The following is a 127360-nucleotide window of genomic DNA, read 5'->3' as shown; positions in this document are numbered from 1 at the left end:
AGTGTTTCCAAACTTTTGACTGGTACTGTATATAAAACCAACTGGGCACAGTAAATGGAGGGAGCTCACATACAGGGACAAGTGGCTACCAATCTGTTTTACTCACAAAGATACGAACTGGGCAGATATAGTTTTACATAGAATCGATGGTCACATTGTGTAATTGTAGTGCCATTTCCTTTATGTTTTTATGAAAGCAGAGCTGGAGAAATGTCAACTCTTATCAACTGAGCCCACAGTGGTTCCTCCTTTAAAAGTTGCATCGTACTGTAGCACACCTTGAGGGCTGCCGCAGAATCCTATGGCATGTTATTTTAATTGTCACCCATTGTTACCATTAACACTAGTTAGTGCTAGTTTGACCCCCAGAGGGTATCTTGGAGAAGCATTTGACTTTTTGTAATATTGGCTGTACTAGATAATGTAAAACCTTTTTTGTAAGAACATAGTATATGGGATTGATTTTAAGAAATGTAGCTTTATTAATTTGATTAATATTAGTGCTTCTATTCCAAGAAAAATTATAGGAAAATATGGCGCTGTACAACGTGACTGTTGTGAGTAGGCTAGAGTACTAAGACCATAACATGTCCACACCCTAATTGTAGTCTAAAGAATACCCAAATGGACATTCAGTGAAAATAAAATCTTGTTGATTTATCAAGACCAGTCCATATGCTTGTCTCAGAACAATGCTGTCTTGAACTCTGAATTCCAATAATTCCATAAAATTCCATACATTTTTAAAGAGCATTTTCCAGTAAGCAACAATGTTTACCTTCATTAGCCTACTTTGTTTCAATATTTTTGTCATTCAGTGATATTTATTCCCATAATCATTTGTTACAGATCCATAACTAAATAAACATCTGCATTTTGAAATAGTATTTTTATCATTGTTATATTAACGAAAGCCTAAAGATGCTGATGAAGAAATACAGTACTGTACAGTATATGCTTTATCTGACATTTTGCGGATGCATGAGATCGCACACAAGCAATTTAAATATTTGGATAATAAAGTATTTAAAACATTTTGAAGATAGAAACCGCCTGCATTTCACCCCGTGCACAAAGCGAGGTCCATACAGAACTGGTTTGTCGAGATCAGTGTGGAAGAACTTGACTGGCCTGCACAGAGCCCTGATCTCAACCCCATCGAATACCTTGGGATGAATTGGAAAGCCGACTGCGAGCCAGGCCTAATCGCCCAACATCCGTGCCCGACCTTACTAATGCTCTTGTGGGTGAATGGAAGTCCCTGCTGCAATGTTCCAACCAGCATCTAGTGCAAAGCCTTCCCAGAAGAGTGGAGGCTGTTATAGCAGCAAAGGGGGGAACGACTCCATATTAATGCCCATGATTTTGGAATGAGATGTTTGACGTACAGCTGTCTGCATACCTCTGGTTATGTAGTGTAGTTAGCTTACATTGACTGGACTAAATTTGTTTTTGTTATCTTTAAATTGTCACTGTATTAGACTAGCGTAGGTGATTTGACTATATGGAAATGTTGAAGTTGAAATGGTGCTGGAACAGTGAACGCAGCTCCTGTTTTCTTTGCGACTTTACACATTAACTTGCTTACCAAGCTGTAGGTCATTAAAAGAATGTGTGGTTGAATTCATACTGCCACTGTTGTCTTCTTTTTGTCTCTGATTTTTATATCACAGTGGCATATGAACGAACAGGTTATAGAGCAAACAATGCAATTGTCACAACACAGGCTGTAATATGTTTTCTTTCCTGGGTTCCCCAGTGATTTTACTCATGCACTACTGCTGGTTATATCTGACAGACAGTGAACATTTCAAGACTTCCAAAATAATCTGACATGCTGAGCTTGAAATAAAACAAATGTGTCTGTGTGTATATGCGTGTCTCAGTGGAGGCTGCTAAGGGGAGAACAGCTCATAATAATGGCCCGAACGGAGCAAATGGAATCGCATCAAACGCCTGGAAACCAGTGTGTTTGATGTATTTGATACCATTCAACTGATTCTGCTCGAGTCATTACCACAAGCCCGTTCTCCCCAATTAAGGTGCCACCAACCTCCTGTGGTGTGTCTGTGTGTTATTGTGAGGAGGTATCTGGAGGTCTCCATGGGTTCAATGGTATGCTGGTGGCTCGGTTGATGGGGGTGTTCAGCTTTGAAGGAGACTGGTACCGGCGGCTTCTACTGCCTGTCTGTCTCATCGGAAGCTACCTGGTGAGAAACACATGCACGTACGCACGCGCAAGCACGCACACACACGCACACACTTATTCTAATTTATAACAGATTTGCCTATATCCTCGGTATGTGTTAATGTTTCTCATCCTACTCCATCCTCTCCAACTTTCCTTCTCCAATCTCTTCTTTCTCTCTCTACCGCATCTGTCTGTTCTATTTTTCCTCCATCCATTAATTTCTCTTTTCCTCTCCGTTATTTAAATATATCGCTTTCTCCATCTCCACCTCTCCTTCTCTCCTTCCTCCACCCCTATCCCCTCGGTGGCTTTCTCAAGTCTCCATCCGCCTCTCTCTTTTTCTCTCTCTCTTTATGGAGGTGACGTGAATCCTATTTATATTTTGTGTCTCCATCTGATTCTGCTGAACGAGTCTGGTGCACTGGGAGCTTGACGTGCTTAATCGTATTATAGGCGCGCACGCACACACAGAGAGAGAGAAAGAGAGAGACACAGCCCTCAGCAGTGGTATCATTAAGAGAAGTTTATGGCAGACACATTTATCACATCGCCACAGAAACAGCTTTTATCTCGCTGTCGGGGTGTGTGTGCCTGCCTATCTGTATGTGTGTGCCTGCTTATCTGTGTGTGTGCGCGTTGCTGGCACTCTATTCCCTATATAGGGTTAGTAGTTCCCCATGTTCCCTGGTCAAAAGTAGAGTACTAAACAGGGGATTAGGGTGCAATTTGGGATGCTGACAGAATATTAATAAGATCGACATCATCATCCTGTCATCGCCTGGAGGAGTGGAGAGAAAATGAGAGGAGGAGGGAAAATAGGAGGAGAGGAGGATAGGAGGAGGGAGAGGCTGATGAGGAAACAAGAGGAGATGAGAGAATAGGGATGATAAGAGAAGAGAGGAGTGGAGCAGAGTTGGAGAAGGAGAGGTTGTGGATCAGATCTGTGTTTAGGAGCGTGTATGTGTGTTTCATTGTAGCACCTTTAGAGGGTGCTGTTGGGTGTGGGTCAGATCTATGACTGTGGGGACCTGGGCCACTTTATGCCCATCCTGGGGGCCACACTTTGCTGGGTTCTGGAGACTCTCACTGGTGAGTTGGCTAGTATGTGTGTGCACGCGTGTGTGTGTGCACGTGTGTGTGTGTGTACCCCCCCGTCCCCGTCCCCCTAATATACAGAGAGAGGAGGGTATGGCAGGGAGGACACTGGTAGAGAGTGATTAAAGGAACAGTTAAAACCAGTTGTCGTGTGGCTGATGGAGTAGAGCAGCTAGCGTGGGCTCTCTCTCTTTTTCAATCTCTGTTTCTCTTTTTATGAGTAACAAGCACCTCAGAGGGAGGGAGAGAGATTTGTCTCCAGCCCTCAGCTTCTCTCTCTCTCTTCCTCCCTCCCTTCCTTCCTCCCTCTGTCCCTCCTCTACCTCCTCTCTCTCCCGCCTCTCTTTTCCACCCATTTGTTTGCCCATCAAATCATACAGACGGATATGGAGACCCCTAATATGTGAAGGCCTTCAGAACAGACGGGCTGGAAGGTGGATGGACAGACAGAGAGTCTATCTCAGCCTTGGTGGATCTGATGAGATTCTAAACATTCAGAGATCTGGTGAAACAAACAAACAACTGTCTAACAACTTTATTGAGAGACTGGTCGCCATCTCTTTATTACAAGGTCATATTCACAGCCTAACTCAGAGAGAGTGAGTGAATCGTACTGGGCGACTTCAACCTCCTGACATATGCATTCGAGAAGCCCTTTCCTGCAGTCATATGACCTAGTGGCCTCATGGGTGGAATCTTATTAATATTTTTCATAATTTAACAATGAACAAAAAATATATTTTCACAGCTGAAAATTCGGTGTTTGTATGTCAAACAGTTTTTTTTATATATTTCAGTCTCTGCATATAAAGTCTAATATTGGGATGCAAACTCCAAATTAAATACATTTCAACTCTTTATCTGACGTGGTACAGGTGTTTCAAAGTGGATTTGTTTAAGACTACCAAGACATACTCTGACTCTTGACTCTCTGACTCCACTGCAGTAAAAGTAAAAATTATTCACACCTCTTTCTTTCCACTTCTTTTCGTGGGGTGCAGGTCGCAGTGGTGGGTGGTATAAGGTGCTTTAGTAACAAAACGGATGGCACTGTGATAAACTGCATCCAGTTTTCTGAGTAGAGTATTGGAAGCTATTTTGTAGATGACATCGCCGAAGTCGAGGATCGGTAGGATAGTCAGTTTTACGAGGGTAAGTTTGGCAGCGTGAGTGAAGGAGGCATTGTTGTGGAATAGAAAGTAGACTCTAGATTTGATTTTAGATCGGAGATGTTTGATATGAGTCTGGAAGGAGAGTTTACAGTCTAACCAGACACCTAGGTACTTATAGATGTCCACATATTCTAGGTCGGAAGCATCCAAGGTGGTGATGCTAGTCGGGCGTGCGGGTGCAGGCAGCGGACGGTTGAAAAGCATGCATTTGGTTTTACTAGCGTTTAAGAGGCCACGGAAGGAGTGTTGTATGGCGTTGAAGCTCGTTTGCAGGTTAGATAGCACAGTGTCCAAGGAAGGGCCGGAAATATACAGAATGGTGTCGTCTGCATAGAGGTGGATCAGGGAATCGCCCGCAGTAAGAGCAACATCATTGATATATACAGAGAAAAGAGTCGGCCCGAGAATTGAACCCTGTGGCACCCCCATACAGACTGCCAGAGGACCGGACAACATGCCCTCCTGACTTGACACACTGAACTCTGTCTGCAAAGTAGTTGGTGAACCAGGCAAGGCAGTCATAAGAAAAACCGAGGCTACTGAGTCTGCCGATAAGAATATGGTGATTGACAGAGTCGAAAGCCTTGGCCAGGTCGATGAAGACGGCTGCACAGTACTGTCTTTTATCGATGGCGGTTATGATATCGTTTAGTACCTTGAGCGTGGCTGAGGTGCACCTGTGACCGGCTCGGAAACCAGATTGCACAGCGGAGAAGGTACGGTGGGATTCGAGATGGTCAGTGACCTGTTTGTTGACTTGGCTTTCGAAGACCTTAGCTAGGCAGGGCAGGATGGATATAGATCTGTAACAGTTTGGGTCCAGGGTGTCTCCCCCTTTGAAGAGGGGGATGACTGTGGAAGATTTCCAAACCTTGGGGATCTCAGACGATATAAAAGAGAGGTTGAACAGGCTGGTAATAGGGGTTGCGACAATGGCGGCGGATAGTTTCAGAAATAGAGGGTCCAGATTGTCAAGCCCAGCTGATTTGTACGGGTCCAGGTTTTGCAGCTCTTTCAGAACATCTGCTATCTGGATTTAGGAAAAGGAGAACCTGGAGAGGCTTGGGCGAGTAGCTGTGGGGGGGGGCGGAGCTGTTGGCCGAGGTTGGAGTAGCCAGGAGGAAGGCATAGCCAGCCATTGAGAAATGCTTGTTGAAGTTTTCGATAATCATGGATTTATCAGTGGTGACCGTGTTACCTAGCCTCAGTGCAGTGGGCAGCTGGGAGGAGGTGCTTTTGTTCTCCATGGACTTTACAGTGTCCCAGAACTTTTTGGAGTTAGAGCTACAGGATGCAAATTTCTTCCTGAAGAAGCTGGCCTTGGCTTTCCTGACTGACTGCGTGTATTGGTTCCTGACTTCCCCGAACAGTTGCATATCGCGTGGACAATTCGATGCTATTGCAGTCCGCTATAGGATGTTTTTGTGCTGGTCGAGGGCAGTCAGGTCTGGAGTGAACCAAGGGCTATATCTGTTCTTAGTTCTGCATTTTTTTAACAGAGCATGCTTATCTAAAATGGTGAGTAAGTTACTTTTAAAGAATGACCAGGCATCCTCAACTGACGGGATGAGGTCAATATCCTTCCAGGATACCTGGGCCAGGTCGATTAGAAAGGCCTGCTCGCAGAAATGTTTTAGGGAGCCTTTGACAGTGATGAGGGGCGGTCGTTTGTCTGCGGATCCGTAGCGGACACAGGCAATGAGGCAGTGATCGCTGAGATCCTGGTTGAAGACAGCGGAGGTGTATTTGGAGGGCCAGTTAGTCAGGATGACGTCTATGAGGGTGCCCTTGTTTACAGATTTAGGTTTGTACCTGGTGGGTTCCTTGATGATTTGTGTGAGATTGAGGGCATCTAGCTTAGATTGTAGGACTGCCGGGGTGTTAACTTCTTGCGTCGAGCAATCCCGTATCCGGGAGCGTAATCATAGCCTCAAGCTCGTTACCATAACGCAACGTTAACTATTCATGAACATCGAAAAATGTAATGAAAGAAATATATTCACTCACAAGCTTAGCCTTTTGTTAACAACACTGTCATCTCAGTTTTACAAAATATGCTTTTCAAACATAGCTATACAAGCATTTGTGTAAGAGTATTGATAGCTAGCATAGCATTAAGCCTAGCATTCAGCAGGCAACATTTTCACAAAAACAAGAAAAGCATTCAAATAAAATAATTTACCTTTGAAGAACTTCGGATGTTTTCAATAAGGAGACTCTCAGTTAGATAGCAAATGTTCAGTTTTTCCAAAAATATTATTTGTGTAGGAGAAATCGTTCCGTTTTGTTCATCACGTTGGGCTAAGAAAAACCCAAAAATTCAGTCATTACAATGGCAAACTTTTTTCCAAATGAACTTCATAATATCGACAGAAACTTGGCAAACGTTGTTTAGAATCAATCCTCAAGGTGTTTTTCACATATCTATTCGATGATAAATCATTCGTGGCAGTTTGGTTTCTCCTCTGAACAAAATGGAAAAATACACGCAGCTGGAGATTACGCAATAATTTAGACGGAGGAGCGAGCACCAAGCGAGCACCTGGTAAATGTAGTCTCTTATGGTCAATCTTCCAATGATGTGCCTACAAATACGTCACAATGCTGCAGACACCTTGGGGAAACAACAGAAAGTGCAGGCTCATTCCTGGCTCATTCACAGCCATATAAGGAGACATTGGAACACAGGGCCTTCAAAATCTGGACCATTTCCTGTTTGAAAGTTCATCTTGTTTTTGCCTGTAGCATTAGTTCTGTGGCACTCACAGATAATATCTTTGCAGTTTTGGAAACGTCAGAGTTTTTCTTTCCAAAGCTGTCAATTCCATGCATAGTCGAGCATCTTTTCGTGACAAAATATCTTGTTTAAAACGGGAACGTTTTTTATCCAAAATTAAAAGAGCGAAGTTAATTGACTGTGCCTTTAAAAAGCTTGTAAAATTCTAGAAAATAATGTCATGGCTTTAGAAGCTTCTGATAGGCTAATTGACATAAATTGAGTCAATTTAAAAGGTGTACCTGTGGATGTATTTTAAGGCCTACCTTCAAATACAGTGCCTCTTTGCTTGACATCATGGGAAAAATCATAAGAAATCAGCCAAGACCTCAGAAAATAAATTGTCGACCTCCAAGTCTGGTTCATCCTTGGGAGCAATTTCCAAACGCCTGAAGGTACCACGTTCATCTGTCCAAACAATAGTACGCAAGTATAAACACCATGGGACCAAGCAGGAATACCGCTCAGGAAGGAGACACGTTCTGTCTCCTAGAGATGACCGTACTTTGGTGCGGAAAGTGCAAATCAATCCCAGAACAGCAGCAAAGGACCTTGTGAAGATGGAGGAAACAGGTACAAAGTATCTATATCCACAGTAAAATGAGTCCTATATCGACATAACCTGAAAGGCCAATCAGCAAGGAAGAATCCACTGCTCCAAAACCACCATAAAAAAAGCCAGACTATGGTTTGCAACTGCACATGGGGACAAAGAAAGTCCTCTGGTCTGATGAAAAAAATATAGAATTTTTTGGCCATAATGACCATCGTTATGTTTGGAGGAAAAAGGGGAAAGCTTGCAAGCCAAAGAACACCATCCCAACCGTGAAGCACTGGGGTGGCAGCATCATGTTGTGGGGGTGCTTTGCTACAGGGGGGGAACAGTCCACTTCACAAAATAGATGGCATCATTATGGAGGAAGATTATGTGAATATATTGAAGCAACATCAAGACATCAGTCAGGAAGTTAAAGCTTGGTCGCAAATGGGTTTTCCAAATGGACAACGACCCCAAGCATACTTCCAAAGTTGTGGCAAAATGGATAAAGGACAACAAAGTCAAGGTATGGTTGGCCATCACAAAGCCCTGACATCAATCCTATAGAACATTTATGGGCAGAACTGAAAAAGCGTGTGGGAGCAAGGAGGCCTACATCCTGACTCAGTTACACCAGCTGTCAGGAGGAATTGGCCAAAATTCACCCAACTTATTGTGGGAAGCTTGTGAAACCCGAAACATTTGACCCATGTTAATCAATTTAAAGGCAATGCTACCAAATACTAATTGAGTGTATGTATACATCCTGAACCACTGGGAATGTGATGAAAGACATAAAAGCTGAAATAAATCACTGTTATTCTGACATTTCACATCCTTCAAATAAAGTGGTGATCCTAACTGACCTAAGACAGGGAATTTTGTACTAGTATTAAGTGTCAGGAATTGTGAAAAACAGTTTAAGTGTATTTGGCTAAGGTGTATGTAAAATTCAACTGTAGCTAACAAATTGTCAGCCAACATCACGTGTAAGGTAACTTATTTGAAAAGTCTACTTTATTACATTTTGTAGTAAGCTACCACGAGGATGCGCTCTATCAACTCTTCGGCTTGAGCATGCTTTTGGTACACTGTCGATAGTGCACTGTACTTGGGGCAAGAAGGTTGAGGGTTTGAAACATGGTTCCTGCTTGTTTCATTTGAAGTGGTGCACAATTATCAGTTTATTATTTGGTTTATATTTCCCATTCATTGTCAGTTGGTCCCAATGCACTACTGTGTGTCTCAAAAGCATAATCAGTGCTCTAAATCCCCCTTGGTCTTTAGGGCAATTCTGGTCTCTGATAGGACAGGGGGTTCACACCTAGCTCGGCTATTGGACTATTCTTTAGTAAAGGTCGAATAGTCTATTGTTCAGCTATTAGCCCCTCTCCCCAACTTGCTACAAATGGGTGTCTATTTGTCAAGAGCAAAACTTTATTTTCAATAAAAAAATAATTGCTCTGAGGCTTCAAAGTAAAACATTTGCAATAAATTATTTTGTAATAGAGCGCAAAACTTAATGCATTTTATTACCCAAAAATGTATATGAAAACAAAACTATTTAATTTTGCCATCAACCACCCTCCATTTTGGACATTTTTTAAGTGCAAATTTGGCCAAATTGGTGAAGGTATACATTTACAAAATACCAAAATGGTATTCTAACACCCCCCCCCCAAAAAAAAAAATGGAGAAAAAAAAACATGAAAAAAAAATATACATTTACAAAATAACACTTTCAATATTTGTAAGACCCTCAGTCCTCTACACAATATTGTGCTTCTGATGCCACGTGCCAAAGCAATCTATTTCTGCTGTAAAGCAGAGCGTCACCAAACATGTGGTGCAGGTGATGGGGGACTTCATTTTGCAAAGAACACAGCTACGCCTCCATGCCGTTCCCTTTTGGCCCTGGGGCACATCCATTCCTGCAGCAATACATCTGGGCAGATGAACACATTTACATTACATTACATTTAAGTCATTTAGCAGACGCTCTTATCCAGAGCGACTTACAAATTGGTGCATTCACCTTATGACATCCAGTGGAACAGCCACTTTACAATAGTGCATCTAAATATTTTAAGGGGGGTGAGAAGGATTACTTTATCCTATCCTAGGTATTCCTTAAAGAGGTGGGGTTTCAGGTGTCTCCGGAAGGTGGTGATTGACTCCGCTGTCCTGGCGTCGTGAGGGAGTTTGTTCCACCATTGGGGAGCCAGAGCAGCGAACAGTTTTGACTGGGCTGAGCGGGAACTGTACTTCCTCAGTGGTAGGGAAGCGAGCAGGCCAGAGGTGGATGAACGCAGTGCCCTTACTTGGGTGTAGGGCCTGATCAGAGCCTGGAGGTACTGAGGTGCCGTTCCCCTCACAGCTCCGTAGGCAAGCACCATGGTCTTGTAGCGGATGCGAGCTTCAACTGGAAGCCAGTGGAGAGAGCGGAGGAGCGGGGTGACGTGAGAGAACTTGGGAAGGTTGAACACTAGACGGGCTGCGGCGTTCTGGATGAGTTGTAGGGGTTTAATGGCACAGGCAGGGAGCCCAGCCAACAGCGAGTTGCAGTAATCCAGACGGGAGATGACAAGTGCCTGGATTAGGACCTGCGCCGCTTCCTGTGTGAGGCAGGGTCGTACTCTGCGGATGTTGTAGAGCATGAACCTACAGGAACGGGCCACCGCCTTGATGTTAGTTGAGAACGACAGGGTGTTGTCCAGGATCACGCCAAGGTTCTTAGCGCTCTGGGAGGAGGACACAATGGAGTTGTCAACCGTGATGGCGAGATCATGGAACGGGCAGTCCTTCCCCGGGAGGAAGAGCAGCTCCGTCTTGCCGAAGTTCAGCTTGAGGTGGTGATCCGTCATCCACACTGATATGTCTGCCAGACATGCAGAGATGCGATTCGCCACCTGGTCATCAGAAGGGGGAAAGGAGAAGATTAATTGTGTGTCGTCTGCATAGCAATGATAGGAGAGACCATGTGAGGTTATGACAGAGCCAAGTGACTTGGTGTATAGCGAGAATAGGAGAGGGCCTAGAACAGAGCCCTGGGGGACACCAGTGGTGAGAGCGCGTGGTGAGGAGACAGATTCTCGCCACGCCACCTGGTAGGAGCGACCTGTCAGGTAGGACGCAATCCAAGCGTGGGCCGCGCCGGAGATGCCCAACTCGGAGAGGGTGGAGAGGAGGATCTGATGGTTCACAGTATCGAAGGCAGCCGATAGGTCTAGAAGGATGAGAGCAGAGGAGAGAGAGTTAGCTTTAGCGGTGCGGAGCGCCTCCGTGATACAGAGAAGAGCAGTCTCAGTTGAATGACTAGTCTTGAAACCTGACTGATTTGGATCAAGAAGGTCATTCTGAGAGAGATAGCGGGAGAGCTGACCAAGGACGGCACGTTCAAGAGTTTTGGAGAGAAAAGAAACAAGGGATACTGGTCTGTAGTTGTTGACATCGGAGGGATCGAGTGTAGGTTTTTTCAGAAGGGGTGCAACTCTCGCTCTCTTGAAGACGGAAGGGACGTAGCCAGCGGTCAGTGATGAGTTGATGAGCGAGGTGAGGTAAGGGAGAAGGTCAGAACACCACTTGCGGCAGGAGCTGGATGAACCAGCTTCAGTGGGGGATGGACATCTTGGCACTGGGGGCTCCCATTCGGAGTCAGTGTCACTTTGAAAGAAAATGTTCAGTTAGAATAGTTTCACATATGAGCCCTGTATCAACAGGTATAATAAACATATATATAGAGTACAGGGAACATCAAATCAAATCAAATCAAATCAAATGTATTTATATAGCCCTTCGTACATCAGCTGATATCTCAAAGTGCTGTACAGAAACCCAGCCTAAAACCCCAAACAGCAAACAATGCAGGTGTAAAAGCACGGTGGCTAGGAAAAACTCCCTAGAAAGGCCAAAACCTAGGAAGAAACCTAGAGAGGAACCGGGCTATGTGGGGTGGCCAGTCCTCTTCTGGCTGTGCCGGGTAGAGATTATAACAGAACATGACCAAGATGTTCAAATGTTCATAAATGACCAGCATGGTCAAATAATAATAAGGCAGAACAGTTGAAACTGGAGCAGCAGCACAGTCAGATGGACTGGGGACAGCAAGGAGCCATCATGTCAGGTAGTCCTGGGGCACGGTCCTAGGGCTCAGGTCCTCCGAGAGAGAGAAAGAAAGAGAGAATTAGAGAGAGCATATGTGGGGTGGCCAGTCCTCTTCTGGCTGTGCCAGGTGGAGATTATAACAGAACGTGGCCAAGATGTTCAAATGTTCATAAATGACCAGCATGGTTGAATAATAGTAAGGCAGAACAGTTGAAACTGGAGCAGGAGCATGGCCAGGTGGACTGGGGACAGCAAGGAGTCCTCATGTCAGGTAGTCCTGGGACATGGTCCTAGGGCCCAGGCCAGTTGAAACTGGAGCAGCAGCATGGCCAGGTGGACTGGGGACAGCAAGGAGTCATCATGTCAGGTCATAACATAAGGTTGAATATATTATTATAGACCTGCTAGATCTACCGTCTCATTTATATTATGACAGAACAGCTAGATCTACTGTCTATTTTATATTATGACATTTCACCTAGGTCTACTGTCTTTATTATATTACAACAGACCAGCTGTATCTACTGTCTCCATTTCACTTTGGCCATTGTTGTGGGCCTGCCCTCCCCTCAACAGCCTCAAATAGGCAATTTCATTTCACAAATAATATTTTATATTATTAATTTCAAACAACGGCATTAGCATGAGAATTTACAAGTCCAAAACGATGTCCTCTCCGTTCAAAAAATATTCCTCCATTTGGGAATCGCTATATGAATCGTCCTCCAACAATCTCTCTCACTTTCCCGTTCAATTTCTTCTAAAATTGCGTGTACATCTGTATATCTACACTTAGATTTAGCTTTCCCTGACTTCGTCCCTATACTGATTGATATACACTGCTCAAAAAAATAAAGGGAACACTAGAATAACACATCCTAGATCTGAATGAATGAAATACTCTTATTTAATAATTTTTTTATTACATCGTTGAATGTGCTGACAACAAAATCACACAAAAATTATCAATGGAAATCAATTTTATCAACCCATGGAGGTCTGGATTTGGAGTCACACTCAAAATGAAAGTGGAAAACCACACCACAGGCGGATCCAACTTTGATGTAATGTCCTTAAAACAAGTCAAAATGAGGCTCAGTAGTGTGTGTGGCCTCCACGTGCCTGTATGACCTCCCTACAATGCCTGGGAATGCTCCTGATGAGGTGGGGGATGGTCTCCCGAGGGTTCTCCTCCCAGACCTGGACTAAAGCATGGAGCGAGACATGATGTCCCAGATGTGCTCAATTGGATTCAGGTCTGGGGAACGGGCGGGCCAGTCCATAGCATAAATGCCTTCCTCTTGCAGGAACTGCTGACACACTCCAGCCACATGAGGTCTAGCATTGTCTTGCATTAGGAGGAACCCAGTACCAAATGCACCAGCATATGGTCTCACAAGGGGTCTGAGGATCTCATCTCGGTACCTAATGGCAGTCAGGCTACCTCTGGCGAGCACTTGGAGGGCTGTGCGGCCCCCCCAAAGAAATGCCACCCCACACCATGACCGACCCACCGCCAAACCGGTCATGCGAGAAGATGTTGCAGGCAGCAGAATGTTCTCCACGGCATCTCGAGACTCTTTCACATCTGTTACATGCTCAGTGAGAACCTGCTTTCATCTGTGAAGAGCAGGGCACCAGAGGCGAATTTTCCAATCTTGGTGTTCTCTGGCAAATGCCAAACGTCCTGCACGGTGTTGGGATGTAAGCACAACCCCCACCTGTGGATGTCGGGCCCTCATTACCACCCTCATGGAGTCGGTTCTGACCGTTTGAGCAGACACATGCACATTTGTGGCCTGCTGGAGGTCATTTTGCAGGGCTCTGGCAGTGCTCCTCCTTGCACAAAGGCGGAGGAGGCGGTCCTGCTGCTGGGTTTTTGCCCTCCTACGGCCTCCTCCACGTCTCCTGGTGTACTGGCCTGGCTCCTGGTAGCGCCTCCATGCTCTGGACACTAGGCTGACAGACACAGCAAACCTTCTTGCCACAGCTCGCATTGATGTGCCATCCTGGATGAGCTGCACTACCTGAGCCACTTGTGTGGGTTGTAGACTCCGTCTCATGCTACCACTAGAGTGAAAGCACCGCCAGCATTCAAAAGTGACCAAAACATCAGCCAGGAAGCATAGGAACTGAGAAGTGGTCTGTGGTCCCCACCTGCAGAACCACTCCTTTATTGGGGGTGTCTTGCTAATTGCCTATAATGTCCACCTGTTGTCTATTCCATTTGCACAACAGCATGTGAAATTTATTGTCAATCAGTGTTGCTTCCTAAGTGGACAGTTTGATTTCACAGAAGTGTGATTGACTTGGAGTTACATTGTGTTGTTTAAGTGTTCCCTTTATTTTTTGAGCAGTGTATAAACAGCTGAAGATGCGCTTTACCAAAACAATGCTGTGCGAAACAATGCGTGGCTCCTTCCGCTATGAATCTTCAATGGTGAATGAACCTCTTTACGCCGGAGTTTACTCATGGGTTGGTCTTCCAACACATAAACATTACATATTGTCGTTTACCTCAGCTCATTGGCTATCTACCCAGCTAGATTTCAAGACGATCAGTGGTCATTGGGTTACAGTCAAAAAAAATTCAGTCAATCAACGAAACAGCGGTTATATCATTGGTGCACAATGATGTCATTACTTGTTGTCTTCAAATCGGTTTCTTTCAGTCAATACATCCCGCGAAATGACCCATCAGGTATGGTTGTGTTACAAACAAACCAATTGATTGCAATGAAACCAAACATGACTGGAAAAGTCACGTTGAGTGTGTGTAATTACATCGAATGTGTCGTCGAAAATGGAATGAGATGGAATTCACAACACAAGCTGTTCACAAAATGTTTTGTGTTAGGCTATAAAAATGTATTTTATCAAACAAAAGACCATTCATTGTGTAACAATGAGCTTTGGGATTGCAAACAGAGGAAGATCGTCAAAGGTAAACAATTGATTTTATTGCAATTTGTCATGTTACGCCTGTTCTGGTTGAAATAGTTTTTATTTATGGAGCTTTGTTCTCAGATAATCGCATCGTATTCTTTCGCAGTAAATACTTTTTAAAAAATCTGACAACGCAGTTGGATTAGCAAGATTCTAGGCTTTCAACCCATATGAGACACTTGTATTTTCATGAATGTTTAATATGACTATTTATGTAGCGATCACCATATGACATCACACTTGCTCAGATCTACATGTTCCCACCATATCCCCCTCCAATGGCTTAGACTTACAGGGGTTAACAAAAAGCTTCCTTTCCAGACCCGTGTGGTCATAGCTCTCCATGCGCAACAAATTCAAGTCTAATGTTTAGGTAAAAAAAATTAACCACCATGCCTGGAGTATCCCGCAGACACGGATACTCTCGGACTATCTCGACACCATTCTAACTGGTAGACTGAGCCGTCTGGATCGCGGTCACCTTTATGTCCCCCCCCTGCAAGCTGGTTTGCCTGCCAGATGTTCAGCTACTTGGTCATCTGGGCTGCCCAATCACATTTGACACTGTTATGTGCACAAAGTATTCAATTAATTATGAATTCCTTTAAACAATCAGTTTTCAAAATACACAGCTCTTTCAACATGTACCTGGCAAGGCAGCTACTACTCATGCTTGGTGTCCACATTCCTATGTATATCCTGAGGACCTTCCCACGTGTATAAAAAAGGTTGCATTTACAGAATACTCACTGCATGTAAGGCTTTTACGTTCTTCATTAACTTCCGACTATAGTTGAGTTGTCCAAAAGCAAGAGAATTTTCTGGTCCATCTCTTCCCTTCTACCCTCTATTTTGCAGCAGAAAAGCTAATCAGTTGCACAAGAGAATGCATTAAACTGAAATGTGTCTTCCACATTTAACCCAACCCATATGAATCAGAGAGGTGCAGGTGGCTGCCTTAAAACAAAATACACATCTTTGAGGTGTGGGAACAGTTGCTGTTGGGGGTTAACGGCCTTTAAGGGCAGAAAGGCAGATTGCTGATTAGAATCCCAGAAGCAGCAAGATGGAACAAACCACAATATCTATATACAAAAGAATGTGGACACTCATTCAAATTAGTGGATTCGGCTATTTCAGCCACAACCGTTGCTAACAGGTGTATGAAATCAAGCACACAGCCATGCAATCTCCAGACAAACACTGGCAGTAGAATGGCCTTCCTGAAGAGGTCAGTGACTTTCAACATGTCACAGTCATAGCATACCACCTTTCCAACAAATTTCTGACCTGCTAGATGTGCCCCGGTCAACTGTAAGTGTTGTTATTGTGAAGTGGAAGCAGGAGCAACAACGGCTCAGCCACACAAGCTCACAGAACTGGAATCCAGAGAGCAGAAGCACAGTGTGTAAAAATGGCCTCTCTTTGGTGGCAGCACTCACTACAAAGTTCCAAACTCAAATCAAATTTATTTGTCACATACACATGGTTAGCAGATGCTAATGCAAGTGTAGCGAAATGCTTGTGCTTCTAGTTCCGACAATGCAGTAATAACCAACGAGTAATCTAACTAACAATTCCAAAACTACTACCTTATACACACAAGTGTAAAGGGATAAAGAATATGTACATAAAGATATATGAATGAGTGATGGTACAGAGCGGTATAGGCAAGATGCAGTAGATGGTATCGAGTACAGTATATACATATGAGATGAATATGTAAACAAAGTGGCATAGTTTAAAGTGGCTAGTGATACATGTATTACATAAAGATGCAGTAGATGATATAGAGTACAGTATATAACGTATACATATGAGATGAATAATGTAGGGTATGTAAACATTATATTAAGTAGCATTGTTTAAAGTGGCTAGTGATATATTTTACATCAATTCCCATCAATTCTCATTATTAAAGTGGCTGGAGTTGAGTCAGTGTGTTGGCAGCAGCCACTCAATGTTAGTGGTGGCTGTTTAACAGTCTGATGGCCTTGAGATAGAAGCTGTTTTTCAGTCTCTCGGTCCCAGCTTTGATGCACCTGTACTGACCTCGCCTTCTGGATGATAGCGGGGTGAACAGGCAGTGGCTCGGGTGGTTGTCCTTGATGATCTTTATGGCCTCCCTGTGACATCGGGTGGTGTAGGTGTCCTGGAGGGCAGATAGTTTTCCCCCGGTGATGCGTTGTGCAGACCTCACTACCCTCTGGAGAGCCTTACGGAGCAGTTTCCGTACCACGTGGTGATACAGCCCGACAGGATGCTCTCGATTGTGCATCTGTAGAAGTTTGTGAGTGCTTTTGGTGACAAGCCAAATTTCTTCAGCCTCCTGAGGTTGAAGAGGCGCTGCTGCGCCTTCTTCACGATGCTGTCTGTGTGGGTGGACCAATTTGTCTGTGATGTGTACGCCGAGGAACTTAAACCTTACTACCCTCTCCACTACTGTCCCATCGATGTGTATAGGGGGGTGTTCCCTCTGCTGTTTCCTGAAGTCCACAATCATCTCCTTCGTTTTGTTGACGTTGAGTGTGAGGTTATTTTCCTGACACCACACTCTGAGGGCCCTCACCTCCTCCCTGTAGGCCATCTCGTCGTTGTTGTTAATCAAGCCAACCACTGTTGTGTCGTCCGCAAACCTGATGATTGAGTTGGACGCAGTCATGGGTGAACAGGGAGTACAGGAAAGGGCTCAGAACGCACCCTTGTGGGGCCCCAGTGTTGAGGATCAGCGGGGTGGAGATGTTACCTACACTCACCACCTGGGGGCGGCCCGTCAGGAAGTCCAGTACCCAGTTCCACAGGGCGGGGTCGAGACCCAAGGTCTCGAGCTTGATGACGAGTTTGGAAGGTACTATGGTGTTAAATGCTGAGCTGTAGTCGATGAACAGCATTCTCACACAGGTATTCCTCTTGTCCAGATGGGTTAGGGCAGTGTGCAGTGTGGTTGAGATTGCATCGTCTGTGGACCTATTTGGGCGGTAAGCAAATTGGAGTGGGTCTAGGGTGTCAGGTAGGTAGGAGGTGGTATGGTCCTTGACTAGTCTCTCAAAGCACTTCATGATGACGGAAGTGAGTGCTACGGGGCGGTAGTCGTTTAGCTCAGTTACCTTAGCTTTCTTGGGAACAGGAACAATGGTGGCCCTCTTGAAGCATGTGGGAACAGCAGACTGGGATAAGGATTGATTGAATATGTCCGTAAACACACCAGCCAGCTGGTCTGTGCATGCTCTGAGGGCGCGGCTGGGGATGCCGTCTGGGCCTGCAGCCTTGCTAGGGTTAACACGTTTAAATGTTACTCACCTCAGCTGCAGTGAAGGAGAGTCCGCATGTTTTGGTTACAGGCCGTGTCCGTGGCACTGTATTGTCCTCAAAGCGGGCAAAAAGGTTATTTAGTCTGCCTGGGAGGAAGACATCCTGGTCCGTGACTGGGCTGGTTTTCTTTTTGTAATCCGTGATTGACTGTAGACCCTGCCACATACCTCTTGTGTCTGAGCCGTTGAATTGCAATTCTACTTTGTCTCTATACTGACGCTTAGCTTGTTTGATTGCCTTGCAGAGGGAATAGCAACACTGTTTGTATTCGGTCATGTTTCTGGTCACCTTGCCCTGATTAACCTGTTAAGTCTACCCCCTACTTTTTCGAACATTCTGTTAAAAATTGTGCAACATTTCAGCTTCCTGCTACTCATGCCAGGAATATAGCATATGCATATGATTAGTATGTGTGGATAGAAAACACTGACGTTTCTACAACTGGTTAAATCACGGCTGTGACTATAACATAACTGTGTTTCATTGGAAAGCGGAAGAAAAACTGATCACTGAAATCTGAAAAATATATCAATGCGCCACTTGCATGTATTGTCTATTGGAAAGCAAATTAGATGGGGCTGAGATTGTGTAGCTCAGTTGGTAGAGCATGGCGCTTGTAAAGGGTTGGGTTCGAGACCACCCATGGAATGTATGCACGCATGACTGTAAGTCGCTTTGGATAAAAGCGTCTGCTAAATGGCATATATATTATTATTATATATATATATATTAGATTGCAAATCCTACAGCTTCCACATGATGTCGCCAGTTTTGTCAATTGCCTGCGCTTTGTTTCTTGGTCAAACGAGTAAGAGAGATCCCATTCCTTCCGGTTTCCGACAGGATGTTTTGGAGTAGAAATTTCTGAACATGATTTCAAGATGTGGAGCTATTGAATACACATCGACCCGTGATCAATTTGATAGATTATTAACGTTTACTAATACCTAAAGTTGGATTACAAAAGTATTTCGAAGTGTTTTGTGAAAGTTTATCGTCAACTTTTTTAATTTAAAAAAATGACGTTGCGTATTAAAACAGTGTTTTTTCCTTGATCACACACTCTTCATAGATCGATATTTAGGGTATATATGTCATGTTTTGTCATTTATTATCTTGTCTTGTCCCTGTGCTTCCCATTCTATTCGTTTCCCTCTGCTGGTCTTATTAGGTTCTTTCCCTCTTTCTATCCCTCTCTCTCCCCCTCCCTCTCTCACTCTCTCGCTCTCTCTTCTCTCTATCGTTCCGTTCCTGCTCCCAGCTGTTCCTATTCCCCTAATCAATCATTTAGTCTTCCCACACCTGTTCCCGATCCTTTCCCCTGATTAGAGTCCCTATTTCTTCCTTTGTGTTCCGTTCCTGTCCTGTCGGTTCCTTGTCTAGAATTCACCGTGCTGTGTTTGTGTATCGCCCTGTCGTGTCGTGTTTTCCTCAGATGCTGCGTGGTGAGCAGGTGTCTGAGTCTGTCTGGTTCAAGTGCCTTCCCGAGGCAACCTGCTGTTCACCTGCTGTTCAAGATCGAGTCTCCAGTTTGTCCTCGTCATTTCGAGTGAAAGTTGTGTTTTTTGTTTGTATTTACTTTACTGGATTAAAGACTCTGTTTTCGCCAAGTCGCTTTTGGGTCCTCTTTCACCTGCATGACAATATATGGACCGATTTAATCGAAAAAAAAGACCCAATAGTGATGTTTATGGGACATCTAGGAGTGCCAACAAAGAAGATCGTCAAAGGGAATGAATGTTTTATATTTTATTTCTGTGTTTTGTGCTAATTATTTTGTTTACGTCCCCTACGGGTATTTCGGGGTGTTGCATGCTATCAGATAATAGCTTCTCATGCTTTCGCCGAAAAGCATTTTAAAAATCTGACTTGTTGGCTGGATTAGCCTTGTTAAAATCCCCAGCTACAATGAATGCAGCCTCAGGATATGTGGTTTCCAGTTTGCCAAGAGTCAAATAAAGTTCGTTCAGAGCCATCGATGTGTCTGCTTGGGGGGGAATATATACGGCTGTGATTATGATCGAGGAAAATTCCCTTGGTAGATAATGCGGTCGACATTTGATTGTGAGGAATTCTAAATCAGGTGAACAGAAGGACTTGAGTTCCTGTATGTTGTTGTGACCACACCAGGTCTCGTTAACCATAAAGCATACGCCCCCGCCCCTCTTCTTACCAGAAAGATATTTGTTTCTGTCGGCACGATGGTGGAGAAACCAGCTGGCTGCACCGACTCCGATAGCGTCTCTCGAGTAAGCCATGTTTCCGTGAAGCAAAGAACGTTACAGTCTCTGATGTCCATCTGGAATGCTACCCTTGCTCGGATTTCATCAACCTTGATGTCAAGAGACTGGACATTGGCGAGAAGTATGCTAGGGAGTGGTGCGCGATGTGCCCTTCTCCGGAGTCTGACCAGAAGACCACTTCGTTTCCCTCTTTTACGAAGTCGTTGTTTTGGGTCGCCGGCTGGGATCGATTCCGTTGTCCTGGGTAAAAGGCAGAACACAGGATCCGCTTCGCGAAAGTCATATTCTTGGTCGTACTAATTGTGAGTTGACGCTGCTCTTATATTCAGTAGTTCTTCTCGACTGTATGTAATGAAACCTAAGATGACCTGGGGTACCAATGTAAGAAATGACACGTAAAAAAAAAACGGTATAGTTTCCTAGGAACGTGAAGCAAGGCGGTCATCTCTGTCGGCGCCGGAAGTTCTGCCTCTGGAACAATGTCAGCACAAGAACTGTTCGTCGGGAGCGTCATGAAATGGGTTTCCAAGGCCGAGCTGCCGCACACAGGCCTATGATCAGCATGCGCAATGCCAACCCTCGGCTGGAGTGGTGTAAAGTTCGCCGCCATTGGACTGGAGCAGTGGAAACGTGATCTCTGGACTGGTGAATCACGCTTCACCATCTGGCAGTACAAGGGACAAATCTGAGTTTGCAGATGCCAGGAGAACGCTACCTGCCCGAATGCATAGTGCCATCTGTATAGTTTGGTGGAGGAGGAATAATGGTCTGGGTCTGTTTTTCATGGCTTGGGCTTGGCACCTTAGTTCCAGTGAAAGGAAGTCTTAACTCTACAGCATAAATTGACCTTCTAGAGGATGTTTTGCTTCCAACTTTGTGGAAAGCCCTTACCTGTTTCAGCATGACAATGTCCCATGCACCGCAAGGTCCATACAGAAATGGTCTCTTCAGAAATAGTTTGTAGAGATCAGTGTGGAAGAACTTGCCTGGCCTGCACAGAGCCCTGACCTCAACCCCATCATACAACTTTGCGATGAATATGAATGCCGACTGCGAGCCAGGCCAAGATAAAAATGAGTACCACCTACTGCTGTTGTGCCCTTGAGCAAGGCCCTTTACCCCTAAATGCCCATGAGCTGCTCCCATCATGTGATATGTGTCAGGTTGGTCACTTTAACATCTGTGAAAATGACCAATAAAGAAAGTATGGTAAAATTAAGGCCAGACTATGGTAGCTGTGCATGTAATGTATCTAGCACCAAAGTGGCTGCATGGATCTAAAAGGCTGTGGGCTCATTAGCTCAACTCTAACGTTAGCGAGCTAACAGAATTAGCATCCATCCTTCGCAACTTCACAAGTCCGACTAAAGCTGCCACTGCCTGCCAGAAACCTTTGAAAACCAGTACAGTAACGCAAGCTAACTCAATCAATCACCATTCAAGCATGAGATAAGCCTGCATAATTGCTTGGTTAAATTAACCCAGATGGAGAATAAATATAAACTAAGGTAACTTAGCTAGCAGGCTAACAAATGAAACCGTGTCAGAGACAGTCCAGAAGAAGTGTCAGACTTAGCTAAGGTAGTTACCGTTATAGATACTGACAGTTAGCTACCTACCTAATTATGATAGGACTATCTACTTAACCTGAATGACCATCACATTCATAATTAGTACTTAACGTTTTCAGTCAGCCAAAACACCCTTAACACGGATCCCAAACCGGCTGTGCGCATGCGCCATTGTGCATATATGCATTTTGTCCCCCCACACCAAATGCGATCATAATATAAAAAAATAATATATGCCATTTAGCAGACGCTTTTATCCAAAGCGACTTACAGTCATGTGTGCATACATTCTACGTATGGGTGGTCCCGGGGATCGAACCCACTACCCTGGCGTTACAAGCGCCATGCTCTACCAACTGAGCTACAGAAGGAGATCATGACATGCAGGTTAAAATATCAAAACAAAATCTGAACCAATAACATTAATTTGGGGACAGGTGGAAAAGCATTAAAACATTAATGGCAATTTAGCTAGCTAGCTTGCACTTGCTTGCTAATTTGTCCTATTTAGCTAGCTTGGTGTTGGTTTGGGTTCCGTGTTAGTCTGTCGAAATAACGTTATCCGTTTTCCACTCGTCAGTCACTGTCGCACTAGAACGTTTGCAAGCATCCTTGTGGACTTCACACTGATGGCGGGATAACTAACTCACTGGCTGGGTCAAATATCCATAACTCAACCTTAATAACCCAGCACCAATAACTCAACCTTGCTGTATTTACAACACACACAACAACAAAAAAACAACCCAACTACTGACCCACTTGACCTGTAACCCAGCAATTGGGTCATCCCAACAACCCAACACTTTTTGTATGTGTAATTTACACCTCGAAGCCATGCACGCAAGAAGCCTTGACCTGTCTGGTGCACACATTTCTCTGTCCTCAGTTTGATTGAAGGACTCAAACTGTATTTTTCCCTTGTAACCAATTGCTTCTAGAAAGAGAAGGAACACATGATCAATATGAGCTATATAGCTAGTTAAAGGGCAAGGAAGATATCTAGCTAATTATTTAAAATAATGAATGTATGAGATCGCAACATTTGAGAATACATGCATTTACTTACCTTATCACTCAAATAGTGTTATGAGTGAGTGTACGAAACATATTTCCAGGGTGTTGATGCATCCTCCCAAAACAGCCTCTTCCAACACCAAAAGTGAAGTTTTGCTTTGATGTCAAATTAACTTATATATTTGCAAGCTAACCAACATACCTTAGTTCTTGTGCTAGCTAACATGCTACTAAAACGTGTATAGGCAAGGCATGAGTTAGCCAGCTACCTATCACATGAATTGTACAAAAATATGCTAGCTAAGCCCCAGCATGTCAATCAGTGGCGCTGACAGATTGAAACTGGTATCAACAAAATGTTTCAAATTTATCAGGAAGTTAGACACACACCAGACAACTGTGATTGATGCAGATCCGACCAAATCAGAACCAATTATTGACGTCTATGTACGGTGCAGATTCGGTTCATGCCAGACTTTGGAAGGTGCTTGTTACGGAGTCTACTTGATAGGTAATCGACTAGCCGGACTGTTCCCCGGGACTCCAGTTGTAGGGATTTGTACAATGCACAAACAAGGCTATTGAACCTGACATTGGTGTCTGTCTTTATTCCTTTATCTAACATATCATACTGAAACATGGTATCAGAAGTGGCTCGGAAAAAACACGTTTGTTATTTTTGTAGCTAAGTACAGTATAGGCGCAGTCACTCACAACACTGATCAACCAGTTGTTAGCTGGCTAGCTAGCATCACTACCTACGTCAATGACTGAAGGCAAAGAAATCTCATATTCCATTGCTATGGCAGCGAACATTCCGCCACCAAATCCCATGGTTCTTACAGGTGACTGGAATACTAATTGGGACAACTTCAGGGATGAATTCTAGGACTATGCGCTGGCGACCGGTCTACATGAGAAACCCAAGGAGGTACAAGCTGCAACTCTGTGGAGTTTAATGGGCAGCGAATGCAGGCATATCTACTGGCACAATCTCACCCTCACAGCACGACAACAGTGTGATGCAAAGGCTATATTGGATGCATTGGAGAATTACTTCAAACCCGCCAGAAACTTAATTTATGAGCGGTTCATTTTCAGAAGCTGCAAACAGGAAGAGGGTGAGTCAGTACACAACTTTGTAACCCGTTTGAGAGAGAAATCCGCCACTTGTGAATACGGGGGATTGAAAGATGAATTGATTCGTGACTAAATAGTGCTGGGAATTGCAAATGAGGATACACGCCGGCATCTACTGAGAGAGAGAGACTTAACATTAGTAACTGCCATCGAAATGTGCCGCACTGCTGAAGTCACTGGCATGAGAATGAGAGCAATGGAAATCAAAACCCCACGCTCCGAAGTTGATACTGTTCACACTGTTGCTAGGCAGACATTCAGACTAAACCAATCGAGGCAGAGCAATTCACCACAAACGGTGAACACAGAGAGCCACGTAGCATGTAAATACTGTGGGAATACACACACACGTGGCAAAGAGCACTGCCCTGCCTACGGAAAACCATGCACGGAAACTAATAATCATTTTGCAAAAGTGTGTCTCAAAAGCAAAAGAAGAGTGAGGGCAAGATTCACTGTGTTGATGATGTCACTCAATGTTCAGAGCTGAACAGTGAAAGTGACATTTACATGCATGAATCCATTGGGGCTGTACACTCAAGAGGGAAGAAATGGTTTGTGACACTACGATTACACAACAAGCAACAACAATGTCAACTGGATTCTGGTACTACATTCAATGTAATGAGCTACAAAGACAAAATCAATCTGGCACCTGACACACATATATTACTAGACTAAAGCTGTACTCGGGAGAGCTAATGAGCTCTATGGGCACCTTTGAGACCGAATGTGTTATTCGGGGCCGCAAACACAAGCTGGAGTATGAGATTGTAAAAACCAGTCAACATCCTCTCCTCTCAGGCTCTACATGCGAACGCCTGGGTCTGATGCAGTTCACTGTACCAAATGACCTGCACATTGTGGATCATGTCCAGCATGGACCCCTGTCCAAAGAACAACTACTCAGCAGATATGACAACATGCCCGTTGAATCTGTGCCTGGGGAGGTTCACTTTGAAGTGGATGAGAGCATCACTCCAGTCCAGTGTGCTCCTCGCAATGTGCCCATTGCAATGAAAGTGGCTGTGAAGGCCCAGCTAGACAAGTATGAGGCCGATGGCCACATGACATCTGTGACTGAACCAACTGACTGGATCAGCAACACGGTCATAGTGAAAAAACCAGAGAAGCTGAGGGTCTGCATCGACCCAAAGCATCTGAACCAAGCACTGAAACGATCCCACTACATCATGCCGACACTAGAGGATGTCCTCTATAAGCTTCACAAGGCCAGGATTTTCACCTTGGTGGATGCCCGAGATGCATTCCTTCAATGCAAGCTGGATGAAGAAAGCAGCCTCATGACTACCTTCTGGACCCCCTGGGGTCGGAAACGCTGGCTCAAGCTCCCGTTTGGTGTCTCGGTGGCGCCTGAGATATACCAACGTAAGCAGCACGAGTTACTTGCTGGGCTCAAGGGCATTGAACCCATCGCCGATGATGTCCTGATCGTAGGCTGTGGTGACACAGATAAAGAAGCAGAACGTGACCACGATGTGAAGCTCCTGGCACTGATGGAGCGCTGCCGATCAGTTAAGCTTTGCCTTGGCCTGAAGAAGCTGCAGTTCAAGGTGAAAGACGTCCACTTCCATGGACACATTCTCTCGGCAAAAGGCCTGAAGCCGGACCCAGACAAGGTCAGAGCGATCCTCGACATGCCAAACCCGTCTGATGCCAAAGGAGTACAGCGTCTCATCGGCTTTGCAAACTATCTTGCAAAGTTCATGCCACACCTATCAGCAGTCTGTGAGCCTCTGCGCCGGTTGCTGGACAAAGACACACCATGGCACTGGCTACCCAAGCACGAGGCCGCAGTGCAGGAGATGAAATTTCTGGCTTCATCCATGCCAGTGTTGCGCTACTACGACGTCATGAAGCCTGTCACAATCCAGATCGACTCCAGCCAAAGGGGACTTGGATGCTGCCTTATGCAGGAAGGCCAGCCCGTTGCGTTTGCCTCGAGAGCGCTCACCCCCACCGAACAAAACTATGCACAAATTGAGAAAGAGTGCCTCAGCATCGTCTTCTCCTGCCAGCCATTCCATCACTACTTATATGGGCAAGACCTGGTCATCGCTGAAACTGACCACAAACCACTCATTGCCATATTCAGTAAACCTCTCCTCAACGTGCCCAAGAGGCTTCAAAGCATGCTCCTGACTCTACAAAACTACAGCCTGAAGGTCATTTACAAGCCAGGACCAGAGATGTACATCAGCGACACACTGAGCAGGGCAACAACACAATGTACAGGCAGAGGCACTGTCTATCAGCGGCAGGCCATCTGTTCGCTACAGCAGGAACAACAAGATGTTCAACAGATCAATCAGGCAGACTACTTAAATGTCACAGATCACCGCCTAGCCCAGATAAGGCAACACACTGACAAGGACGAACACCTACAGTCACTGAAGTCCATGGTTCTCGCAGGTTGGCCATACCTGAAAGAGGAGACACCTTTCACAGTGAGAGAATACTGGACCTTTCGAGATCAGATCAGCGAGCAAAATGGCGTCTTGTTCAGAGGTCAGAAGGTCATTATTCCCAAATCACTACGTCCAGAGGTGCTTACACTCCAGTCACGTTGGAGGTGATGCTTGCTACCGCCAGGCTCGTGAAACATTATACTGGCCAAAAATGCAAGCAGAAATTAAAGACTTTGTCAGCAACTGTACCACATGCAACGAGAACGCTCATGAACAGCAAAAGGAAAACATGATGTCACACGAACTGCCCACAAGGGCCTGGCAAATCGTCAGCATGGACTTATTCAGCCACAGACAAAAGGACTATCTTCTCATCGTTGATCACTACTCTGACTATTGGTAAATTGAACTGCTCCCTGACTTGTCTGCAGAGACAGTCATAAAGCGCTGCAAGACGCAGTTTGCAAGGCAAGGTCAGCCTGACAAGGTAATCACGGATAATGGCCCACAATTCACTGCCCAGTTCAAGCGTTTCGCCTCAGAATGGGAGTTTGACCACGTGACCTCCTCTCCAAGACACCCAAAAGCAAATGGCAAGGCAGAATCAGCTGTCAAGATTGCAAAAACCTGTTGAGCAGGGCCTTGCGCGACAGCAATGACCCATGGAAAGCGATCTTACAGTGGAGGAACACACCCACCGAAAACGTGGACAGCAGCCCAGCACAACGCCTTCTGTCCAGACGTCTGAAGACTACCATCCCCGTAGCTAACAAGCTACTTGAGCCCTGCGTCATGGTTGCCGTCACTGACAAACTGCGTCACAGAAAGCAGCTCGCTAAGTGCTTCTACGACCGGACTGCTCGAGACCTACCAGAGCTGGAGGTGGGTGAAACGATAAGGATGAAACCGCTGCCGGGAGACGACACAGGACTTTGGAGGCTGGGCACATGCCTGCAGAGAGTTGCACCACGTTCTTACCTGGTGGATGTTGGTGGCTCCCTCTATCGTCGCAATCAGGTGGATCTGCACGTAGCAAAGCAGACAAACCAGAACACGCCATACACTCACCTAGATGAGCTGGATCACAGTCCAGGCCTAAGGGTAAGGGGCGCAGAATTGAGACATAGGCCAACTGAAGGTGAGGCTTCGACCCCACCAAGCTCTCCAGCTCGTGCCCCTAATCCTACCCCTGTCAGAGCCAATACTTACTCACGGGTGGATCGGCTGTGCAAGCCACCAGACAGGCTTACTCTGTAAGCAAGGGACTGTTAACTTGCCCTCGGTTAATTAAAAACTATATTTTTTTCTTAAATAATTAAATTAAATTAAAAAAGGAAGATAACTGAAGTAAAAAATAAATTGTAATGCTTTTTCTATTGTTATGACCTGACTGTTAAGAACTTAATGTTATGTCTTTATGTTTGCACTTTCTATTGAAAAGGATGATGTTACGGAGCCTAGTTGATAGGTAATCGACTAGCCGGACTGTTCCATGGGACTCCAGTTGTAGGGATTTGCACAATGCACAAACAAGGCTATTAAACCTGACATTGGTGTCTGTCTTTATTCCTTTATCTAACATATCATACTGAAACAGTGCTCACTGGGAGGCTACTATTGTTTACTGTCATCTAAACACCCACTCCATTAATATCAAAATGTAAATGTATGATATTTCACTGGACTCACCCTAGGTTAGGGTCAATTCAAATTCAATTCAGGAACAAAGAGAAATTGTGATGGAATTGACCCTAACCCGTATCTCTCCCAAATACACTCCCTCAATCCATACCTGTCTCCCTCCTCAGTAGCTAAGTGACGTCCTCTAATTCAGTTGGTAGAGCATGGTGCTTACATTACCAAGATAGTGAGTTTGATTCCCAGGACCACCCATATGTAAAATGTATGCACGTATGACTGAAAGGCACTATGGATAAAAGCATCTGCTAAATGGCATCTATTACTATGTTTTCTTGTCCCCTCCCCTCCATCCCTTTAAGCTGTATTAGGATATTCCTCCCCATGCCTCGTGTCTTCAGGCTGGTTGTTTTGACTCGCTCATTCTCCCTGGCTCTCCTGCTCCTCTACATGTGGGTGATACACAAGTGGTGGAAGGGATGACTTAAATCACATAATATAAAACATTAAGTTATATTTAAATCTACCAGATACAATTATCTACCAGACTAATTCTTCAATTTTTCCCCACACAGCCAACACAGAATTTATATCACTTCGTAGCTTTAGAAGACAGACACAGACCGACTGCATCAATCAGCCAGCCAGCCAGCCAGACAGTTATAGCCACACAGACCGACAGATATAATGTAAATAATAACTTCTTGATCATTTCTTCTACTTCCAGCTCTCTGCTGAGTCCCCACAGCCCCTCTGGGCTACACCAGATGTTCTTCCAGTTCCACCATGTCCACTCCTACCCCCTCCTCAGACAGCCATGCTGATACCTCCACAGAAACCCTCTCCCCTGGACCCAGCCTTGGAGCCAGCCCTAGCTCCTGGCCAAGCGACTGCCCCAGCCCCCCAGGGAGGTTTTCAGTGCCTCACAAAGAAGGGCACAAATTGGTAGATGTTTAACATTTTAAAAAGCAGACGTTGAATATCCCTTTAAGAATAGGGAAGTTATTGGTCTTTGGAAGGTGTGTCAATACACTCAGTCACTACAAAGATACAGGCGTCTTTCTTAACTCAGTTGACAGAGAGGAAAGAAATTACTCAGAGATTTCACAATGAGGTCTATGGTGATTTTAAAACAATTACAGTTTAATGGTTGTGATATGATCAAACTGAGGATGGATCAACAACATTGTAGTTACTACACAATACTAACCTAAATGACAGAGTGAAAAGAAAGCCTGCACTGAATGAAAAATATTCCAAAACATGCATCCTGTTTGCAACAAGTCACTTACGTAATACTGCTAAAAATGTGGCAAAGAAATACACATTTTGTCCTGAATACAAAGCTTTATGTTTGGGGAAAATTCAACACTACACGTCACTGAATACCACTTCATATTTTCAAGCATGGAGGTGGCTGCATCATGTTATGCGTATGCTTGGGAGTCCTTGCCGAAAATGTGCAATAAGGGGTATGAAGAATTTGTGAAGGAACTGTAGATGTGAAAAAATTACAAAAAAATTAATTTCTTAAAGGGATATAACTTCATGACATGATGGAAGACAAAAAGGCACAAGGAGGGAAAAATATTTTAATAGTGTCAACACAAAAAACATTTTTATAAAATGTTACATTTTAAAACATTGGTATTACTGCAGTAATTTGTAAACACAGACTTCTTTCTACATAGTTACATGATAGTTTAACCCTCACACACCCTGAATGAACAGTCAGGTCGGGATACAGTCCGAAACTGCGTTGTAGCACGTTTGACATTTAAAGGTAATTTCTCATTGAACCAACCTCTGCAGCTTTTACCGTGAATGTGATCTCTGGGACCATTGCCTTTAAATGGAATGAACATTGGCTATACACATCTAACAACAGACCTCATTACAAAACAAACATTGTTCACTGAAGCACAGACAAAGGCTCCATCCCAATGGCCCCCTATTCCCTACATAGTACACTACTTTTGACCATAGTGCACTAAATATGGAATAGGGTGTCATTTGGGACAGAGACAGTGATACAAGGACAATTAATAGTAAGCACTGCTGTTCTAGAAAAGTAGTCACACAGATAGGAGACGAATGGTTAGGAAGTGATCGAGAGAAAAAACCTGACATGTTTGTAGTGTTCTCAAGCACTCACCTAGCCAAAGATTTTGATAACTAAATCCCTTCCATCTGTGACCTAACTCTATAAATAGTGTATTATTCTCATTAAATTGAATAAAGGTAAAAGACATAGACCGATGACAGTCTTCTCAACCAAGGCCGGATTCAATCCGAAACTTGTTGCAGCTTTTTCCTCAAGTTAGTAGTACTATAAAAAAAAGTCAAGTAGAACAAAAACACACAAGAAAAGTAATAAAGCTACATATATGGTCAGTTCCAGGGTCCGTGCTAATCCCTTGAATGCAATCTCCGCAAACGTGGGGATATTGCCTTTAAAAGCTGCATTGTCTACAAGCAGGATCGGATTGAATCCCAGCCCAAGTCTCCTCAATAGAAAAGGACATTCTTGGTTTCTAGTGAAGACATGTATGTCTCAGGTATAAAACGTTTAAAGGATGCGTTGTTGTTCTTGTGCTTCTAGAAGATAGAAATAAAAGGACGTGTTGAATGATGCTATATGTCCTACGCTGAGTAGGATTTATCAGTGTGTGTGTTTGTGTCTGTGTGCAATCTGATGCACATATTGGTTTTGTGCCTGGCTTCATCATCCATATAACCCTCAGCCTTGTGTGTGTTCATATCTGTGTTCGCATATGTGTTTGTGTGTGTTTGTGTGAATGTTTGCCCTCTGTCTTTTCATGTGTTTGTGTGTGTAAAGACAGCACTGTGTAATCCATTACCCTGTATCACCTGTGTGTGATTAAGCTTACAGTAGTTATATTGTTAATTTTGTACTCCACAGTGTTTATATGAGTATATGTGTGTTTTTGAGCATGTGCTGTGTGTGTGTGCGTGCATGCATGCAAATGAATGGGTGAGCGCGTGCATGTATGGGTGTGTATTGGGGTGTAACGGTGGCAGTACAGGGACCTCGGGTCGTACTGTGAACTTTAATGAATACATTTATTGAAATGTATATGCTATGCCTACGCTGTGATGTATGCCTCGAGTAATTCTGTACTGGAAAAAAAACATTGCTGGCTATTCCCTTAAAACAACGATAGCCTATGCGCAACGTTGTAATCAAAATTGTGATCTTAATTGGTGTGAGTGTGAATTTTGTGAGGCGCAGCCGGGAACTAGTTCTGTACAATGGCGGGTGGTGAGGTCGACAAATTAATTTGCCAATTCACACTCTGTTATGCTTACCACAGATGAATGGACCTCCAGGTATACAGAGCTACTTAACAGTGACAGCCCATCACATTACCTCGGAGTGGGAGATGGGAAGTACTGTGCTACAGACATGCTCTCTTTATGAGAGTCACACAAGTGAACATCTTTTTCTCTTTGTAAGAAAAACATTATTAGCATAGACCTATACAATGTCTGAGCCATTTTTACATAGATTTCACACGCATATTGCACTTTATTTTAAATGTAGTTTTGATGAGTAATCATGTGTATACCGAACCATGGGTTTGGTAAACCATTACACCTCTTGTGTGTACATTTCTGTGTGTGTGTGAGTGCGTGTGTGTGTTCAGAGCAGCCTGCCCAGTACCACTCCCTCTCTGTGTCGTGCCTCTCCTCTGATGATCTCCAGGAAGCCTAGTTTAGTCAGAAAGTCCAGCCTCATGCGATCTGTAGGCTGCATCACACAGAACACACCATGAGAACCTGTAACACACGCACACACAGAGAGACAGAGTGAATAAGATGATCGTTGATAGAAATATGAGAGACGAGCAGAGAAGAGAAAGTAGAACATGTGTCAAACTCATTCCATGAAGGAAAAAACAAAACAAAAAATCTCAGCCATCCGTGGAATGAGTTTGACACCCCTGAACTAGAACAACCAGAAAGACAAAGGTTACCTCCCAAATGGCACCATATTAAAATGTTCCTGTTTCACACATGTACAAGTGTGTAACCTGTACAAGACTGTGGTGTGAAATGGAAATCTGAAATGGAAATCAGCCATTATTGACGCCGACCCTGGAGGAGCAATTAGGGTTATGTGCCTTGCTCAAGGGCAGATCGATATATTTTTCACCTAGTCGGCTCTGGGATTCAAAGTAGCAATCTTGCGGTTACTCTCCAACGGTCTAACCACTAGGCTACCTGCTGCCCTACACTCTAGGTTTTTTTCGGTTTGTCCCCATAGGGGAACCTTTTTTGGTGCTTTTTGGTACCTTTTGAAGAGTTCTTCCAAGAACCCTCTACCGATTCTACCAGGAACCATTTTATCGTCTTACGTTCCTTCCTAGAACCTTCTATGAAGGGTTCTACATACTACAGTGAATTATAGTATAAATATAGTAGTAAAATAAAACTGTAGTATATACTATAGTAATTAATGTAGTGTTTTTGCAGATTGTAGTATACTGTAGTATGTACTATAGTATTTTTGATTTATTATCTTTGACATAGAAGTGAAGGCTTTCTACTTGAGGAAACCTACTGGAGAAATACTAAAAAAGAGCATATTTCCATAACTTGTAGGTAGGTAGGACTGGGGTCAATGCAGATAGTCCGGGTAGCTATTTGGTTAACTATTTAACTAAATATTTATCAGACGTATGGCTTGGGGGTAGAAGCTGTTGAGGGTCCTGTTGGTTCCTGACTTGGTGCATCGGTAACACTTACCATGCAGTAACAGAGAAAACAGTCTATGACTTGGGTGGCTGCAGTCGGTCAATTTTTAAGCCCTTATATTTTTATTTGTTTAACACTTTTTTGGTTACTATATGATTCCATATGTGTTATTTCATAGTTATATGTCTTCACTAGTATTCTACATTTCTACAATGTAGAAAGTAGTACAAATAAAGAAAAACCCTTGAATGAGTAGGTGTGTCCAAACGTTTGACTGGTACTGTAGGTCAGATTAAAAATCTATTTAATCCATTTGGAATTCAGGTTTTAACAAAATAAAATGTGGAATAAGTTTTTAAAAATTGTTAAAATTTATTTCACCTTTATTGAACCAGGTAGGCTAGTTGAGAACAAGTTCTCATTTGCAACTGCGACCTGGCCAAGATAAAGCGTAGCAATTCGACACATACACATGGAATAACCAAAACATACAGTATAACAAAAGAAAACAAAAAGTCTATATACAGTGAGTGCAAATGAGGTAAGTTAAGGAAAAATATAGGCCAAGTAGTAGTTACAATATAGCAATTAAACACTGGAATGGTAGATTGAGAGAAGATGAATGTGCAGGTAGAGTTACTGGGGTGCAAAGGAGCAAAATAAATAAATACCAGTATGGGGATGAGGTAGGTAGATAGATGGACAGTTTACAGATAGGCTATGTACAGGTGCAGTGATCTGTAAGCTGGTCTGACAGCTGGTGCTTAAAGCTAGTGAGGGAGATATGAGTCTCCAGCTTCAGAGATTTTTGCAATTCGTTCAAATCACGGGCAGCAGAGAACTGGAAGGAAAGACGACCAAATTAGGAATTGGCTTTGGGGGTGGCCAGTGAGATATACCTGCTGGAGCGCGTGCTACGAGTGGGTGCTGCTATGGTGACCAGTGAGCTGAGATAAGGCGGGGCTTTACCTAGCAGAGACTTGTAGATGACCTGTAGCCAGTGGATATGGCGACGAGTATGAAGCGAGGGCCAACCAACGAGAGCGTACAGGTCGCAATGGTGGGTAGTGTATGGGGCTTTGGTGACAAAACGGATGGCACTGTGATAGACTACATCCAGTTTGTTGAGTAGAGTGTTGGAGGCTATTTTATAGATCACATCACCGATGTCGAGGATGGGTAGGATGGTCAGTTTTACGAGGGTATGTTTGGCAGCATGAGTGAAGGATGCTTTGTTGCGATATAGGAAGCCAATTTTAGATTTAATTTTGGATTGAGATGCTTAATGTGAGTCTGGAAGGAGAGTTTACAGTCTAACCAGACACCCAGATATTTGTAGTTGTCCATGTACTCACCTCGCTCATCAACTTATCCCTGACCGCTGGCTACGTCCCTTCCGTCTTCAAGAGAGCGAGAGTTGCACCCCTTCTGAAAAAACCTACACTCGATCCCTCCGATGTTAACAACTTCAGACCAGTATCCCTTCTTTCTTTTCTCTCCAAAACTCTTGAACGTGCCGTCCTTGGTCAGCTCTCCCGCTATCTCTCTCAGAATGACCTTCTTGATCCAAATCAGTCAGGTTTCAAGACTAGTCATTCAACTGAGACTGCTCTTCTCTGTATCACGGAGGCGCTCCGCACCGCTAAAGCTAACTCTCTCTCCTCTGCTCTCATCCTTCTAGACCTATCGGCTGCCTTCGATACTGTGAACCATCAGATCCTCCTCTCCACCCTCTCCGAGTTGGGCATCTCCGGCGCGGCCCATGCTTGGATTGCGTCCTACCTGACAGGTCGCTCCTACCAGGTGGCGTGGCGAGAATCTGTCTCCTCACCACGCGCTCTCACCACTGGTGTCCCCCAGGGCTCTGTTCTAGGCCCTCTCCTATTCTCGCTATACACCAAGTCACTTGGCTCTGTCATAACCTCACATGGTCTCTCCTATCATTGCTATGCAGACGACACACAATTAATCTTCTCCTTTCCCCCTTCTGATGACCAGGTGGCGAATCGCATCTCTGCATGTCTGGCAGACATATCAGTGTGGATGACGGATCACCACCTCAAGCTGAACTTCGGCAAGACGGAGCTGCTCTTCCTCCCGGGGAAGGACTGCCCGTTCCATGATCTCGCCATCACGGTTGACAACTCCATTGTGTCCTCCTCCCAGAGCGCCAAGAACCTTGGCGTGATCCTGGACAACACCCTGTCGTTCTCAACTAACATCAAGGCGGTGGCCCGTTCCTGTAGGTTCATGCTCTACAACATCCGCAGAGTACGACCTTGCCTCACACAGGAAGCGGCGCAGGTCCTAATCCAGGCACTTGTCATCTCCCGTCTGGATTACTGCAACTCGCTGTTGGCTGGGCTCCCTGCCTGTGCCATTAAACCCCTACAACTCATCCAGAACGCCGCAGCCCGTCTAGTGTTCAACCTTCCCAAGTTCTCTCACGTCACCCCGCTCCTCCGCTCTCTCCACTGGCTTCCAGTTGAAGCTCGCATCCGCTACAAGACAATGGTGCTTGCCTACGGAGCTGTGAGGGGAACGGCACCTCAGTACCTCCAGGCTCTGATCAGGCCCTACACCCAAATAAGGGCACTGCGTTCATCCACCTCTGGCCTGCTCGCCTCCCTACCACTGAGAAAGTACAGTTCCCGCTCAGACCAGTCAAAACTGTTCGCTGCTCTGGCTCCCCAATGGTGGAACAAACTCCCTCACGACGCCAGGACAGCGGAGTCTATCACCACCTTCCGGAGACACCTGAAACCCCACCTCTTTAAGGAATACTTAGGATAGGATAAAGTAATCCTTCTCACCCCCCCTCCCCCCGTTAAAATATTTAGATGCACTATTGTAAAGTGGCTGTTCCACTGGATGTCATAAGGTGAATGCACCAATTTGTAAGTCGCTCTGGATAAGGTATATTAATATTAGATAATAGATATTTGGAGGGCGAATTAGTTAGGATGACATCTATGAGGGTGCCCGTGTTTACTGATTTGGGGTTGTACCTGGTAGGTTCATTGATAATTTGTGTGAGATTGAGGGCATCAAGCTTAGTTTGTAGGATGGCCGGGGTGTTAAGCATGCCCCAGTTTAGGTCACCTAGTAGCACGAGCTCAGAAGATAGATGGGGGGCAATCAGTTCACATATGGTATCGAGGGCACAGCTGGGGGCAGAGGGGGGTCTATAGCAAGCGGCAACAGTGAGAGACTTGTTTCTGGAAAGGTTAATTTTTAGAAGTAGAAGCTCAAATTGTTTGGGTACAGACTTAGCCTGCAGGGTTCTGTATTACTATCCATCTTTGCAGTAGATTGCAACACCGCCCTCTTTGGCAGTTCTATCTTGGCGGAAAATGTTTTCAGGGTTTTTGGGGGTTTTCCTAAGCCAGGATTCAGACACGGCTAAGACATATGGGTTGGCAGAGTGTGCTAAACCAATGAGTAAAACAAACTTAGGGAGTAGGCTTCTAATGTTAACATGCATGAAACCAAGGCTTTTACGTTTACAGAAGTCAACAAATGAGAGCACCTGGGAGTGGAGATAGGCACTGCAGGACATGGATTAACCTCCACATCACCAGAGGAACAGAGAAGTAGGATAAGGATACGGCTAAAGACTATACGAACTGGCTGTCTAGCACGTTCAGAACAGAGAGTAAAAGGAGCAGGTTTCTGGGCACAATAGCATAGATTCAAGGCATAGTGTACAGACAAAGGTAAGGTGAGTACATTGGAGGTAAACCTAGGCATTGAATAATGAAGAGAGAGATATAGTCTCTAGAGATGTTTAAACCAGGTGATGTCATCGCATATGTTGGAGGTGGAACAACATTGTTTGTTAAGGCATATTGAGCAGGGCTAGAGGCTCTACAGTGAAATAAGACAGTAATCACTAACCATGACAGTAATGGACAAGGCATATTGATATTAGAGAGAGGCATGCGCAACCAAGTGAACATGTGGATCCAGTGAGTGGTTGGGCTGGCTGGGGTCATGGCGATTCAGACAGTTAGCAGACTAACAAACTAACAGTTAGTAGGCCGGAGCTAAACAAGCTAGCAACTAGTAGACCAGGGCAAGCTAGCAGTTAGCAGGCCGGGTTAGCAAGCAAGCAGTTAGCATGGGCTAGCAGTTAGTAGACCAGGGCAAGATAAGGAGTACGAATACTTTCTGAAGTCACTGTACCTAAAAGTAGGCAGATAGTAAAGTTAAAACACTTGAGAGCTTTCAACAAAAAAAAACAGAAAATAATATTTTAAATGTAAATGAGGATGGTATGGTGTGAATGTGAATATATCAATATATCGCCATAAAAAAGCCATAAAAAAGCCAGACTACGGTTTGAAACTGCACATGGGGACAAAGATTGTACTTTTGGAGAAATGTCCTCTGGTCTGATGAAACAAAGATAGAACTGTTTGGCCATAATTTCCATAATTATGTTTGGAGGAAAAAGGGGGAGGCTTGCAAGCCGAAGAACACCATCCCAACCGTGAAGAACCGGGGGTGTCAGTATCATGTTGTGGGGGTGCTTTGCTGCATGAGGGTGCACTTCACAAAATAGATAGTATCATGAGGGAGGAAAAGTATGTGGATATATTGAAGCAACATCTCAAGACATCAGTCAGGAAGTTAAAGCTTGGTCGCAAATGGGTCTTCCAAATGGACAATGACCACCAAGCACACTTACAAAGTTGTGGAAAAATGGCTTAAGGACAACAAAGTCAAGGTATTGGAGTGGCCATCACAAAGCCCTGACCTCAATCCCATCTAAAATTTGCAGGCAGAACTGAAAAAGCGTGTGCAAGCAAGGAGGCCTACACAAGCTCTGTCAGGAGGAATGGGCCAAAAGTCACCCAACTTATTGTGGGAAGCTTGTGGAAGGCTACCCAAAATGTGTGACCCAAGTTAAACAATTTAAAGGCAATGCTACCAAATACTAATTGAGTATTTGTACATTTCTGACCCACTGGGAATTTGATGAAAGAAATAAAAGCTGAAATAAATAAATCATTCTCTCTACTATTATTCTGACATTTCACATTCTTAAAATAAAGTGGTGATCCTAACTGACCTAAAACAGGGAATATTTACTAGGATTAAATACCAGGAATTGTGAAAAACTGAGTTTAAATGTATTTGGCTAAGGTGTACGTAAACTTCCGACTTCAACTGTATATACTGTATCCTTCACTATACATTATTTACTATTACTTCATCTTAGCCACTCTGTCACTGCTCATCCATATATTTTATACTTATATATTCTTATCCCATTCGTTTACTAAATTGTGTGTATTAGGTTTTGTTGTGTTATTTGTTAGATATTAGGTATTGTTGTGAAATTGTTAGATATTACCTGTTAGATACTGCTGCACTGTCAGATCTAGAAGCATAAGCATTTTCACTACACTCTCAATAACATCTGCTAACCATGTGTATGTGACCAATAACATTTGATTTGATTTGAAAAACATAGATAGCCAGCAGCATTTATTTGTTTTTGAGCATCTGATGATCTAAGATGGTGAGTGATGAACATGAATTTCTCTGGTCCCTACTGTTGCAGTCATGACGCAAGTGGCACTTTGCTGTCAAATATTCCCAAATGTTTCTAGTTTGACCAGCTGTTGTCAGCAACTACTATTTTTTAATTTGGCAGTCATATTGGCAGGTTTGCAACAAACTATTTAGCTAGCTTCTAGCCTAGAGTTTGATATGCAATGCGATCTCCTCATAATGAACAGTGCTGAGTGTCCTGACGAGAAGAAAAACTTTTCTAGCTATGCCAGGCAAAATCTAGCATCATCAGCTCATTGTTACAGATGTATCCAAATGAATGTCAATAGAAAACAGCTTAAACGAACTCAAATGCCGCTACTTCGCTGTAATTCTGGTTGCAGAGGTGACTGTGTTAGCCGTAGCTAGTTGGCTAGCTAGGAAGCAAGGGACAATAACGTTTCCACCAAGCATAGCAACAGAACATATAGAACAAACAACTGGGCTGCGACCATAAATATCAAAATACTGGGTCGCTTCTCTAGCAACCAAAATATGAAGAAGTATGAAGTCTTTTAAAAATGTAAATATAGACACAAAATATTTATTTCTACCCCTAAATGTGTGCTTCAGTATTATTTTCTTTGCCAACTGTGGTATTCGCGGGCCAAGCGCCTCCGTTATGCACATTACCTTGGAAAAATTTACTCCACAAAGGGACTCGGCTCCGACCTTGTGCCGCTACGTCGTCCATTATTTCCAAGGTAATGTACAGAATGTCTGCGTTTTTCCCTTACATAAGTGAATTTGAACTGATGACACCTTCAAATAGGGGGACTAGATACATAAAGTGCTTTCATTTCTAAATAGTAAAACAGATTTGCATGAAAATATCCTAAAAAAAAAGGTGTTAATATGAAACATTTGATCTCAAATCCAAAATGCTGGAGTATAGAGCCAAATTATACGTTTTAGCTTCACTGTCCAAATATATACGCAGGGGAGTCTATAACCAATAAATAATTCAATAAATCATTGTAACTTTTTATACCTGGGCCTAAAACCATTGAGGACAGACAGTTATCCTCAAAAGGCAAAGTCTGCATGTACCACACTCACCCACACACACCCACACAGTGGGCTTTCAGTGCAGTAAATAAAGCTGTCAGCAGGCAGCGGGTTCACACTGACATCCACTTACACACACACACACTCACTCACTCACTCAACCCATCGCCACACACACACCCACACACACACCCACACAGTGGGCTTTCAGTGCAGTAAATAAAGCTGTCAGCAGGCAGCGGGTTCACAATGACATCCACTTACACACACACACCACACTCACTCAACCCATCGCCACACACACACTCTCACCATTGGCTTTAAGGGCAGTGAGGAGTGCGGTTAGCAGGCAGCGGGTCACACTGATGTCCACCAGGTCAGGCAAAGCGTCCAGACGGAGCTGGGAGGGAAAGTGGTAGAGAAGAGAGTCTGGGTATTCCCCTTGGTCCTCCTCCATCTGCTGCAACACCTCCTACAGGACAGGAGGTACAGGATAATACATAAGAAAGAGGGATGGGGATGGGGTGGAGAGCGGGTTGGAGAGAGAGATGGAGAGAGGGAAGGGGAGAGGGATAGAGTGCAGGATTGGGGAGAGAATGAGTGTGTGTGTGTGTTATGTGTGTGTTCTTACCTGCGTGTGTGTGTTTGTTTGTTCTAACCTGTGAGTTGGCATGTCCGGTACGTGGTGGGTATTTATCTCTCATGGCGGGCATCCAGCAAGTCTGGCAGCGCTTGGCAAAGGAACGAACATCTACGACACCCAACACACACCCACACACACCTAGCTCATCCTCCAGCACCATGCTGTACTCAGGACACAAAGCCAGGCAGGGCCCCAGACACCTGCAGGGACACACATGCATATAAATACACAGGCACACAAACTGTTGATAATTTGTCCTCAAGCTTGCACGCTCAGAGACACATACCCTTTTGACACTATTCTGCCGACCTGAACCATGCATAACAAAGCCAGCTCAGTACAGCTTGGCTCGACTCATAGCATAGGAACAGACACACACACACACACACACCTGTCTCCAATGAGGTCAGGATGTGCTGGACTGGAATCAGGGCTCCCCTGGGCTCCCTGTTGAAGCTGGCGCACCATACAATACAGCTCCGCCTAGGGGACAGGAGGTATAATACGAGTGGTGTTTAACCTTTCCCCATCCCTAGCAAACACAGCTGATTTAAACTAATTGCATTCTAAACTGAAGATCATGATTAGTTGATTGTTGGAGTCAGGTGTGTTAGCTGGGGCTGGGGCAAAAGTGTGACACCAATCAGGCCCCTGAGAACTGGAGTTGCAAGTCCCTGGTCTAGGGTATTGGCAGCTCTCGACCATAGAACCGTCATGGGCTTAATATATAACATAATAATATATAACAAAAATAATGTATACACACAGAAAGTCACCATACAATACAGAGTCAGTCAGCTAACAGAACAACGTGTGTGTGTGTGTGTGTGTGTGTGTGTGTGTGTGTGTGTGTGTGTGTGTGTGTGTGTGTGTGTGTGTGTGTGTGTGTGTGTGTGTGTGTGTGTGTGTGTGTGTGTGTGTGTGTGTGTGTGTGAGAAAATGTCCTCTCACCTTGTCCTTGTTGTGGTAGGGTCGTATGTTGTAGAGTCGTGAGGTGGGGAAGAGAGGAGGAGGGTGGCTGAACAGTTCACTGTTACTGCCTATAGGTAGAAGCATCTGTAGGAGCAAGACACAATACATGGAAAATTAATGTATTTTAAATTAATATATTCTCTTATACATGCACTTAATACACACAGACTGGACTTTATGCAAACTGGAAACCACATATCCTGAGGCCAAATTTATTGTAGCTGGGAGTTTTAGAAAGCAAATTTGAGGAAAACTTTACTGAAGTTCTATCAACACATTGACTGTAGTACTCGTGCTGCTAAAACACTCAACCACTGCTACTCCAACTTCCGGGATATCTACAAGGCCCTCCCCCGCCCTCCCTTTGGCAAATCTGATCATGACTCCATTTTGCTCCTCCCTTCCTATAGGCAGAAACTCAAACAGGAAGTACCCGTGTTAAGGACTATTCAACGCTGGTCTGACCAATTGGAATAAGAATGCTGTTCATTGACAATAACAGCATTCAACACCATAGTACCCCCCAAGCTCATCATTAAGCTCAAGGCCCTGGATCTGAACCCCGCCCTGTACAACTAGGTCCTGGACATCCTGACGGGCCACCCCCAGGTGGTGAAGGTAGGAAACAACACCTCCACTGTGCTGATCCTCAAGACTGGGGCCCCACAAGGATGTGTGCTCAGCCCCCTCCTGTACTCCCTGTTCACTCATGACTGCGTGGCCACACACGCCTCCAACTCAATCATCAAGTTTGCAGACGACACAACAGTAATAGTCCTGATTACCAAAAATGACGAGACCTGGGAGTGTGGTGCCAGGAAAATAAACGCTCACCCAACAGCAACAAAACTAAGGAGTGAATCGTGGACTTCAGGAAACAGCAGAGGGAGCACCCCCCATCTACATCAACTGGACCATAGTGTAGAAGGTGGAAAGTTTCAAGTTTCTCAGCGTACACATCACTGACAAACTGAAATGGTCCACCCACACAGACAGTGTGATGAAGAAGGCTGTATCACAACCGACTGTGATTGGGAGTCCCATAGGGCGGCGCACAATTGGCCCAGCGTCGTCCTGGTTTTGCCGGTGTAGGCCTGATTATAAATATGAATTTGTTCTTAACTGATTTGCCTACTTAAATACAGGTTTAAAAAATGAATCAAAATAAAACAGGAATCTGAAGAATTTTGCTTGAAACCTAAAACCCTCAAACTTTTACAGATGCATAATTGAGAGCATCCTGGCAGGCTGTATCACCGCCTGGTACGGCAAAAGCAGCGCACGCAACCGCAGGGCCCGCCAGAGGGTGGTGCGGTCTGCCCAACAGATCACCGGCGGCAAGGTACCTGCCCTCCAGGACACCTACAGCATCCGATGTCACAGGTGGGCCAAAAAGATCATCAAGGACAACAAACACCCGAGCAACTGCCTGTTCAACTTGCTATCATCCAGAAGGCGAGGTCAGTACAGGAGCATCAAAATGGGACCGAGAGACTGAAGAAGAGCTTCTATCTCAAGGCCATCAGGCTGTTAAATAGCCATCACTAGCACATTAGAGGATGCTGTCCTATATACATTGACTTGAAATCACTGGCCACTTTAATAATGTTAACATATTTTGCATCAGTCATCTCATATGTATATACTGTATCTTATTTCACTATATCTTAGTCTATGCCGCTCTGACATTGCTCATCCAAATATTTATATATTCTTAATTCCATTCCTTGTGTGTATTGTTAGATATTACTGCACTGTTGGAGCTAGAAACACAAGCATTTTGCTACACCCACAATAACATCTGCTAAAGACGTTCATGCGACATAAGATTTGTTTGACACACACACACACGGTCCTACCTGCAACTCTCCGGACACTCCCCCTTTGAACACCCAGGGTTCTGACTCCACCCCCAGTAACTCTGCCCCCGTGGTCGTCCCGCACCCTATCATAGATGAGAACCCACCTGTCAATCACACAGCATTTAAGGAAGACCATGCCCAATTCCATAACGACCCAATGAGGGTTCAGGGTTGAAGGATCAGGGGTCAAAGACAGTGGAGGGGTCAGGGGTTGGGGTTGAGGGATCAGGGTTGAGGGGTCAGGAGTCACCTCTACTCACAGTGGAAGCAGTTCCTCCAGGAACCCAACGGAGAGCTGTCACTCAACACACGCCCATCTTGGACAGATAAAGGGAGAGGTGGAGAGAAAAAGAGTATAGTAAAATCTTACAGTGTATGCTTTATCCAAGTTTAAAATGTTTTTCTGTCCTTAGCCCCTCTCTCGCTCTCCTTCTCCCTCCCTCCCCCCTCTACTCACCGAGCCAGCAGATGAAGGCCTTGGCCACCAGTGCAGTGTTTCTGAGGTCCCATACGTAAGGGTAAAGGTCATACAGCACGGCCTTGCTCACTCCACTCACAACACTACTGTGCAGCGCTGCAATCTCCTCACACACACCTAGGAACCCAGCTGCTCGGCCACGCCACTCCTCCGCCTGCAAAACACACACACACAAGCATGAAGGCACACACACACACACACACACACAAGCATGCAGACACACACACACAGGTGCACACACATTACCTCCTCGTACCCTTGCACATCGACTCGGTACTGGTCTACTGTGTATATAGCCATGTTATCGTTACTCATTGTGTATTTATTCCCAGTGTTATTATCCTTCTATTCTTTTCTATTCTTCTCTCTGCATTGTTGGGAACGCCCCATCAGTAAGCACCACTGTTAGTCTACACCTGTTGTTTGCGATGCATGTGAACAATTATTATTATTTTTTTATCCTTTATTTAACTAGGCAAGTCAGTTAAGAAGTTACTTCTTATTTACAACGATGCTGGGCCAATTGTGCGCCGCCCTATGGGACTCCCAATTACAGCCAGTTGTGATACAGCCTGGATTCGAACCAGGGTGTCTGTAGTGACACCTCTAGCACTGAGATGCAGTGCCTTAGACCGCTGTGCCACAAATACAATGTTATTTTTTGACATAGTGTACATACACACACATACAGTTGAGATGCCGTCAGATTCAGTAAATGGGCACACACAAACACACACAGACCTTCTGCGGCGGTCCCTTCTTGTCATTGGCGCTGACCAGGTGGCAGTGTTCTTTGAGCCAGGTGAGGTCCTGTAACAATCTCTGGGCTGATGGGCCGTGCTCATGGGGAAGGTAGTGGAGACCTACCAGCAGACGGATTTGGGACTCGCTTAGAGGAGCCTTCCCAACACAAAGCACCCCCCCTGGACTCCTTGGCTGGCCTGGCCCTTGTTGGAACTGGTTGTTGTGGAGTTTCCTCTCTCTTTCCTCTCCGTCTCCTCCCTCACTCCTTCCTTCTTTCTCCCTCCTTCTCACCCCTTCCTCTCCCTCAGGGCTGGAGGGGGGAGGGCTGTCCCCCTGCGGAGGGTCTCTAGGGGGTTTAGGGCAAACTTCTCTGGTGGTGGGGTGACAGTTTTCACTCTCTAGGGTCCCCGACTTTTGACCCGATGACCTCTGGTCTGCCTGTCTGCTCTGGCGACCTGTGGAGAAGTCACACATATAGAACTAGAATGAGTAGAATTATATAATTTGAATGATTCAAATTATAAAACTAGAATGAGTAGAATTATAGAATTACAAGTATAGAATTTGAATGAGTAGAATTAAAATGAGAATTATAGAATTAGAATGAGTAGATTGGTAGAATTAGAATTGACACCGATCTGAATCCACATCAGGATGAACAGTTGAGATCAAGCCGAGTTGAGATCTTTTGAGTACCACAAAACACACACACACACAACCTGGCTGCAGTGGTTGGCTGAGCTCTTCCATCCAGTTGTGCAGTGCAGTAGACAGTGCCATCTCTGGACAGTACTGGTGCTCCTCATCTACACACACCATATATGTACACACACCATGGTTAGGAACACACAAACCAAGATGAAGAATACACATTCACTCACACACACATCATTGTTAGAAACACATACACTATGGTGAGAAATACACATTCACTCACACACACACAAAAAAAACTAATGGATCACTAGTCACTTTCATAATGCCACTTTAATAAATGTTTACATATCTTGCAATACTCATCTCATATGTATATACTGTATTTTAAACCATCTATTGCATCTTGCCTATGCTGCTCGGTCATTGTGCATCCATATATGATGATACAGACAAATCCTTTACTTAGATTTGTGTGTATTAGGTAGTTGTTGTGGAATTGTTAGATTACTTGTTAGATATTGCTGCACTGTCGGAACTAGACTCACAAGCATTTCGCTACGCTGCTAACGATTTTGATTTGATATGACACACATGGTTTGTCAAAATGTATGTGAAAAGTAGTTCAGTCAGAACTTGAGTAAAATGTATACATTTTTTGCAAAGCAAATATAATGAGCCTGTCAGATCATGTATCACACTAGCCTGACCCCCAACATTCTATCGTAACCCTGGTGATAGCAGTTACCCCTAGGGGTGTGGAGGCACTGAGTGTTCTGATTTTCAGCCCACTCACACGCTCCAGTCCTCTCTATCTCTCTCACTCCTTTCTCACTCACTCCCTCTCACACTCACTCACTCCCTCTCACACTCACTCACTCCCTCTCGCACTCACTCCCTAACACACTCACTCCCTCACTCCCTCCCTCACTCCCTCCCTCCCTCTCACACTCACTCACTCCCTCCATCTCACACTCACTCAATCACTCCCTCCATCTCACACTCACTCACTCACTCACTCACTCACTCACTCACTCACTCACTCACACACCACTTCACACTCCCATTCACACTCACTCCCTCCCACACTCACTCACTCCCTCGCTCTCACACTCACTCACTCCCTCGCTCTCACACTCACTCCCTCCCTCCCTCTCACACTCACTCCCTCCCTCCCTCTCACACTCACTCCCTCCCTCTCACACACACTCACTCCCTCCTCTCACACCCTCTCACACTCACTCCCTCCCTCTCACTCTCCTCTCACTCCCCCTCCCTCTCACACTCACTCCCTCCCTCTCACACTCACTCCTCCCTCTCACACTCCCTCCCTCCCTCTCACACTCACTCCCTCCCTCTCACACTCACTCACTCACTCACTCCCTCCCCCCTCTCTCACACTCACTCACTCCCTCCCTCCCCCTCTCACACTCACTCCCTCCCTCCCTCCCTCTCACACTCACTCACCCTCACTCACTCACTCACCTCACTCACACTCACTCCCTCCCCCCCCTCTCACACTCACTCACTCACTCCCTCCCCCCTCTCACACTCACTCACTCACTCCCTCCCCTCTCACACTCACTCACTCACTCCCTCCCCCTCTCACACTCACTCACTCACTCCCTCCCTCCCCCTCTCACACTCACTCCTCCACTCCCTCCCTCCCCTCACACTCACCACTCACTCACTCACTCCTCCCCCCCCTCTCACACTCCCTCACTCCCTCCCCCCTCTCACACTCACTCACTCACTCCCTCCCCCTCTCACACTCACTCACTCACTCCCTCCCCCTCTCACACTCACTCACTCCCCCTCCCTCCCCCTCACACACACTCACTCACTCCCTCCCTCCCTCCCCCTCTCACACTCCTCACTCCCTCCCTCCCCCACTCACACTCCCTCACTCCCTCCCTCCCTCACACTCACTCCCTCCCTCCCTCCCTCTCACACTCACTCCCCTCCCTCCCTCTCACCCACTCACTCCCTCCCTCCCTCCACTCACTCCCACTCCCTCCCTCCCTCCCTCACACTCCTCCCTCCCTCCCTCACACTCCCTCCCTCCCTCTCACACTCACTCCCTCCCTCTCACACTCACTCCCTCCCTCCCTCTCACACCCACTCCTCCTCCCTCACACTCCCTCCCTCCCTCTCACACTCACTCCCTCCCTCCCCCATCCCTCCCTCTCACACTCACTCACTCACTCTCTCCTCCTCTCACACTCACTCACACCCTCCTCCCTCTCACACTCACTCACACCCTCTCACACTCACTCCCTCCCTCCCTCTCACACTCACTCCTCCCCTCCACTCTCACACTCACTCCCTCCCTCCCTCACACTCACTCCCTCCCTCCTCTCACACTCACTCCCTCCCTCCCTCTCACACTCACTCCTCCCTCCCTCTCACACTCACTCCCTCCCTCCCTCTCACACTCACTCCCTCCCTCCCACACTCACTCACACCCCCCTCTCACACTCACTCCCTCCCTCCCTCACACTCACTCCCTCCCTCCCTCTCACACTCACTCCCTCCCTCACAACCTCACTCCCTCCCTCCCTCTCACACTCACTCCCTCCCTCCCTCACACTCACTCCCTCCCTCCCTCTCACACTCACTCCCTCCCTCCCCCATCCCTCCCTCTCACACTCACTCACTCCCTCCCTCTCACAACTCACTCACTCCCTCCCTCCCACACTCACTCACACCCTCCCTCTCACACTCACTCCACCCTCCCTCACACTCACTCCCCTCCCCCATCCCTCTCACACTCACTCCCTCCCTCTCACACTCACTCCCTCCCTCCCTCTCACACTCACTCCCTCCCTCCCTCTCACACTCACTCCCTCCCTCCCTCTCACACTCACTCCCTCCCTCCCTCTCACACTCACTCCCTCCCTCCCACACTCACTCACACCCTCCCTCTCACACTCACTCCCTCCCTCCCTCTCACACTCACTCCTCCCTCCCTCTCACACTCACTCACTCCCTCACAACCTCACTCCCTCCCTCCCTCTCACACTCACTCCCTCCTCCCTCACACTCACTCACTCCCTCCCTCCCTCTCACACTCACTCCCTCCCTCCCACACTCACTCCCTCCCTCTCACACTCACTCACTCACTCCCCCTCTCACACTCACTCACTCCTCCCTCCCCCTCTCACACTCCCTCCCCCTCTCACACTCCCTCACTCCCTCCCTCTCACACTCCCTCACTCCCTCCCTCCCTCCCTCTCACACTCACTCCCTCCCTCCCTCCCTCTCACACTCCTCCTCCCTCCCCCACTCCCTCCCTCCCTCCCTCCCACTCCCTCCCTCCCTCCCTCCCTCTCACACTCACTCCCTCCCTCCCTCACACTCACTCCCTCCCTCTCCCTCTCACTCACTCACTCACTCCCTCTCACTCACTCCTCCCTCCCCCTCCTTCCCTCTCACACACTCCCTCCCCACTCCTTCCCTCTCACACTCACTCACTCACTCCCTCCCTCCTCTCACTCACTCACTCCCTCCCTTCCACACTCACTCACTCCCTCCCTTCCACACTCACTCACTCCCTCCTCTCACACTCACTCACTCCTCCCTCTCACACTCACTCACTCCCTCCCTCTCACACTCACTCACTCCCTCCCTCTCACACTCACTCACTCCCTCCCTCTCACACTCACTCCCTCCCTCCCTCCCTCACACTCACTCCCTCTCACACTCACTCACTCACTCCCTCCCTCTCACACTCACTCCCTCCCTCTCACACTCACTCCCTCCCTCTCACACTCACTCCCTCCCTCTCACACTCACTCACTCCCTCCCTCTCACACTCACTCACTCACTCACTCCCTCCCTCTCACACTCACTCACTCCCTCCCTCTCACACTCACTCACTCCCTCCCTCTCACACTCACTCACACTCCCTCCATCTCACACTCACTCACTCACTCACTCACTCCCTCTCTCTCACTCCTCCCTCTCACACTCACTCCCTCACACTCACTCCCTCTCACACTCACTCCCTCTCACACTCACTGCCTCCGTCACACTGCCTCCCTCCCTCACTCACTCACTGCCTCCCTCCCTCACTCCCTCCCTCCCCCTCTCACCACTCACTCCCTCCCTCCCTCCCTCCCTCCCTCTCACTCACTCCCTCCCTCCCTCTCACACTCACTCACTCCCTCCCTCCCACACTCACTCACTCCTCCCTCCCTCTCACACTCACTCCTCCCTCCTCTCACAATCACTCACTCCACTCACTCCCTCCCTCTCACACTCACTCACTCCCTCCCCCTCTCACACTCACTCCCTCCCTCCCTCCCTCTCACACTCACTCCCTCCCTCCCTCACACTCACTCACTCCCTCCCTCTCACACTCACTCCCTCCCTCTCACACTCACTCCTCCCTCTCACACTCACTCACTCCCTCCCTCTCACTCACTCCCTCCCTCCCTCCCTCTCACACTCACTCACTCCTCCCTCCCTCCCTCTCACACTCACTCACTCACTCCCTCCCTCCCTCTCACACTCACTCACTCCCTCCCTCCCTCCCTCTCACACTCACTCCTCCCTCCCTCCCTCTCACACTCACTCACTCCTCCCTCTCCTCACTCACTCACTCCCCTCCCTCTCACACTCACTCACTCCCTCCCTCACTCACTCCCTCACTCCCTCCCACACTCACTCCCTCCCTCTCAAACTCACTCCCTCCCTCCCTCCCTCTCACACTCACTCCCTCCCTTTCACACTCACTCACTCCCTCCCTCCCTCTCACACTCCCCTCCCTCCCTCTCACACTCACTCCCTCCCTCTCACACTCACTCCCTCCCTCTCACACTCACTCCCTCCCTCTCACACTCACTCCTCCCTCCCTCTCACACTCACTCCTCCCTCCCTCTCACACTCACTCCCTCCCTCCCTCTCACACTCACTCACTCCCTCCCTCTCACACTCACTCACTCCCTCCCTCTCACACTCACTCACTCACTCCCTCTCACACTCACTCCCTCCCTCTCACACTCACTCACTCCCTCCCCCATCCCTCCCTCTCACACTCATTCACTCCCTCCCTCTCACACTCACTCCCTCCCTCCCTCTCACACTCACTCCCTCCCTCCTCTCACACTCACTCCCTCACTCCCTCACTCCTCCCTCCCTCGCACACCCTCCCTCCCTCCCACTCACACTCCCTCCCTCCCACCACACTCCCTCCCTCCCTCCCTCCACACTCACTCCCTCCCTCCCCCACACTCCTCCCTCCCTCCCTCACACTCACTCCCTCCCTCTCCCTCTCACTCACTCACTCACTCCCTCTCACTCACTCCCTCCCCACTCCTTCCCTCTCACACACTCCTCCCCACTCCTTCCCTCTCACACTCACTCACTCACTCCCTCCCTCCCTCTCACTCACTCACTCCCTCCCTCCCACACTCACTCACTCCCTCCCTTCCACACTCACTCACTCCCTCCCTTCCACACTCACTCACTCCCTCCCTCTCACACTCACTCACTCCCTCCCTCTCACACTCACTGCCTCCCACACTCACTGCCTCCCTCACTCACTCACCACTGCCTCCCACACTCACTCACTCACTGCCTCCCACTCACTCACTCACTGCCTCCCACACTCACTCCTCCTGCCTCCCACACTCACTCACTCACTGCCTACCACACTCACTCACTCCTGCCTCCACACTCACTCACTGCCTCCCACACCACTCACCACTCACACTCACTCACTCCTCCCTCTCACACTCACTCCCTCACTCACACACTCACTCACTCCCTCCCTCTCACACTCACTCCCTCACTCCCTCCCTCTCACACACACTCACTCACTCCCTCTCACACACACTCACTCCCACACTCACTCACTCACTCACTCCCACACTCACTCCTCCCACACTCCCCTCCCTCACTCACTCACTCCTCCCCACACTCACTCCCTCCCTCTCACACTCACTCCCTCCCTCTCACACTCACTCCCTCCCTCTCACACTCACTCCCTCCCTCTCACACTCACTCCCTCCCTCTCACACTCACTCCCTCCCTCTCACACTCCCTCCCTCCCTCTCCACTCCCCCCTCCCTCTCACACTCCCTCCCTCCCTCTCACACTCACTCCCTCCCTCTCACACTCACTCCCTCCCTCTCACACTCACTCCCTCCCTCTCACACTCCCACACTCCCTCCCTCTCACACTCCCACACTCCCTCCCTCACACTCCCTCCCTCTCACACTCCCTCCCTCTCACACTCCCTCCCTCCTCCCTCTCACACTCCCTCCCTCCCTCCCTCTCACACTCCCTCCCTCCCTCCCTCCCACACTCCCTCCCTCCCTCTCACACTCACTCCCTCCCTCTCACTCACTCCCTCCCTCTCACACTCACTCCCTCCCTCTCACACTCACTCCTCCCTCCCTCCCTCTCACACTCCCTCCCTCCCTCTCACACTCACTCCCTCCCTCCCTCCCTCTCACACTCACTCCCTCCCTCCACACTCTCACTCCCTCCCTCTCCCTCCCTCCCTCCCTCTCACTCCCTCACTCCCTCCCTCCCTCTCTCACTCACTCCTCCCTCCCTCCCTCTCACACTCACTCCCTCCCTCCCTCCCTCTCACTCACTCCCTCCCTCTCTCACTCACTCCCTCCCTCCCCCTCTCACACTCCCTCCCTCCCTCCCCTCTCTCACACTCCCTCCCTCTCACACTCCCTCCCTCCCCACTCCCCTCCCTCCCACACTCACTCACTCCTCCCACACTCACTCACTCACTCTCACACTCACTCACTCCCTCACACCCTCCCTCTCACACTCACTCACACCCTCCCTCACACTCACTCCACCCTCCCTCTCACACTCACTCACACCCTCCTCTCACACTCACTCACACCCTCCTCTCACACTCACCACACCTCCTCTCACACTCACTCACACCTCCTCTCACACTCACTCACTCCCTCCCTCTCACACTCACTCACTCCCCTCCCTCTCACACTCACTCACTCCTCCCTCTCACACTCACTCCCTCTCACACTCACCCTCTAACACTCACTCCCTCACACCTCCCTCTCTCACACTCACTCACTCACTCACTCACTGCCTCCCACACTCACTCACTCACTGCCTCCCACACTCACTCACTCCCTCCCTCTCACACTCACTCCCTCCCTCTCACACTCACTCACACCCTCCTCTCACACTCACTCACACCCTCCCTCTCACACTCACTCACTCCCTCCTCCCACACTCACTCACTCCCCCTTCCACACTCACTCACTCCCTCCCTCTCACACTCACTCACTCCCTCCCTCTCACACTCACTCACTCCCTCCCTCTCACACTCACTCACTCCCTCCCTCTCACACTCACTCACTCCCTCCCTCTCACACTCACTCACTCCCTCCCTCTCACACTCACTCACTCCCTCCCTCTCACACTCACTCACTCCCTCCCTCTCACACTCACTCCCTCCCTCCCTCCCTCACACTCACTCCCTCTCACACTCACTCACTCACTCCCTCCCTCTCACACTCACTCACTCCCTCCCTCTCACACTCACTCACTCCCTCCCTCTCACACTCACTCCCTCCCTCTCACACTCACTCCCTCCCTCTCACACTCACTCACTCCTCCCTCTCACACTCACTCACTCCCTCCCTCTCACACTCACTCACTCCCTCCCTCTCACACTCACTCACTCACTCCCTCCCTCTCACACTCACTCACTCCCTCCCTCTCACACTCACTCACTCCCTCCCTCTCACACTCACTCACTCCCTCCATCTCACACTCACTCACACTCACTCCCTCACTCACTCACTCCCTCTCTCTCACACTCACTCCCTCTCACACTCACTCCCTCTCACACTCACTCCCTCTCACACTCACTCCCTCTCACACTCACTCCCTCTCACACTCACTCCCTCTCACACTCACTCCCTCTCACACTCACTGCCTCCGTCACTCACTGCCTCCCTCCCTCACTCACTCACTGCCTCCCTCCCTCACTGCCTCCCTCCCTCACTCACTCACTGCCTCCCTCCCTCACTCACTCACTGCCTCCCACACTCACTCACTCACTGCCTCCCACACTCACTCACTCACTGCCTCCCACACTCACTCACTCACTCCCTCCCTCCCTCTCACACTCACTCACTCCCTCCCTCTCACACTCACTCCCTCCCTCTCACACTCACTCCCTCCCTCTCACACTCACTCCCTCCCTCTCACACTCACTCCCTCCCTCTCACACTCACTCACTCCCCTCTCACACTCACTCACTCCCTCCCTCCCTCCCTCTCACACTCACTCCCTCCCTCCCTCTCACACTCACTCACTCCTCCCTCTCACACTCACTCACTCCCTCCCCCTCTCACACTCACTCCCTCCCTCCCTCCCTCTCACACTCACTCCCTCCCTCCCTCCCTCACACTCACTCACTCCCCTCTCGCACTCACTCCCTCCCTCCCTCTCGCACTCACTCACCCTCCCTCCCTCTCACACTCACTCACTCCCTCCCTCCCTCTCACACTCACTCACCCCTCCCCCTCTCACACTCACTCACTCCCTCCCTCCCTCCCTCTCCCTCACACTCACTCACTCCCTCCCTCTCACACTCACTCACTCCCTCCCCCTCTCACACTCACTCACTCCCTCCCCTCTCACACTCACTCACTCCCTCCCCCTCTCACACTCACTCACTCCTCCCCCTCTCACACTCACTCCCCCCCCCTCCACACTCACTCCCTCCCTCCCTCTCACACTCACTCCCTCCCTCCCTCTCACACTCCCCCTCCCCTCCCTCTCACACTCACTCCTCCCTCCTCTGCCTCTCACACTCACTCACTCCCTCCCTCACACTCACTCCCTCCCTCCCTCCCTCCTCCCTCTCACACTCACTCCTCCCTCCCTCCCTCTCACACACTCACTCACTCCCTCCCTCCCTCCCTCTCACACTCACTCACTCCCTCCCTCCCTCCTCACACTCACTCACCCCTCCCTCCCTCTCTCACTCACTCCCTCCCTCCCTCCCTCTCACTCACTCACCACTCACTCCCTCCCTCCCTCCCTCTCACTCACTCACTCCCTCCCTCCCTCTCACACTCACTCACTCCCTCCCCCTCTCACACTCACTCACTCCCTCCCTCCCTCTCACACTCACTCACTCCCCTCCCTCCTCACACTCACTCACTCCCTCCCTCACTCACTCCCTCCCTCTCACACTCACTCACTCCCTCCCCCTCTCACACTCTCACTCCCTCCCTCCCTCTCACACTCACTCCCTCCCTCCCTCACACTCACTCCCTCCCTCTCACACTCACTCCCTCCCTCCCTCTCACACTCACTCACTCCCCCCCCTCTCACACTCACTCACTCCCTCCCTCTCACACTCACTCCTCCCTCCCTCCCTCTCACACTCACTCACTCCCTCCCTCCCTCCCTCTCACTCACTCCCTCCCTCCCTCTCACTCACTCCTCCCTCCTCCCTCCTCACTCACTCCCTCCCTCCCCTCCCTCTCACTCACTCCTCCCTCCCTCCCTCACACTCACTCACTCCCTCCCTCCTCTCACACTCACTCACTCCCTCCCTCCCTCTCACACTCACTCACTCCCCTCCCTCACTCACTCCCTCCCTCCCTCCTCTCACTCCCTCCCTCCCTCACTCACTCACTCCCTCCTCCCACACTCACTCCCTCCCTCTCAAACTCACTCCCTCCCTCCCTCCCTCTCACTCACTCCCTCCCTCCCTCCCTCTCACTCACTCCCTCCCTCCCTCCTCTCACACTCACTCCCTCCCTCTCACACTCACTCCCTCCCTCTCACACTCCCTCCCTCCCTCTCACACTCACTCCCTCCCTCTCTCTCACACTCACTCCCTCCCTCTCACACTCACTCCCTCCCTCCCTCTCACACTCACTCCCTCCCTCCCTCTCACACTCACTCCCTCCCTCCTCTCACACTCACTCCCTCCCTCCCTCTCACACTCACTCACTCCCTCCTCTCACACTCACTCACTCACTCCCTCCCTCTCACACTCACTCACTCACTCCCTCTCACACTCACTCACTCACTCCCTCTCACACTCACTCACTCCCTCCCCCATCCCTCCCTCTCACACTCACTCACTCCCTCCCTCTCACACTCACTCCCTCCCTCCCCCTCTCACACTCACTCCTCCCTCCCTCCCTCTCACACTCACTCCCTCCCTCCCTCTCACACTCCCTCCCTCGCACACTCACTCCCTCCCTCCCACTCACACTCCCTCCCTCCCTCCCACTCACACTCCCTCCCTCCCTCCCTCTCACACTCACTCCCTCCCTCCCTCACACTCACTCCCTCCCTCTCCCTCTCACTCACTCACTCACTCCCTCTCACTCACTCACTCCCTCCCCACTCCTTCCCTCTCACACACTCCCTCCCCACTCCTTCCCTCTCACACTCACTCACTCACTCCCTCCCTCCCTCCCTCTCACTCACTCCCTCCCTCCCACACTCACTCACTCCCTCCCTTCCACACTCACTCACTCCCTCCCTCTCACACTCACTCACTCCCTCCCTCTCACACTCACTGCCTCCCACACTCACTGCCTCCCACACTCACTCACTCACTGCCTCCCACACTCACTCACTCACTGCCTCCCACACTCACTCACTCACTGCCTCCCACACTCACTCACTCACTGCCTCCCACACTCACTCACTCACTGCCTCCCACACTCACTCACTCACTGCCTACCACACTCACTCACTCACTGCCTACCACACTCACTCACTCCTCCCACACTCACTCACTCACTGCCTCCCACACTCACTCACTCACTCCTCCACACACTCACTCACACTCACTCCTCCCTCCCTCCTCTCACACTCACTCCCTCCCCCCTCCCTCTCACACTCACTCACTCCCTCCCTCCTCTCACACACTCACTCCCACACTCACACTCACTCACTCCCTCACTCTCACACTCACACTCCCACACTCACTCACTCCCACACTCACTCACTCCCACACTCACTCCCTCCCTCACACTCACTCCCTCCCTCTCACACTCACTCCCTCCCTCTCACACTCACTCACACTCCTCCTCCCTCATCCCTCCCTCCCTCCCACACTCCCTCCCTCCCTCCCTCACTCTCACTCCTCCCTCTCACACTCACTCCCTCCCTCTCACACTCACTCCCTCCCTCTCACACTCACTCCCTCCCTCTCACACTCCCTCCCTCCCTCTCACACTCCCTCCCTCCTCTCACACTCCCTCCCTCTCACACTCCCTCCCTCCTCCCTCTCACACTCCCTCCCTCCCTCTCACACTCACTCCCTCCCTCTCACACTCCCACACCCTCCCTCTCACACTCCCACACTCCCTCCCTCTCACACTCCCACACTCCCTCCCTCTCACACTCCCACACTCCCTCCCTCTCACACTCCCACACCTCCCTCTCACACTCCCTCCCTCCCTCCCCTCACACTCCCTCCCTCCCTCCCTCCTCTCACACTCCCTCCCTCCCTCCCTCTCACACTCCCTCCCTCCCTCTCACACTCACTCCCTCCCTCTCACACTCACTCCCTCCCTCTCACACTCACTCCCTCCCTCTCACACTCACTCCCTCCCTCTCACACTCACTCCCTCCCTCCCTCCCTCACACTCCCTCCCTCCCTCACACTCACTCCCTCCCTCCCTCCCTCTCTCTCTCACTCACTCCCTCCCTCCCTCTCACACTCTCCCTCCCCTCTCACTCCCTCCTCCCTCTCACACTCACTCCCTCCCTCTCACACTCACTCCCTCCCTCTCACACTCACTCCCTCCCCTCCCTCACTCCCTCCCTCCCTCTCACACTCCTCCCTCCCTCCCTCTCACACTCACTCCCTCCCTCCCTCACACTCACTCCCTCCCTCCTCTCACACTCACTCCCTCCCTCCCTCACACACTCACTCCCTCCCTCTCACACTCACTCACTCCCTCCCTCTCACACTCACTCACTCCCTCCCTCTCACACTCACTCACTCACTCCCTCTCACACTCACTCACTCACTCCCTCTCACACTCACTCACTCCTCCCCCATCCCTCCCTCTCACACTCATTCACTCACTCCTCCCTCTCACACTCACTCCCTCCCTCCTCTCACACTCACTCCTCCCTCCCTCTCACACTCACTCCCTCCCTCCCTCTCACACTCCCTCCCTCGCACACTCACTCCCTCCCCTCCCACTCACTCCACTCCCTCCCTCCCTCCCACTCACACTCCCTCCCTCCCTCCCCTCACACTCACTCCCTCCCTCCCTCACACTCACTCCCTCCCTCTCCCTCTCACTCACTCACTGACTCCCTCTCACTCACTCACTCCCTCCCCCACTCCTTCCCTCTCACACACTCCCTCCCCACTCCTTCCCTCTCACACTCACTCACTCACTCCCTCCCTCCCTCACTCACTCACTCCCTCCCCCCCCACACTCACTCACTCCCTCCCTTCCACACTCACTCACTCCCTCCCTTCCACACTCACTCACTCCCTCCCTCTCACACTCACTCACTCCCTCCCTCTCACACTCACTGCCTCCCACACTCACTGCCTCCCACACTCACTCACTCACTGCCTCCCACACTCACTCACTCACTGCCTCCCACACTCACTCACTCACTGCCTCCCACACTCACTCACTCACTGCCTCCCACACTCACTCACTCACTGCCTCCCACACTCACTCACTCACTGCCTACCACACTCACTCACTCACTGCCTACCACACTCACTCACTGCCTCCCACACTCACTCACTCACTGCCTCCCACACTCACTCACTCACTCCCTCTCACACTCACTCCCTCACTCACACTCACTCACTCCCTCCCTCCCTCTCACACTCACTCCCTCCCTCCCTCCCTCTCACACTCACTCACTCCCTCCCTCCCTCTCACACACACTCACTCCCACACTCTCACACTCACTCACTCCCACACTCCCACACTCACTCACTCCCACACTCACTCCCTCCCACACTCACTCCCTCCTCACACTCACTCCCTCCCTCTCACACTCACTCCCTCCCTCTCACACTCACTCCCTCCCTCTCACACTCACTCCCTCCCTCTCACACTCACTCCCTCCCTCTCACACTCACTCCCTCCCTCTCACACTCACTCCCTCCCTCTCACACTCACTCCCTCCCTCTCACACTCCCTCCCTCCCTCTCACACTCCTCCCTCCCTCTCACACTCCCTCCCTCCCTCTCACACTCCCTCCCTCCCTCTCACACTCCCTCCCTCCTCTCACACTCCCACACTCCTCCCTCTCACACTCCCACACTCCCTCCCTCTCACACTCCCACACTCCCTCCCTCTCACACTCCCACACTCCCTCCCTCTCACACTCCCACACTCCCTCCCTCTCACACTCCCACACTCCTCCCTCTCACACTCCCACACTCCCTCCCTCTCACACTCCCACACTCCCTCCCTCTCACACTCCCTCCCTCCCTCCCTCTCACACTCCCTCCCTCCCTCCTCACACTCCCTCCCTCCCTCTCACACTCCCTCCCTCCCTCCTCTCACACTCCCTCCCTCCCTCCCTCTCACACTCCTCCTCCCTCTCTCACACTCACTCCCTCCCTCTCACACTCACTCCCTCCTCTCACACTCACTCCCCCTCTCACACTCACTCCCTCCCTCTCACACTCACTCCCTCCCTCCCTCCCTCACACTCACACTCCCTCCCTCCTCTCCCTCACACTCACTCCCTCCCTCCCTCCCTCCCTCCCTCTCACACTCACTCCCTCCCTCTCACACTCACTCCCTCCCTCCCTCTCACTCCTCCCTCCCTCTCACTCCCTCCCTCCCTCTCACTCCCTCACTCCTCCCTCCCTCCCTCTCACACTCACTCCCTCCCTCCCTCCCTCTCACACTCACTCCCTCCCTCCCTCCTCACACTCACTCCCTCCCTCCCTCCCTCCCACACTCACTCCCTCCCTCCCTCTCACACTCACTCCCCTCCCTCCCTCTCACACTCCCTCCCTCCCTCCCCTCTCACACTCCCTCCCTCTCACACTCCCTCCCTCCCCACTCCCTCCCTCCCTCCCACACTCACTCACTCCTCCTCCCACACTCACTCACTCACTCCCTCTCACACTCACTCACTCCCTCACACCCTCCCTCTCACACTCACTCACACCCTCCCTCTCACACTCACTCACACCCTCCCTCTCACACTCACTCACACCCTCCCTCTCACACTCACTCACACCCTCCCTCTCACACTCACTCACTCCCTCCCTCTCACACTCACTCACTCACTCCTTCCCTCTCACACTCACTCACTCCCTCCCTCTCACACTCACTCACTCCCTCTCACACTCACTCCCTCTAACACTCACTCCCTCACACCCTCCCTCTCACACTCACTCACTCACTCACTCACTGCCTCCCACACTCACTCACTCACTGCCTCCCACACTCACTCACTCCCTCCCTCTCACACTCACTCCTCCCTCTCACACTCACTCACACCCTCCCTCTCACACTCACTCACTCCCTCCCTCTCACACTCACTCACTCCTCCCTCCACACTCACTCACTCCCTCCTCTCACACTCACTCACCCCTCTCACACTCACTCCCTCTCACACTCACTCCCTCACACCCTCCTCTCACACTCACTCACCACTCACTCACTGCCTCCCACACTCACTCACTCACTGCCTCCCACACTCACTCACTCCCTCCCTCTCACACTCACTCACTCACTCCCTCTCACACTCACTCCCTCACTCACACTCACTTCCTCCCTCCCTCCCTCTCACACTCACTCCCTCCCTCCCTCCCTCTCACACACACTCACTCCCTCTCACACACACTCACTCCCTCCCTCTCACACACACTCACTCCCTCCCTCTCACACACACTCACTCCCTCCCTCTCACACACACTCACTCCCTCCTCTCACACACACTCACTCCCTCCCTCTCCCTCTCACTCACTCACTCACTCCCACTCACTCACTCCCTCCCCACTCCTTCCCTCTCACACACTCCCTCCCCACTCACTTCCCTCTCACACTCACTCACTCACTCCTCCCACACTCTCACTCACCCTCCCTCCCACACTCACTCACTCCCTCCCTCCCACACTCACTCACTCCCTCCTCTCACACTCACTCACTCCCTCCCTCTCACACTCACTCACTCCTCCCTCCCACACTCACTCACTCCTCCTCTCACACTCACTCACTCCCTCCCTCTCACACTCACTCACTCCCTCCTCTCACACTCACTCACTCCTCCTTCCACACTCACTCACTCCCTCCCTTCCACACTCACTCACTCCCTCCCTCTCACACTCCCTCCCCTCTCACACTCCCTCCCTCTCACACTCCCCTCTCACACTCACTCCCTCTCACACTCACTCCTCTCACACTCACTCCTCTCACACTCACTCCCTCTCACACTCACTCCCTCTCACACTCACTCCCTCTCACACTCACTCACTCACTCACTCCACTCACACTCACTCACTCCCTCCTCACACTCACTCACTCCCTCCCTCTCACACTCACACTCACTCACTCACCACTCACACTCACTCACTCCCTCCCTCTCACACTCCCTCCCTCTCACACTCACTCCCTCTCACACTCACTCCCTCTCACACTCACTCCCTCTCACACTCACTCACTCTCACACTCACTCCCCACTCACACTCACTCCCTCTCACACTCACTCCTCCCTCTCACACTCACTCCCTCACACTCACTCCCTCTCACACTCACTCCCTCTCACACTCACTCCCTCTCACACTCACTCCCTCTCACACTCACTCACTCACTCACTCACTCACTCACTCACTCACTCCCTCTCACACTCACTCCCTCCCTCTCACACTCACTCACTCCCTCCCTCTCACACTCCCTCCCTCTCACACTCACTCCCTCTCACACTCACTCCCTCTCACACTCACTCCCTCTCACACTCACTCCCTCTCACACTCACTCCCTCTCACACTCACTCCCTCTCACACTCACTCACTCACTCCTCCCTCTCACACTCACTCACTCCCTCCCTCTCACACTCACTCACTCCCTCCCTCTCACACTCCCTCCCTCTCACACTCCCTCCCTCTCACACTCCTCCTCTCACACTCACTCCCTCTCACACTCACTCCTCTCACACTCACTCACTCCCTCCACACTCACTCACTCACTCCTCCCTCTCACACTCCCTCCCTCTCACACTCACTCCTCTCACACTCACTCCCTCTCACACTCACTCCCTCTCACACTCACTCCCTCTCACACTCACTCCCTCTCACACTCACTCCCTCTCACACTCACTCCCTCTCACACTCACTCCCTCTCACACTCACTCACTCACTCACTCACTCCCTCTCACACTCACTCACTCACTCCCTCTCACACTCACTCACTCCCTCCCTCTCACACTCACTCCCTCCCTCTCACACTCACTCCTCTCACACACACTCACTCCCTCCCCTCTCACACTCACTCACTCCCTCCCTCTCACACTCACTCCCTCTCACACTCACTCACTCCCTCTCACACTCACTCACTCCCTCCCTCTCCCTCTCACACTCACTCACTCCCTCCCTCTCACACTCACTCACTCCCTCCCTCTCACACTCACTCACTCACTCACTCCCTCCATCTCACACTCACTCACACTCACTCCCTCACTCACTCACTCCCACTCCCTCCCTCTCACACTCTCACTCCCTCTCACACTCTCACTCCCTCCCTCTCACACTCACTCCCTCCCTCTCACACTCACTCCCTCCCTCCCACTCCCTCCCTCCCTCTCACTCCCTCACTCCCTCCCTCCCCCCTCCCTCTCACACTCACTCCCTCCCTCCCTCCTCACACTCACTCCTCCCCTCCCTCCCTCCCTCTCACACTCACTCCCTCCCTCCCTCCCTCTCACACTCACTCCCTCCCTCCCTCCCTCTCACACTCACTCCCTCCCTCCCCCTCACACTCCCTCCCTCCCTCCCCCCCTCTCACACTCCCTCCCTCTCACACTCCCTCCCTCCCCACTCCCTCCCTCCCTCCCACACTCACTCACTCCTCCCACACTCACTCACTCACTCCCTCTCACACTCACTCACTCCTCACACCCTCCTCTCACACTCACTCACACCCTCCCTCTCACACTCACTCACACCCTCCCTCTCACACTCACTCACACCCTCCCTCTCACACTCACTCACTCCCTCCCTCTCACACTCACTCACTCACTCCCTCCCTCTCACACTCTCACACTCACTCCCTCTCACACTCACTCCTCTCACACTCACTCCCTCTAACACTCACTCCCTCACACCCTCCCTCTCACACTCACTCACTCACTCACTCACTCACTGCCTCCCACACTCACTCACTCACTGCCTCCCACACTCACTCACTCCCTCCCTCTCACACTCACTCACTCACTCCCTCTCACACTCACTCCCTCACTCACACTCACTCCCTCCCTCCCTCCCTCTCACACTCACTCACTCCCTCCCTCCCTCCCTCCCTCTCACACACACTCACTCCTCTCACACACACTCACTCCTCCCTCTCACACACACTCACTCCCTCCCTCTCACACACACTCACTCCCTCCCTCTCACACACACTCACTCCCTCCCTCTCACACACACTCACTCCCTCCCTCTCACACACACTCACTCCCTCCCTCTCCCTCTCACTCACTCACTCACTCCCACTCACTCACTCCCTCCCCACTCCTTCCCTCTCACACTCACTCACTCACTCACTCCCTCCCACACTCACTCACTCCCTCCCTTCCACACTCACTCACTCCCTCCCTCTCACACTCACTCACTCCCTCCCTCTCACACTCACTCACTCCCTCCCTCTCACACTCACTCACTCCCTCCCTTCCACACTCACTCACTCCCTCCCTCTCACACTCACTCACTCCCTCCCTCTCACACTCACTCACTCCCTCCCTCTCACACTCCCTCCCTCTCACACTCACTCCCTCTCACACTCACTCACTCTCACACTCACTCACTCTCACACTCACTCACTCACTCACTCCCTCCCTCTCACACTCCCTCCCTCTCACACTCCCTCCCTCTCACACTCACTCCCTCTCACACTCACTCCCTCTCACACTCACTCCCTCTCACACTCACTCCCTCTCACACTCACTCCCTCTCACACTCACTCCCTCTCACACTCACTCCCTCTCACACTCACTCCCTCTCACACTCACTCCCTCTCACACTCACTCCCTCTCACACTCACTCCCTCTCACACTCACTCCCTCTCACACTCACTCCCTCTCACACTCACTCCCTCTCACACTCACTCCCTCTCACACTCACTCACTCACTCACTCCCTCTCACACTCACTCACTCACTCACTCCCTCTCACACTCACTCCCTCCCTCTCACACTCACTCCCTCCCTCTCACACTCACTCCCTCTCACACTCACTCACTCCCTCCCTCTCACACTCACTCCCTCCCTCCCTCTCACACTCACTCACTCCCTCTCACACTCACTCACTCCCTCCCTCTCCCTCTCACACTCACTCACTCCCTCCCTCCATCTCACACTCACTCACACTCACTCCCTCACTCACTCACTCCCACTCACTCCCTCTCACACTCACTCCCTCTCACACTCACTCCCTCTCACACTCACTCCCTCTCACACTCACAGCCTCCCTCACTCACTGCCTCCCTCCCTCACTCACTCACTGCCTCCCTCCCTCACTGCCTCCCACACTCACTCACTCACTGCCTCCCACACTCACTCACTCACTGCCTCCTTCCCTCTCACACTCACTCACTCCCTCCCTCTCACACTCACTCCCTCCTCTCACACTCACTCCCCTCTCTCACACTCACTCCCTCCCTCCCTCTCACACTCACTCCCTCCCTCCCTCTCACACTCACTCCCTCCCTCCCTCTCACACTCACTCCCCCTCCCTCTCACACTCACTCCCTCCCTCCCTCTCACACTCACTCCTCCCTCCCTCTCACACTCACTCCCTCCCTCCCTCTCACACTCACTCCCTCCCTCCCTCTCACACTCACTCCCTCCCTCCCTCTCACACTCACTCCCTCCCTCCCTCTCACACTCACTCCCTCCCTCCCTCTCACACTCACTCCCTCCCTCCCTCTCACACTCACTCCCTCCCTCCCTCTCACACTCACTCCCTCCCTCCCTCTCACACTCACTCCCTCCCTCCCTCTCACACTCCCTCCCTCCCTCCCTCTCACACCCTCCCTCCCTCCCTCTCACACTCCCTCACTCCCTCCCTCTCACACTCACTCCCTCCCTCTCACACTCACTCCTCCCTCCCTCTCACACTCCCTCCCTCCCTCCCTCTCACACTCCCTCCCTCCCTCTCACACTCACTCCCTCCTCTCACACTCACTCACTCCCTCCCACACTCACTCACTCCCTCCCACACTCACTCACTCACTCCCTCCCACACTCACTAACTCCCTCTCACACTCACTCACTCCCTCTCACACTCACTCACTCACTCCCTCTCACACTCACACACTCACTCACACCCTCCCTCTCACACTCACTCACACCTCCCTCTCACACTCACTCACACCCTCCCTCTCACACTCACTCACACCCTCCCTCTCACACTCACTCACTCACTCCCTCCCTCTCACACTCACTCCTCCCTCCCTCTCACACTCACTCCTCTCACACTCACTCCCTCCCTCCCTCTCACACTCCCTCCCTCCCTCCCTCTCACACTCCCTCCCTCCCTCCCTCTCACACTCCCTCCCTCCCTCCCTCTCACACTCCCTCCCTCCCTCCCTCTCACACTCCCTCCCTCCCTCCCTCTCACACTCCCTCACTCCCTCCCTCTCACACTCCCTCACTCCCTCCTCTCACACTCCCTCACTCCCTCCCTCTCACGCTCACTCCCTCCCTCTCACACTCACTCCCTCCCTCCCTCCTCTCTCACACTCCCTCCCTCCCTCCCTCTCACACTCCCTCCCTCCCTCCCTCTCACACTCACTCCCTCCCTCTCACACTCACTCCCTCCCTCCCTCTCACCCTCCCTCCCTCTCACTCCTCCTCCCTCCTCCCTCACTCCCTCCTCCCTCTCACACTCACTCCTCCCTCCCTCCCTCTCACACTCACTCCCTCCCTCCCTCCCTCTCACACTCACTCCCTCCCTCCCTCCCTCCCTCTCACACTCACTCCCTCCCTCCCTCCCTCTCACACTCACTCCCTCCCTCCCTCCCCCTCTCACACTCCCTCCCTCTCACACTCCCTCCCTCCCCACTCCCTCCCTCCCTCTCACACTCACTCACTCCCTCCCACACTCACTCACTCCCTCCCACACTCACTCACTCCCTCCCACACTCACTCACTCCCTCCCACACTCACTCACTCCCTCTCACACTCACTCACTCCCTCTCACACTCACTCACTCACTCCCTCTCACACTCACACACTCACTCACACCCTCCCTCTCACACTCACTCACACCCTCCCTCTCACACTCACTCACACCCTCCCTCTCACACTCACTCACACCCTCCCTCTCACACTCACTCACACCCTCCCTCTCACACTCACTCACTCCCTCCCTCTCACACTCACTCACTCCCTCCCTCTCACACTCACTCCCTCTCACACTCACTCCCTCTCACACTCACTCCCTCTAACACTCACTCCCTCTAACACTCACTCCCTCACACCCTCCCTCTCACACTCACTCACTCACTCACTCACTCACTGCCTCCCACACTCACTCACTCACTGCCTCCCACACTCACTCACTCACTGCCTCCCACACTCACTCCCTCTCACACTCACTCCCTCACTCACTGCCTCCCACACTCACTCACTCACTCACTGCCTCCCACACTCACTCACTCACTGCCTCCCACACTCACTCACTCACTCCCTCACTCACACTCACTCCCTCACTCACACTCACTCCCTCTCTCACACTCACTCCCTCACTCACACTCACTCCCTCTCACACACACTCACTCCCTCTCACACACACTCACTCCCTCTCACACACACTCACTCCCTCCCTCACACACACTCACTCCCTCCCTCTCACACACACTCACTCCCTCCCTCTCACACACACTCACTCCCTCCCTCTCACACACACTCACTCCTCCCTCCCTCCCACACTCACTCACTCACTCCCTCACTCACACTCACTCCCTCACTCACACTCACTCCCTCTCTCACACTCACTCCCTCACTCACTCACACTCACTCCCTCTCACACTCACTCCCTCCCTCTCACACACACTCACTCCCTCCCTCTCACACACACTCACTCCCTCCCTCTCACACACACTCACTCCCTCCCTCTCACACACACTCACTCCCTCCCTCTCACACACACTCACTCCCTCCCTCTCACACACACTCACTCCCTCCCTCTCACACACACTCACTCCCTCCCTCTCACACACACTCACTCCCTCCCTCTCACACACACTCACTCCCTCCCTCCCTCTCACACACACTCACTCCCTCCCTCTCACACACACTCACTCCCTCCCTCTCACACTCACTCACTCTCACACTCACTCACTCCCACACTCTCACACTCACTCTCTCCCTCTCACACTCACTCACACTCACTCCCTCCCTCCCTCTCACACACACTCACTCCCTCCCTCTCACACACACTCACTCCCTCCCTCTCACACACACTCACTCCCTCCCTCTCACACTCACTCACTCTCACACTCACTCACTCCCACACTCTCACACTCACTCACTCCCACACTCTCACACCCTCCCTCCCTCCCTCCCTCCCACACTCCCTCCCTCCCTCCCACACTCCCTCCCTCCCTCCCTCCCTCTCACACTCACTCACTCCCTCCCTCTCACACTCACTCCCTCCCTCTCACACTCACTCCCTCCCTCTCACACTCACTCCCTCCCTCACTCCCTCCCTCACTCCCTCACTCACTCCCTCACTCCCTCACTCACTCCCTCTCACACACACTCACCCCCTCACTCACTCCCTCACTCCCACACTCACTCCCTCTCACACACACTCACCCCCTCTCACACACACTCACCCCCTCTCACACACACTCACCCCCTCTCACACACACTCACCCCCTCTCACACACACTCACCCCTCTCACACACACTCACCCCTCTCACACACTCTCACACACTCTCACACACTCTCACACACTCTCACACACTCTCACACACTCTCACACACTCTCACACACTCTCACACACTCTCACACACTCTCACCCCCTCTCACCCCCCTCTCACACACTCTCACACACTCTCACACACTCTCACACACTCTCACACACTCTCACCCCCTCTCATACACTCACACCCCCTCTCATACTCACACTCACACTCACCCCCTCTCACACACTCACCCCCTCTCATACTCACACTCACACTCACCCCCTCTCATACTCACACTCACCCCCTCTCACACTCACCCCCTCTCACACTCACCCCCTCTCACACTCACCCCCTCTCACACTCACCCCCTCTCACACTCACCCCCTCTCACACTCACCCCCTCTCACACTCACCCCCTCAATTGTCTCTTTATCCTTCTCTTTCTCCTTTACTGTACATCACTCTTCCATCCTTCCTTTCTGACCTCACTCCCTTCATGTCTTCTTTTTTTCACCCCTCACTTGTCTTTTTGATCTCATGCTTTTGCGCTTAAATTCTCTTTCCCCTCTTGAATGCATCTCTTTCCATCTCTTTCCCTCTCTCTCTCTCCCTAATCCCTCTATGATGTTGTCACTGTGGATAACGTCAGTCTAAGGGTCTACTGCTCTGATAGTGTCAGTGGACCCAGTGTGTGTTTACCTATAACACCCTGTCGCTTATCTGCCCAAAAATATTTAGTTGACATCAACCTTCCTTCTCTCTCGCATCTATCCTTCCTCCCTGCCCCCCTCCCCATCCCTCTCCCTCCTTCCCCCTCCAATCCCTCTATGATGTTGTCACTGTGGGTAACGCTAGTCTAAGGGTCTGCTGCTCTGATAGTGTCAGTGTACCCAGTGTGTGTGTGTTTTTCTCTAACACCATGTCACTTATCTGTCCAAAATGTTCCTTGCCTCCTCCCTGCCTCCTCCCTCCCTCACCCACTATCATCCCTCTGCCTCCTTCCCCCTCATCTCTTCCCTCTCCCTCCCTTCCTCCCCCATCCCTCATCCACTCCCCTCCTTCCTCCTTCACCCCTTTTCTTACCCTTCTTCTCCTCCCTCCCAGTGCGGTACCAAGTCCCCAGCGTGTGCAGGGGTATGTAGTTGGCCTCGAACTCACAGTTGGGGTTAAGTAGCAAGCCCCGGAGTTGGGTGGCCAGCTGGGGGTAGCGACCCTTGAAGGGACCCAGGAAGAGACGTCTGGAATCAGAATCAGAATAAGAGTTAACCTTATTCACCAAGTATATTGGCATGTACCAATAATTTGACCTGGAGAAATGGTGCTGACAATGTCTTACAATAAACAAAATATACAGACAAAATATAGAAGACCTTACATTATCTTCTCATCTCATTTAATCTTATCCTACCTGGAGTCGTAGTCATTTGCATGCAGGTTGTCCCAAACCAGAGGAGGGCGCTGTAGGACAGACTGTACTTCGGACAGACCCTCCACAGTCAGCTCTCTAGAGATTACCTTACTACCTGGGGGTAGAGAAGCAAAATAAATTATATATTATAAAATACACGGCTCAAAAAAAATAAAGGGAACACTTAAACAACACAATGTAACTCCAAGTCAATCACACTTCTGTTAAATCAAACTGTCCACTTAGGAAGCAACACTGATTGACAATAAATTTCACATACTGTTGTGCAAATGGAATAGACAACAGGTGGAAATTATAGGCAATTAGCAAGACACCCCCAATAAAGGAGTGGTTCTGCAGGTGAGCCCTGCAAAATGACCTCCAGCAGGCCACAAATGTGCATGTGTCTGCTCAAACGGTCAGAAACAGACTCCATGAGGGTGGTATGAGGGCCCGACGTCCACAGGTGGAGGTTGTGCTTACAGCCCAACACCGTGCAGGACGTTTGGCATTTGCCAGAGAACACCAAGATTGGCAAATTCGCCACTGGCGCCCTGTGCTCTTCACAGATGAAAGCAGGTTCACACTGAGCACATTACATGTGACAGACGTGACAGTCTGGAGACACCGTGGAGAAGGTTCTGCTGCCTGCAACATCCTCCAGCATGACCGGTTTGGCGGTGGGTCAATCATGGTGTGGGGTGGCATTTCTTTGGGGGGCCGCACAGCCATCCATGTGCTCGCCATAGGTAGCCTGACTGCCATTAGGTACAGAGATGAGATCCTCAGACCCCTTGTGAGACCATATGCTGGTGAGGTTGACCTTGGGTTCCTCCTAATGCAAGACAATGCTAGACCTCATGTGGCTGGAGTGTGTCAGCAGTTCCTGCAAGAGGAAGGCATTGATGCTATGGACTGGCCCGCCCGTTCCCCAGACCTGAGTCCAATTGAGCACATCTGGGACATCATGTCTCGCTCCATCCACCAACACCACATTGCACCACAGACTGTCCAGGAGTTGGCGGATGCTTTAGTCCAGGTCTGGGAGGAGATCCCTCAGGAGACCATCCGCCACCTCATCAGGATCATGCCAGGCGTTGTAGGGAGGTCATACAGGCACGTGGAGGCCACACACACTACTGAGCCTCATTTTGACTTGTTTTAAGGACATTACATCAAAGTTGGATCAGCCTGTAGTGTGGTTTTCCACTTTAATTTTGAGTGTGACTCCAAATCCATACCTCCATGGGTTGATAAATTAGATTTTCATTGATAATTGTTGTGTGATTTTGTTGTCAGCACTTTCAACTATGTAAAGAAAAAAAGTATTTAATAACAATATTTCATTCATTCAGATATAGGATGTGTTATTTTAGTGTTCCCTTTATTTTTTTGAGCAGTGTATTTTACATATACAGCCAGGTCCATAATTAGTGGCACCATTCAAAAATATTAGCAAAAAAGATAAAATAAATAATACAAATACTGAGCTATATTGTATGCCCCCCAAAATTTGTAAACAATAAAAAAGATAGGTCAAAAGTATTGACACCTCAGTTTCAATACCCCACCTTGCGAGGATAATGGCACATTTTCTAAAATGTTTTTTGAGATTGCTCACAGTGTTCTCCAATCTAAGATTGAAAAATCGCACTGCTGATTGGTATTTAGCACAGTAGGAGGCCGTTCCTTCTCTTGCTAGAACAAAAGATGTACTGTGCTGCGTACCAACCTGGTACTGACGAACCTGTCGTTTCTACTTGCAGAATCGCAATGCTCGTTAGTGGCAGATAAATTGACTGAGCCAAAAACCTCCACATGAGAGCCAACAGGAGTGACAAAGGGGAAAAAAGGCACTTTTCTCAGTGTAATCCCATCCATTTCATCAGAAGGATAGGTAGTTAATGAACTCCCCCAAAGTATAGCTGTTCTACAGTATATCTAAGGTAATGAAGCAGAGCCAGATGGAATACCTGCCTAGCGCAGGGATGCGAGTGCATCATTGCACCTAATTGAGTGGTTTTGCACGCCCGTGACCCATTATTTGCTCTTATGATTCAGAGGCATATGAAAACACTGAAACTGGAAATAGATCTCTCTCAGTAACATACTCCAACAACAAAGAAAATCTTTCTATTTCAAGCCCAGATTGAAGTAGAATTCATTTAACTGTGATCAATCCATGATAAGGACATGCGCATGAATAAACTGGCAGGAGGGAACACGTTATTATGTTGAGGGAACACATTTTTATATTGAGAGCATGGTTTTTATGTTGGGGGAATATATTTTTATATTGAGAAAAAAAAGGGAACGGAAGAAAAATAACGAGGTAATGGATTAGCCTGGCCTGTTTTTTTCTTCTTCTCACTGACGGGGCTTAGTACAATTGCTAAAACAATAAAGCTACATAATACATATATTTTTTCTAGAGCCAGTCTTTACATCTAGCTAAAGGAATTTAATGCTTGAAGGATTTTTTTGTCAGGTTTGATGAATATGCACTAGTTAGTTAGCTAGCAAGCTACACTTCACATGAAAGAATGGAGTGGCAAATCCAGCACAATGCACACAACCAGTTCGCTTGCTAGCTAATGTTAGCGTCGCCATTTGCCAGTTAGCACAACATAGCTAGCTAGAACAGACAGGTGCTTCATTCAAAAACGAATGATCGTCCCTGTATATATCCCCTCAAGCAGACACCGTGATGGCTCTCAAGGAACTACACTGGAAATGCTAACTGAAAAATGTATATCCCGAGGCTGCATTTATTGTAGCTGGAGACTTTAATAAAGAAAATCTGAGGGAAAAAAATACTACCAAAATTGTATCAACATCTCCTGTGCTAATCGCTCATCAAGCACTCTTGACCATTGCTACATACCCTTCTGGGACAGCTACAAGGCAAATCAAATCATGCCTCCCCTTTCCTCCTCCTCTCCTAAGAGCAGAAGCTTAACCTTTCACATGTGAATTCCAAATATCTCTCTGTGGCAGAGAGTTCCATGTAGTCATGGCTCTATTTAATACTGTGCATTTTCCAGCCTCTGTTGTGGACCTGGGGACTGTGAAGAGACCTCTGGCTGCTTGAACTGCTTGAACAGACAGTTTGGTACCTTTAACCTATCAACACCTCACACACAAGACCAATAGTGATGCAGTCAATCTCTCCTCAACTTTGAGCCAGGAGAGATTGACATGCATACCACTGACATTCGCCCTCCGTGTACATTTAAGTGCAATATGTGATGCTCTGTTCAGGACCAACGGCAATTTTACTATGTTCTTCTTTGCCCTCACATGACCGCACAACTGGACAGTAGTCCATGTGTGCCAAAACTAGGTCCTGTAGGACATGCCTGGTTGATTTAGATGTTTAGAAAGCAGAACACCGCCTTATCATGGACAGACCTCTTCCAATTTTAGCAAACCTTGGTGTCTATCTATATGTTTTGACCATGGTAGCTATCTAGGGTTACACTCAGGAGTTTTGTTTCCTCAACTTGCTCAATAGCCACAGGTCAGTGGAAGGTCATTAGTAGAAACAGAAAACAATAATGGGCAAAGCCGGCTGCCCTGCGGTACACCCCACTCAACCAAATTTGCAATAGAAAAAGTTTTCCAAGCACCGGCAAGAGGCTGTTTGGTTGGCTGTTTGAACTATTAAAGGGTGCTTTGCTATTCTTGGGCAGCGTAATGACCTTTGCCTTCTCCCATGCCTGAGGTCACACACCGTATTCCAGGCTTAAATTGAAGATGTTGCAAAAAGGAGTCGCAATGTATTCTACTACCAACTTCAGAAATGTACCATCCAGATTGTCAGTACTAGGTGGCTTGTCCTTATTTATAGATAACAACAATTTCATTACCTCTTCCACACCAACTTCACGGAACTCAAAACTACAGTGCTTGTATTTCATTATTTAGTTCGTTATGCATAAATATGAAGGCTCAGCTTTTTTTGCTTGCATGTCATGCGTAAGTCCGCATATCTTGTCAACAAATAAAGTTATTAAAAGTGGTTGGCAATATCAAAGGGTTTTGTTATGACCAAGTCTGCCTCAATGGAAGACGGAGCCAAGTTTGCTTATTTGCCTAGAATTTTATTTAAGGTACTCCAAATCTTTTTACTATCATTCTTTATATAATTTCTTTGTTCCATAGAATACTTTCTTCTTTTTGTTTAGCTACAATGCCATCAGAAACTATTCATATCCTTTGATTTACAGCGAATTCGGGAACTATTCAGACCCCTTCCCCGCATTTTGTTGTGTTACAGCCTTTTTTCAACGTGAAAACATGTTTGCAGAAATTTTTGCATATAGCCTCCCGAGTGGTGCAGTGCTAAGTCATTGCGTCGCAGTGCTTGAGGCGTCACTACAGACTCCTGGTTCGATCCCAGGCTGTGTCACAACTGGCAGTGACCGGGAGTCCCATAGGCGTCGTGAGGGTTTGGTCGTCAGTTGAATGGTTTGGTCGTCAGTTGAATGGTGTTTCGTCCGACACATTGGTGCAGCTGGCTTCCAGGTTAAGTGGGCGGGTGTTAAGAAGCGCAGTTTGGCGGGTGATGTTTTGTAGGACGCATGACTCAACCGTCGCCTCTCCAAAGCCTGTTGGGGAGTTGCAGCGACGAGACAGGATTGCAATTGGATATCACAAAATTGGAAAAAAAAAAAAAAAACGTTTTATTAAATAAAAAATGGTGCCACGTTTATGAAAAATGAAATACAGAAATCAAATTTACATAAGTATTCACACCTGAGTCAATACCTTGCAGAAGTACAGATTATTATTTTACAAATTCTTCAAACTCTGTCAAATGAATTGTTAACCATTGCTAGACAATCATTTTCAGGTTTTGCCATAGATTTGTAAGTAGATTTAAGTCAAAACTGTAACTCGGTCACACAGGAACATTCACCGTCTTCATGGCATGCAACTCCAGTGTATATTTGGCCTTGTGTTTTAGGTTATTGTCCTGCTGAAAGGTGAATTAATCTCTTAGTGTCTAGTGGAAAGAACCAGATGTTCCTCTAGGATTTTGCCTGTACTTAGTTCCATTTCTTTTTTATCCTGAAAAACTGAAAAACTCCCCAGTCCTTAACGATTACAAGCATACCCATAACATGATGCAGCCACTACCTCTTCAAAGGGGGAGACATCCTGGACCCAAACTGTTACAGACCTATATCCATCCTGCCCTGCCTATCTAAGGTCTTCGAAAGCCAAGTCAACAAACAGGTCACTGACCATCTCGAATCCCACCGTACCTTCTCCGCTGTGCAATCTGGTTTCCGAGCCAGTCACGGGTGCACCTCAGCCACACTCAAGGTACTAAACGACATCATAACCGCCATCGATAAAAGACAGTACTGTGCAGCCGTCTTCATCGACCTTGCCAAGGCCTTCGACTCTGTCAATCACCATATTCTTATCGGCAGACTCAGTAGCCTCGGTTTTTCGGATGACTGCCTTGCCTGGTTCACCAATTACTTTGCAGACAGAGTTCAGTGTGTCAAATCGGAGGGCATGCTGTCCGGTCCTCTGGCAGCATCTATGGGGGTGCCACAGGGTTCAATTCTTGGGCAGACTCTTTTGTCTGTATATATCAATGATGTTGCTCTTGCTGCAGGCGATTCCCTGATCCACCTCTACGCAGACGACACCATTCTATATACTTTCGGCTAGTCATTGGACACTGTGCTATCTAACCTCCAAACGAGCTTCAATGCCATACAACACTCCTTCCGTGGCCTCCAACTGCTCTTAAAACGCTAGTAAAACCAAATGCATGCTTTTCAACCGATCGCTGCCTGCACCCGCATGCCCGACTAGCTTCGCCACCCTGGATGGTTCCGACCTTGAATATGTGGACATCTATAAGTACCTAGGTGTCTGGCTAGACTGCAAACTCTCCTTCCAGACTCATATCAAACATCTCCAATCGAAAATCAAATCAAGAGTCGGCTTTCTATTCCGAAACAAAGCCTCCTTCACTCACGCCGCCAAGCTTACCCTAGTAAAACTGACTATCCTACCGATCCTCGACTTCGGCGATGTCATCTACAAAATGGCTTCCAACACTCTACTCTGCAAACTGGATGCAGTCTATCACAGTGCCATCCGTTTTGTCACTAAAGCACCTTATACCACCCACCACTGCGACTTGTATGCTCTAGTCGGCTGGCCCTCGCTACATATGTCGCCAGACCCACTGGCTCCAGGTCATCTACAAGTCCATGCTAGGTAAAGCTCCGCCTTATCTCAGTTCACTGGTCACGATGGCAACACCCATCCGTAGCACGCGCTCCAGCAGGTGTATCTCACTGATCATCCCTAAAGCCAACACCTCATTTGGCCGCCTTTCGTTCCAGTACTCTGCTGCCTGTGACTGGAACGAATTGGGAAAAAAAAATAATAATAATAATAAAATCGCTGAAGTTGGAGACTTATCTCCCTCACCAACTTCAAACATCAGCTATCTGAGCAGCTAACCGATTGCTGCAGCTGTACATAGCCCACCCATTTTCAACTACATCATCCCCATATCGTTTTATTTATTTACTTTTCTGACCTTTTGCACACCAATATCTCTACCTGTATATGACCATCTGATCATTTATCACTCCAGTGTTAATCTGCAAAATTGTAATTATTCGCCTACCTCATGCCTTTTGCACACATTGTATATAGACTCCCCCTTTTTTTCTACTGTGTTATTGACTTGTTAATTGTTTACTCCATGTGTAACTGTGTTGTCTGTTCACACTGCTATGCTTTATCTTTGCCAGGTCGCAGTTGCAAATGAGAACTTGTTCTCAACTAGCCTACCTGGTTAAATAAAGTTGAAATAAAAAATTTAAAAAACATGAGCCTAGACTCACTAAAATTTGAGGTAGGTCTGATTTTCAAAATAGGGGCCCCACAACGATGTGTGCTCAGCTCCCCTGTACTCCCTGTTCACCCATGAATGCGTGTCAACACACGTCTCCAACTCAATCCTCAAGTTTGCAGATGACACAAAAGTGGTAGGCCTGATCACGAAAAACGATGGGACAGTCTACAGGGAGGAGGTGAGGGCCATGACCTCTCCTTCAACATCAACAAAACGAAAGAACTGATTGTGGGCCTCAGGAGAGAGCAAAGAGAGAATGCTCCACCCACACTGATAAGTCCGTAGTGGAGAAGGTGAAACGCTTCAAGTTCCTTGGTGTGCACATTACTGACAACCTGAAATGGTCCATCCACACAGTGTGGTGAACAGTGCCTCTTCAACCTCAAGAGGCAGAAGAAATTTGGCTTGACCCCTAAGACCCTCACAAAGTTCTACTTATCCACCATTGAGAGCATTCTGTCGTGCTGTATCACCGCCTGGTACAGAGGGTGGTGCAGTCAGCCCAATGAATCACCAGGGGTACACTGCCTGCCCTCCACGACATCTACAGCACCCAGTGTCACATGAAGGCCAAGAAGATGATCAAGGACCTCAGTCACCCAAGCCACAGCCTATTCACCCTGCTACCATCTAAAAAGCGGAGACAGTACAGGTGCATCAAAACTGGGAACAAGAGACTGAAAAACCTGTACAGTACATAATCATTGAACACTGGTAACTTCAGTAATGTTTATATACTGTAAAATGTGAAATGTCAGAATAATATTAGAGAAAATTATTTATTTCAGCTTTTATTTCTTTCATCATATTCCCAGTGGGTCAGAAGTATGCAGGTATGTATGCATGTATGTATGTATGTATGTATGTATGTATGTATGCATGCATGCATGTATGTATGTATGCATGTATGTATGTAACATACACTCAATTGGAATTTGGTAGCATTGCGTTTAAATTGTTTAACCTCTTGCTCCTACCTGGCACGCAGGCTTGTGTCATGCACAAAGTAGATGTCCTAACCGACTTGTCAAAACTATAGTTTGTTAACAAGAAATTTGTGGAGTGGTTGAAAAACTAGTCTAATAACTCCAACCTAAGTGTATGTAAACTTCCGACTTCAACTGTTTGTGATGAGTCAAAAATGTTTCAAAAAGGGTTAACGCAGACAGTAAAATAGTTAACCAAATAGCTACCGACCAACTATTTAGCAGGCTTATGACTTGGGGGGGGGGGTAGAAGCTTTTCAGGGTCCTGTTGGTTCCAGACTTTGTGCATCAGTACCACTTGCTGTGTGGCAGCAGAGAGAACAGTCTATGACTTGGGTGGCTGGAGTCTGACAATTTTTATGGCATTCGTCTGACAGCGCCTTTGTATAGACGTCTTGACTGGCAGGGAGCTCGGCCAAGTACGCACTACCCTCTGTAACACCTTGAAGTCGGATACCAAGCGGTTGCCATACCGAGCGGTGAAGCATCCAGTCAAGATGCTCTCAATTGTGCAGTTGTAGAACTTTGAGGATATGAGGGCCCATGACAAATATTTTTGGGGGGAAGAGGAATTGCCATGCCCTCTTCACAACTCATCGTAGTCGGTGATCAGGTCTAGCATCGTCGTGTATTCAGCAAACTTAATGATGGTGTTGGAGTCATGCTCGGCCACGCAGTCATGGGTGAACAGGAAGTACAGGAGTGGACTAAGTATCGAGGGTCAGCGTGGGGAATGTGTTGTTGCCTGCCCTCACAATCTGGGATGTCGCATCAGGAATTACAGGATCCTGTTGCAGAGGGAGGTGTTCAGTCCCAGGGTCCTTAGCTTAGTGATGAGCTGGGAGGGCACTATGGGGTTGAAAGCTGAGCTGTAGTCAATGAACAGCATTCTCACATAGGTGTTCCCTTTCTCCAAGTGGGAAAGGACAGTGTGGAATGCAATAGAGATTGTTATCTGTGGTTCTGTAGGGGCAGTATGCGAATTGGAGTGGGTCTATGGTATCCGGGAGTATACTGCTAATGTGAGCCATGACAAGGCTTTCAAAGCCCTTCATGGCTACCGATGTGAGTGCTACTGGGCGGGGCGGTAATCATTTAGGCAGGTTACCTTCGCTTCCTTGGGCACAGGGACTATGGTGGTCTGCTTGAAACATGTCAGTATTACAGACTCAGACAGGGAGAGGTTGAAAATGACAGTGAAGACACTTGCCAGTTTGTCCGCGTATGCTTTGAGTACACGTCTTGGTAATCTGTCTGGCTTTGTGAATGGTGACCTGTTTAAAGGTCTTGCTCACATCGGCTACAGAAAGCGTTATCACACAGTCGTCCAGAACAGCTGGTGCTCTCGTGTATGCTTCAGTGGTGCTTGCCTCGAAGCGAGCATAAAAGGCATTTAGCTCATCTGGTAGGCTTGCGTCACTGGGGAGCTTGTGGCTGGGTTTCCCTTTGTAGCCCATAATAGTTTTCAAGCCCTGCCACATCCGACGAGCGTCAGAGCCGGCGTATTAGGATTCAATCTTAATCCTGTATTGACGCTTTGTTTGTTTGATGGTTCATCTGAGGGCACAGCAGAATTTCTTATAAGCGTCTGGATTAGTGTCCTGCTCCTTGAAAAAGAGGCAGCTCTAGCCTCGATGCGGATGTTGCCTGTAATCTATGTCTTCTGGTTGTGATATGTACGTACGGTCACTGTGGGGATGATGACGTCAATGCACTTATTGATGAAGCCCGTGACTGAGATGGTATATTCCTCAATGCCATTGGATGAATCCCGGAACATATTCCAGTCTGTGCTAGCAAAACAGTCCTGTGGCGTAGCATCCACGTCATCTGACCAATTCCGTATTGAGCGAGTCACTGGTACTTCCTGTTTTAGTTTTTGCTTATAAGCAGGAATCAGGAGGATAGCATTATGGTCAGATTTGCCATGGAGGGCAGGGGAGAGACTTGTATGAATCTCTGTGTGTGGAGTAAGGGTGGTCTCAAGTTTGTTTTTCTCCTCTGGTTGCACATGTGACATGCTGGTAGAAATGAGGTCAGACGGATTTGTTTGCCTACATTAAAGTCCCCGGCCACTAGGAGTGACGCTTCTAGATGAGCATTTTCTTGTTTGCTTATGGCCTTATACAGCTCGTTGAGTGCGGTCTTAGTGCCATTATCGGTTTGTGGTGGTAACTATAGGTGGACTCGGACTCATGGACTCGTTAAAGGAAAAAGCTTCTTCCAGTTTGAGGTGAGTAGTCACTGTTCTGATGTATAGAAGTTATTTTCGGTCATAAGACACGGTAGCAGCAACATGATGTACAAAATAAGTAAAAAGTTACAAACAACGCAAAAAAAACCGAACAAAATAGCACAGTTGGATAGGAGCATGTGAAACGTCATCCATCTTCTCCGGTGCGATTTTGCTGCCATCTTACAGTTGAAGCAATCATCAATTCACTACCCTGGGCTACACAATTCACTACCCAGTAATGACGTCATTCCTCATTAAAGAGACAGAGCACACTGTGCAGTCATGTGAATAAGCCAAGGCTACATCTTTATTTACCCACTTTATCAGTAGAGATTTATCATTACATTTGAGTCATATAGCAAACACTTCTCTAGAGCGACTTCCAATTAATGCATTCATCTGAAGACAGCTAGGTGAAACAACCACCTACCACAGTCATAGTAAGAAAATTGTTCCTCAATAAAAAAGGTAGCTATCAGCAATGTCAGAGCAAGAAGGAAAAGACTCAAGTGCGAGTGTTAGTTCACGAAAAGCTTTTATTTAAAAAAAATCATAAATGATTACAATTATGTTATATAGTTAGATTTTTTTTTAAACAGTCTGATTATACAATTGATTAATTAACCACTCTGGGATATGTGGGACGGTAGTGTCCCACCTCAACAACAGCCAGTGAAATTGCAGGGCGCCAAATTTCAAAACAACAGAAATCCCATAATTAAACTTCCTCAAACATACAAGTATTTTACACCATTTTAAAGATAAACTTGTTGTAAATCCAGCCACAGTGTCTGATTTCAAAAAGGCTTTACGACGAAAGCACACCAAACAATTATGTTAGGTCAGTATCTAGTCACAGAAAAACACAGGCATTTTTCCAGGCAAAAGAGAGTCACAAAAAGCACAAATAGAGATAAAATGAATCACTAACCTTTGATGATATTCAGCAGATGACACTCATAGGATTTCATGTTACACAATACATTTATGTTTTGTTCGATAAAGTTCATATTTATATCCAAAAATCTCAGTTTACATTGGCGTGTTACGTTCAGTAATATTTTGCTACCAAAACATCTGGTGATTTTGCAGAGAGCCACATCAATTTACAGAAATACTCATCATAAATGTTGATGAAAATACAAGTGTTATGCATGGACCTTTAGATAAACTTCTTCTTAATGCAATCGCTGTGTCAGATTTCAAAAAAGCTTTACCGAAAAAGTACACCATGCAATAATCTGAGTACAGCGCTCAGACAACAAAACAAGCCATACAGATATCCGCCATGTTGTAGAGTCAACAGAAGTCAGAAATAGCATTATAAATATTCACTTTACCTTTGATGATCTTCATCAGAATGCACTCCCAGGAATCCCAGTTCCACAATAAATGTTTAATTTGTTCAATAAAGTCCATCATTACTGTCCAAATACCTCCTTTTTGTTCGCGCGTTTAGTACACAATCCAAACTCACGAGGCGCGGGCAAGTCCAGGCGAAAGTTCAGAAGAAAAGTCATACTACAGTTCGTAGAAGCATGTCAAATTAAGTATATAATCAATCTTTAGGATGTTTTTATCATAAATCTTCAATAATGTTCCAACCGGAGAATTCCTTTGTCTGTAGAAATGCAATGATACGCAAGCTAACTCTCACGTGAGCATGCATGATCAGCTCATGGCACTCAGCCAGACCCCTGACTCAATCAGCTCTCATTCCCCCCTCCTTCACAGTAGAAGCCTCAAACAACATTCTAAAGACTATTGACATCTAGTGGAAGCCTTAGGAAGAGCAATATGACCCCATAGACACTGTATATTCGATAGGCAATGACTTGAAATACTACAACGCTCAGATTTCCCACTTCCTGGTTGGATCTTTTTTCAGGTTTTTGCCTTCCATACGAGTTCTGTTATACTCACAGACATCATTCAAACAGTTTTAGAAACTTCAGAGTGTGTTCTATCCAAATCTACCTATAATATGCATATATTAGCAACTGGGCCTGAGTAGCAGGCAGTTTACTCTGGGCACCTTATTCATCCAAGCTACTCAATACTGCCCCCCAGTCCCAAAGAAGTGAATGCATACATGGCTGTCTCTGAAAAATGTTGATGGAAAAAATGTCAAATGTAATGATAATGAACTCATTAGCTGCCCAACGATTGAACAGAGCCGTAGCTGAGTTTCTGTTTGGATCAAGTCCCATTCTGTGACTTTGGTTAATGTGCCTTCTTGCAGTGGTATCATTTTGGTATTGAGTATCGTTATGGTAATGAGAATCACAATACTAATCCTGGTATTGGTATCAAAGTCTAAATTCTGGTATCGTGACAAGACTACACCTCTCGGCATTCAGTATCCTTGGTATGTCTGATCCTTTAGATCATTCCTCCATAAAGATTATTTCCTGCCCACGACTGGAGTTTGCTAAATGGCATTGGCACTTGAATTTTAACCGGTGCTATGGTCAGATTACATGAATATAGAGCTATTTTTGCTTCCACTGATCCTGTGGCTTTTTGTAAAATGTGTAGAGCACGTTGTGAGGGATCTTAAACTATTCCTCCATACAGAATCTTTCCAGATCCTTGATATCCTTTGTCAGTTCTTATGTGATTCAAAACAAAGGTTTTCAATGGGGTTCATGTATGGAGACTGAGTGGTCAATTAACAATTTCTTTGCGGAATTTGATTAATGCTTGGGGTTATTGTCTTGCTGGAAGATACAACTGCAGCCAAGTGCCAGCCACATGGCAGAGGAAACCAGGTTTTTTGGCTAAAATGTCCTGCTACTTGGTAAAGTTAATGACACCGTTGACCTTAGCAAGCGCCCCAGGGCCAGTGGAAGCAAAATAGCCCCATAACATCAAAGTTCCACCACCATATTTTACCATAGGTATGAGGTACTTTTCTGCATATGCTTCTGTCTTTCAACGCCAGACCCACCACTGGTGTGCATGGCCAAAGCCCTATTTTCATGTCATCTGACCATAGAGGGAGAGCAAGAGAGGGAGATAGAGATTGGGAATTATCATGCCATATCATTGTAATTTACAGAATATAAACATTTTTTTTTTAAATCTAAAGGATAGAAAGCCTGTGTGTCTCACCGGTCCATATGATAGAGATGTTAGGCAGCAGGTCCTCTCCAACAGTCATCAAATATGGAGACTTAGATACACTGGGAGAACATAGAGAGCCACAGTACTCTGGAGAGAGGAGTGGAGAGAGGGAGGGAGGAGGGAGGGTGAGCGAGGGAAAGAGGAGAGTAACAATATCAGTGTGCAATTACTTAATTAGAAGAGAAGCAGTGGAGACTCTTCAGAGGAGGTACATCATCCTCAGTGATTTTCAGAATGTTTTAAATTGTAAAATATTTTTACGTTTTTCATTTTTAGATTAAACTATACTTAATATATTCATGTCAGCAAATAATTGATTCACTTCTTTGGGATAGGGGGCGGTATTTTGACATCCGGATGAAAAGTGTGCACAAAGTAAACTGCCTGCTACTCAGGCCCAGAAGCAAACATATGCATATAATTGGTAGATATGGATGGAAAACGCTCTAAAGTTTCTAAAACTGTTACGATAATGTCTGTGAGTATAACAGAACTGAAATGGCAGGCGAAACCCCGAGGACAAACGACCCCCCCCCCAAAAAAAAATCTTCCTACCACTGATTTCAATGGCTGGCACTTTTATAATAGGGCGAAATCATGCCCGATTGCAGTTCCTAGGGCTTTCACTAGATGTCAACATTCTATAGAAAGAGTTTCAGGCTGGTTTTAGAAAAATGAGCCAGGAATTGTAGTTTTTCTAGGTGGCTTCTATTTTGGCTGTAGTGTTTCCAAGCGTGTGAATGGGAAGGCGTTCTTTGGTATTTTTCTACGGTGAAGACAATAACGATTCTCCGTCTTAAATTGTATTGTTTATTTGCGTATTAGGGTACCTAAGGTTTGATTATACATTTTGATTGACTTGTTTGTATAAGTTAATTGGTAACGTTTGGGATTAATTTTGTATGCATTTTGAAGGAGGGAAACCGAGTGGATTATTGACTGAAGCGCGCAAGCTAAACTGAGTTTTTATTGATATAGAGGACTATCAAACAAAATTACCATTTGTAATGTAACTGGGACCTTTGAGTGCCAACAGAAGATCTTCAAAGGAAAGGCATATATTATATAGCTATTTCTGACTTTTGTGTCGCAACTCCCTGGTTGAAAATGTTTTGTTATGCATGTGTGTGCTGGGCGCTGTCCTCAGATAATCGTATGGTTTTGCTTTCGCCGTAAAGCCCTTTTGCAATGTGACACGGCGGCTGCATTAACAACAAGTTAAGCTTTATTTTGATGTATTGCACTTGTGACTTCATGGAAGTTTAAGATTTATAGTAATTAAATTTGAATTTGGCACTCTGCCATTTCACCGGATGTTGGCCAGGTGGGAACGCTACCGTCCCACGTATCTGTAAGAAATGAAAACATTATGTTTTGCAATGAAGGTCTACAGTTGCCTCAACAGCACTCTGTAGTGTAGCACCATGGTGTATCCTCCTCAGAGTACATTGACTTCAATACAAAACCTAGGAGGCTCATGGTTCTCACCCACTTCCATAGACTTACATAGTAATTATGATAACTTCCTGAGGACGTCCTCCAACCTATCAGAGCTCTTGCAGCATGAACTGAGATGTTGTCCAAACAATCAAAGGTTCAGAGAATTAATCTAGTACTGAAAGAAGAATTTCATTCAAAATGAAGGAAAAGCAAGAGAGTCATTTTTTTCACTTTCAGTTTCACTTACTTAGCTAGCAAATGCAGCAAGCTAGTTTAGCCTACTCAGACACCCTGCTCAAACAGAGGGATGCTATGTTAGCTAGCTGGCTATGACTATCCAACACAACACTGGAACTCTTCCAAGTCAAGGTATCCTTTTGGTTTTACTAATTTATTACCACAGGGCCCCCGCCGGTGTAAATGCTAAACTGCTTACTGACTGTACACTAACGTTACTGCATGATTATAGTGGGTTTACTAACATGTTAGTTCTATGGTGTTACTTCAGCTAATGTGGTGACAATGATGTAGGCTGTGTGTAGCAGTTATGTGTAGCGGTCTGGCTTGGAAAGTTTTGTTTCGCCTGATCAGCATTCGACTACAGGTTCAAAATAGCCAGAAACAAAGTTCTTTCTTCTGAAACTAGTCAGCCTATTCTTGTTCTGAGAAATTAAGGCTATTCCATGTGAGAAATTGCCAAGAAACTGAACATCTCATACAACGCTGTGTAGTACTCTCAGTACCTTCACAGAACAGTGCAACTGGCCCTAACCAGATTAGAAAGAGGAGTGGGAGGCACCGGTGCACAAGTACACTAGATTGTCTAGTTTGAGAAACAGGTCTCAATGTCAACAGTAAAGAGGCGACTCAGATGCGGGCCAGTTTCTTGGCAATTTCTTGCATGGAATAGCCTTCATTTCTCAGAACGAGAATAGACTGATGAGTTTCAGAAGAAAGGTCTTTGTTTCTGCCCATTTTGAGCCTCTAATCGAACCCACAAATGCTGATGCTCCAGATAGTCAACTAGTCTAAAGGCCAGTTCTATTATTCTTTAATCAGGGCAACAGTTTTCAGCTGTGCTAACATAATTGCAAAAGAGTTATCCAATGATCAATTAGCCTTTTCAAATTATAAACTTGGATTAGCTAACAACATGTCATTGGAACACAGGAGTGATGATTGCTGATAAATGGGCCTCTGCGCACCTAAGATATTCAAAATATATATATATTTTTTAAATCAGCCGTGTCCAGCTACAATAGTCATTTACAACATGAACAATGTCTACACTGTATTTCTGATCAATTTGATGTTATTTTAATGGACAAAAAATAAGTGCTTTTCTTTCAAAAACATGGACATTTCTATGTGACCCCAAACTTTTGAACGGTCAGCCTACCAAAAGGCCTCCTGCGGGGATAGGGGCTGGTATGGATATATAAATATACATCCCAGCCCCCATCCCCGCAGGAGGCCTTTTGGTAGGCTGCCTTTGTAAATAAGAATTTGTTCTTAACTGACTTGCCTGGTTAAATAAATGTCAAATAAAATAAATTTAAAATGTGGCTGCTATGAACATTAACTGTTTACATGTTATCAGGGGTGTACTTCTTGCACATCATTACAACACTGTATATGGCCATAATATGACATTTGCAATGTCTCTATTTCTTTTGGAACTTTGTTGTTGTTGTGTGAGAGTAAGAGAGAGAGAGTGAGAGAGTGAGAGAGTGAGAGAGTGAGAGAGTAAGAGAGTAAGAGAGTAAGAGAGTAAGAGAGTAAGAGAGTGAAAGAGTGAAAGAGTGAAAGAGTGAAAGAGTGAAAGAGTGAAAGAGAAAGAGAGAGAGAGAGAAAGAGTGAAAGAGTGAAAGAGAGAGAGAGAGAGTGAAAGAGTGAAAGAGTGAAAGAGAGAAAGAGAGAAAGAGAGAAAGAGAGAAAGAGAGAAAGAGAGAAAGAGAGAATAAGAGAATAAGAGAGAGAGAGAAAGAGAGAATAAGAGAATAAGAGAGAGAGAGAGAGAGAGAGAGAGAGAAAGAGAGAATAAGAGAATAAGAATAAGAGAGAGAGAGAAAGAGAGAATAAGAGAATAAGAGAATAAGAGAATAAGAGAATAAGAGAATAAGAGAATAGAGAGAGAGAGAGAGAGAGAGAGAGAGAGAGAGAGAGAGAGAGAGAGAGAAAGAGAGAAAGAGAGAAAGAGAGAAAGAGAGAGAGAAAGAGAGAGAGAGAAAGAGAGAAAGAGAGAGAGAAAGAGAGAGAAAGAGAGAGAAAGAGAGAAAGAGAGAGAAAGAGAGAGAAGAAAGAGAGAGAGAAGAGAGAAAGAGAGAAAGAGAGAAAGAGAGAAAGAGAGAAAGAGAGAAAGAGAGAAAGAGAGAAAGAGAGAAAGAGAGAAAGAGAGAAAGAGAGAAAGAGAGTAAGAGAGTAAGAGAGAAAGAGAGAAAGAGAGTAAGAGAGTAAGAGAGTAAGAGAGAGAGAGAGAGAGAGAGAGAGAGAGAGAGAGAGAGAGACACCACACATCTCAACTACACACCTGTTGGACAAAACAGGAAGACGGGTGGCTCTCCTAGGAATCGGTAGATCTCATTGGCAACTGAAACCTGGGCGTGAGCGAATGAGGAGAAGGCTTGACTGTCAGCTTGACACAGGGAGTGGTCTATGTCATCAAAAAGGATCGCAAATGCCTGGCAACCCAACTTTGACACCTACGGAGAGGAGAGATATTAAGGCAGGGGTGTAGGTATGCGTGTGCATGCCTGTGTGCGCATGCAAGTGTGTGTAGGTGCATGCATGTACCTGTCGTAGCTTGCGTTTAAGCAGGGAGAGGTCGCAGGAAGAAGAAAAGACAATGTCTTGACCAGGAGAGAGAGAGTACACAAACCTCAGACCTCTCTTCTCTGACTCTACTATCAAAGTACGCAACTGACCTGCAAGAGAGGAGTGAGGAGGAGTGGAGAAAACAAGGACAGCACCAGGAGAGATACATTTAGTTTAAAGCAAAAGTGAGAGATGGAGGGAAAAGGACAGAGTGAGGAGAGAAGGTGAGATGAGGGTATGGGGAGATGGAGGGGTGGGAAGGTGGACTAAAAGAGAGCTGTTAACAAATAAATGAAGGGATGAAGAGAAGGATGAGTGAGGGATGGGGAGATCCCTTACCCTCCTCTTCAGGGGAGTAGACCTCTCTCCAGAGTAGTCTGTGTTTCAGATCATCTTTAGGACCGTACAGATAGGTGTTCAACTCCCACCTCTGCATCCTAACAGAGAGAAAGGGAGAGAGTTCTTTACAGTGATATTGACCTAGTGTTAGTTTCTGGAAATAATTTTGATATCATGGAGAGTCAACTCCTTGCACCAATAGCTCTGTCTATACATTTGAGAGTTGATACATTTCTCCAGGCCCACCCCTCAGCTTTTTACCAAAACAAAGTCAACCACCGCTTTGTTTTTGTTTCAACTGCAGATCATACTCACTCCCTCCTTATCCCTTTTCCATGTCCTCCTATGTCAACCATACAGATTTAGGATCTTAATTTGAGCCAGTTTGCTACAGAAGGAAAATAAACCTGCGGCAACCGGAAATATTAACTATGTGGATAAAATTTAAATTGACATTTTTGTATAGATTGATAAAAGTCTGACATTACAATCAGAAGCCTTTTTAAACCTCTAGTACACAGCACGTTTAAAATGTCATGCATTGCAGGAAAGTTATCCTGCAACAGGGTGATCAAATTAAGATCCTACATCTGTATGTTACCTTTCTGTTTGTCACCAAGTACTCACCACTGGAAAAGGACCTTCCTCTGCTCCATAGACCAGGGCCTCCCATAGAACCCTGAGACACAGACAAGCACACGAAAGAGAGAGACATTAATGCTAGTGTACAATTAAGCAGTGTTGCCATTCAGACCTATATTCATGTTAGTACATGCACAGTATTTGTTCATGGACACGTATTGGTGAAGTGGCCATACCCTGGTGGAACCAGCCTGATCTCTGCATTCACCATTCTATTTCACTTGGCGTATCTGTATGACCTTTCCCCAATAGATGGGGGTTTGGAATAAGTTAGAAAAGGACCGGTCCAATCAGCATCCTCAGAAACAATGGGTTTAGGACAAAATCCCACATGGCCATTCACTGTGCTTTAAATTAGGTTGTTCATCCTGTGATTGGTTCCGATTGCAGATAAGTTCGTTTTTGAATAGTGTCCCTCATTACAGACCGTTTCAATGAGGAGGAATGCCAGACTGGTGAAGTGAAATGGAATGGTGAACATAGTGTTCAGGCCAGTTCCACCACACTAACAAATTCCTGCCTATGAGGCAACCCCTCATCTGCAAATACAGCAGAGCATGCCATACAATTGTTCATATAGAAATGGGAGCATCGCCATTGTCCATAGCCACCTAGCACATAACATTCTGAGAACCTCCAGTGTCAACTAATACATTTGCTTTTTCTGGCGAGTGGGAGTAAATTATCGTCGTCACATAAACCACCAAAGGCACACGCATTTCTGTTTCAAAATGGAGAAGGAGGCGGTTTGACAGTTTTTCATGCCTAAAGTTGCCCTTTAACAAATAACTTAATCTCATTACTTTAACAGAAAGTTTCCAAAAAGCTCAAAACATGGATGCATTTAATTTCTATTTTGGTAATGTTCTAAGAATGTTCTCCAACTGGATTGACATGGGAATGTTCTCAAATAGTTCAGAGAACGTTAAGAAACAACATTCTTCTCTGGGATTTTCAGTACTTCATGATAAAAAGGTTCCTACTGGTTCGTCATGGTTCTGATTAAGGTCATGTTCTCAAATTGTTCAGAGAACATTAAAACCTCTTGAAGCTAGGGGGCAGAATTTTCACTTTTGGATAAATAGCGTGCCATATTTCAACTTCCTACTACTCATGCCAAGAATATAAGATATGCATATTATTCATAGATTTGGATAGAAAACATACTGAAGTTTGTAAAAGTGTTTGAATTATGTCTGTGAGTATAACATAACTTATGTAGCAGGCAAAAGTCAGAGGACTAACTGTTCAGAATATTTGATTTTTCCCCCTCTGTTCCCTGTATTGTCTTTGCCATGGGATATTTCATAGGAACCTATTTTCAGTTCCTACCGCTTCCACTGGATGTCGCCAGTCTCTGAAATTTGGTTGAGGTTATTCCTTTGTGCAATGAAGAAGTAGGCTAACTCGGAACACTTTTGTGAGTTGCGCAAGACGTGAAAAGCAGCGCTGGTATGTTTTCTTTCCTGTATTGAACACAGATTGCCCCGTCTACAATTTGATCGATTATTAACATTTTAAAAATACCTAACGTTGTATTACAAAAGTAGTTTGAAATATTTTGGCAAAGTTTGTAGGCAACTTTTGAAATATTTTGTAGTGACGTTGCGTTTTTGTAAGCTGTTTTTTTCTGGATCAAACACGCTTTATAAATGGACATTTTGGAGATATATGGACGGAATTAATCAAACAAAAGGACCAATTGTGATGTTTATGGGACATATTGGAGTGCCAACAAAAGAAGCTTGTCAAAGGTAATGCATTTTATTTCAGCGTTTTGTGTAGCACCTGCAGGGTTGTAATATGCTAGCTCCTTTGTTCACTGCTGGTGCAGGCTATCAGATAATAGCTTCTTATGCTTTCGCCGAAAAGCATTTTTTAAATCGGACATGTTGGCTGGATTCACAATGAGTGTAGCTTGAATTGAGTATCTTACATGTGTGATTTAAAGAAAGATAATTTTATTTGAATCTGGCGCTCTTCATTTCCCCTGGCAATTGGCCAGTTGAGACATTTGCGTCCCGCCTATCCTTAAGAGGTTTTAAGAAACAACATTCTTCCGTGGGAATTTCAGTACTTCCACAAGTTCCCATGTGGTTCTTATTTAATGTCACATATTTATTAGATTCTGGGAACATACAAAAAAAATGTGACTTGATCGATGTTCTCAGAATGTATGGTTCTGTTTAATATTCTGTGAATAAAAAAAACGGATTGTACACATTACATCAATAAGCTCTAAATTACATTCTAATAACATGAAGAAAGAACGTTCATGGAAAGTTAAGACTGTGACGTATACATCCTGTTCTCAGCGTCAACAAAACTCTGTATCCTCTGTCTTGTTAAAATGAAAAACTCACAAGAAGCAGGCGGGCGGAGCAAGCAGAGTGAGGCAGGTGGAAAGGACCAGCCAGGCGGAGCAGTAACTTTTTACTAGCAGGATAGTCCATATCTCCAATCATTTTTGCTGATTGCGATGTTGTGTTTCCATAAGTGAATGAATTGTTTCATTTTAGCATGTATGTAAAGCCTCAACCCTTAGCTACCTCTTCCAATTCAAATGAGCTAGAAATAAATAAAAATATGACAACATTTAGATTATTTTGTGTGACTACAGCGCCAGCAGTAAAACGCAAAAATAGAAACATGTTCTAATTGAACGATAGGTCAAAGCAGACAACCCTCCGCCCAGCTTCGGTTGGGTCATAATTCAAAACAATGTATTCTAAAATAAAATCACTTGCACGCTCACCTATGGTGAGTTTAGGCCATAAGTGTGTTTACGTGTGTTGGCCACGCCCACTAATTAGCCATACCTGATCTTAATGAGTGGTTGTTTCTTTGAAATGGGGTCTCGAATCTCACTGATGCCGTGTCAAAATAAAAAATAAATGTGTTCGAATTAATAATGTTTCCCATCTGTGCTTGGAGTTTAAAAAGGTTAACCATATTAAGATAGTAACATGCTAAAAGTCTTACTGAAACATTCATTTAAAGTTAAGAAAGTCAGTCATTAAAAGTAACCTATAATTTCAGTTCTCAGAGTGTTAATAAAACCTCCCAGGAAAACTTAAGGAACCGGAGTAAAACAGTCTCAGAACCTCCCTGCAACCTAAAAATAAACATTTCCTGAACAGACAAAGTTTTCACTTCTGTTCTTGTAACGTTTTTAATAAGTTACGTTTTACAGGTCAGGGAACCTATGACTTCGTTCTCACAACCAATGTGAAACCAAAAACATAGCTTCCCATAACTTCAAAAGAACCACATGTGCTAGTTGGGTAGTGTGATCAAAAGAGCCATGTTATGCTTGATCCAAAATTGTGGTCGGAGGCGCCATATGGATGGTGTGACGCAATTGCGGAGCCTCCGGAGGCATGCAGAGGCCAAATTGAGCTCAGTAACGCATTGCTATGCGCCTCTAAAATATTGTAACAATGCTGAGGGAGCCGTATAGCTCAGCATTAACATGATTGGTTGATGGTAGGTGAGGGCAGGAAGTCCTGTATAAACACAAACTCACCTCCTTGACAAGTTTCTTCACAACAGCTATGCGCTGCTCTGCGGAGCGCAAGAAGTAGGAATGCCCTGACTTCTGCAGATGCCATGTCACAGTAAATGCTGCAAGGACAATGCAGATGGCAGATTGACCATACAGCACCTTTATCTTTGACTGAGTGCATGCTTGTGTGTAAGAAGGTAAGTGGGTCAGTAGTGTGTATGCATGAATACCAAGGGAAGCCAGGCTTCCCCCAAAAAATTACCAAGAAGATTTAGAAAGAAAAAAAAATGTATCTTTCATCGCTCTGTGTTTCAGAATTATCATTAAATTCACAAGAGGCTGAATGTATCTCACAGGGGAAAGCATCCAAGCGAGTGAAATAGCGCCCCTCTGTCTCTCTACGTGTAGGCCATCTATCTGAAGCTGTCTGGTCCAAACGAGTATGTTACCACTGGTTGTATTGAAGGGAAGCTAGCGAGCATCTGGACTCCATTGACAACTTATCATTATTTTTTTGCCAATCAGCAGAGTTCAACTGTGAATAGTCCTGGTGCACCAAAAAATTGTGTCAAGGGAAGCCAGCTTGGATTTGGCATCACTCCTATCAAATTCCATTGAGAGCACACATCATTGACAGAAAAACTTGAATTGTTACATCTCATTGTGTTGTTGTCTTCCGGTGTCTAGCTTGCTAGCTAAAATTAGCCCGTTCCTAAATTGGTCATGGACGGATATAGGGATTTGGACTTATCTGTACTGGCCAATGATTATAACAGAGATTCTGATCCAACCATTAATTCATACATTGTTGTGATGCTGGCCTGAGAGGATGGACGTACAATATGTAGCTATATGTAGAAGGCCAATGTTAACTAGCTAATGTTGCCCATGAATGGAAGTTGGCTTAGCAAGCATTTTAGCCAGGTAGCCTAGGACAACCAAATGTAAGCTTGTACTGTATGACAGAGTGATAGACCGTTTGGTCAAAATGAAAGAGCGGAGGATGGCATTGGTGTTTCCCAATGCCACATCATATTTAGCTTACATTGATTGGACTAAATTGTTTTTGGTATATTTTAGCTATCACTGTATTAGACTAATCAAAATCCAAGATGGCGTAGCAGTCAGGCGTCTTTGTCGTGTCCCATGTATACATCTTTTTATATATTTTTTCTTCACATTTTTCTTAACCTCAACATACCGTAACATGAAAGCCACCTAACCCAATGTGGTATGGATCTGCTATTTTCTTTACTTTAGAACCGGAACCCCCAAAAGAAGCTAACTAGCTGGCTACAAGCTAGTAGTCAGCTAGCCACTGCTAGCGGTCATCAGCTAACCTTTAGGCCGGACAACTCCTGCCAGTCTGCACAGTGCGATTCAACCCATAGAACTTCTTCTCCATATCTCCGGATTCCTACCGCAAGCTTTGAACCTTTCCACCTGGATCATCGCAGCTAGCTAGCTGCTATCCGATTGGCTACTCCTGGATAACATCTCTGTTCCGAAGCAAGCACCAATTAGCCTGGATCTATCCTATGCTAGGCCCATCTCCCGGCTAGCTGAAGAGGTCCATCAGCCACTCCTTGGGCCACAATACCTATTTTGCCTATTGGCCTGGACCCCTTTCATTGCTGAAATGGAGCACCGCCGATTCATCACGACTGGACTACCGACGGACTAATCCGCCCAAGGTTTTTTTTTTCAATAGCCTCCATCGCAACATCCCCTGAATGCCCATCTGCTAGCTGTCCGAATCACCGTGCCTCCAGGTCACCTAGCTACTCGCTGGACCCTATGATCACTTGGCTACGCATGCATCTCCCTAATGTCAATATGCCTTGTACATTGCTGTTTTGGTTAGTGATTATTGTCTTATTTCACTGTAGAGCCTCCTGCCCTACTCAATATGCCTTAGCTAACCCTTTTGTTCCACCTCCCACACATGCGGTGACCTCACCTGGTTCAAATGGTGTCTCTAGAGACAATACCTCTCTCATCGTCACTCAATGCCTAGGTTTACCTCTGCTGTATTCACATCCTACCATACCTTTGTCTGTACATTATGCCTTGAATCTATTCTAACAAACCCAGAAACCTTCTCCTTTTACTCTCTGCTCCGAACGTGCTAGAAGACGGGTTCTTATAGCCTTTAGCCGTACCCTTATCCTACTCCTCCTCTGGTGATGTAGAGGTTAATCCAGGACCTGCAGTGACTAGCTCCACTCCCATTCCCCAGGCGCTCTCATTTGTTGACTTCTGTAACCGTAAAAGCCTTGGTTTCATGCATGTTAACATAAGAAGCCTCCTCCCTAAGTTTGTTTTATTTAGTGCTTTTAGCACAAATTATCAATGAATCTACCAGGTACAACCCCAAATCCGTAAACACGGGCACCCTCATAGATATCATCCTAACCAACCTGCCCTCCAAATACACCTCTGCTGTCTTCAACCAGGATCTCAGCAGTCACTGCCTCATTGCCTGCGTCTGTAATGGGTCTGCGGTCAAAAGACTGCAGACCCACTTCAGTGAGCAGGCCTTTCTAATCGACCTGGCCCGGGTATCCTGGATGGATATTGACCTCATTCCATCAGTAGAGAATGTCTGATTGTTCTTTAAAAAGTGCTTTCCTCATCATCTTAAAACTTCTTACGTCTGAAATCCCGTTAACGGGATCTGTAAGCACCAGCTGTCTGTAAGCACCAGCTGTCAGAGCAGCTCACAGATCACTCACTGCACCTAGCCCATCTGTAAATAGCCCATCCAAATACCTCATCCCCATACTGTTATTTAGTTATTTTATTTTTTTGCTTCTTTGCACCCCAGTATCTCTACTTGTACATTTATCTTCTGCACATCTTTCACTCGTGTTTATTTGCTACATTGTAATTATTTCGCCACTATGGCCTATTTATTGCCTTACCTCCCTTATCTTACCTCATTTGCACCCACTGTATATATTGCGTTATTGACTGTATGTTTGTTTATTCCATGTGTAACTCTGTGTTGTTTGTGTCGCACTATTTTGCTTCATCTTGGCCAGGTTGCAGTTGTAAATGAGAACTTGTTCTCAATTAGCCTACCTGGTTAAATAAAGGTGAAATAAAACATTTTTAAAAAGCAGAGGTTATATTTATTATTATTAATTATATTGATGTTGAAATTTAAATGGTCCTGGAATAGTGGAAGCAGCTCCTGTTTTTCTTTGTGACTTGCAGTAACTCTCTGTGGTTCTAAATCTCTGTGGTTCCACAGTGATTTTACCCATGCACCGCTACTGGTCAGTAGTGAGGAGGGGGTATTCTGGATCCAGCTGTGTGTAGTCACATCATTATCTTTTCTATCAATGTTTTTCTCCGTGCTCCTTTCAGATTGTCTCTATCTCCCACCTTAGAACACAAGACTGGCTGACTAGCTCAGTGGTTCCCAATTCCAGTCCTCAAGTAACCAACAGTACACATTTTTAACCCTGGACAAGCACACCGGATTCAACTTGTCAAATAAACATTAGGCCCACAATGAATTGAATCAGGGCTGCGTTCAGTAAGTTTTTAGGTTATGGAACATTCAATTGAATGGAAAAGGTGCTGTACTGAATGATCAATTGAACATAGGGAAGGGTTGGTTTGTGGGTTGAGGTAGGATGTCAGCATGGCCACTGCCCTTTAAATACGTCACTCGTTGCTTTAAGACACACTCACCAAACGGGAGCAAACGTACCTCAAAGTCTGTTTAAGAACGTTTTGGATAAACGTGTCTGTCAGTACAAACCGCTCTGCAAGGTAGCAAACGTTGAAGTGAACTGAACGCACCTCAGGTGTTTTTTTTTGTCAGAGGCTACAACAAAAATGTGTGCTTTTGGTGATACTCGAAAACTGGAGTAGCAGGCTTGATAGATGGCAAACTAACTGGGACACCAATGATGAGAAAATGAAGATGACGAGAATAAAATATGAATGTGAGGTTATGTCTGATTGATCATAGGGCTACAATAGCTACCACATTTCAAAGCTTTTACAAACACTGAAAATATTGTTTTTTTATGCATGGTATTTCATATGAACTTCTCCGTTAACATTAAAAGATCAGATAACCAGACGACCGTTGTCCTTACCTTCCACAACCCCGCAAAGGAACTCGCTTCTCCCGTCCATCTTTTCTGTCTGTGTCGCCCCTGCTTTCACCGTGCGCCTCGCCTCTCTCCAGCAATCCAACCGACCGGAGCAGTAGCCTAGCCTACCGAACGTTTCCTAGTACCGTCTCAGGTCAAGCGCCGGAGTAGTTCTCCATTTCCATCCTTTCCATCTGTGCCGCCACGGCTGGCTCAGCTAGCTCAACCCCCGCACAGGCGCACTCACCTCCTGCACGCAAATGCAAGGTGTGAGGAATGGAGGATACTAATTTCCTCGTCTGTGTCGATATGAAACGTTGTAATCTTCAAAATGCCGGGCTATTGTTTATTTATAGGAGATATGTTTTATTTATATAAACGAGCTGTATTGTAATACAAATGTTGACGTTTATTGCCAAAGTAAACGGCTGTCAGGCAAGGCAAAGCCGCCCGCATGACAGTAGAGCGATTGTCTGTCCGTTGCCCTTTTGAGCAGATCTTTACGGTAATGCAATGTGAAATCAGATCACCGAACCGTGGTAATGATGGGTCAAGTTCGGCAGCGGGGCAAATGCGGTCAGTGGAACATATGTAACATTGTAACTCCATGCTCGGACTGATCCGTGTTTTTATATAAATGCGGTCTTTACGACCTTGATTGTTTTCATGTTTAGGGAACGTGACTTCCCTGTAGAAATGTGTTGTCAATGTAGTTGTCTTGGCAACAAGGGAGCGTTTTAAACAAACGTGAAGGTGAGACATAACTAGATGTTTGCTACTTTTGTAGCTATCAAATTACACTTTATAACTAGAGATGTATTCAAAGCTATATTTACACCCAATGGAAAGTTGATAAAGAGCTGAGCCAACAAATGCGAACAGCACAGCCAGCGTTGAGTGTAGTCTGATCAGTGATCATTACTGATGCGGTTAGCTAGCTAACTAACTTGCAGCGCTTTCGGTGCCCCAGTGCTCTCTTGTAACGTGTTTGTTAACAAGCGTGGGCGGCGGTATGGTGGACTCATGCTTGGCTAACGTTACATAGGCTACTGGTGAGATGTGGTGAGCGGTAAAGCAACGATATGGAACATGATGATGCCATTCAATCAAATGTCACTGTTTCTACAAAGAATGATCCCTATAGTGTGTGTGTGTGTGTGTGTGTGTGTGTGTGTGTGTGTGTGTGTGTGTGTGTGTGTGTGTGTGTGTGTGTGTGTGTGTGTGTGTGTGTGTGTGTGTGTGTGTGTGTGTGTGTGTGTGTGTGTGTGTGTAGGCAACTAGAATGCCCCCTAAGAAGAAAGGAGAGTCTGCCCTTAAGCAGGATACAGCTGGACAAGGAGTAGAGGACTCAGAACACCCTGGGTCTGACAGTGAGGCTCTGCTACAGAGAGAGTGAGACATCTCTGTCTGTCTGTCTGTCTGTCTGCTAGCCTATCTGCCTGTCTCTCTCTCTCTATGCCTACCCGTCTGTCTGCTTGCCTGTCATCATGTGACTGTGTACTTCACTTCCTGTAACCTACAGGTACGACAAGCTAACCGACACCTTGAACAACCTCAAGAGGAAAGTGGAAAAGTTGTATCCTTTAAATCCCAGACTTCATAACAGTGACAGAGTGGAACCAGAAATCGGCCCAGGCATTTCTAACACATCTGCCAATTCAATTTATACAGGCCCACTGGGCAAATGATAACCAGAACATGTGGCATTTGGCCATAAAGACAAATGCAGTTCAAGCAGTCTGTTTCTGCCTCACTAGAGCAGGCACTGATGAAGCCACATAATGAACACTATTCCTGGAAGTTGTCTGCACAAGACCACCTGTTCAGAAGGTCTGGCAGATGGCGTCCCAGTCCAGGACGATTCCCAAAGCTTTCACTTTGCACACTGCAGGTAGACAGCCAGGATTTAGTTGTCACAGACACACACAAGTCCGCTAAATTGTAAACTGTTAATTAATCTGCATCCATTTTTGTTTAATTGAAGGGCCCTTTAAAATAGTTACTCTCCGTTCCAGTATTTGGGACAATTAGAATTGAAAGTATTTAAATCAGGAAGTAGTCTGAATTAAAAACTTTTGAAATAAACAGCTTCTACATTTCAGTTATCATTGAAAATAATTGTAAAAATGCCCTTCTTTAATAATGGGAATTTGAATTTCATTTTACCTCCTGAATTAACTGCCGTCAATTAGAATTGACCCACCCCTGTTCATGTGATAGCGATAGCTTCTCAAGAATACTTTCCTCACTTCCCTTAACTGCGGCTGCTGTACCAGACGGCGTGAGAATGAGTTCCTACAGAATGAGGCCAACCAGACTCACATGGAGAGTGTGAGTGACAGTAAAGGCTGACACACTCTTTCTCCCCATCTCTCTCTTTCCCATCTCCCTCCCTATAAAATCTAATCAAATTTGATTTGTCACGTGCCGAATACCACAGGTGTAGACCTTACTGTGAAATTCTTACTTTACAAGCCCTTAACCAACAATGCAGTTCAAGAAATAGAGTTTAAAAAATATTTACTAAATAAAATAAAATAAAAACTAAAAAGTAACACGAGGCTATATACAGGAGGTACCGGTACCGAGTCAATGTGCAGGAGTACAGGTTAGTTGAGGTCATTTGTACATGTAGGTAGGGGTAAAGTGACAATGCATATAATTCCTTATCCCTCTCCTCCTGACCCCATCTCTCGCCTTCTCAGCAAGAGTACATGTCGTACATGTCCAAGCGGACCCAGAAGCGTCAGAGTGCCATCGTCACCCTTAGCGACCAAAACCACCAGGCGCAGGAGAACCTGAAGAGACAGAGGGAGGAGAATCTGGACAAATACCAGGAACAGGCCAATGGTGAGTCAGCAGGAAGTGCCAGGGGCCAATGAGGAGAGAGCAGGAAGCTAACTCTAATCTAACCTATCCTAACAGAGCTGAAGAAGGAGATTCTGGAGAAGGAGAATGAACTGGCGCTGTTAAATATTGAGATTGCTGAGCTCCGGGAATTTAAAGTATGACACTTCCTCACCCTTTCCTCCTACCCCCCACCCATCTTCTCATTCTCTCCTCTGCCTTCTCATCTCCTCTTACTTCTCCTTTCCTCTCCTCACACACCACCACTTAGTGTACAGAATATATGATCTACTAATATTACACATTTTATTATAATGTTATTTTATATTAGTACCCTTTGCATGGCTATATGCATATGTGAGTGTGTGTGTATACTGTATAGACATGGCTATTCATGTGTGTGCTTTAATATTGTGTGTGTGTGACAGAGCTTGCAGCAGCAGCAGCTGGGGCGTATAGCAGAGCTAGAGAGGGAGGTGACCAGTATGCACTGTCGTCACTCTGAATCCCTGCAGGCCCTGAAGGCTGGCTTCCTCAGTGAGAAAGAGAGGTAAATGGGAAAAGTGTGTGTGCATGACTGTAAATTCCTTTGTAAATGTATTATTTTTATTATTATAGGTACGAAGCACAGGCCAAACAAAAAATACAGGCCCTGGCCCTCGCTGCTAATAGGGTGAGTAACACACACATGCATAGACATGCATGCATGCGTACGCACAGCCACAAGAACATGTGTACACAAACACACACCTCCATACCCACCCCCTCTCCTCCCCCTAGGAGGCATCTCGCTGCCTACTGTCCCACACTAGAGCTGTGTCCCTGGAAAACCAGCATCTGAGGGAGGAGCTGCAGCAGCTGATCCAGGTATAGCCAAAAGATGGATGGATGCATTGATTCATTGATGGATTGATCGATTGGTTTGATTCATTGGTTGGTTGGTTGATTGATTGATCCAGAGAGCCCACTCCCTGAGGGGACTTCAGGACCAGCTCCAGGCCCAGAGGCAGCAGCTCCTATTGGAGAGGGAGTACGTCAGGGAGCTGAGGCGCCTCCGAGCCACCCCGGGGCCGACCCCACCAGGGTCCCACACTCGGCCACTGGGGGTGGACAGTGGGAGAGAAGACACAAGACGCCACCGCACAGCAGATACCTGAGAGATAATACATATGGAATCATGTAGTAACCAAAAAAGTGTTCAATCAAAATATGAGATTCTTCAAAGTAGCCACCCTTTGCCTTGATGACAGCTTTGCACACTCTCGGTAGTCACCTGGAATGCATTTCAATTAACACGTGTTCCTTGTTAAAAGTTAATTTGTGGAATTTCTTTCCTTATTGCTTTTGAAGACACGTGTTAATTAAAATGCATTCCAGGTGAATACCTCATGATGCTGGCTGAGAGAATGCCAAGAGTGCAAAGCTGTCATCAAGGCAAAGTGTGTCTACTTTGAATATATTTTGATTTGTTTAACATTTTTGGTTACTACATGATTCTACATGTGTTATTTCATAGTTTTGATGTCTTCACTGTTATTCTGCAATGTAGAAAATAGTAAAAAGAAGAAAAACCTTTGAATGAGTAGGTGTGTCAACTTTTGACTGGTAATGTATATAGATAGATAGATATGTGTGTATGAAGACAACATGTAAATTGTTGGTTCCATGTTTCATGAGCTGAAATAAAAGATCCAGGAAATTTCAATATGCACAAAAGCTTATTTCTCAAAAATATTGTGCACAAATTTGTTTACATCCCTGTTAGTAAATATTTCTCCTTTGCCAAGAAAATGCATCCACATGACAGGACCAGACTAACTAAGCAGCTTCTTTGCTCGCTTTGAGGACAATAAAGTGCCACTGACACGGCCCGCTACCAAAACCTGTGGGCTCTCCTTCACCGCAGCCAACATGAGTAAAACATTTAAATGTGTTAACCTTCGCATAACTGCCGGCCCAGACGGCATTCCTAGCCGCGTCCTCAGAGCATGCGCAGACCAGCTGGCTGGTGTATTTACGGACATATTCAATCAATCGCTATCCCAGTCTGCTGTTCCCACATGCTTCAAGAGGGCCACCATTCTTCCTGTTCCCAAGAAGGCTTAGGTAACTGAGCTAAACGACTGTCACCCCAACTCCTCACCTCCATCATCAGGAAGTGCTTTGAGAGACTAGTCAAGGATCATATGACCTCCATCTTACCTGACACCCTAGACCCACTCTAATTTGCATACTGCCCCAATAGGTCCACAGATGACACAATCGCAATCACACAGCCCTAACCCATCTGGACAAGAGGAATAACTATGTACGAATGCTGTTCATCGACTACAGCTCAGCATTTAAAACCACACTACCCTCCAAACTCGTCATTAAGCTAAGATCCTGGGTCTCGACCACGCCCTGTGCAACTGGGTCAAGGACTTTCTGACGGGACGGCCCAAGGTGGTGAGGGTAGGAAACAACATCTCCGCTGTTCCTCAACACTGGGGCCCCACAAGGGTACATTGTCAGCCCTCTCCTGTACTCTCTGTTCACCCATGACTGCGTGGCCATGCACCCCTCCAACTCAATCATCAAGTTTGCAGACGACACTACAGTGGTAGGCTTGATTACCAACAACGACGAGACAGCCTACAGGGAGGAGGTGAGGGCCCTCGAAATGTGGCGTCAGGAAAATAACCCCAACAAAACAAAGGAAATGATCGTGGATTTTAGGAAACAGCAGAGGGAGCACCCCCCATCCACATCGACGGGACAGTAGTGGAGAGGGTAGTAAGTTTTAAGTTCCTCGGCATACACATCACAGACAAACTGAATTGGTCCACTCACACAGACAGCATGGTGAAAAAGGCGCAACAGCGCCTTTTCAACCTCAAGAGGCTGAAGAAATTTGGCTTGTCACCTAAATCCCTCACAAACTTCTACAGATGCACAATCGAGAGCATCCTCTCGGGCTGTATCACCGCCTGGTATGGCAACTGCTCCGCCCACAACTGTAAGGTTCTCCAGAGGGTAGTGAGGTCTGCACAACGCATCACCGGGGTCAAACAACCTGCCCTCCATAACACCTACACCACCCGATGTCACAGGAAGGCCAAAATGATCATCAAGGACAACAACCACCTGAGCCATTGCCTGTTCACCCCACTATCATCCAGAAGGCGAGGTCAGTACAGGTGCATCAAAGCAAGGCCATCAGACTGTTGAACAGCAATCACTAACATTGAGTGGCTGCTGCTGAAGTGATAGAGTATAGCTATGTCAGCACCGACTGGGAATGCTCAACTGAGATGCAAACAATCCAGCTTTGTTCCATCATCCAAAAGCTGCTTCCTCCTGATATTGATACTTTGCCTAAACATGAGGAATTTTGAGATCTCCAGCTGCAAGACCCTGTGATATACAAGGTTATCTCTTTCATCTTCAACAAGAAACGGCCCACTAGACGTGACCGATATGCTGTTTCTTCCAAAGTATTGTTACTGATGACAGCTCTGTACCGTGTCATTAGGGAGAGCCACACAACCTGATATATTTCCAGTACGTCTTACCAGAGGCATTGAGACTCAAAGCAACCTTGCAGAACATCAAGGCCAAGCTAGAACTCTAGCCCAAGCCAGACAGGTGTTTTTCTGGCCTGCAATGGAGAGAGACATCAAGGAGTATGTACAATGCTGACAGAGATAAGTTCTAACAAAGACTCCAGAGCCAGCAGCCAGACCCCATCAGAGATCATTAATACCTGCTCTCCCATGGAGTTGGTGTGTTTGGATTTTTGGACGGTGGAAGACCGTAAGAAGAACTCAGTTTATGTTCTGGTGGTGACTGACCGCTTCACTAAACTTGCCTAGCAGTGGTCAAGGAGATTATCTCCTGGGGTTATGAAACTCACCAGAAAGCATCTTGGACATCATCATTCACCATTCCAACAGCCTCGCACAAAAGTGCTCTTGCTACGACTCACTCATCAGTCTCTGCGTGGCTCAGAGCATCTGCTACTGTATTCTTGATGCCTGGGATCAAAGTTTGCTCAAAAGCATCCAGTTTGGTTTCTTTCATCATGATGTATGCTAACTTGTTACTATCTGTCCAGATAGTGAACTCGTTGCCCCTTAAGCCAGTGACGGAATATCTCACACACACTCCATTTCAGTGCTAGAAATTCAAGTCTGTGTACTGGATAACTTCTCTGCTACTTGCTCAGGGTCTGCTTACGAATGGTACTGTATGGGACTTGCTTCTCCGGGCAATTGACAAAGCATAGCTTCGAGACCATCCAAAGAGGTGTCCCTGAAGAGAATGAAGAGCCTCTCAAAGTCAGGGTGAAGCAGCATGACAGTTCAGAAGAGCATCCTTCAGCTTCTAGAATGCAACGACACACTCCTCAGTTCAATCCGATTGTGTTAACTTGCAGAAAATACCACTGTTGTCCTTCTTCCCATCTCTTCTGCTTTTCTTTTGACCCCCATTGAGTACAAATGAGGGCTTAGCTATGGCAGAACAGTTAGGAATAAAATGCTGGTAATATAATTGTCACGTACGTCAGAATAATGGTTGCACCAAGCTGAACCGTGATATGGTTTCCACATAATTTATTAAAGTGAAAACTTAGAACAAAACAAATAACGAACCGTGACTAACGAGATGCTACGTGCACTAACTCAAAACAATATCCCATAACACACAGGTGGAAAAAGGCTACCTAAATATGATCACCCATTAGAGACAACTACTACCAGCTGCCTCTAATTGGGAATCATACCAATCACCATTATAGAAAACAAAACTAAAACCCCACATAGAAAATATAAACTAGACTAACCCCCCCAGTCATGCCCTGACCTATTCTACCATAGAAAATAAAGGCTCTCTATGGTCAGGGCGTGACAATAATACTATACTCAATAAGGATTTCAGGCTCCGCGCAGAGTGAGTGCATCAGTCCACTTTCATCAGCTGAGCTTGGCTCATCTTGGTAATGGCCTCCAACTTTTCAGGGTCCCCCGGCACACTGTTCTCGTTGGGTGCTAGTTTGAGATTGTTGGCACGTAGACGGCTAAACACAACTTCAAGGTGCTGCAGAGCCATTTCCTCGGTGGGTGCAAAGACCAAGTTGTCCAGGTAGCAAAGAAGACTTGAGAAATGTAGACACTGAACAAAAATATAGACCTTCAACAGTCAACAATTTCAAAGATTTTGCCGAGTTACAGTTCATAAAAGGAAATCAGTCAGTTTAAATGAATTCATTAGGCCCTAGTCTATGGATTTTACATGACTGGGAATACAGATATGCATCTGTTGGTCACAGATAACTTTCAAAAAATGTATGGGCGTGGATCAGAAAACCAGTCAGTATATGGTGTCACCACCATTTCCCTTATGCACCACGACACATCTCCTTTGCATATAGTTGATCAGGCTGTTGATTGTGGCCTGTGGAATGTTGTCCACTCCTCTTCAATGGCTGTGCAAAGTTGCTGTATTTTGGCAGGAATTGGAACACGCTGTCATACACGTCAATCCAGAGCATTCCAAACTTGCTCAACGGGTGGTGACATGTCTGGTGAGTATGCAGGAAGGACTGGGACATTTTCAGCTTCCAGGAATTGTGCACAGTCCATTGGTGTGGTAAAGGGTGTGTACCATCCACCCGATGTAAGTGCATTTTCTTCCCCCCACAACCCACGGCCTGATAATACCGAGTAAGGGCACCTGCTTAATAATACAGAGTAGGGGCTCTCTGATTAACAGTATAGCTTCCGTCCGTCCCTCTCCTCGCCCCTACCTGTGCTCGAACCAGGGACCCTCTGCACACATCGACAACAGCCACCCTCGAAGCATCATTACCCATTGCGCCACAAAAGCTGCGGCCCTTGCAGAGCAAGGGGAATAACTACTTCAAGGTCTCCGAGCGAGTGACGTCACCGATTGAAATGTCATTAGCGCGCACCCCGCTAACTAGCTAGCCATTTCACATCTGCACAGTGATTTCACTCAATCTACAGTCCATAGATTCAATGTCAAGCATGCCTCTTTAAGCTGCACTTTCCCATGTAAAACCTCAACCTCTTGTCAATCTAACGTAAAAATGTTCTGTTTTTTTTAATATTTTTCATCAGTGCACAAACTCATGTTTTCTTTCTTGTCGGCAGACAATTAAACACTCACATTTACCACTTTCACTTGTGGGCGTGTCAGTTTAACGGTTACTGCTGTGGTGGGTTTCTCTGCTACTGTGTTGGGCACCATTGGTTTTGGCATAGATTTCCTCCTGTTTTGAACAATTTGACTTCCAATGATCTGGGGGAAATCACCAGAGGCATAGGTTCCCATGTCTACAGTGCATCACAGTGGAGTGATCTGTTGAGCCACAAACCCTGCATTCCCTATGCCTGAAGGGCTGGGCAGGGAAAGATGGCGCCTTGGCTTGTGTTTGTGAAACCATTACAGGTGGTATGCTCTTCTCTAAGGTACGCTCAAGCAGGTGAATGAGCCTCTCGGTACTTGCAGTCTGCCCATCTTGTCTGGCGTCTGATGTGAGAACTGTCACTGCATGCACCAGCATCAGCCCAGCCTTCAAATGGAGCTGTACTGTTACTTGCTTTGAGGATACGGTTACAAATGCATGGAGGCTTGTTGTGAGAGGCTCATGTTCATAGGTTCTCTCCTGTACTTCATTCGCAGTCCCATTTCTCGGCTGACTTGTATTGGAATACTGCTGCCAGCTGGTGGTCAGTACACTGTTATGTTCAAATCTCTGTTGGTAAACATGTTTATGTTTGTTAAATATAAACATCCCTCTCAATACATCATTTAAATGAAATAAATGAAACCAGAAATAAAATATACTGCAGTTCCACTTTTCGCCACATGGCGATATGAGTAACTCAATAATGTAAATAGTCTCCAGAGCAATAATGCCGCAGTGATTGAGCTGACATTGCTCAGCGATGAATCCGGGTCTAGAAGGAACCAATGTAGCCGGTACTGTACCACTGCACCGCCGTAGCTCTGCGTTGTGTGTGTGATGGATTGGGCCCGAAGATGTGGACTTCAGAGATCAGGCTGTTTTAATGTAGCAGAATCCATCCAAAAGAAAAGACAAAACATTTGTAGAGCACAAATATGTTCGGCCAAGTTGTCGCCTCTCTCTACACACAATACAAAGGACAGGGATCAGTCAAGGCGATAGCCATCATTCACACATATAAAAGATTAGCAAGCTTGTTAATATCATCCTAAAAAATACAATTATAACTGAATCTTGACCACAACCTTGAGTAAACACCAAATACACACCAATATTCATGAACAAAATACTGTGTGTCGTGACGCTTGTGCTTATTACATACATTTTTTCGGAAGAAAAATATGCCGACCTCTCTTAGTGCATGAAAAGGACTTGAAGACGAGCATGCAAGGCCAAACGTAAGTATGCGCTCCCCTATTCCCCAGGATGCAGGCATGCATAAAAACAACTCAACATGCTTTATGAATACAGTGCATTCAGAAAGTGTTCAGACCCCTTGACCTTTTACACATTTTGTTACGTTACAGCCATATTCTAAAATGAAACAAATCGTTTTTCCATCAATCTACACACACACACAATACCCCATAATGACAAAAAATGTTGCAAATGTTTTAAAAAAGTGCTCTGAAGCAGGTTTTCATCAAGGATTTCTCTGTACTTTGCTCCTTCCCTCGATCCTGACTAGTCTCCCAATCCCTGCTGCTAAAAAACATCCCCACAGCATGATGCTGCCAACACAGTAGGGATGGTGCCAGGTTTCCTCCAGACGTGACGATTAGCATTCAGGCCAAAGAGTTCAATCTTGGTTTCATCAGACCAGAGAATCTTGTTGCTCATGGTCTGTCCTTCAGGTGCCTTTTAGCAAACTCCAAACGGGCTGTCATGTGCCTTTCATTGAGGAGTGGCTTCCGTCTAGCCACTCTACCATAAAGGCCTGATTGGTGGAGTGCTGTAGAGAATGTTGACCTTCTGGAAGATTCTCCCATCTCCACAGAGGAACTGGAGCTCTGTCAGAGTGAGCATTGGGTTATTGGTCACCTCCCTGACCAAGACCCTTCTCCCACGATTGCTCAGTTTGGCTGGGCGGCCAGATCTAAGAAGAGTCTTGGTGGTTCCAAACTTCTTCCATTTAAGAATGATGGAGGCCACTGTTTTCTTGGGGACCTTCAATGCTACAGAAATGTTTTGGTACCCTTCCCCAGATCTGTGCCGACACAATCCTGTCTCTGAGCTCTACGGTCAATTCCTTCGACCTCATGGCTTGGGTTTTGCTCTGACATGCACTGTCAACTTTGGGACCTTCTATAGCCAGGTGTGTAATTTTTCAAATCTTGTCCAAATCAAGATGTAGAAACATCTCAAGGATGATCAATGGAAACAGGATGCACCTGAGCTCTATTTCAATTCTCATAGCAAAGGGTCTGAATACTTATGTAAGTAAGGTATTTCTGTTTTACTTTTTGTCATTACGGGGTATTGTGTGTAGATTGAGGGGGGAAATGATATAATCCATTTTAGAATAAGGCTGTAATGTAACAAAATGTGTCTAAAGGTCAAAAGGGTTTGAATACTTTCCGAATAAACTGTATATGGTGTGGACAGTATGGCGCCTTCAGAAAGTATTCACACTGTTGACTTTGTTATACTGAATGTAAAATGGATTACATTTAGATGTAGCATCCTGACTGAATTCTGTGGGTCTTTAGTGGTTCCGGTAGCAAGGGCCGTACCTGGGTATACAGCAACGGTCTCGAAGCCATTCTGTCAACATGTATTGTATGTAACCACTCAAATCCATACAACCTGCTACGGACGCAAGCACTGACTTATATTCACTTTGTCCCATTCTTTAATCTTGTCTGGGATACATATTTATCAAATCAAATTTTATTTGTCACATACACATGGTTAGCAGATGTTAATGTGAGTGTAGCGAAATGCTTGTGCTTCTAGTTCCGACAATGCAGTAATAACCAACGAGTAATCTAGCTAACAATTCCAAAACTACTACCTTATACACACAAGTGTAAAGGGATAAAGAATATGTACATAAAGATATATGAATGAGTGATGGTACAGAGCGGCATAGGAAAGATGCAGTAGATGGTATCGAGTACAGTATATACATATGAGATGAGTATGTAAACAAAGTGGCTAGTGATACATGTATTACATAAAGATGCAGTAGATGATATAGTGTACAGTATATATGTATACATATGAGAAATAATGTAGGGTATGTAAACATATTAAGTAGCATTGTTTAAAGTGGCTAGTGATAGATTTTACATCAATTCCCATTATTAAAGTGGCTGGAGTTGAGTCAGTGTGTTGGCAGCAGCCACTCAATGTTAGTGGTGGCTGTTTAACAGTCTGATGGCCTTGAGATAGTAGCTGTTTTTCAGTCTCTCGGCCCCAGCATTGATGCACCTCGCCTTCTGGATGATAGCGGGGTGAACAGGTAGTGGCTCGGGTGGTTGTTGTCCTTGATGATCTTTATGGCCTTCCTGTGACATCGGGTGGTGTAGGTGTCCTGGAGGGCAGGTAGTTTGCCCCCCCTGGTGATGCGTTGTGCAGACCTCACTACCCTCTGGAGAGCCTTACGGTTGTGGGCGGAGCAGTTGCCGTACCAGGTGGTGATACAGCCCGACAGGATGCTCTCGATTGTGCATCTGTAGAAGTTTGTGAGTGCTTTTGGTGACAAGCCAAATTTCTTCAGCCTCCTGAGGTTGAAGAGGCGCTGCTGTGCCTTCTTCACGATGCTGTCTGTGTGGGTGGACCATTTCAGTTAGTCTGTGATGTGTACGCCGAGGAACTTAAAACTAGGATAGGGGGGTGTTCCCTCTGCTGTTTCCTGAAGTCCACAATCATCTCCTCAGTTTTGTTGACGTTGAGTGTGAGGTTATTTTCCTGACACCACACTCCGAGGGCCCTCACCTCCCCGTAGGCCGTCTCATCGTTGTTGGTAATCAAGCCTACCACTTGTCGTCCGCAAACTTGATGATTGAGTTGGAGTTAAGACAACAGTATGATATACATGAATAAATAAAAAAATATTAATTTTGGACATGAGACTTGCATTTATTTTAGACCTTTTAAATCATAAGCTCTAAGTGTATTTGTCTGGTTTATGATAACTATTATGAACTATGAACTATTATTAATAATATTAACTATTATTATTAAACACAGTGTTTACACTTAGCTAGCTAGCTAACTAACTACGCAGTTATCAAAGACACTCACTCAGTAACTTACCATACTTTTCTGACCAACCTCGGCCGACTCCTCCTTGCCTACTCCCATCTAAAAGGTTTCTAGGTTCAAAACGATATGGCTGTAGTCCAGTGCATTGTCAAAAGAAACACACTGCCATCTGATGGAGCCAGATAGTCAATGGCTCAGCGTTGCAAAAGTACTCACCTGAATCTAAGTCAAGGCTGGACAACTTTCTATAAAATATTTTTAAAGGTGCACGTGCAACCCAGAATTATATAATAGATTATATCTCCAATTTAAAATGTCGGATTGAAAAATAAAATCATACATACACATGCACTTTTAAAAAATGTTTATTTTTTATTTACCTATTTCGATTTAGAAAAAATACAATTTAAATGTATTTGATAAAATCATGAATTTGGCCTTTCCTATTATAGCCCACAGAAACTAAATGAATAACGCATTCATAAATGCCAAAAAAAAGACAGTCCAAAAATAAATCATAAGGAATAAGGTTTTGAAGTGTCTGTCGAATATGCAGGGAATCTTTTTGGTCATGTAGTGTATGTGGACACCTGCTCAACGAACATCTCATTCCAAAATCATGGACATTAATATGGAGTTCTTCCCCCCCTTCGCTACTATAACACTCTTCTGGGAAGGATTTCCACTAGATGTTGGAACATTCCTGCAGGGACTTGCTTCCATTCAGCCAGCAGTGCATTAGTGAGGAAAGGCACTGATGTTGGGGGATTAGGCCTGGCTTGAAGTTGGTATTCCAGTTCGCTCCAATGGTGTTCGATGGGGTTGAGGTCAGGGCTGTGCGCAGACCAGTCAAGTTGGAAGAAGCTAGCTAGCTTACAAAGAATAACAACAAAAATATCTAGTTAACAGAAGAAAGGAAGACAAAATAAGGACAAAAGAAGGACAGAAGAAAAAGGAAAAGAAAGAGGACAACAAAGTGAAACAGTCAGCACTTCTATTGCAACTTCGTATTTCGTCGTCCTAACGTAGTCTACACTGCTATCTGCCCAGCAGCTAGCCAGCTAGCAAACGTCCACCGTCTACCGAATAGCAGCACTGTAGAAACTATTACACTCAACTGAACGACTTGATTAGTGTAGTGTTAGCTAGCGACATAGTTGTCTTTGCTGTCTTCGTATCCAAGATAATTGTGTAGTTTAGAGCGTGTAGTCTTAGAGTGATTATCTTAATTTACCGAGGTTAGCTAGCCAGCTATTTGTCGTCCTTAACGTAGGAGACACTGCTAGCTAGCCAACAGCTAGCCAACGTCTACTGAATAGAACTTCCGCACTCAACAACCCGGTCGCATTCCGCTTCGCTCCACAGGTAGTATCACATTTTTCATTTCATTTCATTACAGCACAACGGTTTGATTTGTTTGATCATAGCTAGCTACATAGCTAGCTACATAGCCGTCTGTGTATCAAAGATAATTGTGTAGTCTAGAGCGATTTTCTAGGTTAGCTAGCCAGCTATTGTCGTTCTTTTAACGCAACGTAACGTAATCAACACTGCTAGCTAGCCAGCTAGCCCCCGAATAGCAGCACTGTAGAAACTACTACACTCAACGGAACGACTTGATTAGTGTAGTGTCAACAACGCAGCCACTGTCAGCTAGCCTACAAAGTCAACAACGCAGCCACTGCCAGCTAGCCTACTTCAGCAGTACTGTATCATTTTTAATAATTTTAGTCAATAAGATTCTTGCTACGTAAGCTTAACTTTCTGAACATTCGAGACGTGTAGTCCACTTGTCATTCCAATCTCCTTGCATTAGCGTAGCCTCTTCTGTAGCCTGTCAACTATGTGTCTGTCTATCCCTGTTCTCTCCTCTCTGCACAGACCATACAAACGCTCCACACCGCGTGGCCGCTGCCACCCTAATCTGGTGGTCCCAGCGCGCACGACCCACGTGGAGTTCCAGGTCTCCGGTAGCCTCTGGAACTGCCGATCTGCAGCCAACAAGGCAGAGTTCATCTCAGCCTATGCCTCCCTCCAGTCCCTCGACTTCTTGGCACTGACAGAAACATGGATCACCACAGATAACACTGCTACTCCTACTGCTCTCTCTTCGTCCGCCCACGTGTTCTCGCACACCCCGAGAGCTTCTGGTCAGCGGGGTGGTGGCATAGGGATCCTTATCTCTCCCATGTGGTCATTCTCTCTTTCTCCCCTTACCCATCTGTCTATCGCCTCCTTTGAATTTCATGCTGTCACAGTTACCAGCCCTTTCAAGCTTAACATCCTTATCATTTATCGCCCTCCAGGTCCCCTCGGAGAGTTCATCAATGAGCTTGATGCCTTGATAAGCTCCTTTCCTGAGGACGGCTCACCTCTCACAGTTCTGGGCGACTTTAACCTCCCCACGTCTACCTTTGACTCATTCCTCTCTGCCTCCTTCTTTCCACTCCTCTCCTCTTTTGACCTCACCCTCTCACCTTCCCCCTACTCACAAGGCAGGCAATACGCTCGACCTCATCTTTACTAGATGCTGTTCTTCCACTAACCTCATTGCAACTCCCCTCCAAGTCTCCGACCACTACCTTGTATCCTTTTCCCTCTCGCTCTCATCCAACACTTCCCACACTGCCCCTACTCGGATGGTATCGCGCCGTCCCAACCTTCGCTCTCTCTCCCCCGCTACTCTCTCCTCTTCCATCCTATCATCTCTTCCCTCTGCTCAAACCTTCTCCAACCTATCTCCTGATTCTGCCTCCTCAACCCTCCTCTCCTCCCTTTCTGCATCCTTTGACTCTCTATGTCCCCTATCTTCCAGGCCGGCTCGGTCCTCCCCTCCCGCTCCGTGGCTTGACGACTCAATGCGAGCTCACAGAACAGGGCTCCGGAAGGCCGAGCGGAAATGGAGGAAAACTCGCCTCCCTGCGGACCTGGCATCCTTTCACTCCCTCCTCTCTACATTTTCCTCCTCTGTCTCTGCTGCTAAAGCCACTTTCTACCACTCTAAATTCCAAGCATCTGCCTCTAACCCTAGGAAGCTCTTTGCCACATTCTCCTCCCTCCTGAATCCTCCTCCCCCTCCCCCCTCCTCCCTCTCTGCAGATGACTTCGTCAACCATTTTGAAAAGAAGGTCGACGACATCCGATCCTCGTTTGCTAAGTCAAACAACACCGCTGGTTCTGCTCACACTGCCCTACCCTGTGCTCTGACCTCTTTCTCCCCTCTCTTTCCAGATGAAATCTCGCGTCTTGTGACGGCCGGCCGCCCAACAACCTGCCCGCTCGACCCTATCCCCTCCTCTCTTCTCCAGACCATTTCCGGAGACCTTCTCCCTTACCTCACCTCGCTCATCAACTTATCCCTGACCGCTGGCTACGTCCCTTCCGTCTTCAAGAGAGCGAGAGTTGCACCCCTTCTGAAAAAACCTACACTCGATCCCTCCGATGTCAACAACTACAGACCAGTATCCCTTCTTTCTTTTCTCTCCAAAACTCTTGAACGTGCCGTCCTTGGTCAGCTCTCCCGCTATCTCTCTCAGAATGACCTTCTTGATCCAAATCAGTCAGGTTTCAAGACTAGTCATTCAACTGAGACTGCTCTTCTCTGTATCACGGAGGCGCTCCGCACCGCTAAAGCTAACTCTCTCTCCTCTGCTCTCATCCTTCTAGACCTATCGGCTGCCTTCGATACTGTGAACCATCAGATCCTCCTCTCCACCCTCTCCGAGTTGGGCATCTCCGGCGCGGCCCACGCTTGGATTGCGTCCTACCTGACAGGTCGCTCCTACCAGGTGGCGTGGCGAGAATCTGTCTCCTCACCACGCGCTCTCACCACTGGTGTCCCCCAGGGCTCTGTTCTAGGCCCTCTCCTATTCTCGCTATACACCAAGTCACTTGGCTCTGTCATAACCTCACATGGTCTCTCCTATCATTGCTATGCAGACGACACACAATTAATCTTCTCCTTTCCCCCTTCTGATGACCAGGTGGCGAATCGCATCTCTGCATGTCTGGCAGACATATCAGTGTGGATGACGGATCACCACCTCAAGCTGAACTTCGGCAAGACGGAGCTGCTCTTCCTCCCGGGGAAGGACTGCCCGTTCCATGATCTCGCCATCACGGTTGACAACTCCATTGTGTCCTCCTCCCAGAGCGCTAAGAACCTTGGCGTGATCCTGGACAACAAACTGTCGTTCTCAACTAACATCAAGGCGGTGGCCCGTTCCTGTAGGTTCATGCTCTACAACATCCGCAGAGTACGACCCTGCCTCACACAGGAAGCGGCGCAGGTCCTAATCCAGGCACTTGTCATCTCCCGTCTGGATTACTGCAACTCGCTGTTGGCTGGGCTCCCTGCCTGTGCCATTAAACCCCTACAACTCATCCAGAACGCCGCAGCCCGTCTAGTGTTCAACCTTCCCAAGTTCTCTCACGTCACCCCGCTCCTCCGCTCTCTCCACTGGCTTCCAGTTGAAGCTCGCATCCGCTACAAGACCATGGTGCTTGCCTACGGAGCTGTGAGGGGAACGGCACCTCAGTACCTCCAGGCTCTGATCAGGCCCTACACCCAAATAAGGGCACTGCGTTCATCCACCTCTGGCCTGCTCGCCTCCCTACCACTGAGGAAGTACAGTTCCCGCTCAGCTCAGTCAAAACTGTTCGCTGCTCTGGCTCCCCAATGGTGGAACAAACTCCCTCACGACGCCAGGACAGCGGAGTCAATCACCACCTTCCGGAGACACCTGAAACCCCACCTCTTTAAGGAATACCTAGGATAGGATAAAGTAATCCTTCTCACCCCCCCCCCCTTAAAATATTTAGATGCACTATTGTAAAGTGGTTGTTCCACTGGATGTCATAAGGTGAATGCACCAATTTGTAAGTCGCTCTGGATAAGAGCGTCTGCTAAATGACTTAAATGTAATGTAAATGTAAGTTCTTCCACACCGATCTTGACAAACCATTTCTCTATGGACCTCGCTTTGTGCACGGGGGCATTGTGTTAGAGTTGCGTGAATTCGAATCTGGTATCAGGATAAATATAGCAATGAGTCACCGATTGTATACTATGTACTTTTTATTAGCCAAGTAATAAATGGCAAATGCAACTTTCATATATACGGGCTCACTGTAATACCACGGAGGGCAGAACAGGGAACTGACAGGATGTATGTAAACAGTGTTCTTATACAGTGATGGACATAGTTCCAACCCGTCTGTTGGCCTATCACAGTAGAGGCTGGACGTGGTTTAAGCTTGCGCAGCCTATCGCAGACGCTCAGGCGGGTCCCCGCCTCTTGGCACTTCTTGGAGTGCTCCCTCCGTCGATGTATAGATTCTTACTGTTCTGGTATCGCAGCCTAGTGATAACAGTTGCTCAGTTCCTGCTATTGTGTTGTTCAGTATTTTTCCATCTCAGTTAAACCTTGTGATGACCACACCTTTGTAAGATACAGCATGTCACACCATGTGCTCAATATTGTTACATACAAACACAAGGACAAAGCATCTGCTGGGCTGTTATCTACAGTTTTACAACATGCAGGTCACACCATGTTACTCAGTTCTTGCCACACACACAAACAGGCAAGTAGCAAGCAGTTGTTTAATCTCATAATGATGCTCCAGTGCACAAATGCAGACACCTCACACAACCAACATCAGATAATATTTAATCATATATGGTAATGGCTATAAATGTAAAACACAGGATCCCACAATTGTCATGCTGAAACAAGAAAGGGCCATTCCCAAACTGTTGCTATAAAGTTGGAAGCACAGAATTGTCTAGAATGTCATTGAATGCCGTAGTGTTAAGATTTCCCCTCACTGGAACTAAGGTGCCTAGCCCAAACCATGGAAAACAGCCCCAGACCATTATTCCTTCTCCACAAAACTTTACAGTTGGCACTATGCATTCGGGCAGGTAGCGTTCTCCTGGCATCCACCAAATGCAGATCCATCCATCGGACTGCCATATGGTTGAGCGTGAATTATCACTCAAGAGTGTATTTCCACTTACTGCAAGCTTTACACCACTCCAGCTGACGCTTGGCATCGTACATGGTGATCTTAGGCTTGTGTGTGGCTGCTCGGCCATGGAAACCCATTTAGTGAGGCTCCCGATGAACAAATCTTGTGCTGACGTTGCTTCCAGAGGCAGTTTGGAAGTTGGTAGTGAGTGTTAATTGAGGACAGACGTACTTCAGCACTCTGCGATCACGTTCTGTGAGCCTATGTGGCCAACCACTTCGCTGCTGAGCCAATGTTAGTCCTAGACGTTTCCACTTTACAATAACAGCACTTCCAGTTTACCGGGGCAGCTCTAGCAGGGCAAAAATTTGACTAACTGACTTGCTGGAAAGGTGGCATCCTACTGTATGGCGGTGCCATGGTGGAAGTCACTGAGCTTGAAACTAATCACTGCCAATGTTTGTCTATGGAGATTGCATGGCTTTGTGTTCAATTATATACACCTTTCAGCAATGGGTGTGGTTGAAATCGCCAAATCCACTCATTTGAAGGGGTGTCCACATACTTGTGTATATAGTTATACTAAATTTCCATCAACATGTTAAAATGTGCAAACAGGGGAAAAAAGAAAATCTAGATCACCTGTACTCCACACACAGAGACCCGTACAAAGCTCTCACTCACAATCCATTCGGTAAATCTGACCACAACTATCCCCCTGATTCCTGCTTAAAAGCAAAAATTAAAGCAGAAGCACTAGTGACTCAGGCTATAAAACAAGTAGTCAGATGAAGCAGATGCTAAACTACAGGACTGTTTCGCTAACATGTTCCCGGGATTCTTCCGATGGCATTGAGGAGTACACCACATCAGCTTTATCAATAACTGCATCGAGGACATCATCCCCACAGTGACTGTACGTACATACCCCAACCAGAAGCCATGGATTACAGGCAACATTCGCACTGAGCTAAAGGGTAGAGCTGCCGCTTTCAAGGTGCGGGACTCTAACCCGGAAGCTTACAAGAAATCCTGCTATGCCCTGCGACGAACCATCAAAACAGTCAAAGCGTCAATACAGGGCTAAGATTGAATCAAACTACACCGGCCCGACGCTCGTCTTATGTGGAGGGCTTGCAAACTATTACAGACTACAAAGGGAAGCACAGCCGCGAGCTGCACAGTAACATGAGCCTACCAAACGAGCTAAATCACTTCTATGCTTGCTTCGAGGCAAGCAACACTGATGCATGCATGAGAGTATCAGCTGTTCCGGACGACTGTGTGATCACGCTCTCCGTAGCCGATGTGAGTAACCTTTAAACAGGTCAACATACACAAGGCTGCGGGGCCAGACGGGTTACCAGGAAGTGTGCTCTGAGCATGTGCTGACCAACTGGCAGGTGTCTTCCCTGACATTTTCAACATGTCCCTGATTGAGTCTGTAATACCAACATGTTTCAAGCAGGCCACCATAGTCCCTGTGCCCAAGAACACAAAGGCAACCTGCCTAAATGACTACAGACCCGTAGCACTCATGTCCATGGCCATGAAGTACTTTGAAAGGTCAGTAATGGCTCACATCAACACCATTATCCCAGAAACCCGAGACCCACTCCAATTTGCATACCGCCCAAACTGATCCACAGATGATGCAATCTCTATTGCACTCCACACTGCCCTTTCCCAACTGGACAAAAGGAACACTTATGTGAGAATGTTATTAACTGATTACAGCTCAGCATTCAAGACCATAGTACCCTCAAAGCTCATCACTACGCTAAGGATCCTGGGACTAAACACCTCCCTCTGCAGCTGGATTCTGGGCTTCCTGATGGGCCTCCCCCAGTTGGTGAGGGTAGGTAGCAACACATCTGCCACACTGATCCTCAACAGTGGAGTACCCCAGGGGTGCGTGCTCAGTCCCCTCCTTTACTCCCTGTTCACACACGACTGCATGGCCAGGCATGACTCCAACACCATCATTACATTTGGAGACAACACAACAGTGGTAGGCCTGATCACCGACAAGACAGCCTATAGGGAGGTCAGAGTGGCCGGGTGGTGCCAGAATAACAACCTAACCCTCAACGTAACCAAGATTAAGGAGATGATTGTGGACTACAGGAAAAGGAGGACCGAGCATGCCCCCATTCTCATCGACGGGGCTGTAGTGGAGCAGGTTGAGAGCTTCAAGTTACTTGGTGTCCACATTAAAAACAAACTAGAAAGGTCCAAACACACAAATGAAAAGAGGGTATGACAAAGCCCATTCCCCCTCAGGAAACTAAAAAGATTTGGCATGAGTCCTGCGATCCTCAGAAGTTTCTATATCTGCAACATCGAGAGCATCCTGAGTGGTTGCATCACTGACTGGTACGGCAATTGCTCGGCCTCTGACCACAAGGCACTACAGAGGGTAGTGCGTATGGCCCAGTAAATCTCTGGGGCTAAGCTGCCTGCCATCCAGGACCTCTACACCAGGCGGTGTCAGAGAAAGGCCCTAACAATTGTCTAAGACCCCAGCCACCCCAGTCAGACTGTTCTCTCTCCTACCGCATGGCAACCGGTACCGGAGTGCAACATCTAGGACAAAAATGCTCTCAACAGTTTTTACCCCCAAGCCACAAGACTCCTGAACAGGAGGGTCCCACCCACCAACCCCTCTTTTACACTACTGCTACTCTCTGTTAATCATATATGCATAGTCACTTTAACCATATCTACATGTACATACTACCTCAAATCAGCCTGACTAACCGGTGTCTGTATGTAACCTCGCTACTTTTATAGCCTCGCTACTGTATATAGCCTGTCTTTTTTACTGTTGTTTTTATTTCTTTACCTACCTATTGTTCACCTAAGACCTTTTTTTGCACTATTGGTTAGAGCCTGTAAGTAAGCACTTCACTGTAAGGTCTACACCTGTTGTACTCGGCGCACATGACAAATAAACTTTGATTTGATGCATAAGAAAGCTCAGAAAATATTAAAGTTTTTTTAAACAGATATTTATCCTCTTTTTTGGGTTAGGCACAAAACGACCTCCATACTTTAACCAGTACTGGTCACCTTCAGATGAGTCCCGTGACACTTGTGTGGGTCATAGAGCAAAACGGAGAACACTGTCATGTCCGTGAGAGTCCCCCCTTTCCATAGAGTGGTCATAATAATTAGGCCAAACCGTTCGGACGCTAAAGACTTTTTTGCGAGAAAACCGATTTTCAGGATCTCATGGTCTGGACAAACACCGCTGTAGCTTGGCTACCTTCCACTGTATATGTGGAAGGCCACCACTGCGTCAAGACTCTAAAGGCTGTGATAGGAGAAAACTGAGGATGGATCGACAACATTGTAGTTACTCCAGAATACTATCCTAAATGACGGTGAAAAGAAGGAAGCCTGTATAGAATAAAATAATATTCCAAAACATCCTTTTTGCAAAAAGGCACTAAAGTAAAACTGCAAAAAACGTGGCATAGAAATTCACTTTATATCCTGAATACAAAGCGTTATGTTTGGAGCAAATCCTCCACAACACATCACTGAGTACCACTTCATATTTTCAAGCATGGTGGTGGCTGCATCATGTTATGGGTATGCTCGTCATCGGCAAGGACTATGGAGTTTTTTTTAGAATAAAAGAAACGGAATAGAGCTAAGCACAGGCACATTTTTTGAGGAAAACCTGGTTGTCTGCTTTCACCTTTCAGCAAGACAGTAAACCTAAAACACAAGGCCAAATATACAGTGCCTTCGGAAACTATTCATACCCATTTACTTTTTCCACATTTTGTTACGTTACAGCCTTATTCTAAAATGTATTAAATACAAAATGTTCCTCAGCAATATTAAAACAATACTCCATAATGACAAAGCAAAAACAGGTGTCTAGAAATGTTTGCAAATTTATTAAAAATAAAAAACAGAAACACATTACTCACATAAGTATTCAGACCCTTTGCTATGAGACGCGGATTTGAGCTCAGGTGCATCCTGTTTCCATTGATCATTCTTGAGATGTTTTTACAATTTGGAGTCCACCTGTGGTGAACTCAATGGATTCAAAATTATTTGGAAAGGCACACATCTCTTATTTATATATATATTTATAAGGTCCCAAAGTTGACAGTGCATGTCAGAGCAACAACCAAGCCATGAGGTCAAATTAATTGTCTGTAGAGCTCAGGGATAGGATTGTGTCGAGGCACAGATCTGGGAAAGAGTATGGAAAAAATGCCTGCAGCATTGAAGGTCACCAAAGAACACATCATTCTTAAATGGGAGAAGTTTGAAACCACCAACACTCTTCCTAGAGCTGGCCGCCCAGCCAAACTGAGCAATCGGGGAAGAAGGGCCTGAGGTGTCCTCTGATAGAGCTCTAGAGTCCCTCTGTGAAGATGGCAGAACCTTCCAGAAGGACAATCATCTCAACAGCACTCCACCAATCAGGACTTTACAGTACAGTGGCCAGACAGAAGCCACTCCTCTGTAAAAGGCACATGACAGCCCACTTGGAGTTTTGAGAAACAAGATTCTCTGGTCTGATGGAACCAAGATTGAATTATTTGGCCTGAATGCCATTCGTCACGCCTGGAGGAAACCTGGCACCATCCCTACTGTGAAGCAAGGTGTTGGCAGCATCATGCTGTGGAGATATTTTTCAGCGGCAGGGACTGGGAGACTAGTCAGGATCGAGGGAAAGATGGAGTAAAGTACAGAGAGAACCTGCTCCAGAGGGCTCAGGACCTCAAACTGGGGCGAAGGTCCTGTTGGAACCACAACATGTAATAATTAAGTGTAACAAATTCCAAATGCAAGCTTTAAAAATAAATTATACATTTCAAGCAGCAATTTTGACTTATCAAAAGACCTATTGGCTTGTTGTTGCTTGAAACCCCATTGCAGGTGAGCTTGCAAAGTAAACAGTTCATATTCTTGATCACCAAACAATTTGTAGAGCTGCATATTAAATTTATGGCAATCCAGATCTCCCTACAATTTGACGTTTGCGCTCCACCTGACCTACGTTGATTGACATTTTGCTGGTCCAATCAGAGAGCCGGGTGAGCCACAAAATGACTGACAAAACATTACGTAACCTGGCCAGATAATTTCAAAGTCAGTCTCAAGTTAGTCGACTCCTGAGTCTTGGGGCTCAAAGTCAAGTCTCAAGTTATTTTATTTTATATCAAGTTGAGTCTCAAGTCATCAGATTTGTGACTCAAGGTCAGACTTGAGTCCAAGTCATGTGACTTGAGTCCACTCTTTTGGTGACCACTGTCCAATGACTATGTACATAGAGCAGCAGTCTCTAAGGTGTAGGGTAGAGTACTGGGTGGTAGCCGGATAGTAACAGCATGTTCAGTGCAGTTTACTGGGCGGAGGCCGGCTAGTGGTGACTGTTTAACGGTCTGATGGTCTGGAGATAAAAGCTGTTTATCAGTCTCTTGGTCCCTCCCAGCTTTGATGCACCTGTACTGTCTCCACCTTCTAGATGGTAGCGGGGTGAACAGGCCGTGTCTCAGATGGCTGGGATCCTTGATGATCGTCTTGGCCTTCCTGTGACACCGGGTGCTGTTGATGGCCTGAAGGGCAAGCAGCGTGCCCCTGGTGATGCGTTGGGTTGACTGCATCACCCTCTGGAGAACCCTACGGTTGCGGGAGGTGCAGTTGCCGTACCAGGCGCTGATACAACCAGGCCGAATGCTCTCGATGGTGCATCTGTAGAAGTTTGAGGGTCTTAGGGGCCAAGACAAATTTCCTCAACCTCCTGAGGTTGAAGAGGCACTGTTGCACCTTCTACTTCACGCCGTCAGTATGAACATACCATTTCAGCTCCTCAGTGATATGCATGCCGAAGAATTTAAAGCTTCTGACCCTCTCTACTGTGGCACCGTCGATGTGGATGGTGACGTGCTCTCTCTGCTGTGTCCTGTAGCCATGATCAGCTCCTTCATTTTGTTGACGTTGAGAAAGAGGGTATTTTCCTGGCACCACTTGGATAGGGTTCTAACCTCCTTCGTGTAGGCTGTCCCGTCATTGTTGGTAATCAGGCTTACTGTTGTGTCATCCGAAAACTTGATGATTGAATTGGAGATGTGCGTGGCCACACAGTTAAGGGTGAACAGGGAGTACAGGAGGGGGCTGATTATGCACGCCAGTGGGGCCCATGTGTTGAGGATCAGCGTAGCGGAGGTGTTGTTGCCTACCTTCCCCACCTGGGGTTGACCCGTCAGGAAGTCTAGGACCCAGTTGCACAGGGCTGGGTTCAGATCCAGGGCCCTGAGCTTAGTGATGAGCTTGGAGTGCAAGATAGTGTTGAGCTGTAGTCAATAAACAGCATTCTTACATATGCATTTCTCTTGTCTAGGTGGGATAGGGCAGTGTGGAGTGCAATGGCAATTGCGTCATCCATGGATTTGTTGGGGTGGTATGCGAATTGTAGTGGGTCTAGGGTGTCTGGTAAGAAACGTTCCACTTTCCTCAAGAGAGAGTGACTGAATTAACAATAGAAGAGAGATGTATCCAATGCCAAGGACTGTCCTACGAAGAACATAGACAGAGAGCAGGAGAATTTTGTAGAAGCCTGCCTTCAATACTCTTCTCACACTGTTAGAATATAACAAATATAGAAAGAAAAAAAATTGCAGGTTTAAAATGAATATTATTTTTCGAACTGACGTTTTAGTTTGTCCCTCAGCCTTCCACAGAAAGTTTGTTTATTGCATCATTAAGATGATGCAACAATGTTCAAAGGGACAATCAAACGCCTCTTTTTTTCCTCAACGACCAAATACATCACTTCTGTATCCTCCCCAGCTTCTGCGTATACATCTATGTCAACAGTTGTCCAGTGTCTGTGGAAGGGAGGGCTGTGTTGACAACTGGAATACTGAAGTGATTTGATTAATAAAGATAATCGTAGCAAAATGGCCACCCTTTCTCCAGAGGGTCGAGTTGCTATGAACGTTGCTAAGGAATGATCAGCCCGTAATAAATCATTCATGAGTGTTTTTATACGGGTCAATGCACTCAATAATTCAAGGGGGAATAGTGTGTGTGTGCTTACCCTCTTCTCCGGTGTAATAGATGAGATTCACAGCCATCTGTAGATCAGTTTGTCCTCTGTTGGAGTCAAAGACACTAGTGCTGCTACCACTATCCCCCTGAGAGAGAGAGGTTATTAATTACTTCAGTTGTGCTATAATTCAGACTCGCATAAAAATCATGCTTTTCAGCACTTTTTATCTACGTGAGAGAGAGCAAAATATTCCCTTGGTTTCTTTTCTCCTCAACAGTGCATGTGAATATTTCTAACTGATATCCAGCCTACATTGTATACTGAGGGGACAAGTGGGAACATGGCAATACCAGAAAGATAAGGAACTGACCTCAGAATCTAGTGGCACAGACTGAACCTACACACACACAAACATTGTCTTACCCCAAAGGCGATCTCACACATCTTTTCCACCCACTCTGTGCTGACGTTCCTCTCAGCAGCGAACACATGTGTTTTGTCATTAGTCTCCACACAGAAGGAAGACATAATGTCTTTGGGAAGGGCTTCAGTGAGGGTGGGAAGGATAGAGATACACTCTGAAAGACGAATAATCTGAAAAGGAGGGCAAGGGGAGAGAGGGCAGGAGAGAGAAGTGGGACAGTGGGACAGGCTTCAGTGAGGGCGGGGCAGATAAAGATACTCTGATAGACAGATGTCTGAGGAGAAGAATTGATTGATTGATTTTAGGGTAAAACAATTTGAACAGTTTAAAACAATGTACAAAAATTAAGAATCCCAGAATATGACACATTAAATAATTTTAATTCACTTATTTCTAATGTGTTCATCGGTGTAGGACAAAAAAGAAGGGAGGACCCGGGATTTGAACCTAATTTTTTGTCGAGTTTCTTGGTGTTGGGCTTGTCGCTGGCCCCTCTTGTCCTGGGAGAACAATCATAGAGTCGGCAATGCCATTCTGATATTGACAATAGAGGTATCAAACCAATTCTTCTTCCAATTATCTTTGATAGCAGAGGAGACCAGAACAATCATAGAACTCTAGTCGTGCAATGCCATTCTGACTGGCTGGGTAGAGGACAAACCAATTCTTCTTCCATTTCTAATGAAGCAGAGGAGACAATGAGATACTGGTTTTAGCAAAGGTCATTTAAGCAACTAGACAATATTTCTTCCCGGTGTTGTCTGAAAAACAGTCAGTATCTGGTGTGACCACCATTTGCCTCATGCAGCGCGACACATCTCCTTCACATAGATTTAATCAGGCTGTTGATTGTGGCCTGTGGAATGTTGTCCCACTCCTCTTCATTAGCTCTGCGAAGTTGCTGGATACTAACGGGAACTGGAACAACCTGTCGTAAGGTCGATCCAAAGCATCCCACACATGCTTAATGGGTAATATATTTCTGGTTAGTATGCAGGTCATTTTCAGCTTCCAGGAACTGTGTAGAGACCCTTGCGACATGGGGCTGTGCATTATCATGCAGAAACATGAGCTTCCCGGAGACGGTTTATGACAGTTTGTGAAGAAATTCTTTGGTTATGCAAACCCCGTTTCATCAGCTGTCCAGGTGGCTGGTCTCAGACGATCCTGCAGGTGAAGAAACCGGATGTGGAGGTCCTGGGCTGGATACACATGGTCTGCGGTTGTGAGGCCGGTTGGACGTACTGCCAAATACTCCAAAAACGACATTGGAGGTGGCTTATGGTAATGCTAATAATGCGCACACACACATACATGATGTGTGTAGATTAAATTGAGTGTAACAGAGGCAGAGAGTGCTTGGAACATACACCATGCAATGCTCTTGGACTAAATCTTCTCTATAGGTCCCACTATTTATCTGTGATTTTCTGTATTTACACTCTGCCTAGCATGCAAAGCTGCACTGCTAACTACACTGTATATACAAAAGTATGTGGACAAATTAGTGGATTTGGCTATTTCAGCTACACCCGTTGCTGACAGGTGTACAAAATTGAGCATACAGTCATGCAATCTTCATAGACAAATATTGGCAGTAGAATGGCCATACTGAAGAGCTCAGTGACTTTCAATGTGGCACTGTCATAGGATTCCACCTTTCCAACAAGTCAGTTCGTCAAATTTCCGCCTTGCTAGAGCTGCCCCGGTCAACTGTAAGTGCTGTTATTGTGAAGTGGTAACGTTGAGGAGCAACAATGGCTCACCCATGAAGTGGTAGGCCACACAAACTCACAGAATGGGACCCCCGAGTGCTGAAGAGCGTAGCATGTAAAAAGTCTCTCCTTGGTTGCAACACTCACTTCCGAGTTCAATGATGATGCTGTGACACACCGCCCCAGACCATGACGGACCCTCCACCTCCAAATCAATCCCGGTCCAGAGTGCAGGCATCAGTGTAACACTCATTCCTTCGACGATAAACACGAATCCGACCATCAACCCCTGGTGAGACAAAACCATGACTTGTCAGTGAAGAGCACTTTTTGTCAGTCCTGTCTGGTTCAGCGACGGTGGGTTTGTACCCATAAGCGATGTTGCCGGTGATGTCTGGTGAGGAGATGCCTTACAACAAGCATACACGCCCTCAGTTCAGCCTCTCTCAGCCTATTGCGGACAGTCTGAGCACTGGTGGAGGGATTGTGCGTTCTTGGTGTAACTTGGGCAGTTGTTGTTGCCATCCTGTACCTGTCACGCAGGTGTGATGTTCGGATGTACCGATCCTGTGCAGGTGTTGTTACATGTGGTCTGCCACTGCGAGGACGATCAGCTGTCTGTCCTGTCTCCCTGTAGCGCTGTCTTAGGCATCTCACAGTACAGACATTGCAATTTATTGCCCTGGCCACATCTGCAGTCCTCATGCCTCCTTGCAGCATGCCTAAGGGACGTTCACACAGATGAGCAGGGACACTGGGCATTTTTCTTTAGGTGTTTTACAGAGTCAGTAGAAAGGCCTCTTTAGTGTCCTAAGTCTTCACAACTGTGACCTTAATTGCCTACTGTCTGGAAGCTGTTCGTGTCTTAACGATCGTTCCATATGTGCATGTTCGTTAATTGTTTATGGTTCATTGAATAAGCATGGGAAACAGTGTTTAAACCCTTTACAATGAAGAGCTGTGAAGTTATTTGGATTTTTATGAATTATCTTTGAAAGACAGGGTCCTACTGAGTTTAGTATGTGCAGGCATAAGCTACGGACAACAAACACAATTGCAATTTCCCATGATGTCAACAATTACAGACCAGTATCCCTTCTTTCTTTTCTCTCCAAAACTCTTGAACGTGCCGTCCTTGGCCAGCTCTCCCGCTATCTCTCTCTGAATGACCTTCTTGATCCAAATCAGTCAGGTTTCAAGACTAGTCATTCAACTGAGACTGCTCTCCTCTGTATCACGGAGGCGCTCCGCACTGCTAAAGCTAACTCTCTCTCCTCTGCTCTCATCCTTCTAGATCTATCGGCTGCCTTCGATACTGTGAACCATCAGATCCTCCTCTCCACCCTCTCCGAGTTGGGCATCTCCGGCGCGGCCCACGCTTGGATTGGGTCCTACCTGACAGGTCGCTCCTACCAGGTGGCGTGGCGAGAATCTGTCTCCTCACCACGCGCTCTCACCACTGGTGTCCCCCAGGGCTCTGTTCTTGGCCCTCTCCTATTCTCGCTATACACCAAGTCACTTGGCTCTGTCATAACCTCACATGGTCTCTCTTATCATTGCTATGCAGACGACACACAATTAATCTTCTCCTTTCCCCCTTCTGATGACCAGGTGGCGAATCGCATCTCTGCATGTCTGGCAGACATATCAGTGTGGATGACGGATCACCACCTCAAGCTGAACCTCGGCAAGACGGAGCTGCTCTTCCTCCCGGGGAAGGACTGCCCGTTCCATGATCTCGCCATCACGGTTGACAACTCCATTGTGTCCTCCTCCCAGAGCGCCAAGAACCTTGGCGTGATCCTGGACAACACCCTGTCGTTCTCAACTAACATCAAGGCGGTGGCCCGTTCCTGTAGGTTCATGCTCTACAACATCCGCAGAGTACGACCCTGCCTCACACAGGAAGCGGCGCAGGTCCTAATCCAGGCACTTGTCATCTCCCGTCTGGATTACTGCAACTCGCTGTTGGCTGGGCTCCCTGCCTGTGCCATTAAACCCCTTCAACTCATCCAGAACGCCGCAGCCCGTCTGGTGTTCAACCTTCCCAAGTTCTCTCACGTCACCCCGCTCCTCCGTTCTCTCCACTGGCTTCCAGTTGAAGCTCGCATCCGCTACAAGACCATGGTGCTTGCCTACGGAGCTGTGAGGGGAACGGCACCTCAGTACCTCCAGGCTCTGATCAGGCCCTACACCCAAACAAGGGCACTGCGTTCATCCACCTCTGGCCTGCTCGCCTCCCTACCACTGAGGAAGTACAGCTCCCGCTCAGCCCAGTCAAAACTGTTCGCTGCCCTGGCCCCCCAATGGTGGAACAAACTCCCTCACGACGCCAGGACAGCGGAGTCAATCACCACCTTCCGGAGACACCTGAAACCCCACCTCTTTAAGGAATACCTAGGATAGGTTAAGTAATCCCTCTCACCCCACCCCCCTAAGTTTTAGATGCACTATTGTTAAGTGACTGTCCCACTGGATGTCATAAGGTGAATGCACCAATTTGTAAGTCGCTCTGGATAAGAGCGTCTGCTAAATGACTTAAATGTAAATGTAATGTAAATGCAAAGAAATAATGTGATTCAACATGATAATGCACTGCCCCATGTTGCAAGGATCTATACACAATTCCTGAAGGATGGAAATTCTCGTTCTTCCATGGTCTGCATACTCACCAGACATGTTTGGGATGCTCTGGATTGCTTTGCAAGACAATGTGTTCCAGTTCCCGCCAATATGCAGCAACTTCGCACAGCCATTGAAGAGGAGTGGGACAACTTTCCACAGGCCACAATCAACGGCCTGATTAACTCTATGCGAAGGAGATGTGTCGTGCTGCATGAGGCAAATGGTGGTCACACCAGATTGGTTTAAACAAGCATGGGAAACAGTGTTTTAACCCTTTACAATGAAGAGCTGTGAAGTTATTTGGATTTTTATGAATTATCTCTGAAAGACAGGGTCCTAAAAAAGGGACATTCCTTTTTTTTGCTGAGTTTATAAACAAATGGACACGTCATGATCTCACACTCACCTTTCCCTGTGCTGTCTGAGAGGTAATACATCTACTGGTTGTTGATCTAAGGACAACTACTAAGTCTCGTATCCAAAATGGCTACCTATTTGCTACTTAGTCCACTACTTTTGACCAGAGTCTTATGAAGGAGGTGAGGGTCACTAGGAGAGATTAGCAGAGAGTAGGCCTAGATGCTTATTTAAAGATTAATATGGCAGTCAATCTATTGCATTGTCTTGCATTTCTACTGCCATGCATGGTGTGTGAAAAAGACAGCATAAAGAATTAGGTGGCAAAGAAGAGTAAAAGAAATTGAGGGAGAGATGTAACAAGTCACAGACTCAGGATGTGCAGGAGGTAAGAGAGCGATGGAGATAGAATGGAGATGGAGATAGAAAGAGAGAAATGGAAAGTGTAGGCTAAGAAAGTTGTTTCATGTGGATATAATAGACAGTGTTTGTGTTCCCTTATAAGTCAGTCAACTTTGGTACAACATACTATGTCACACTCTCGCAACTTCAGTTGAAGGGTCTACAATAACATCTGACATGACCAATGAAATCTGCGAATTGCTGGAAGCCCCGACTTCCACAGGTGATAATTGTGAGGCTTGGATTCATTCCTTCAACTATTCCGCTCTTCAATTCAGTGTGAATTGTTGTGTGAATTACTCTTCGATTCACGCTACTTAAAACAAACAATTGGAAAACAAGACTGTCTTACGTTGCCCTAACAAAACTGTCCCATAGTGGTAGAGTGTACTCACCCCCTGGATGTTGTGTGCTGTAGTTTGTATTTGTTCTCATAAGTTTCCTAATCACAAACTATTTGTTATTCTTCAATTTACTGTGGCAATGAGTAAGATGGCCAAGAAAGCAACCGAGACGAGGATGGGTAAGCCGATGTCATGACTGTCCTGTGAGGATCCAATGGGTCAGATTAGCTTGGCAATAGATTACAGGAACCAGTTGTTGCTTGCGGAGCTCGGCACAACTTTGACCGCAGGAGAGCCCTACGCAGAGCTCCTGTATGAGATCTGTGTTACAGCCGACATCCTTCTGCACATGTCCCGGTGCAACATTCTGGCGCTCGGGAAGAGCATGGAAGCTACTGTGGTGGTAGAGTATTGTTACGTTCCCCAGTTTCTGTTTGTGTATTTCAGGAAATGGCTTCCTGGATTCCCACAAGCAGCTGATTGGTCAGCCCCATTGTAGATTGGAGCTCTGATCCCGCCCTCACGTTAGGGGATATAGCTGTCGGCATTTACAAACTCATTCTGCAGCTGGATAAAAGACAGTGTTCCTTTGTTAGGAGACAGAGCTTCTTGGATGTCCTGTGTTGGTTGTTACTCAGACAGTTTTGTTGAAAACTTTCTGTAGCTGCTACTTCTGAGATGTGTGCGAAAATAGGACTCAGTGTTTTTGATTATTAAACTTGTTCACTTTAAGTTTGCATTATGCTGTTTCATTTGTTCCCATGGGGAAGTGGAAGGCACCTTGGGAGTGCTTAGGCAGGAGGCCTGCGGGCATACAAATACCCATAGTATGTACTCTGTCTATGCACACTAGGTAAGACCTGGGCGGACCACCCCCTGTATTTTGGTTAGCGAGCCAGGTGGCGTATGGTTTAGGTAAGTAGTGGGTAGGCAGGTAAGGTAGGAGACTAACTTTTACTTTCTTTGCTTTGGTTCCGTCCAG

The 127360-nt window shown here is 47.0% G+C and overlaps 2 protein-coding genes and 1 long non-coding RNA gene across 9 annotated transcripts; 1 reads left to right on the top strand and 2 right to left on the bottom strand.

Moving 5' to 3' along the window:
• Nucleotides 1–29750: 29750 nt before the first annotated feature.
• On the bottom strand, nt 29751–94892 carry si:dkey-183c6.8 (protein O-GlcNAcase). Of its 2 annotated transcripts, none has more exons than XM_046329555.1 (18): nt 94428–94892; nt 86793–86844; nt 86166–86263; nt 85806–85861; nt 85543–85714; nt 81561–81659; nt 68330–68444; nt 68005–68159; nt 44877–44963; nt 44155–44612; nt 43393–43567; nt 43196–43252; nt 42933–43018; nt 41053–41157; nt 40493–40584; nt 40118–40301; nt 39771–39930; nt 29751–31973 (listed from the first exon to the last, which is right to left on the bottom strand). In XM_046329555.1, the coding sequence occupies exons 1-18, from the start codon at nt 94465–94467 to the stop codon at nt 31837–31839; spliced, it is 2328 nt and encodes a 775-aa protein (XP_046185511.1). In that variant the 5' UTR covers nt 94468–94892; the 3' UTR covers nt 29751–31836. The 2 variants fall into 2 exon arrangements, with proteins under 2 accessions (XP_046185511.1, XP_046185510.1); XM_046329554.1 differs by having other exon boundaries at nt 85806–85936; nt 94428–94891.
• On the top strand, nt 94129–98550 carry ccdc166 (coiled-coil domain containing 166). Of its 4 annotated transcripts, none has more exons than XM_046329556.1 (10): nt 94129–94271; nt 95698–95816; nt 95947–96000; nt 96701–96755; nt 97130–97274; nt 97350–97429; nt 97700–97821; nt 97890–97944; nt 98052–98138; nt 98231–98550. In XM_046329556.1, the coding sequence occupies exons 1-10, from the start codon at nt 94266–94268 to the stop codon at nt 98426–98428; spliced, it is 921 nt and encodes a 306-aa protein (XP_046185512.1). In that variant the 5' UTR covers nt 94129–94265; the 3' UTR covers nt 98429–98550. The 4 variants fall into 4 exon arrangements, with proteins under 4 accessions (XP_046185512.1, XP_046185516.1, XP_046185513.1 ...); XM_046329560.1 differs by lacking the exon at nt 94129–94271 and adding an exon at nt 94487–94691; XM_046329557.1 differs by lacking the exon at nt 94129–94271 and adding an exon at nt 94696–95000.
• Nucleotides 98551–118126: 19576 nt separating this feature from the next.
• Nucleotides 118127–126808, bottom strand: LOC124014396. Of its 3 annotated transcripts, none has more exons than XR_006835015.1 (4): nt 126430–126808; nt 120935–121105; nt 120560–120656; nt 118127–120033 (listed from the first exon to the last, which is right to left on the bottom strand). It is a non-coding gene; the product is annotated as an uncharacterized LOC124014396 (long non-coding RNA). The 3 variants fall into 3 exon arrangements; XR_006835014.1 differs by lacking the exon at nt 126430–126808 and adding an exon at nt 125323–125372; XR_006835013.1 differs by lacking the exon at nt 126430–126808 and having other exon boundaries at nt 120935–121424.
• Nucleotides 126809–127360: the final 552 nt, after the last annotated feature.

This window comes from Oncorhynchus gorbuscha, linkage group LG25 (genome assembly GCF_021184085.1).
Source record: "Oncorhynchus gorbuscha isolate QuinsamMale2020 ecotype Even-year linkage group LG25, OgorEven_v1.0, whole genome shotgun sequence".
Classification (NCBI taxonomy): Eukaryota; Metazoa; Chordata; class Actinopteri; order Salmoniformes; family Salmonidae; genus Oncorhynchus; species Oncorhynchus gorbuscha.
This window is presented reverse-complemented; position numbering and strand designations above follow the sequence as displayed.

Excerpts from the sequence above, each read along its gene's own strand:
- ccdc166 (XM_046329556.1), top strand. Across the intron at positions 95,817-95,946 it reads GAGGCTCTGCTACAGAGAGA|GTACGACAAGCTAACCGACA; the intron begins GTGAGACATCTC and ends TGTAACCTACAG. Across the intron at positions 97,275-97,349 it reads ATACCAGGAACAGGCCAATG|AGCTGAAGAAGGAGATTCTG; the intron begins GTGAGTCAGCAG and ends CTATCCTAACAG.
- si:dkey-183c6.8 (XM_046329554.1), bottom strand. The coding sequence starts at position 94,467 with ATGGACGGGAGAAGCGAGTTCCTTTGCGGGGTTGTGGAAG. Across the intron at positions 68,160-68,329 it reads GCAAATGACTACGACTCCAG|ACGTCTCTTCCTGGGTCCCT; the intron begins GTAGGATAAGAT and ends TTCTGATTCCAG. Across the intron at positions 40,585-41,052 it reads CCTACCACAACAAGGACAAG|GCGGAGCTGTATTGTATGGT; the intron begins GTGAGAGGACAT and ends CCTGTCCCCTAG.